At 41.3% G+C, this 144,179-nt stretch overlaps 2 protein-coding genes across 9 annotated transcripts in view; one reads left to right on the forward strand and one right to left on the reverse strand.

Moving 5' to 3' along the window:
- Positions 1 to 5,982: 5,982 nt before the first annotated feature.
- KCNJ1 (potassium inwardly rectifying channel subfamily J member 1) lies at positions 5,983 to 49,100 on the forward strand. Of its 3 annotated transcripts, XM_033917495.1 has the most exons (4): positions 5,994 to 6,068; positions 19,970 to 20,053; positions 20,961 to 21,127; positions 46,311 to 49,100. In XM_033917495.1, the coding sequence occupies exon 4, from the start codon at positions 46,332 to 46,334 to the stop codon at positions 47,448 to 47,450; it is 1,119 nt and encodes a 372-aa protein (XP_033773386.1). In that variant the 5' UTR covers positions 5,994 to 6,068; positions 19,970 to 20,053; positions 20,961 to 21,127; positions 46,311 to 46,331; the 3' UTR covers positions 47,451 to 49,100. The 3 variants fall into 3 exon arrangements, with proteins under 3 accessions (XP_033773387.1, XP_033773386.1, XP_033773385.1); XM_033917496.1 differs by lacking the exons at positions 19,970 to 20,053; positions 20,961 to 21,127 and having other exon boundaries at positions 5,983 to 6,068; XM_033917494.1 differs by lacking the exons at positions 5,994 to 6,068; positions 20,961 to 21,127 and having other exon boundaries at positions 18,933 to 20,053.
- Positions 49,101 to 90,076: 40,976 nt separating this feature from the next.
- FLI1 (Fli-1 proto-oncogene, ETS transcription factor) overlaps positions 90,077 to 144,179 on the reverse strand; it is a 194,864-nt gene continuing 140,761 nt past the window's right edge. For all 6 annotated transcript variants that reach the window (XM_033918327.1, XM_033918325.1, XM_033918326.1 and 3 more), the window contains 5 exons: positions 133,321 to 133,389; positions 98,369 to 98,434; positions 93,823 to 93,885; positions 93,348 to 93,395; positions 90,077 to 92,844 (listed from right to left, as the gene is read on the reverse strand). In XM_033918327.1, coding sequence (XP_033774218.1) covers positions 92,315 to 92,844; positions 93,348 to 93,395; positions 93,823 to 93,885; positions 98,369 to 98,434; positions 133,321 to 133,389 — 776 coding nt within the window. In that variant the 3' untranslated portion in view covers positions 90,077 to 92,314. The remainder of the gene's footprint in view (positions 92,845 to 93,347; positions 93,396 to 93,822; positions 93,886 to 98,368; positions 98,435 to 133,320; positions 133,390 to 144,179) is intronic.

The following is a 144,179-nucleotide window of genomic DNA, read 5'->3' on the forward strand; positions in this document are numbered from 1 at the left end:
CGGGTTTTGAAAAGCCGTCCAGATGCCCCGACATGTCCTCCAAAAAAAGAGAACATATCCGGGAAAATCCGGATGTCTGGTAACCCTACCAACAAAGAATCTCACAGGTCTCTGGAATGGAGGACTAGCCTAGTGGTTAAAGGAAGGTACTGACTGCTGCTCCTGAAAATAAAAATGATATATAAAAATTAAACAAATTAATAAATAAATGATAACCTCTGAGGCACTAGAGTGAAGCACAGAGGCAATAGGTGAAGCACAGAGGCAATTGCCTCTTCTGCAGCTGTAGAAGTAGGGGAGGAACAGCTGGCTGCACATCTGTGTCACTGTACAATGGTGCATTAGAAAATACCCAGTAGATCTTGGAAGGGGAGGTTGAGAGCTCTCAGCTACTGCATCCTAGATTCAAAGGAAATGTGTCAAGGCCTGAACTAACATGATTAATGAGATATGAAAATAGACTAGAATATATATACCCTGGAAGAAAGATTGTGAATTATGATGCAGGCATTTAAATTCTCGAAAGATATTAAGGAACAAAACTTTACAGAGCGATGGTAAGACCACACTTGGAATACTGTGTCCAACATTGGTCTCCCAACCTAAAGAAGGATATAATACTACTGGAGAGGGTGCAGAGGCAAGCGACGAAGCTTGTAAAAGGTATGGAGAACTTGAGCTACAAAGATCGCCTCAGAAAACTAGGATTATTCACCCTTGAGAAGAGGAGATTGCGAGGAGATCTGATAGAGACTTTTAAAATACTGAAAGGATTCGACAAAATAGAGCAGGAAACAACTTTATTCACATTGTCAAAGGTGACTCGGACAAGAGGTCATGGACTGAAGCTGTGGGGTGACATGGCCAGGACAAATGCCAGAAAGTTCTGCTTCACACAGCAAGTAGTGAACGCCTGGAACGCTCTCCCGGAAGAGGTTGTGGATGAAACCACCATTCAAGGATTTAAGGGCAAGTTGGATGCACATCTTCTTGAAAGACACATTGAGGGATACGAGTAACTAAGGTATTCGCCAGGGTAGTCCTGGCTGGGCCTCCGCGTGTGCGGATCGCCGGACTAGATGGACCCAAGGTCTGATCCGGTACAGGCATTTCTTATGTTCTTAAAACAATCTTTTCCAAAACATGAGAGGCTGTAGAACTAGAGGACGTGAAATAAAGTTGAAAGATACTTAAAACCAAAAACAGGAAATATTTTTTCATGGAGAGGGAAGTGGACACCTGGAATGCTCTTCCACTCTGAGCCGCCCAACTGCCGATATTCAGCAGTGCTAAACCAAATGATGTAGCTGAATATCGTCTATAATCACCCATGATGAAAGTGGGGAAATCAGGCAGGGGGTGGCTCTGGGGAGGATCCAGCAATTTTGCGGGTGCCAGCAATATTCAGTGCTGGGATCCGAATAACTAACCCAGTCAAATTAGTACAGCTTAGAACTGTGTGAGTTCTGGCACTAAATATCAGCCAGGACCCACATAACTCATAACTGAGCGATTGACAACACAATTGTTCAGCTCTGCCCCATACTGGCAGTAATGCAGTTGGAGGACTCTTGCACAGCTTAGATGATTTCTTAAACATTGGCCACCATGAGCTTTCTGATACCTAGATATTCAGCACAGATCTATACCCAGATACTGGCACTGAATACCTTGGTATTAGATGGTCACCGAGAGTTTTCCGAGCACTGCTGTTATTCAGTGGTGGCATCTAGATAAATGATACCTGGTTAACTTAGCACAGCCTTTTTTCTCCATATCAGCAGAACCTGGATAAACTCCTGGCTGTCCCCAAACTCCACTTCTACACAGCCCTAATGCTGCATGAATAATGTACAGATTTTAAGAGGCACTTTCCTGGTAAGTGCCATTGAAAAACAAGGTTATTCGCTGTAAGCGGGATTTATTCAGGTTAAAGCTGCTCCTATAACTTCTGCTTAATATTGATCTTACATTTAGGGCTCCTTTTACGAAGGTGCGCTAGTGCTTTTAGCACATGCACCGGATTAGCGCACGCTGTAGCCTGAAAAACTACCGCCTGCTCAAAAGGAGGTGGTAGCGGCTAGCGCGTGCAGCATTTTAGCGTGCGCTATTCCGCGCGTTAAGGCTCTAACGTACCTTCGTAAAAGGAGCCCTTATTTTCTCTAGTTTATCTATCTCGCTACAAGAAATTCATATTTTTTTTTTCTACACCAGTGGGCTACCCATTTCTTATTAATGGGATCTCCATGCTAAATCTCTTCATCCATCCTGTTGTATTTTTGGGGCCCAATGTTCAGGCAATGGTGGTAGGTGGTTCGTACACATAGGCTGAATGAACCTCACAAAGGGGTCCTTTTACTAAGGCGTGCTAGCCGTTTTAGCGGCTTAGTAAAAGAGGGAGATAGTCAGTGCCCAAGAGGAGTGGCTTAGTGGTTAGAACTGCTGCTTCAGCACCCTGAAGTTGTGGGTTTCATCCCACAGATACACCTTGCGACCCTCCATTGTCCCAGGTGGCATAGTTAGATTGTGAGCCCAAAAGGACAGATAGGAACATAAGAATTGCCATACTGGGACAGACCAAAGGTCCATCAAGTCCAGCATCCAGTTTCCAACAGTGGCCAACCCAGGTCCCAAGTACCTAGCTATATCCCAAGTAGTAAAAGAGATTTTATCCTGCTTATCTTAAGAGTTGGGCCTACAACCTGGCCACCCCGAGCAGGCACACCCTTACCATCAGAAGCAAAGCAGCATCAGGTCTGGCCAGCACCTGCATGGGGGACTACCTGGGAACGCCAGGCACCACAGGCCAAAGGGCCCCACATTGCGCAGCAGCAGCAACACAGCAGAGCCTCACACTGCAGAGGAGAAAGCAATAACAAACCACTCCTGTAATCTACCATAAAACATCACAGGGTGGATTCCTCACCATGCATGTTCAAACTAGTCAGTGGCATGATCTATCCATCATCTTAGGAATAAGATGTATGGAGCTATTGATTTTTCAATTGTAAGATTTTTGTGTAATTATGTATGTTTGTTATATGGAAACCACTGAGATCCCAGGCAGTATATACATTTAAAAAAAACAAACAAAAAATAAATAAAGCCATCTCAATAACAATCTATGGACTTCTCTTTTAGGAAATTATCCAAACCTTTTTTAAATCTCACTAAACTAACTGATCTCACCACATTCTCCAGCAATTAATTCCGGAGTTTAATTACACGTTGTGTGAAGAAATATTTTCTCCAGTTTGTTTTAAATCTACCGCTTAGTAGCTTCATTGCATGCCCCTAGTCCTAGTAATTTTGGAAAGAATAAACAAGTCCTCATTATTTTGTAGACTTCTATTATATCAACCCTGAGCCTTCTCGTCTCCAAGATGAAGAGCCCTAGCCTCTTTAGCCTTTCCTCATAGGAAAGTCATCCCATCCCTTTTATCATTTTTGTCACCATTCTCTATATCTTTTCTAATTCTCTTACATCTTTTTTGAGATACGGCAACCAGAATTACATACTATTCAAGGTGCAGCCATACCATAGAGCGATACAAGGGCATTATAACATTTTCATCTTTCACACAATCATATAAATGGTTGCAGTTGAAGCAGGTCATTCAGAAGGGGTTCCCTGATTGGCGCAACTTAAAAAATCAGCTTTGCTAGGGCATAGGCAACCAAGTGGTATAAATTAATATCTGAATAAAAAACCTAAAACTAGTCTAAGAGATTTGGAGCATTGAGATGAAGCAACAAATTCTGCAACTCAACGGCCATGGATTTGGACTTGGAGGATGAGATGTACAGCGTCAGCATCTATGAGACAAACCTGTTTTTTATTTTGTTACACAGAACTTTTTGGACCCCTGTTCATTTGCAAAAGTTAGATAGTTCTAAGTCTAATAGATGCTGGCACTATCATCTTGAAATAGGGACACTGGATCATTTTTTGTTCTGTTGTCCTTTGATACTCAACTTTTGGAAATCTATATTGGGACATATTAATTTGATTCTGGAGACTGTGGTTCCACTGTCGTATGAAGTGGTAATATGTGGGACATTGTTATTTCTTACACCTCCAATAGATAGACATAAAAGCAGATTACTTGGTATAATGACTGGGGTAGCCATGGAAATGGTCACTAAAAATTGGAAGAATTTTAACAGATTAAATTTCACTTTTTGGTGGAATTCATTATGCTTGAGTTATAAATAAGAGAAAATGAATTCTGAACAAATGGGTAATAATAAGTTGTTTAAACTGACGTGGGATCCATTGACCAATTTTTTTAATTTTAATTAAATGGATTATTCCCCTATTACTGGTTTGATTTGCACATCCAGGGAAGGGGGGAGGGAGAGGGATATTATATTAGGATTTGTTTTTTAATTACATGTATGTACTGTTGTATGGTTTTATTGAATAAATTGGAATTAGGGGGGGGGAAATGTTTTCTCATGTATTTATTGATGGATGTAAGTGCTGTTTTTCAAATTACTTAAACATATTCCTTTATGAACTGTGTTCAGACTGGAAAATTAATAAAGATATATATATATATATATATATATATATATAAAATTCACTGAATTTTACCACTAATCATGTAACTGCATACTTCATCATGAATGTGCAGGTAGTACACCTAAGTGCTCTTCTGTAATGACATCCATAAGAATCACAGTATATAAATGCAAGGGGGTGTGCACATAGGCAGAGCACGGACAGTGGACAGAGCTCTCACATGTGTAACATACAGAATAATGTAAGTTATATGTATCCTTGTGGCATTTATGTGATCACAGTTATTACCGTGGGCATATACGTGTAAGGTGCCCTGCTAATTAGGGTTACGCTAATATTCCATAATGTAATCTAGATGCCCAGATGCCATTATAGAGTAGGTCCTTGAGACACCCAGTTATATAATTACTCCTTTGTTCTATTCAGGGTGCTTTATCTTCAGTAAGCACTGGCTCTCTTCCAAGCAGAGCACTGCTGGACTCTCTGATGATTTGTTATGGTCTCTCTGTAGCCCACTGTGGCATCAGAATCAAGAAGTAAGGACCACCAACTTTCCGCCCCCATTCTGCCTCCAGCTCTGCCCCATTCTGTGCCCCAGCCACGCCCACAGTCAAACCTCTTGTCTCCTTCCCCGAGATCTGGAGGGCCTCTGCACATATGCAGACGTCGTGATGATATCCTGCACATGTGTACACATGTCATCGCTTCAATGTCCACGCATGCACAGAAGGCCTCCAGACATGGCCCCGAGCTCGGGAACTTCCAAAACCCAGACAAACTGCAGGGTTTTGGAAATCCCACCGGGCACCTGGACAGTCTTCTAAAAAGAGGACATGACCCTACACCAACACTCTTTCTTAATTGGTTTTGCCGGCTTTTAGCACCTCTGCCCAATTCACTTCCTCTAGCCCAGTGATCTTCAAAGCAAGGCCCGGGAACCAATGGCAACCCCTGGAGACCTCTGAGGCGCCCCCCATTGTCTTTGTTTTTTGTCTGGTACTCTGCCTCTCTACTCAGGCTCTGTTTAGAAAGCGTAACGTGGATGAGGTGGGGGAGGGGAAGAGCAACACGCATTCTCTTGTCTATTGAGACATGCTTTGTCCTTCAAGCATTTGGAAATGCTTACAACTTTGAGGATGCCTCCCAAATGAAGTCTGAAAGTGGACTGGTGGGGATAGATGACACACACTGGTTGGTGGTGATGTGACCCTGCATGGGAAGATATTTTGCAGCTTTCCTTCAGCTCATTAGAATCCAAAGTGGTCCTAGCTGAAAACTTAACGAAGACCACTGCTCTAGCCGCTCCCCCTTCTAATGAGTCAGGTCACTGAAGTAAACTGCAAATCTTAGCATGCCACTGCATAGTAAGGAGCCCAGCAACCAGTTCCAACTCACCCAGTCACTCATAAAAAAAAGGTCCCAGGGATCCAAGATCTCTCTCATTTAATTCAGTAACTGTTGGAGTGAAGAAATAGTTTTCCTGCATCTAAGATTTTTTTTCTGAAGCCATTTTCTGGAAAGAAGATAGTACACTTCTGCAGAGGTAAGGGAGAGCTTGCCTTTTTTTTTGCTATGTACTTTCTAAAGGGATAGAAAAAAAAAAAACCCCAGCAAAAAGAAAAGCTGAAACTTTCAGGCAGCAGCGCAGAGGGTCGCTCACTATGGTTGCTTACAAATTCCAGCTGTCGCCCCTCTGTCTTAAGATTCAACAGCTATCGGTTGGAGAACATTCAGAGGATTTGGTTTTGAATTATTCATTTTTGTTAATTCAAGGTGAGTTACAAATTCAGGTCCAGCTAGAAAATTCCTACCCTAGAGGAATTCTATAGCTGAGGTAACGGAGGATATAGTGACTTGCTAAAGGTCACAAGAAGTGTCAGTAGGAATAGCAGAATTTAATCCCTAGCTCAGTGGTTCTCAACCCTATCCTAGGGGACACCCCAGCCAGTCGGGGTTTCAAGATATGAATATGCATGAGAGAGATTTGCATACCTGTCACTTCCATTATATGCAAATATCTCTCATGCATATTCATTAGGGACACTGGCTGGCTGGGGGGTTCCCTAGGACAGGGTTGAGAACCACTGCCCTAGCTTATCTGGTTATCATTCCACTAGGCTACTCCTTCTCAATTTGCAGTAACATGCTGTATAAATGTGAAGATAATTCTGTCATGACTACCTTCCATGTTTCTTATATTAGTGAAATACACATCTGTGACTATGACATGGCTTCATTTAGAGCTGTGCCCTAATGCTCCATTTTCCTATGTTTGGTCTGGAGTATAGCTGGGCATGGAGGCAGATCTGGTCCTCATCCCCAGTCAATCTTTTCCATCACCATCTCATTGTTACGTTTAAAAATATTTATATGTGTGACCTGGTGAAGATATGGTATGTGAAGCCGGATACAGTGAAAGATTTTGAGTATCACGGTGGTACCTCTGAGGGTCGGTGAATACTAAGAAAGATTAAAATAAGTGTGAGTCTACTAAAAGGGATGTAGAGGAGACATCCTTTTCTTATCTATATATATATTATTCTACATGCACAAAAGTTTCTAATATAATTTTATAGTGCAATCCTTCAATTCACACCATCAGTGGCATAACTAGTATATTTGATATCCAGGGCTGATCATTTTTAACATCCCCTCCTCTAGATAAAAAATATATTTTTAGTAATAATCCATGAGTCACATAACAAGGGTGCACCTAGGAAAAGGTAGCATCTTAAACACTGCAGTGAGCACTAGAACATCAATGCATCCATTGTAAAACTAAACAAGCCAGATTAATACAGATTGATCCTGCACAGTCAATGCTAACAGAAAACCATGTCCTTTTCATACACAGAGAATCAGGGCCGGATTAATCAATAGGCACACTAGGCACGTGCCTAGGGCCCAAAACAATAAGTGGAGGACGACTCACCTGGCCGGCAATAGGCCCCCCTCCTGGCATCAACTGCAACGGGCCCCCCACTCCCGGCAGCAACCGCAATGGGCCCCCCCTCCCAGCAGCAACCACAATACAGCCGAATCTGTTACTGGAAGGTCCCACGATGACTGCTTCTGCTGGTCCATCCCTCTCCGATGTCACTTCTTCCGGAGCAAGTAAGTGACATCGGAGGGGAATGAACCGGCAGAAGCAGTCATCAAGGGACCTTCCAGTAACAGATCCGGCTGTATTGTGGTTGCTGCCGGGAGGGGAGCCTGTTGCCGTTGCTGTGGGAGGGGGACGTTTCTGTTGCTGCGGGGGAGGGGGGCATTGCCGTCAGCTGTTATAATGCTGCTTTCGGGCAAAGAAGCTCAGAGGGCAGAGCCAGCAGCAATGTTTGGAGGGAGAGAAAGGAGCATGGAAGGGTGGTGGAGGAAGAAAAAGGAGGCAGGGTGGTATGGAAGGGTTGTGAGGAGGATGGTATGGGAGGGTGGTGGAGGAAGAGAAAGGGGGCAGGGTGTTATGGAAGGGTTGTGAAAATGATGGTATGGAAGGGTGGTGGAGGAAGAGAAAGGGGGCAGCGTGGTATGGAAGGGTGGTGGGGGGAGAGAAAGGGGGCAGATGCTGATGGAAGTGGGGGGAAGGGAGAGGAGAGAGTGAAATGCTAGACCATGGGAGTGTGGGACAGGGAAGGGAAGAAGAGAGGAGAGAGATGCCAGACCATTGGAGGAGGGAATGGAAGAAGATGGATGAAGGGTGAAGGGAAAGATAGAAGGGGGAAGCATATTGTTTCTGGAAGTGGCACAGAAGATGAAAGGAAGATATTGACAAGAAGATGAGGAGAGCAGAAACCAGACAAGACAAAGGTAGAAAAAAAAATTCTATTTATTTATTTTTTTGCTTTAGGGAACATGCATTGCTGTTTCTGTGGTGTTGCATTGTATGCAGAGTCCAGCTTCTTGATGGTTTTATTTGACCTTTGTCTACATATTTATATTTTATCCCCCCTTTTACAAAACTGTAGAGCATTTTTTAGCGCTGGCCGTGGCTAAAAACCATACTACAGTTTTATAAAAGGGGGGAGAGGTTAGTTTGTGATTACATACTAGGTGAAGGTGTTTTCTGTGACCTGTTTGTATGAAAGACATGGTTTTTTGTTAGCGTTGACTAGCCTTGTTTGGCGAAATGCATCAGGAATGGTTCTTGGGAGCACCTTGAATTAACCTGATTTGAATCTCCTTATTTTCTGCCAATCTTCTTTTGTTTCATGTTGGGTTCTTTGGTGGACTGCTTGCCTTGTTGTTTCGTTGCAAGTTAACATACATGGAGTGGAACGTACTAGAGGAGTTACAGATTTGGTTGTTTATACATACATATGGGTTACAGTTGGTTGATGTAGAGTGAGGCAGTTGAGAGGTGTTGTAAACTTGGTTATTGATATAGACTTATATTTCGGATAGTATTACTGCTTTACAAATATTTGAACACTTTTATATATGCATGGAAAGGGTTCAGAGTTGAAGTCCTGGGTAATTAGGTGGGAAGGGAAGGAAGGGGGATTTGTTCAGAGATGTTTGGGGGTTGCATAGAAGAAAAACCGTGCACTGGTATGCTAATCTTTGTTTGTTTTGAATTAAAACAAAAGAAATACAAGTGGAAATAAAGAAGCAAATAAGAAAACAGATAAATGGGGCGGGGCATAGGCGAGGCATGGGTGGGTTAGGGGCAGGGCAGGACCTAGGGGCCCTCAAAGAATTAATCCTGCCCTGCAGAGAATACAGATACTCCCTCGCCCAGTATGAAATAAGTAATCACATACTAAAAATAGAAATATATAGGCAAAAGTTAAACTGAACCCTGAAGAAACAAGACTCTTCACACAATGCAACACCACAGAAATAGGGACACATGTCCACTAATACTGTGCAAAGTATAAAGATAGCAGATGTAAATAATCACCACTTTACAAATTAACAAATAGAAATAAAACAAAAAAATAGAAAATAAGAAAATACCATTTTATTGGACTTTTTCAATTAGCTTTCAGAGGTCCAAACCTCCTTCTTCAGGTGAGTACAGTATACTGAACATAAGAATAGCCTTACTGGGTCAGACCATGGTCCATCAAGCTCAGTAGCTCGTTCTCATGGTGGCCAATCCAGATCACCAGTACCTGCAAAACCCAAGGAGTTGCAATAGTCTATACTACTAATTCAGGGCAAGCAATGGCTTCCCCCCTGTCTTTGTCAATAACAGACTATGGACTTTTCCTCCAGGAACTTGTCCAAACCTTTTCTAAAACCAGCTATGCTATCTGCTCTTACCACAACCTCTGGCAATGCATTACAGAGCTTAACTATTCTCTGAGCGAACAAATATTTCCTTCTATTGGTTTTAAAAGTATTTCCCTGTAACTTCATTGAGGGTCCCCTAGTTTTTGTAATTTTTGACGGAGTGAAAAATCGATCCACTTGTACCTGTTCTGACATGAGGAAGAGAGTTTTGGTCTCTGAAAAAATATATATTAAAATTAGTCCAAATAAAAAGATGATCTTATTTCCATTTTCTATTTATAAACATTTATCAATACATCTATAATACTATTTTATTCTACAAAAAAACTTCCTTCTACCTTTTGTTGTTTCTGCTTTAATCATCTTTTCATTCTCTTCTTTCCATCTGTCCTCTCTCCCTTCAATGCACCATCTGCCCCTTCCATCCACTGTTTACCTTCTCTCTCTTCCATCTACTGTCTGCCCCTCCCCCTTCCATATTTCTCTTTCCATGCTCCTTTCATAAACTGCCTATCCTATGCCCTTTCTTTCCTTGTACATGATTCATTTCAGCTTTACACCCTCTCCATTTTTCTCTCTCTGTCTCTATCTCTCCCCAGTGCTCTGGCATCTCTCTCCTCCTTTCCTTCTTTTCTCCCCACCCTACCCCATGGTCTGGCATCTCTGTCTCCGTCCCTTCCTCCCCCACACCCTGACATCTCTCTCCTCTCCTTCCCTTCCATCTCCCCCTCCCCATCCATGCTCTGACATCTCCTCCCCTTCCTTTCCCTCCCTCATTTCCCCATGGTCCCGCCATCTCTATCTCCTTTCCTTTCCACCTTCATGCCCTGGCATCATTCTCCTCTCCTTCTCTTCCATCTCTCCCTCACCCTCCATGCTCTGGTATCTCCTCTCCTTTCTTTCCCTCCCTCCCTCCTTCCTTTCTGGTCTGGCATATCTATCTCCTTTCCTCCCCTCCCCTGCTCTGGCTCTGGCTTCTTCCCTTCCATCTCTCCCTCCCCTCCTCCTCCGTGTTCTGTCATCTCATTTCCTTCCTTTCCCTCCCTCCTTCCCCCTGGTCTGGTATCTCTGTCTACTTTCTTTCCCTTCTCTTACCCTTTGCCCTGTCATCTTTCCCTCCCCCTTCATTGTCTGGTATTGCCTTTCCTTCCTCCCTTCCCCCCTTCCTGATGGATGGCATCTCTCATTCCTCTCCCTTCTCTGGTCTTTCTTCTTTCTTTCTCCCCCCCCCCAAAAAAAAAAAAAATCAGGTTCAGCATTTCTCTCCCTCTCCCCTTTTCCTCTCTCTCTTTGTCACCCTCCATCAGCAGCACAGTATTCACAACTCACTGCTCTAGCTAGCTTCAGGTTTCCTCTTTGCCAGGACCCAGCAAAGAAGAAGGCCTGATGCTGACAGAGTAGCAGGTTGTGAATGCTGCCATTGACACCCCTGGGAGTAACCCCTTATGGGTTGCACCTGAGTCAGACATCCCCCCTGCCCACCTTGGAATGCCACTGCTCACCATCCCCAACACACAATTAAAAGATCTTGTAAATTCAAACAAAGCATAGAATGCATCCTATAACTTCTTAAAATATAAAACAAAAAGCAGACATTACTTTGTTAAATATGTAAGAAAAACATATTCTTATTATTAACATTGTTTTCGCAAATATCAAAGTCCATAATGTTCTCACAGTCTATTTTAAAGTATGTAAAAATAATAAACCATCTACAGAGCCAGAGCTCTGGTCCATTCTATGTTCCTTCATATAAAGCACATGTAAGTTTCTAAACCAGAGTTCTGGCAAAGTTTGCATGTGTGTAACAATTTTATATAGAAACATAGAAAATGACAACAGAAAAGGGCCATGGCCCATCAAGTCTGCCCACTCTAATCAAGTCTGCCCCCTAACTTCTTCCCCTAAGAGATCACACATGCCTATCCCATTTTTTCTTAAAATCTGGCACGCTGCTGGCCTCAATTACCTGCAGTGGAAGTTCATTCCAATGATCAACCACCCTTTCGGTGAAGAAATACTTCCTGGTGTTGCCATGAAATTCCCCGCCCCTGATTTTCAGCGGATGCCCTCTTGTGGCCATGGGTCCTTTAAGAAAAAAGATATCATCTTCCACCTCGATACGGCCCGTGATATATTTGAATGTCTCTATCATGTCTCTCCTCTCTCTACGTTCCTCGAGTGCGTATAGCTGCAATTTACTCAGCCTTTCCTCATATGGGAGATCCTTGAGTCCTGAGACCATCCTGGTGGCCATTCGCTGAACCAATTCAGCTCTCAGCATATCTTTTTTGGTAATGTGGCCTCCAGAATTGTACACAATATTCCAGATGAGGTCTCACCATGGATGTGACTTCAAAAAACAGTGACTGGGTGGAGGGTTTGGCTGTTGGGACTTTGGTCCTAGGCCGGATTACACAATTCTGAGTGTATGAGAGCATGAGAATTTGAGATTTGAGATGAATTATAGGTTCTAAGTTAACCATATATTTATTTGGAGACAATTTGATTTGGATTCAAAAAACATAGGACATGAGCATTAAAGCAACATCTGTTGTTACATCGCAAGTTACTTTGTATCAGTACTAGAATCAGAGCCCATAATTCACTCAGTTGGGACTAAAATTTCTAAATCTAACCCAAAATCTTTTTCAGTCCAATTCTTGCATTATAAATGCACCCCCTCCTTTACTAATGCGTAGCGCGAGTTTTAGTGCCGTCAGTGGCGGTAACTGCTCTGACGCTCATAAGAATTCTATGAGCAGTTTTCTTTTGTAGTCTTCATATGTTGAGAAGGGTTCGGCACTTTTTCTATCGACATCACTTTGCGATATATAGTGCAGGCTATAATATTGGCTCAGTTGGACTACTGCAACTCTTTGTGCACTGGTTTGAGTAAAGGTAGTCTGAAAAGGTTGCAACTGATTTTGGGAAAAAGAAAGTTGGAACACGCCTCACCTTTGTTGAGGGCACTTCACTGGTTGACAGTTCATTTCAGAATTTAATTCAAATGCACTAGCATAATTTTTAAAATGATAGACGGTATTTTTACACCGTTGGTTGGTGTTTCATTTAATTCCCTATGACCTACAGGATCAAGACTATCTCAAACACTGAAACTCTCATTTCCTTCTTTCAGAGGTGTTAAGGTCATGGGATATATTTCCCGTTCTTTTACATACATTTTCGTGACTATTTGGACTACACTTTCTTATGAAATCAGATCTGTTACCTCCCTTCATCAATTTAGGAAATCCCTGAAAACTCATCTTTTTCAGCAGGCCTTAGATGAGCACATAATTAATCTAAATTTGTATTATGAGTGCCAATAAACTTGGACTCCTTCTCTGTCCTGTTGTTCCTTGCTTTAAAACAATAACGTAAACCGAGTTGAGCCCTAGTATCTGGGGATGATTTGGTATATAAATGTAAGGATTGGATTGGAGCAGTTCCCATCGCTGCCGGCACTAAAACCCACACTATACGTTAGTAAAGGAGGAGGGTATTTATTTAAATCCTTATTAAATGCTGCATCTTTTAAAGAAATTCAAGACTACATTTACAGTATCAAAAACATGGAAACAATTTAATTGATTTGCAGTGTACCAGTTACCGCCAATGCAGCACTCAGAGACAGTTCACACTTTAGCACAGTAGAGAAATGACAGCAAAGAGTACACTGGGATGTGTGTAGTTATTTACTGCTTTTAATAACGCTTCCAAGACAGGCCATTCTTTGAAAAGAGCTGGGAGCATGTCACACAAGCAAACCATACTCTAAAGCGAACCCCCGGGCCCAGTAAGGCTATTACTGACCTCTGTCAATAAATCTGAAATGTTTACTTTAGCATACACTGTTTCCATGCCAGCCAACTAACGGCAAGTGACAACTAGTACAAGAAAATGCTTTTGAAAGTCTCACTGAGCCCTGTAATTCCACATTATGCTGTGCTGAGCCATTGATGCAAAGGCAGGAAGGGCAATTCAGAAAGTCAGGTGCCACATTTATATACAAGTTATGTTCATATATATTTAGAATTAACAGCACTTACACATGAATATACACACAGACCCGAGTACTATAAATTCTATAAATGATGCTCAAAAATGAGGGTTGGAAAAACTGGGCACTAAGGGGCAAATTCTATAAATGGCTTCCCGATTGTAGGTAGCAGTAGGCGCCCTACCACTGTCTAACCTGCCAATCGGGATGCACTTTTAAAATAAAAAACACTCCGAGGCAGGAAGCTTACATTGTACAATGGCAGGCTTTCCCCTTCCTGGTGCATCCTCAGATGCACTGGGGAGGGGCCTAATGCCCTCATTGGCCCAGTTGCCCAAGGCCCTTCCCATGGAAGGGACCTAAAGGATCTGGCCAATAGGAATCTTAGGCCACTCCCAGTGCAACCCAGAATGCACTGGGAGAGAGGCCTAAGACTCCAGTTGGCCCAGGTGCCTAAGTCCTCTTCTATGGGAAGGGGAAGACTCACCGTTCTGTGGAGGCGGGCCTGCCAGCAGGAGGAAGTGGGCAACCCTCTTGCCAGCCATCAGAGAAAGATACAGGGAGTGTTTGGGGGGGTGGCATGGGATCTTGGGGGGGGGGGTTCAGGGAATGATAAGGTCAGTGGCAGGAAGGAGTGGGCCTCCCTCCTGCCCGGTGATATCTTAGGGATGATGGCAGGAGAGAGTGGGCATCCCTCCTGCCGTGGACATTTGGGGGGAGGGGGGTTTCTGGGATTCCAGCAGGAGGGAGTAGGCAACCCTCCTGTCAGCCAACTTCATGGGGGGAGATGGGTTCCCTGCTGCGGCTGTGACCAATAAACTTATCACTGCAGGGAGATTCCCTTGCTGTGATCAGCTCAGCAGCACCGTGATTCTCTAACCGGCGCCTGTGGCATGGACACTGGTTAGAAAATGGTATCAGGCTCCTCCCTCAGTATCCTGGATAATATGGTTAGATGACTGTTGACAGTGCAGGGAGGATGAACTCCCCTCTTGACAGTGCTGCAGCATTTGAAAGTAGATAATTATCTCCTAGACTCTGCAAACAGAACATAAGAATAAAAATAGCCTTACTGGGTCAGACCAATGGTCCATCAAGCCCAGTAGCCCGTTCTCACGTTGGCCAATCCAGATCACTAGTACCTGGCAAAAACGCAAAGAGTAACAACATTCCAGAAATTTAGGTCATCAAAATATATAAGGATGTTTTGCTCCTGAGAAAGTTGTTTTTTTCACAGTGAAACTGAGAAGTTGTGGTGCATTACATCTTTGCTTTTGTTGAATTGTTTTTCCAGCACTGGAAAATACCAAGCTAAATGGTTTCAGTTACATTAAATGAGTGGATTCTGTGTGTATTGAAGATATAAACGAATACTTAATGGATACATAAGAAGAAGAATATAACATAAATTAAAAAGAAAAAAGTAAAAAAAATCTTGGATCACTTAACATAACTAAGGGCTCCTTTTACTAAGCTGCGGTAGCGTTTTTAGCACGCGCTGCAGATAAGTGCGCGCAAACCCCTGTGCTACGTGGAAAAACTAACGCTAGCTCAATGGAGGCGTTAGCGTCTAGCGTGCGCTAAGTGCGTGCTAAATCTGCTAGCGTAGCTTAGTAAAAGGAGCCCTAAGTAAAGTAAGAGTAGGTGGGTTTTTGTGTTTTTTTTTGACTAATGATGGCTTTATATATGTGAGCAGTACATGAAAGCTATTATGCTTCAAAGTTCTGTCTCACTGAGGTCTTGAAGCCTTTTTCTCCTCTTTGCTTTAATTGTTACTTCTGTTTGTTAACCATAGCGGTTATACTTTAATTGTTCAATTAATGAGCTTGACAGTTACAAGTTATAAGTGAGTTGTTCAAAGCCTTTAATAGCTTAGTTACTTTGTATAAAAGATATTGCTGCAGGGCTGTCGGGTAAGATTTGCCTCTTTGCAGATGATACCAAAATCTGCAATAGAGTAGACACCTAGGATAGTGTGAATAACATGAAGAAAGATCACTTAACATAACTAAGGGCTCCTTTTACTAAGCTGCAATAGCGTTTTTAGCACGCGCTGCAGATAAGTGCGCGCAAACCCCTGTGCTTGAAAAATGGTCTGAAATTTGGCAGCTAAAATTTGATGGTAAGAAATGCAAGGTCATGCATTTGGGCTGCAAAAACCCTAGGGAATGGTACAGTTTAGGGGGGAAAGAACTTATGTGCACGATGAAAGAGCGGGATTTGGGTGTGATTGTATGTGATGATCTTAAGGTGGCCAAACAGGTTGAAAAGGTGATAGCGAAAACTAGAAGGATGCTAGTTTGCATAGGGAAAGGTATGACCAGTAGGGAAAAGGAGGTATTGATGTCCCTGTATAAGACTCTGGTGAGATCTCATTTAGAATATTGTATACAATTCTGGAGGCTGCACCTTCAAAAAGATATAAAAAAGATGGAGTCTGCTTATCACATTTAATACAAATTGGGGAATCTACCAAACCCGCATGAAAAGCTTGAATTTGGGAGAAATAAGCCCCATGTAAAACTCTTTAAGTACATTTCCTTCAAACAAAGCCCATAATAATTTTTGGTAATCTATTAATAGCTTGACTAAAATCAAGAAGTAAGATCTGAATTCCCAACTCCTCACTCCAATTGTACGAGTTGGAAGTAAATTCTACCACCACTTATGTACCGTAATAAAGATACTGAAATAGGAATATCTTCACATTGATTAAAAAAAAGATAGAATTCTATCACGAACTCCACATGAAAGATCCGATCTCTGTAATTTATTCAAATAATTCACCAATTGCAAATAAGCGTATAAAGACCCAGGCTCCCTCCTACTCTTAAAGAAAGGTTAGGAAAACTCCTTATCTTCCCTGTCTCATCCAATACCTGTGCTAAATAATAAACTCCCATAGACCCCCAATTATATGCGGATTGTAACCCCATAATTTAACTAAACTACCCCATACTAACCTCATTGGAGTTAAAATAGAATTATATCTTAAATGAACCAGTAATTTAGACTGATATACCTGAAGAAGAAATAATAAATGAAAAGAATAATAAAAGGCTTTTTCATAAACTATTGGAGTAAATAAAACATCATCCAGAACCCAATTCCTAATATGTCTTAATAAACAAGCCCTCCCATAGATACGAAAATCAGGAAGTCCCATACCATCTCTCTTCCCTGTTCCTAATAAAATACCAAAAGATAATTTTGGCTTTTTCCCGGCCCAACAAAATTTAGTAATTGCAGTTCTTATTATATTTGGGTTCTTTATGGGATAGTCCTGTTGTGGGTTCTCCATGGGGAGTAATTTTTGGTAAGGCTTGTGGGAGATGTCTTTTATTTGGGCATAAATGTACTTTGCAATATTGATTACAGAAAAATCTCCAAGTTTTTGGCATTGGAGGAACCAGTTGAATCGTTTACTTCTGTTTGAGGTCTGGGAGGTTTGGCGATTTCCTAGACCAGGGGTAGGCAATTCCGGTCCTTGAGAGCCTGAGCCTGGTCAGGTCAGGTTTTCAGGATATCCACAATGAATATTTATGAGATGGATTTGCATGCACTGCCTCCTTGAGATGCAAATCTATCTCATGCATATTTATTGTGGATATCCTGAAAACCTGACCTGGTTCCGGCTCTCGAGGACTAGAATTGCCTACCACTGTCCTAGATGAACTCATCTTTTTATAAGGACTTGGGATCCCTATGTTTAAAAACTTTCACCTAGAGCAAGAAATTTAATTCTCAGTGAATTACACTGAAGCTATGGTTGTCTAAATTGCATTCCAGATCTTTGGGTTTTTTTGTCACCTTTCATTCGGGGAGGGTGAAGGGAAAATGGGATGGAGTGAAGGGGGAAGGGGATGAAGAGGGGAAATGAAATGGGTTGGAAGGGGGGGAGGGGGAGGGAGGGGGAAAGGGGAGGGAGGGAGAGGGAAGAGGAGAGAGGGGGGTGATAATGAGAGATTATGGTTTATAATATAAAATGAAGGAAGGACTGATAATATTATTTTATAATATGTATTATATGGAATGGAATTTATAGATATGTGAATTCATTTGTAAAGAATACCTTTATATATGTATTTTCTTTTGTTCCTTCAATAAAAATGTCTAAATATAAATTCAATAGGAGGAAATATTTTTCACTCAGAGAATAGTTAAGCTCTGGAATGTGTTGCCAGAGGATGTAGAAAGAGTGGTTAATGTAGCTGGTTTTTAAAAAAGTTTGAACAATTTCCTTGAGGAAAAGTCCATAGTCTACTATTGAGACAAACATGGGGGAAGCAACTGCTTGCTCTGGATCGGTGGCATGGAATGCTGCTACTATTTGGTTTTTGCCAGGTACTTGTGACTTGGATTGGCCTCTGTAAAGATGGACCATTGGTCTGACCCAGTAAGACTATTCTTACGTTCTTATGAACTAAACTATACCATATTACTGAAGTATGGTGTAGCCAGTTTACTATGTAGAGCAGTGTTTCTCAGCTTGTTCCTCGAGTACCCCCTTGCCAGTCAGGTTTTCAGGATATCCACAATGAAATTGCATGAAAGCAATTTGCATACACTGGAGGCAGTTTATGCATATTCATTGTGGATACCCTGAAAACCTGACTGGCAAGGGGGTACTCAAGGACTGAGTTGAGAAACACTGATGTAGAGGACAATGCTAAGATAAGGATTTTTATTTCTATTTAGTTCACACCTTTATAGTAATAGCTCAAGGTGAGTTAAATTTATGTAAAGTTAGTATTTCCCTGTCCTTGGAGGGCTGCAATCTAAGCGGCCCTCTTAGTAAGAGGTGCTACAAAATGGGCTTAGCAGATCCTAATGCAGTGGTCTTCACTGATTTGGGGGTTGGAGCCACTTTGAGTCTAGGGGATCCACCATGTGTCTTCCCTTGCAGGGCTGCCACATTTGTCAACAGCATCTACCCCAGGGGTATCAAAGTCCCTCCTTGAGGACCGCAATCCAGTTGGGTTTTCAGGATTTCCCCAATGAATATGCATGAAATCTATTAGCATACAATGAAAGTAGTGCATGCAAATAGATCTCATGATCTCATGCATATTCATTGGGGAAATCCTGAAAACCCGACTGGATTGCGGCCCTCGAGGAGGGATTTTGACACCCCTGATCTACCCTACAAACTCACCTTCAAAACTTTTTTCAAGAGTTTCCTCAAGGAGGTAAACATTTCCAAATGCATTCTTTTAGTCTACTGAGAGATGCCTTGTCGTTCAAGCTTGCAACTTTTCCTCCCAACCACTTTTCCTTTTCAGGCATGAACTTGGTTAGAGAGGCAAAGAGTAGCAGAAAAAAAGGCCAGAATATGATGAGAGCCACCTTAGAAGTCTCCAGGGGCTGCCATTGCCCCCTGGGCTTTACATTGAAAACACTGTCCTAATATGAGACTTTTCCACATGCTAAGCCATTTTCTAGCACATTAGGTCTTGGCACACCTTAGGAAAAGGCCCCCTAAATTTATACCTGAGACAACGGAAGGTTAAGTGACTTGCCCAAGATCAGAAGGAGCAGCGGTGGTATTCAAACCAGGCTTCCTGGATTGTTGGGCTGATGCTCTAAACCCTAGACTCCTCCTCCACTCATGCACATTCCAAAATATTCCATTCTCTCTTTATGAGATGGAGCTATCATAGGTTAACAGATCTTTCCAAAGTAGCTAAAAACTGTAGGTTAGCACAGGCACAGGTCAACAGTAAATGGCTTCTGCAGGGTAGATTTAAGCCATGCATCATTTCCCCTTCCCAATTAATTTTCTCAGGGTTTCCAGCTTCATCCAGATCTGTCTTTTGCCCTTGAATTGGGGAAAGGCAAATCTGGCCAGAAGGAAACAGGGTCACATTTTTTTATTGGTGCCCGGGCTGTTCTCAACTATATAATGTACCTAATGTCAGAAAGACTGCTTTGGTGATTTGGGGAAGATGTGAATTTGATATTCAAGACTGGATAGAAAAGCAATTCCATGGCAGCTTTGTTCATGGATAATGTGAATATCAATTCAAAATCTACGATAGAAATTTTTTGCAGTACTCATACATCCGAGCAAAAGTTCCCTTGTTCTTAAATTAACTCAATGCCACCTTGGGAGATTGATTTTCTGTTCTAGATGGAGTTTTAGGAGATGCCAGTCTCCTTAAGAAGCAGTAAACAAGCAGATTCACAAGACATAACCTTTGAGTATTTAGAAAACAGGACCGTGAAAAAACGATTTCATTTTTGGAATAACGTACTGGGAAGAATTAAATGTTTTTCTCCCACTGAGACTTCAGGTGAGTTATTTTATCTTTTGTTGTCTCATGTATTTACTAGATCAAGGTGTTGAACTCCAGTCCTGAAGAGTTGCAACCCAGTCAGGTTTTCTGGATATTCCTAATGAATTTTCATAACAGATATTTGGATGCATTGCTTCCGTTGTATGTAAATATACCTTACGCATATCCTGCAGGAGTATCCTGAAAATCTGACTGGTCTGCAACCCTCCAGCAGTATAATTTGACATTGGACATATTTATTTATTTTATTTATTTAAAAATTTATATACCATATATTACCTATACAGTTTCCATAGTAACAAGCATAAAATGTTAAACAAACATACATAGTTCAGTTAATTGTAGATGTGCTCTGGGGGGGGGGGGGGGTGGCAGAGGTAGGTATCCTACTGCTGTGTAAGCAGCCAATCTGGATGCACGGTTTCTAAAACAAAACCCCAAGGCAGGCCGCCTACACTCTAGGTGTTTGTTGCAGGTGCAGGGAGATGCATTTGGACACAAGGCTGGGTACAGGCATGGTAACCTTGGGTGAGCTTAAGCGACCCCAGGTGTCTCCATAGGGTGCTGAGGCTGTAGCTTTAACCACTACACCACACTCTTCCCCTATCATGAAAATAGTGCAGAATATAAATAAATAAGAATAGAATAAAATATATTGAGACCTGGGATCATATTTTCAATATCTGCAGGAGAATCTCTTGACTGAGGATCAGAATTATAGGCTGTGATATTTTTTTAGCCCCTCTATCTTTAAACTTTGAAGAATGGAACAATCAGTGCTAATTTTAGAGTGACATCTAGTGGCAGATCAAAGAACAGCATTGAAAGAAGTTTTATAGGGAGTTCCACTGCATCATTGACTTAGGAGTTGAGATGTTGACCAGTACTCTCTTTCCCTGTGCAGAAAACTGTGTGGGAGAGAATTGAGAATGCACTGTGGGCTTGATCAGCTAAAGGCAGTAATGAGAAATGCTGAACAAGGGAAGAATGTGGATACAGAACTTGGAGGCTGGGTCTCTGGAAAGAGCTGGATGGGATTAAGTAGAGACAGAAGCCTGTCTGCGAGAATAGGTGACACATTAAACAAATATATGTGGCCACTATAAGACAGGTGCTATAAGACCACTATAAAGTGGTGTGCAAAAGTCCTGCACCACTTGACTTGTTCGATGCATTTTAAGCTATGTAACCATTTGTTATGTATTTTCTTATTTAATTTTCTATTCTACTATCATATGTTCAGTTACTGTGCATTTGTATTTGATAAAGATGTGACTTTAAATACATTTAAATAAATTTTCAGTCCAGAAAAATGTTGTTGAACATTGTCAATGATGTATTGTGCTCATATGGCTGTTCGATATTAAATTGTAGTAATAGATTCTGTTATATTACTATTAGTTTTACTTTTATTTCTATAGTTGGCCCTGAACAGGGCTGTTTTGTCCTGTCTACTGCTTTCAATATTTGATTGGCCAGCCTTTGCTCTTGTGGACAAATCAACACCTTTCGGATATAGAGAGGAACAGCTTCACCAGATGTTTGTGGACTGTCCAGCTCTTTATAATGTAAATCGCGTAGAACTTTTGGTTATGGCGGTATAAAAGAATAAAGTTATTATTAGTCCAAACTTCAATCAATAACAAAATCAGCTCTTGCTTCACTGTTGGCTATTATATATATATATATATATATATTGCCAGTGACAGCTTGTGCCACAGGTTCCCAATTGGAATGAGATCTGGTGACTGAGCAGGCCAATCAATTGTCTTTACTCCCTTCTTTCTTTTCCATTCGAGTATAGTTTTTGCTCGATGACATGGTGAATTATCATCTTGAAAGAAGTAAACAAGTTCTCTGCTGAAGGCAACATGCATTTCTGCGGGATTTCAATGTACTTCACTGCATTCACCATGCCCTCTACAATATGAAACCGACCAACACCACTTGCCGCCATACATCCCCATACCATGACCTTTGTAGGATGCTTAACTGACAGGTTGAGACATTCTGGCTTGAGAATTCCTGGATATCTGCGTTCATACATTCTGCACTGATCACCCAAGATGCAGGAAGTGCTCTCATCACTAAATAACACCTTCTCCGACAATTCCTTTGTCCACTTGCCAAATTGCACAGCCCATGCCATTCTTCGCTTTCTTTGCTGCACAGTCAGTAGTGGTTTTTTCCCTAGCTTTACACCCTCTCAAACCAAATTCCAGGCACCTACGCCTCACTATGCTTGCACTAACCATCAGGTTTCAGGTTTATTTAAAAATTTGATATACCGCCTTATTAAAATTCAAAGCGGTTTTACATAATATAAAAACAAAGTTAAAAAAGAGCGAACGTTAAAAACAAATTACAAATAATGCTACAAACAATCAAACGCACTGACAAACATTAACTTACCGATACAGGATGGAGAAGGGCAGAAATACAATTTGTATAAAGAGAAAGAGGGGAGAAGGACCAAAACAAAAGGAAGGGGAACAATAAGCACTTGTCCTGTCACTCTCTCAGCAACAGAGGTGACGTCCGCTTCCTATTGCCAATCTTGTCTGTAACTTGTCGCTCTTGGTCAACCTGAATACTGTCTATCCTGTGTTCCTCCTGTCTCCTTCTGAAGCACCCTGATCACTGTACTTTGATTGCATCTCACCCTCTGTGTAATCTGTCTGCTGGAATACCCCTCTTTACCAAGAACCTGGTTTTCCTCCAACAAGACCTGAAATTTGGACTTCATTGCTATTGATGTCGCAGGTCAATCAGTTTGACTGATACCAGTTGCAGGAATCCCAGAAATTTATACTTCTTACCATGTAGTGAAGCTTAGTGCTGATTGGCTGCAAAAATATCACTTCTGATTTGCTGCAAATGCTACACTGCTGATTGGTGAATTTTGATTCAATTTTCACATAAACTCTTATTCCTGTTATCAAAATTATTCTGATCAATCTGATGTTACTGAATAGTCACAGTTATCAATGAAGAACCGAAAATTGCATGAAATTACTTTGATTTATACTTTTTAGACAAAATTAGCTTCAGTTAACTGAGGCCCTCTTTTATTAAGGTGCACTAATCGATTAGCGCGTGCTAATTGATTTAGTGCACCTTAGTAAAAGAGGGGGTGAATCTCAAATGAATAAATATTTGAATTTCACCATGTGACGCAGGACTTTTACACACCACTGTATATTTCACTTCTTTTAATGTAATTGTTTGTTTTACACCACCTCTGTTGCTTCTTTGAAACAGGTAAGCAGAAGATAAAATTAAGTTCTCACACATGGGGTGGTGTCCAGGATAAAAGGCTGATGCTCATCCCATCAAATAGGAAAGGCATAGGTATTTTTACATAGCCTCGTCCAACTATAACCTGGAAATTGTGGATGTACTTTTAATAGAAAAAAAGGCATACATTTTATATATATGACAAACAGAATTCCACCAGAAACAATAATTAATACCACTCCAATTTTTCCAATTACAAGTGATCTGTTGAATGGCAATCCCAGTTAAATTAACAATAATTTGTTATTATTAGATGATATTTGTTTGTCATATATATAAAATGAAAAGGGCGTTAGCTGTCCAAAAAGGGAATTATAACAAATTTAAGGATATGTGGAGGCCATTGATGGATTTTTGTAAAGATTAAAAATTATTCTTCCTTGAATTAAAAAGTTCAAGAAAAATAGGGGAGGGAGAGTGGGTGGGTATTTTTTTTATTATAATAGAATGAATATATTTTTCATAATTATATAAGGAAGGGGGATATTATTATATTTTATAAGGGTTGTTTATAAGATGTCAAGTGTATTTGAAATTGAAATTGATATTTGTATTTATTGTACTTGATTTAAGATATGAAATGAATAAAGTATTAAAAAAAGAAAAAAAGGCATACACTGCTTTGGAATTAGACTGGAAGAAACCAGAAGTAGAGAATGACACTCTGACAGAATTTATCACTGTTCCCGTCCCCGTGGCTTCATATGTCTATTAAGTTAGATTAAATATACATGGATGCTTATTGTTGCATCTATGTTGATGATCATTTGTATCATATAATCTCCTTTTGCATTTTCACATTTCACGTGTTAAAATTTCAATAACAAGATTTTAAAAATGGAAATTTATAACCGTGGGAAACCATCCCCATGTCATTCTTTAAAGAGAGAGGGAAGAATCAGAGTATGAATGAGTGCAGCCACTGACCCTCAAGCCTTGCATTGAAGAATGCTGGTGTAGAAGGACTGAGGTTGAGTTAGACACTAAGGAATGACACGGGATGGTTTCCCACAGTTATCTGCAGAGTTGGGGACGGTGATGAATTCTGTCACTGCATTCTCTAACCGGAAGTATTCAAGGTTAATGAGCAGGATTTATGCTGCCTAGGGCAGAAATGAAAGAGGGGGGGTCCAACCAGTACCAGACACCCTGAAACTCTACTTTAGCAACATCAATCATCTTTACCAAGGGGGACCAGCATAGTGCTAGGACAGAAAAGGTGGACTTTTTTCATGTACAGATGACCAATTGATTCTAATACAGATTGATATACATTTGGGTCTTTGTTTTTATTGCCAGCCACTATTGTTTTTATGAACTTATTTCTTATTTTATTTTATTTTTATGTTACTAATAAACCTCAAAGTGTTCAGATCATCTACTCCATTTTTTTTTTCTTTTTGGTATTTGTTTTTGGTTTTTCCTTTGGGTATTGAAGTTTTATTGTTCGTTGTGGCTAATATGGGATATACATAGTGCTAGGACAAAAGTAGTTATTCTACTGGTCTTCTTTTCCCACACCTTCACCCCCCTCTCAAAAAAAAAAACAAAACCCCAGCCCTGCTGGTGAGAACACAGAGCAAAAACTTGATTTTTGAGGACAGATTAGGGCTGTGTGTGGTGATGAAGAATTTAAAAAAAAAAAAAAAAAAGGACAGCCAGAAAGTCCTTGACAAGGTCTTACATTTACCATCTGTACTATTCCACAAGTGCAGGAATATTGCAAGAGGCGGGGAACATTACTCCAGTCAGTTCCGCACAAATACTTTTGAAACAAGTTAATAATTTACCTTCTTAAATAGTTCACAAAATTGCTCATGTGACTTTTAGTGTTAACCCTCTTTTCTTCTTCTCTTTCCATATTATCTTTATCTGTTTCTCAAATCTCTTTTTTTTCTTTTTTTTTTTTACTTTTTTCTCTGTCTCAGTCAATTTTTTAATCTCTCTTTTTTGTTCTTCCTCATGTTTCACCGTTTACTTATTGTAACAGCCTGGCTCTAAGTGACAAGATGGCAGAGACAAAACAATGACAAATCTATAGTCTGGAAAAAAAAAATCTAAGCTCTAAGGCAGTGGTTCCCAAACCTGTCCTGGGGGACCCCCAGCCAGTCAGGTTTTCAAGATATCTCTAATGAATATGCATGAGAGATTTGCATACCTGTCACTTCCATTATATGCAAATCTCTCATGCATATACATTAGGGATATCTTGAAAACCTGACTGGCTGGGGGTCCCCCAGGAAGGTTTGGGAACCACTGCTCTAAGGTAACATGGAAAGAATAACCACCATTCAAACAAATTGCAATCAATAAGCAAGTGCAATCCTTTATTCTTAAAAGGAATAAAAACAACCTGTTACAATGCCTAGTTTCAAGTTTCAAGTTTATTAAGATTTTAATTTACACGCAATATCAAATATTTTCAATGCGTATTACAAAAATTAAAATTGGGGAAATAAATACATCATTTAAACAATAGACATAAAAACATATCCATAGACAGTAAAGAATACATAAGGACTACTGGGATAAAATTACATTTGTTTAAAATAAAAAATAAAAAAAAATTTAAGGAGGAACAACATCAGGAAAGGTATAGATAGGGGAAGAAAGGAAAAAAAAGATTATCAAATTTAAGAATCAAATGCATCTTTATAAAGGTAACTTTTTAAGTTCTTTTTAAACTTTTCTAGAGAGATTTCAGCGCGTAGAAAAATAGGAAGTTTGTTCCAGACCTGAGGTCCAAAAATAGAAAAAGTTGTATTTCTTCTAGTGCCTATTACCTTTAGTGTTGGAATGGTTAATAAATGATGATCTGCTGATCTAAGAGATCTGGCAGGGGAATAAGGTATTAAGTACCTACATCAGGGGTCAAATTAACTAAGACACGCTAACAGGATTTAACGCGTGCCAATGATAAACACATGCTAAATGCCACAAAGCCTATTATGGGTGGTAGACTCAAGAGCAATGTGAAGAAATTCTTCTTTACGGAGAAGGTGGTGGATGCTTGGAATGTGCTCCCGAGAGAAGTGGTAGAGATGAAAACAGTGACGGAGTTCAAAAACACATGGGATGAACACAAAGGATCTAGAATCAGAAAATAATAGTAAATATTGAAGAACATACTTCAGTACTGGACAGACTTGCATGGTCTGTGTCTGTATATGGCTGTTTGGTGGAGGATGGGCTGGGGAGGGCTTCAATGGCTGGGAGGGTATAGATGGACTGGAGCAGTGGTCTCAAACTCGTGGCACGGGGGCCACATATAGCCCACCAGGTACTATTTTGAGGACCTCGGTATGTTTATCATAATCACAAAAGTAAAATAAAACAATTTCTTGATCATATATCTCTTTAGCTACAAATTACAATATTATTATTAAGACTTAGTTAAAAGGAAAGATTTATAAACTATAAAGAATTTTATCTCATACAAAATTTTCATTTCTTTAATAAGACATTAGATATTTTTTATGAGACCCTCCAAGTACCTACAAATCCAAAATGTGGCCCTGCAAAGAGTTTGAGTTTGAGACCACTGGACTGGAGTGAGCTTTGATGGCGACTTCAGTAGTTAGAACCTAAGAACAGTACCGGGCAGAGCTTTGGATTCTTGCCCAGAAATAGCTAAGAAGAAGAAGAAGGAAAAAGAACAACAACAAATTTTTAGATTGAACCAGGTTGGGCAGACTAGATGGACCATTCGGATCTTTATCTGCCATCATCTACTATGTTAGTATGATAGTATTCTTGAACTGGTGCTAATTTTTTAGGCACCGGTGGGCGCCCAGTCTCATTTAAAAAAGCCATTCAAATGACGTTATTAACTGAATTTCAAAGTATCAGAATCACATCTATGTAGGTGCTTAAGGCCGCCGAATGCCACTGTAGGCATGGCCAACACTGGGAGTGGTGTTAGGCAACCTAAAGCACATATATGTAGGCACAATTCCTGCAAAGATAGGTTTGGTACCTTGCAAAGGTAGGCCTAGTAAACCTTGGCCTACGTTTCTGGCACCTATCTTTCCCGCAGGTGGGATTCTGTAAATGGCACTGATCATGATTGACATTTTTAGGTGCCTGCCAATATTGACACCATTTATAGAATCTGGGCCTATATTCCTATGGGCTACATGGCATTTAATATATCCTAATCATTATCATGCACCAAATCCATTAGCACACCCTGGTAAAGGGGCCTTTAATTATACATACAATACTATATTAACATAGTAACATAGTAGATGACGGCAGATAAAGACCCGAATGGTCCATCCAGTCTGCCCAACCTAATTCAAATTAAATTTTTTTAATTTTTTCTTCTTAGCTATTTCTGGGCAAGAATCCAAAGCTTTACCCTGTACTGTGCTTGGGTTCCAACTGCCGAAATCTCTGTTAAGACTTACTCCAGCTCATCTACACCCTCCCAGCCATTGAAGCCCTCCCCAGCCCATCCTCCACCAAACAGCCATATACAGACACAGACCGTGCAAGTCTGCCCAGTACTGGCCTTAGTTCAATATTTAATCTTATTTTCTGATTCTAGATCCTTTGTGTTCATCCCACGCTTCTTTGAACTCAGTCACAGTTTTACTCTCCACCACCTCTCTCGGGAGCACATTCCAGGCATCCAGGCATCCACCACTCTCCGTAAAGTAGAATTTCCTAACATTGCCTTTGAATCTACCACCCCTCAACCTCAAATTATATCCTCTGGTTTTACCATTTTCCTTTCTCTGGAAAAGATTTTGTTCTACGTTAATACCCTTCAAGTATTTGAACGTCTGAATCATATCTCCCCTGTCTCTCCTTTCCTCTAGGGTATACATATTCAGGGCTTCCAGTCTCTCCTCATACATCTTCTGGTGCAAGCCTCCTATTATTTTCGTCACCCTTCTCTGGACCGCCTCAAGTCTTCTTACGTCCTTCACCAGATACGGTCTCCAAAACTGAACACAATACTCCAAGCGGGCCTTACCAATGACCTGTACAGGGGCATCAACACCTTCTTCCTTCTACTGACTATGCCTCTCTTTATACAGCCCAGCATCCTTCTGGCAGCAGCCACTGCCTTGTCACACTATTTTTTCGCCTTTAGATCTTCGGACACTATCACCCCAAGATCCCTCTCCCCGTCCGTGCATATCAGCTTCTCTCCTCTCAGCATATACAGTTCCTTCCTATTATTAATCCACAAATGCATTACTCTGCATTTCTTTGCATTGAATTTTATTTGCCAGGCATTAGACCATTCCTCTAACTTTTGCAGATCCTTTTTCATATTTTCCACTCCCTCTTCGGTGTCTACTCTGTTACAAATCTTGGTATCATCTGCAAAAAGGCACACTTTTCCTTCTAACCCTTCAGCAATGTCACTCACAAACATATTGAACAGGATTGGCCCCAGCATCAATCCCTGAGGGACTCTACTACTCACCTTTCCTTCCTTCGAGCGACTTCCATTAACCACCACCCTCTGGCGTCTGTCCGACAGCCAGTTTCTGACCCAGTTCACCACTTTGGGTCCTAACTTCAGCCCTTCAAGTTTGTTCAACAGCCTCCTATGAGGAACTGTTTCAAAGGCTTTGCTGAAATCCAAGTAAATTACATCTAGCATATTGTTTTTTATACCCTGCAAATGTCAATAAGATTAATAAGGTTAGCAATATAGACATTATGAATCATAGCGAGACTATAATGAAAATAGATATGTTTTTAGCACCTTCCTAAATACATAACATACAAGGATCCTAACAATAACTAAAAATTAATTTATATAACAATGTATTGCCAGGGCAGTGTGATAAATATCAGCCAGGCAATAAAATATAGATTAACTCTGTTAAAACTTACTTGTGCAATCATACAATATGAACAGGATAACATATACAAATGATCATAGAAAACCTACGTGATCCCCACCAACACGGATTTACCAAGGGCAGGTCCTGCCAATCTAATCTGATTGGCTTCTTTGACTGGGTAACTAGACAACTGGATGCCGGTGAGTCTCTGGACGTGATATATTTGGACTTCAGCAAAGCTTTTGATAGCGTCCCACACCGCAGAAAGGGTGGTCGATCATTGGAACAGTCTACCTCTACAGGTGATTAAGGCCAGCAGCGTGTCAGATTTTAAGAGAAAATGGGACATTCACGTGGGATCTCTAAGGGAGTAAAGTCAGGGGGGTGGGTCATTAGAGTGGGCAGACTTGATGGGCTATAGCCCTTTTCTGCCGTCATATTCTATGTTTCTATGTTTCTATAGACCTTGATATAAAAAATATATATGTATCAAATAACCTTAAAAAGGCTTTTATATATAAAAACTGTATATACTTTGCATTAGATTGAACTGAAAACATAAGTAAATGATCATTTCCCGGGATATCTTCAATTTAAAAAGTGAGAAAAATAAAGTTCAAAGTAAAAATCCATGCACCAAACCAAACTAGTTTTAAATTCAAACACACAAACATTATTCTACTATTCCATGAAAGATTTGTAATAGTCTTCATATAAATAGTTTAGTATAGCAAAGCATTTACACCTACAAAGGAAACATTACTACTTTAAAAACCATATTGTATCTATAAGGTAAACAATAACACCAAAGGATCTAGGCAGGCAAAATTTAATAGATCACAAATCTTATTTGGACGGTGACAGTCACCCAAGGTAGACATTTAAACACCCATAAATTGTGGCAAGTGTAGATTAAAATATTAGGGTTAAGGGAATGGGACTTGATATGCCACTTTTTCTGTGTGGTCACAATCAAAGCGGTTTACACATTTTTTGGGGCCGGAGACAGTGAAGTGTTAAGTGACTTGCCCAAGGTCACAAGGAGCTGCAGTGGGAATTGGGCTCACAACCTCAAGGTGCAGAGGCAGCTACACCACTTGCCAGCTAACTTGATATATTAGATTCATTTTCAACTTCCATTGCTTACATCAAGGTAAACTTTTTCATATACAGATGATCAACTGATTCTAATACAGATTGATATACATTTGGGACTTTGTTTTTATTGGCAGTCACTATTGTTTTTATGAAGTTTCCAAGTTGAATCGGTAGACCATCAGCGAGTATCTGATCGGTTTACAGAGTAAAAAAATAAGTGCAAATTACAATAATAAAATTTAAATTTAGTTCTAAATTTTTTTTTTTAAAAGGGTCATAAACTAAGTATTTAGATAATTTAATGGACAAGACTTAGATTAGATTGATACATAAGGTAGAGGGATTAGGGTGGGAGGATAAAATACATCGAAGTAAAAAAAATTAAAAGGAAGGTAAAAAGGGGAGGAAAGGAAATGAAAGGAGGGGGGGGGGGTCACTTCTTAAAAGTGGTTCAATTTCTTCCTTGACCAGAGGAGGGGGGGAAGAATTCTTGTCTCATGATTGACTTTTGTTATTTTTATGTTACTAATAAACCTGAAAACATTCAGTTCATCTGCTCCACTTTGCCGTTTTTTTCTTTCCGGCATTTATTTTTTCTTTCCGGCATTTCTCCTTTGGGTAGTAGAGTATTGATGTTTTTTGCTCGTTGTGGCTAATGTGAGATTTACCACACAGTAGACAGTAGGATGGGCTCATGCTTTCATCTCAAAACACACAGTAAAAATTGCATTGTAACTTCAGGACTACTGGCAGCAGAGGACAGGCCTTCTGTAATAGCTAGAGTAGGATCACTACCACACGATAGCTGTCATGACTGCTGTGTACTGTCAAAGGAGGTGTATCATATCCTCCTTTTGACACCCCCTCTCCTCACTGTGAAGTTACTCTTTCAATTCCCTCCTGTCAAGTACCCCTTCCGATCATCTTAGATCAAGTATCCATTCTGATTTCCCTCCCATGTCAAGTTCCTTTTCCAAACCCTCCCATCCAAAATAGCCCTGCCTCCCCAAAGTCTGACCGCCTTCCATCCTCAGTCCCCCACAAGGATCTATTAAAGGGGTCTCGATGGTAGTCTATTATTCCTCAGGTGGCAGCTAAGACCCTCTGCTACTGGGACTGCACCTGGATCCAAAATAACCACCATGAACGCAAGCAGTCATCTCATAGTATTAATGGTCATCTTGTGTGTGTGTGTGTGTGTGTGTGTGTGTGAGGGGGAGTTGGATGTCCAGGAGAGGGAATGGAGCTCTCTGAAGGGTGTATCTTTGGCCATGGCACATAGATGTTCTCTGCAATCGCACTATTTTCTTTTAGCTTCCGATGGTGCAAGTGATCCCACGATATCTAGCACTGCATATAAGGCAATGTCTGTTGTGCGCTAACGCCTATATTCTGTATAGGTCACCAGGACAGATGTACATGTGAGTTAATTGATTACAAGATGTTAAAATCATTAATTGAAGTTAACATCACTACCACAAGTGCAGCCCACTATCTCCCACCATCCACCAAAGGATGTGCTCCCCTCCCCTAGACAGATGACAGATGCACTTACAGCTAGCAAGAGCAGTACTCAGTCAGCCCACCCCCTCACACACAGGTGAGACAATCAGCTCCTGCACATGGGACAGACTGAGGGAGAGAGCGCAGCAACAGAGAGCGCAGCAACAGAGAGCAAGGTGAGGGTATCACCTTCCAGGTATCATGTAGGAAGGGTGGGGAGGTGGGATGGCTGGGGTTGGGTTGTCAGATTTTCCTTTCAGAAAATCTGGACCCCCTAGCCCCGCCTCCAGGCCTGCCTAGTTTTGCCCATCCCCACCTGAATCCCGCCCACAATCCCACCCTAGCCCTGCCCCCCACTGCCTGCTCTTTTTGGGCAGGGAAGAAGTCTGCACATGCAAGGCCATCGTGTGATGGCCGCACATGCCTGGACTTCTACCCTGCCCGACACAGCTTTTCAAAACCCGGGCAAAGTGCCAGGTTTTGAAAAGCCATCCGGACCCCCGGACATGTCCTCAAAAGGAGGACATGTCCGGGGAAATCCAGATGCCTGGTAACCCTAGGCTGGGGTCTGTGAGGTATGGGGTGAGGTTTGTAAGAAATGGGTCAGGCAGAGAGAGAGAGAGAGAGGCACACAGACAGTCAGCCAATCTTGCACTCAGTCACTCTGCAGTTAGTCACAGAAAAGCTCTGCTCTAGCTCTCCAACACAACCAGAACACTGATGGGTCAATAGACAGTCTGGATATCGGCGCAGACACTTTTGAAGCAGGTCCAATTCTGTGCATTTGTCGCAACGTCCAAATAAAACATACCGGGTTTGGTTAAAGTACCTGGACGTCGAGTCTGTGTGCACACCCATGCACCGCCCATGTACTGCCCACAACACGCCCATATTGTGCATCTCTGGATGTCCTGTTCCTCCCGCTTTGATTTTGTGGTTTGGATATATATGGCTTTCCCGACGCGTTTAGGTGGATTTTGGACGTTTGGTAACTTTGATTTTAAGCTATCATACAGCATGTTTGGGATTTTGAATGACACTGTACTGTAATCAAGCCTCTGATATTAGGTAAATCTATAAGCAAATGATGACTTTTTATTGTTTAGAAGCCCTATTTCTGGTCCTGGATGTCATACAATTCTTATATATTATATGTATATCTTCAGAAATGCTATAGGAGTTCAGAGACAAGGTTCAGCAAAGGAAATCAAACAATGATAATAATTTGGGCTGAAATTTTAAAGTGTGATACATCTAATCACAATGTTTTCCTACCGATAATTTGTATAACAAAGCTTTACTTTTCACTGAATTTGTATAGGTAATAGAAGCAAAAAGAGGGTTACAGGTATCTTCATTGGAACCAGATGTGATGGGCACTTGACAACACCCTCTGATTGGCCTAAACTGAAGCTACCTAATTATATGTAGAGGGCTCTAGATTCAATAAATGGTACTCAAAATTCAGTGCTCAAAATGAGTGCCTATTATGGAATTGCTATATTGGCATGCCTAGCTGATGTAAGTGCCTAATTTAATTGTTTAATAGACTTAATTGGCACTGATAATTGACAATTAGCACCTCATAATTGATGTCACTTGCCTTTAATTGGATGTTAGGTGCCTAACTTGGTAAGCGCCTACCACTCTGAGGTAGATGACTTGGACTAGACACCTACCTCAGAGTGGTAGGCGCTTACCAAGTTAGGCACCTAACATCCAATTAAAGGCAAGTGACATCAATTATGAGGTGCTAATTGTCAATTATCAGTGCCAATTAAGTCTATTAAACAATTAAATTAGGCACTTACACAAAGTAGGCATGGTTCAGGGTAGATTACTCATTAGCGGACAGTCCAGAATTCACATTATTAAATGGCAGCACCATATGAATCTGTAGACTTGACACTGGCAGTGTTTTGGTGAATAGATTCATATGGTGCTGCCATTTAATAAAGTGAATTTTGGACTGTCCACTGCCGAGTGATTGACATTTTTCCCTCACGACTTTCTTTCTTGGCTTATTGACTTCGTCGTAGAGGCCTCCTTGGCTTTCTCTCCAATGGTTAGGGGTGGATCATGGGTGTGTTTCAAATGTAGGCCACTGTTTTGGACTTAAGTGCTGGTAGGCACCTAAGTTAGGTGCATGCATTTAAGCCCCAAAAAGCCTGATATAAATAAGCTGCACTTATAGTTAAAACACCTAGCAATGCCTAAAGCCACTTAAGTGGCGCTCAGCGTGATTCTATCAAGTGAGCCTAACTTTTATAGAATCGCACTTAGCACTGCACTAGTCAGCTCCTAAATTTTAGGTACCATCAAGCTCATTAAAAAAAAAAGATGTCCAAAAGACAGCATAAACCAGCTCTTGGACGTCTTACTAGTCAAAATGTCCACATGGGCATTCTTAAAACAGGCTTTCTAGACATAAGAACATAAGAACATAACCAGTGCCTCTGCCGGGTCAGACCATAGGTCCATCATATCCAGCAGTCCGCTCCCGCGGCGGCCCAAACAGGTCACGACCTGTCTGAATCACCAGAAGGGGCCCCCTTGCCACCTTGGTTTCCCATTGAAGTCCTATCTTCCCATCGAAGTCCTAACCCTCCGGTCTTGCACATGCACGACCTGGTCGGGTTTCTATACTTATTTCCTGGATACTTCTCTCAGTATCCCACGATCCCTTTATCCCTCAGGAATCCGTCCAATCCCTGTTTGAATCTCTGTACCGTACTCTGCCTGACCACTTCCTCCGGTAGCGCATTCCAAGTGTTCACGACCCTTTGGGTGAAAAAAAACTTCCTTGCATTTGTTTTGAACCTATCTCCCTTCAGTTTCTCTGAATGCCCCCTCGTACCTGTTGTCCCCTTCAGTCTGAAGAATCTGTCCCTATACACCCTCTCTATGCCCCTCATGATCTTGAAGGTCTCTATCATATCTCCCCTGAGCCTCCTTTTTTCCAGAGAGAAGAGCCCCAGCCTATCCAACCTCTCGGCGTATGGGCAGTGTTCCAGTCCTCTTACCAGTTTCGTTGCTCTCCTTTGGACTCTCTCAAGTACCTCCATGTCCTTCTTGAGGAATGGCGACCAATACTGAACGCAGTATTCCAGATGTGGACGCACCATCGCTCGATACAATGGCATGATGACTTCCCGCGTCCTGGTTGTGATGCCCCTCTTTATGATGCCCAGCATCCTGTTGGCTTTTTTCGAGGCTGCTGCGCACATCTTTTTGGTTGTTTTCTCTCTAGTGCATCTAAATCTTAAAGGGGGTGGCGGGGGGGGGGGGGGTTTAGAGGAGTGTTTTGGGTGGGCTTAGGACAGGCTTAGGACTTAGACGCTCGTCATACATAATCAAACCTTTAACAAGAGGACCTGGGCTTTTATTTTAGATGTTTGGAGCTAGACCTATTTTAAAAGCATCTAAATGCTAAAAAGGATTAAACTGACCAGATGACCACTGGAGGGATTCTAAAAGTACTAAAAATGACCTTTCCATTCCCAGATAATAACCATTTAAAGTTTAACCTGCTCTAGTGACATTACTAGAAATTATGCAACAAGTGGAAGTTTTAAATAGTAAATGATAAACTATTTAATTCAAATGATCCTTTAAAGAGTGGCTTTCAGAATATTGAAAACAAGCCAACTTTTCAATGCATGAATTCGTACAGGCACCTATCAGATTGCATAATCATGGTTACCATTTGGCTAACAGATAAAGAAGCATAGAAACATGATGGCAGATAAAGGCCAAATGGCCCATCCAGTCTGCCCATCCACAGTAACCATTATCTCTTCCTCTCTCTAAGACAGGGGTGCCCAACGCGTCGATCGCGATCGATCAGTAGCTCAGGAAGGCAACTCGAGTCGATCGCACTCGTGTTGCCGTCCTGATCTACGGGCCGATCAGCCTTCCTCTCCAGTGTTCTCCCTAGGGCCTTTTAGCTGGGCGGTCCGCCCAGCTGTCATCTGCCGCTGCTGAACATTAAACCCCCCAAAAAAAAACCGGCTTGGAGATTTCAGCCCCTAGCGAACTTATGCTCCGGGCTCTAACGTGTGCGTGCCGGCTTCTCTTCTCTTCCCTCCGAAACTGGAAGTTATGTCCGGGGGGGGGGAAGAAGGGAAGCCGGCACGCACATGTTGAGAGCCCTGAAGCAAGCGTTCGCTACGGGCTAATGCGGGAGACAGGTTAGTGAAGCATTTGTTCTTGTTCCTGCCGGGTCCTGCCTACTTTCTGTTTCCGTGAAGGCAGGACCCGGCAGCATTTCCCCCAATAGGTTGATCACGATCTTGGGCTGATCAGCCTTCCTCTTCCCGACGGCAGAATTGACGTCGGGGAGAGGAATGCTGGTTGGCCGAAGCAGGGAGAGCTTGGGGCCTGTTATTGGTGGTGTTTGGGTCCTGGTCTCCGATGGTAATGGCAGTGGCAGTGGCTTGGGGGAGGGCAGGGAGAAAGAAAGAAAAAGGGCAGGCAGGGATACAGAAGGAAAGAAGAGAAACAGAAAAAAATGAAAGGGAGGCAGAGAGAAAGAAAGGGCAGGGAAGAGGAAGGAAAAGTGGGGGGGGGGGGGAAGGAATGAGGTCTGGAGGAGAAGAAGCATACAGGCTAAAAGAAGGGAAGAAAGATTGTATGCACAGTCAGAAGAAGAAAGTGCAACCAGAGACTCATGAAATCACTAGACAAGGTAGGGAAAATGATTTTATTTTAAATTTAGTGATCAAAATGTGTCTGAATTTATATCTGCTGTCTATATTTTACACTAAGGTCCCCTTTTACTAAACCGCAATAGAAGATTTTAGCGCAGGGAGCCTATGAGTGTCGAGAGCAGCGCTGGGCATTCAGCGCAGCTCCCTGCGCTAAAAACTGCTATCGTGGTTTAGTAAAAAGGGAGGGGGTATATTTGTCTATTTTTGTATGGTTGTTACTGAGGTGATAGTGCTTAGAGTCATCTGCTTTGACCTCTTTGAAAAACCCTGGAATAAGAATGATGATTAACATTTTCTATGCATACAGTGTGCTTTGTGTTTTTTTTAAAATTTTATTGATGGTAGATCATTTTGACTTGGTCATTTAAAAAGTAGCTCGCAAGCCCAAAAAGTGTGGGCACCCCTGCTCTAAGAGATCCCCACATGCTTCATTCACTCACACCTTTTCCATAATCTGAGATATCAGAGACTTCATTATGGCCACAGACTAGTAACTTATAAGTATGAGAAAATTAATGCTGACTTGCTGAGGCATAATATGATATTCAAATTGGTTTGGGGGTACATTGACGTCTTTTGTAGATTTGTTATAGTTGCCCTTTAGCTTTATCTTTATTTTCCGTTGTTTTGCACCCACACATCTGGGGGGGGATGGGAGGGGGGCATATCTTTTGTTTTGGTATTATTCCTGATGGTAATGTTGGATGGGGGAGGGAATTTTATTTTTTGTATAGATTCTGATTGTTTATAAGTGCTTATTTAATTATTATTTGTATGTAAATTGTATTGCACTTTTTGTTGGCATTAAAAACTAAATAAAGTTTAAAAGAATGTGATGTCTTGAAAGCAGGAGATTATGACTTCATTTTAAACACCAGTGGAAGAGCATATAATGTCTGTGTGTCTGTGTGAGAGAAAGAAAAGATACTGAAACTGTGTTTGGGGGGAGGGGGTCCAGAGGGGTTCATGACTAGCTTGAAAGGGGGGGTTGGGATACTGGAGGAGAAACTGGAAGTATGGGGCCTTCTGATGTGGTGTGAGTTGGTGGGTACAGCTATAAACATTAATCCCTGGAGATCCACTGTTTTCCACTGTATTCAATTATCCATTTATAAGGAATTTTATTACATAATGGTGTTTGCAAACATCCCCCCTTTTACTAAACTGTAATAGCGGTTTTTAGTGCAAGGAGTCGCGCTGCTCCCGACACTCATAGAGTTCCTATAAGCGTTGGGAGCAGCACAGATCATTTAGCGGTGCTCCCTGCGCTAATAACCGCTATCGCGGTTTAGTAAAAGGGGGAGACAATGAAAAAAATAGTGATGGAATTCAAAATGTTGTGGAATGAATAAAGAGGATCCCTAATTAGAAAATAGATGGTATAAAAAGCCCAAAACTTAAACTTAAATAACTGCATGTGTGTTTGATGTGTTGAGTGGTGCTGGTGTCTAATTTATTTTAATTTGTTTTGTTTTAATATTTTATTTTTATTAACCACCTCCTTTACAAAGCCTTGCTAGCGTTTTTAGTGACGGCCGTGGCAATAACAGCTCATACGCTCTTAGGAATTCTATGAGTGTCAGAGCTGTTACTGAAGGCTGGCGCTAAAAACGCTAGCGCGGCTTTGTAAAAGAGGGGGTAAATTAGGGAATCTTTGTGGGGGACTGTCCTTTTACTCCATCAAAAATTACTAAGACTAGGGAACACTTGAAGTTACAGGGAAATACTTTTTAAAACCAATAGGAGGAAATATATATATATATTTTTACTCAGAGAATAGGCTAAGCTCTAGAACACATTGCCAGAGGATGTGGTAACAGCAGTTAACATAGCCAGTTTAAAAAAATGTTTGGGCAAGTTCCTGGAGGAAAAGTCCATAGTCTGCTATTGAAACAGATATGGTGAAAGCCACTGCTTGCCCTGCATCGGTAGCATGGAATGTTGCTACTATTTGGGATTTTAACAACTAACCAAATAGGGGGTTTAAAGGATCTATATATATAAAATCGGAAGTATGTATGTATGTATGTATGTATGTGTGTGTGTATGTACCGCGATCACGCAAAAACGGCTTGACCGATTTGAACGAAACTTGGTATGCAGATCCCTCACTACCTGGGATGATATGTTCTGGGGGTATCGCGGCCCACCTGCACACGTGGGCGGAGCTACACACATAAAATCAGATTTCACCCATTCATGTCAATGGAAAAAATGTAAAAAGCTGCCATTCTCACTGTAATTCAAAAACGGCTTGACCGATTTGAACGAAACTTGGTATGCAGATCCCTCACTACCTGGGGTGATATGTTCTGGGGTCTCGCGGCCTACCTGCACACGTGGGCGGAGCTACAAACAGAAAATCAGATTTCACCCATTCATGTCAATGGACAAAATGTTAAAAGCTGCCATTCTCACTGTATTTCAAAAACGGCTTGACCGATTTGAACAAAACTTTGTATGCATGTCCCTCACTACCTGGGCTGATATGTTCTGGGGTTCTCGCGGCCCTCCTGCACACGTGGGCGGAGCTACAAACAGAAAATCAGATATCACCCATTCATGTCAATGGAAAAAATGTAAAAAGCTGCCATTCTCACTGTAATTCAAAAACGGCTTGACCGATTTGAACGAAACTTGGTATGCAGATCCCTCACTACCTGGGGTGATATGTTCTGGGGGTCTCTCGGCCCACAACTCTATGTTGCTTGCTCTGGGGTGGGTTCCCCCATCAATTTATATGTTCTTGCTCCTGGAGGTGAAACTAAAAATTTTGTTTATAATCACGTTTTGCGTTAGTTGTATTGTATTCATTTTGTCAAATATTTCACATTATAATTTGAATATTGTACTTTTTATTAAGCTGTAAAATAATAATTTCATTCACCACTATAAAGTATCTTTATTTGAATCCATTTACAGTGTTATTGCTATAATTAAATACCCGTGCAACGCCGGGTCATCAGCTAGTAACTTATAAATACTTATATTCAACAATTTTTCTTTTTGCACAGAAAGTGCTTTGAATTATTAATAATTCAGCTTTTTATCATTATTTTTTGTATTTACCATCATTTGATTTAAAGATAGAACTCGTCCCTATAATTAATAATGAGGTTGAAGTATCATAAATATGTTATTTCAAGTCTTCTTTCTGAATGCATGTGATATAATCATATACTTCACAACCTCCTACCTACCCTCAAGTTTTTATTATTAACTTATTAATTAATTTATTGAAATATTGAAAAATATATAACTAACTGAAGGAGAATACAAATTTTTCCTTGTCAATTATGAGTTATCTAAACTATGTACTTGATACAAAAGCAACAACACTTATCTTATTGGCTTTCTACAAATTTTGAAGACAAGTAGCACAACAGCAACACAGTCCCCTGAAGAAGGCTTTATTAGCTGAAACGCTCTAAAATTTAATGGGAGCATCGGGCAGTTTATGGTCCCCCCAACGTTGACTCAGGCTGGGAAGCCAATAAGATAAGTGTTGTTGCTTTTGTATCAAGTACATAGTTTAAATAACTCATAATCGACAAGGAAAAATTTGTACTTTCCTTCAATTAGTTATATATTTTTTAATAAATTTGTTAATAAATATTCCAATAAACTAATTCATAAGTTAATAATAAAAACTTGGGGGTAGGTAGGAGATTGTGAAGTATATGATTATATCACATGTATTCAGAATGAAGACTTGAAATAACATCCAAGTTATAAGAGGTCTCTTTACTGAGATTCATGCATATTTATGATACTTCAACTTCATTATTAATTATAGGGACGAGTTCTATCTTTAAATCAAATGATGGTAAATACAAAAAATAATGATTAAAAACTGAATTATTAATAATTCAAAGCACTTTCTGTGCAAAAAGAAAAATTGTTGAATATAAGTATTTATAAGTTTTCCTTTGAACCCCCTATTTGGTTAGTTGGTATATACTTAAGTGTGGGTTGGATAATCTATAAATTGATCCGTACTTGTTAGTTTGAGTTTCACTATTTGGGATTTTGCCAGGTACTTGTGATCTGGATTGGTCACTGTGAAGACGGGATACAGGGCTAGATTGACTATTGGTCTGACCCTAAGGCTTTTCACAAGTTCTTATGTAAGAAATGGAGTTCTTTTTCTGTTTTATCGTTATTTTATATTTGTGATTATAAACCACTAAGAGGTCCTTTTACTAAGGCGAGCTTGCCAATTTAGCATGCGCTAAATGCTAACACGTCCATTATATTCTATGGATGCGTTAGCGTTTAGTGCGCGCTAATTGACTATAAGAGGGGGTGAGTTTACTGTAGTAGTCTGGCAGTATATTAAGCCTAATAAAACTGCAACTGCAAACTGTAGATGGCAACTCCATCTGTGAAAAATGAAGGTCAGTGCTGGACAGACTTCTACGTTCTGTGTCCCATTTATAGCAAGACCGATTAGGATGTGTTGGAAAGGTCTTTGATGGCAACTGCAGCAAAGGACGGTGAACATAAGAACATAAGCAATGACTCTCCTGGGACAGACCTGAGGTCCATCGTGCCCAGCAGTCCGTTCATGCAGCGGCCCAACAGGTCCAGGACCTGTACAGTAATCCTCTATCTATACCCCTCTATCCCCTTTTCCAGCAGGAAATTGTCCAATCCTCTCTTGAACCCCAGTACCGTACTCTGCCGTATTATGCCCTCTGGAAGCGCATTTCAGGTGTCCACCACACATTGGGTGAAGAAGAACTTCCTAGCATTCGTTTTGAATCTGTCCCCTTTCAACTTTTCCAAATGCCCTCTTGTTCTTTTATTTTTCGAAAGTTTGAAGAATCTGTCCCTCTCTACTCTCTCTATGCCCTTCATGATCTTGTAAGTCTCTACAATATCCCCTCTAAGTCTCTTCTTCTCCAGGGAAAAGAGTCCCAGTTTCTCTAGTCTCTCAGCGTATGAAAGGTTTTCCATCCCTTTTATCAGACGTGTCGCTCTCCTCTGAACCCTCTCGAGTATCACCTGGTATTCTTCTGTGGTCTGTGTCCCATATATTATCAGACAGATTGGGATAGGCTGGCATGGGCTTCATTGCCATAAGCACAGTGCAGGGCAGACTTCTATGGTCTATATCCAAGAAATGGCAATGAAAGATCAGGTTCAGGTATCTTATATCACATTCATTGCTGACTTAATCATGAATTGATGATGAATGTGATTGTTGGGCAGATTGGATGGACTATTAAAGTCTTTATCTGATGTCCTCTGATTTGTTACTATCTTTTTTTTTGTAATTCTTTATTCATTTTTATAACTTACATCAAGTGCATCAAAAGGTATCAACCATTTAAACTTAAATATATCACTTGAAATTCTACAATATTCTTCATATTAAATAGAATTATCCCTTTCCCTCCCATTCTTTCAACACCTCATAACGCTTATACCATGTAATAAAATCCCCCCTCCCCCACCCCATTGTTACATTTGTACAAATCAGGGAAAATAATACTTATTCATTGCAATAATTTGTTAATGGCCCCCACATATCTTGAAAGTTATTAAAATTTCCTTTCTGAATAGCTAATGTTCTTTCCATTTTATAAATATGACACACTGAATTCTACCAAAAACTGTAGTTTAATCTATTCCAATTTTTCCAATTGCATGTTATTTGTTGTATGGCAACTCCTGTCCAAATAGTAATGTATCATACGATAATGCCACGTGATTTTCTAATAAACTATTAATTTGGCCTCAAATTGATTTCCAAAAATCCATAATAAATGGACAATAGAACAATAAATGGTCTAAAGTCCCTGCTTCAAGATGACAATGCCAACATCTATCAGAGCAATCTAATTTTTGTAAACGAACAGGGGTCCAGAATGCTCTATGAAACAGAAAAAAACATGTTTGTCTCATAGATGCATCTTATTAGAAATGTAACAGACCTACACATGAAGGCTGGGGCGGAGGGTGATTCCAGAGGCAGGTACACAAGTGTTGTCTATGACAAAAATTGGCCAGTCTCCTCAAAATCTTCTCCCAAGCAAATAGACTAATATAAGGTCCCATGGTAGCTAGCTATAAAATTGGGATAAAGTCTCTGGTCAGGCACACTCAAGCTCAATGCCTCCCCAAACAATGAATTACCAGTCTTCTATTAATATGAAGTTTATAGATTCCTCTTAGGTTCCTCCCTCTCTCTCCAGCTACTATTTGGGTTTCTGCCAGGTACTGTGACCTAGATTGGCCACTGTTGGAAACAGGAGACTGGGCTAGATGGACCATTGGTCTGATCCAGTATGGCTGCTCTTATGTTCTTAATTAGATGCACAAAGGCCATCATAAGGTATCAAATGAAATTATTAAACAATTGGCCCAGGAATTATCCTTGGATAGTACTGAAATATGGGATTGTTTAATGTACCTGTTAGCCAAATTTCTTAGTTTTTTTATTTTTTATCAAACCTCAGGAGATAATCCTGCATAGTACAAAGGTCAAAAACTTTGCAGAGCTGAATGGGGACCACATGTGGCCACTTGCTCAACACCACATCTCTCATGTGAAAGTGTAGTGCAGTCATGAATGCCTGCCATGTCTTATTATTCAATTAGTAACAGCTAGTTACTCTTAGCACTTTTTAAAAAAAATCAGATCCTGGAAACCCTAAGAAAACAATTTTAATAAGTTCTACAATCCTGTAAATATTTTCTAAAGGAAATTTGAATAATAAGGTTAGAGATGATCTATAACACTATCCCAAGGAATACATGAATTGAAGTTGGCACTTTGAAAGCATTGCAGCCACTTTTAAGCAATATACATGTAAGTCTTCCTGGGTGCCAAGAATGGGTGGAGGCTGGCTCAGAATGATTTACACTTGGTCATACAAGCAACAACTTACAATTGGCTCAGAGAGAGTCAATTAGGATCTTAAGTTCCTCCCTCTGTATCCCAGGCGGAGCCCCAGACATCTAAAGTAATTAGGGCCTTGGGCCTCTCCCTGTGCATCACATGATGCACTGGGGAGGGGAAGGCCTGCCATTTTGAGCTGACGGGCTTCGGAGAAGGTGGGATCACATTCCTTCTGCTCCCAACTTGTGAAAAAGGCACCGGGTGGGGGAAAAGGGGTGTAGTCGGGGGAGCATCCGTTGGCAGGAGGGAGTGGGCATCACTCCTGCCTTTTGGGGGGAGGGGTATTGAATGATTCTGTGGTATGGTGTCTGGTGTGGCGAGGAATAGGCATCCCTCCTGCCAATTTTTTTCTCACGTTTGGGGGGGGAGGATCAGCAAGGCAAGGAAAGAGGGAGTGAACATCCTTCCTGACAATTTTTTCTTGCATGGGAGTTGCGGGTCAGCAAGGCAGGAGGACGTGGGCATCCCGTCTGCTGATTTTTGCTGGTAGGAGGTGGGGTCCCTGTTGCTGGTTCATCGGGGAGACATCAGGGAAGACCATCATTGGTGGGGGGGGGGGATTTATTCTTTTTTTTAATAGGGCAAGCATTGTGCATGTGTTACACACACAGAATCTGTGCCCATTAAAAAAAAAAAAAAGGTTTCCTGCCCCGAATAGCTAAGTGGCAGGAGGTTGCTTTGGGGCTTTCCCTTCCTCTCAGTTGTTTGGGTTTCCCCTGCCAGCTCTGTGCATGTGTGAGAGTCACTCTCACAGCGATCAATTGGATGGGAGAGACAAGGATTATGATGAACCTCTATGAGAATCATTTGCATGTAAAATTTTTAGTGCATCAATAGCTCTTTTAGAATCAGCCAAAAATCAGATCAGAGCGAACCCGTGCGGTTTTACCGATTCTGTTTAATGCATCTGGCCCTGAGTATTTTGGAATATGATATGGAATATGATATTCTCCACTATGGCTTCCCTGCCTGAATATGTGACATATTATTTTTAATTACTTTCTATGTCGATTGTAAACTGCTTAGGATTTTTAGGCGATATATACATTTTTTAAATAATAATAATAATTGCAATGTTATAAAATGATTCTCCAAGGTTGATAATAGTTTCCATGTCAGAAACTGGTGTAGCTTAAATCATTATAAATTTATTGTTTTTGACTGTTTATTGAAAGCTTCTATATTACTACCAATGAATGGGAGTCAATTTTGAGAGGTTTGAAAGAGCATCTGTAAGAGATTGAGAGTGTTTCAGTGATGGTTAATGCACTCATCCCATATATATGCACATACATAATACTAGTATTGTTTCCAATATTCATTCTACAAAGTACTTACTTACACACATAATACCTGTATCATGTATTATGTTCATCCTAGATTTACCAATAATGAGTTCTTTGTTTTGTTTTCTAAATAATGAGCATGTTGGGGGGGTAATACAATCGACTCCACCTAAGTGCACATCGGATAAGCGCACGCTCCGGTTATCCACACCCTACCACCACGGTCCCGTTTTTTAAACATTAAAGTCAATGGAAATAAACTCTGGATATTTGCACTTCTGATAAACACACAATCCGCTTATGCGCACTGATGTCATAGATCCCACCTCTATTCTTTCTCGTTACATTCACTCCGGTTAAATGCAATCACGGGTCCTGTGTATTTATTGCACCGCATTTACTATCCCTACACCTCCCTCCCCTGAACATGACAGCATTGCGAGCCATCTAGGCAGCAAGTAGACGGGAGACCTACGCCAGCGCGCCGAGCACTCACCAGCACCTTCCTCTCAGCACTGCTTGCTGTTGCCGCCTCACCCCAGGTAGCTGCCGATACTGGCTAAACGACCGCCTGACTAATAAGTGGTACTCCTATTAAGCGCACACTTAGTTAAGCACATGTGGTAGTCCAGTCCGTAGGCCTTGCACTTAAGCAGAGTCGACCGTAGTTTAAAGCTTTTTCTGTGCTTAAGACCTGATTTACATACACACATAAAGAGCACGCACACAGAGAGTGCATCCACTTTTACACAGTCTTCTCTGGACTTTATAAAAGGTGTCCAAATATCCATTCCAAATTTGGGCTTGTTCCAAAGGATTGTTCACAACTTAATTGATCAATAAACCAATTAATATCAATAATTGGATGTTAACAATCAAATATCAACATTAACTGGTGCCAGCTAGGAGTTGCACACATCTTGCAATATGCTATTCTACTTGCCTGGGTTCCCACATTCCAAAAGAGGTATGGACAAGGGAGGGGCATGGGTGGGACAGGGTCATTTTCAAAAGATGTATCTAGTGTTATAAAAATTTGCACAGCAGTATATGTACCAGGTTTCTGCTGGCGTAAGTCCTTGAACTCAAAGTTGGGCTTGGGAATTCCTGCTAGGCGCTATTCTTAGGTGTGATGCACTTGTGTATTTTATGTAATAGGTGGGTCCATGTATACATTCATGAACTAATTTACATCATTTTCAGAATAGGTGTAAATCTCATTTGCATTTCCGTACTATTGGAGTTGAATTCTAGAACCTTATTTTATAGATGCTTTTTTGGTCTTATCACATAGTCATTCTAGTATAAAATTACTCCCATTGAGATTTCTGTGGATTGTTAGCCCTGAAAAATAGGCTTAATTGAGACATATACAGGCTTGGTGCTACAAGGATTTATGCCATACTGTTATGGCAGTGTAAAGGGCAATTGGAAGTGTCAAAACTAAGATAAGCATGATTCCTATTCTTTAGCACTAAATTAGATAAAAGACAGTCTAGAACGCAAAATAAAATTATTGCAAACTTCAGAGGACTAAGTTATATCTGGTTAGGATGTCTCCTACACAAGTCAGTTTTGCACCAGCGCCTCCTCAGCTAATGGTATAATTATTGATAGTTTTAAAAATTATTTTTGTGTGTTTTCTAGGTTGAAGTGCAATCCATCAAGATGCTCAAAACTCTCCGAAAACACCTTGGGTGTCGTCTGAAAGAGCAACAACGATGCAGAGCACGACTTGTTTCCAAAGATGGAAGATGTAACATTGAATTTGGAAATGTGGAGGAGCAGTCTAGGATTGCCTTCTTGGCAGACATATGGACTACCATTCTTGATCTCAAGTGGAGATACAAGATGACCATTTTCATCTCTGCTTTTCTAGGAAGTTGGTTTCTCTTTGGTTTACTCTGGTATGCAGTGGCCTATATACATAATGATCTTCCAGAATTCAGTCCTTCCATAAATCACACACCATGTGTAGAGAATATCAATGGATTGACCTCATCTTTTCTGTTCTCCTTGGAGACCCAAGTCACCATTGGTTATGGATTCAGGTGTGTGACTGAACACTGTGGTACTGCCATTTTTTTGTTGGTTTGCCAGTCAATTCTAGGAGTCATCATCAATTCTTTCATGTGTGGTGCCATCTTGGCTAAGATTTCTCGACCCAAGAAACGGGCTAAGACTATCACATTTAGCAAGAATGCTGTGATCAGCAAACGTGGGGGGAAGCTGTGCCTCTTAATCAGAGTAGCCAATCTGAGAAAAAGTCTGCTGATTGGAAGCCATATCTATGGAAAACTTTTAAAGACTACTGTAACACCAGAAGGTGAGACCATTATCATGGACCAGGTCAATATAAACTTTGTTGTTGATGCTGGTAATGAGAACTTGTTCTTTATTTCCCCATTAACTATCTATCACATCATTGACAAAAACAGTCCATTCTTTGAAATGACAGCTGAAACAATCCTTCAACAGGATTTTGAATTGGTAGTGTTTTTGGATGGCACAGTGGAAGCCACTAGTGCCACCTGTCAAGTTAGGACTTCCTATATTCCCGAGGAAGTGTTCTGGGGCTATCGCTTTGTTCCAATAGTATCCAAGACCAAAGAAGGAAAGTACAGAGTGGATTTCTCCAACTTTAGCAAGACTGTGGAAGTTGAGACTCCACACTGTGCATTTTGTTTGTACAATGAACGAGATTCTAAATCCAGAATGAAGAAAGCCTATGACAATCCAGGCTTTATTCTATCAGAAGTGAATGAGACAACTGAAACCAAAATGTAGGAGGAATGAAATACCTTCAGCATCATTGAAACAAACAAACTAATAATATAAGAGCTGCCCATACATAGCTGTATTACATTAGTTAAACAAGACAATTGTCTGCATTAAATTTCAATTAGCAAAGTCAGCTTTACTGGGATTTTCCAGTAAATATTAGGAGAAACTATGCAGCTGGTTCTAACGTGTATTTCATGCAAATTTTCAAAGAAAATTTGCCTCCATTATTTCTCTTTGAAATTTAGTGAGTGCAAATTATGCATGCTAAAATTGATATCATACTTCACATATACTTGTGTGGCTAGTGGAGCAAAGCAGTGCATAGTAATGTTAAAATCAAACATATGTGTGTTGCCTTCCTTTCCTGCCCTAAGATTTCCACAGGACACCTCTTTTGGTTGTGACTCAAAATACAGTCAATAAGAACATTTAAATTTTACAAAAAAAGGTCTATCCTGAAGCAACACTATGTACCATTGGTTACCGGTTTAATTTTAGAATTCAGTTTTAAATATTAGTACCAACCCTCTAAAGCACTTCACACTATGGAACCCGGTTATTTGAATTAATTGACAATCCCTTATACTCCAGGGCATACACTAAGATCATTGCAAAATAATTGATTCGTTTTACCTGCAGTTTCTAGAACTAGATGAGAATTTACTCGTCACAAAGCTTTTTTAAAAAGACATTGTTAAAAATCTACTTTTTTCAATTAGCTTTTGGAACTGACTCTTTTCCAATTGACCATATTCATTAATTGAGAGGTTATCAGGCATTCCTTATATACATTAGGATATAGCTGTTTATATGTTATTCTTAATTGTTTTGTATGATTGTGATTTTTAGGATTTTCCTATCATTTTATGGCATTCTTTTGTTTTTATTGAATTTTATTGCTAAGTAAAACCACTGAGAACTGTGGTAAGATTAATAAACATAAACATATGTATTTATACATAAAAAAAACAACAACAGGTAACTAGGTGAAAGGAGGTAAAGACTTCAGAGATCCATGGGTCTACTTTGTGTGACACTAATATCACCTGTATATGGACCAATCTCAGGAAGAGCCTATTGGTTAGAGAAGTGGGCTAAGATGCAGGAAAGACAAGGTTCAAATCCTATTGATGCTTCTTGTGACCTTAAGCAAATCACCAAGCAATTTTATAAATTGATGCTCTTGTGCCATGCATAAGCTTAAGTGCACCAAGTGGCATGCCCCATGTATACTCCCTCTTGCAGTTGTTCTATGGCTAAATAGTTTAGAGCAGTGTTTCCCAACCCTGTCCTGGAGGACCACCAGCCAGTTGGTGTATAATGAATATACATGAGAGAGATTTGCTTATAATGGAGGTGACAGGCATTCAAATCTGCTCCATGCATATTCATTAGGGCTATCCTGAAAACCTCACTGGCTGGTGGTCCTCCAGGACAGGATTGGGAACCACTTGAATAGGGTGCACATAGGTGCCTGTTAATTAATGATGCTTTGGAAGCACTAGCTTACAGAATTGCTCCATTTACCCTCTATTACTTAGGCCCCCTTTTACTAAGCCATGTTAGGGTTTTTATTAATCACCGGCTGCTGCAGTAAAATTTATTTTATTTATTTTTAAAGTTTCTGTACCGTATTTTTCCAAAACGGTTTACAAGGAGTTACATACATAAAATATTAAAAGTCTATACAAAATAAAAAGTAAAACAGACAAGTTCAGTCTTACATAAAATCAATTACTCAGAAAAATGCATCAACAAATAGTTGAGTCTTCAACATTTTCCTAAATGAACTCCTCTCTCCACATTTTCATAGGAATTCTATGAGCATCAGAGCTTTTACCGCTGCTGCCGGCAATAATAAACCCTAATGTGGCTTGATAAAAAGGGGGCCTTAGGGTCCAATATTCAGACAACGGTGGGTGCATTTTTAAATGTTAACTGTTGCTGGCAAAGTTAGTTTCACCGGGATCATTTAGAGCTGGTGCTGAATATACAGTAAGTGGGGTTTCACTGGACAGGGTTCTCTCCTGCCTTGATAAGCCCCTTTTGAATATTCATCCCTTAGATTGTGAACCCTCTGGGTACAGGGAAATAGCTACTGTACACTTCTCCCTCCTTTTTCGCTGTGATAGGGGATTAAAAGAACCGCAAATACAGAAAAACTGCAAATAACTTTTTCATATGTTATTCGCTGTTTTCTATTAAAAACCATCTTGAATATGGTGAAACCGTGAATAACATGGTGGGAGACCTGGCCTGTTCCTGAAGGAGAGGCAAAACACGGTGAAGAAAGTGCTGGGAATCGGCAATTTTCTCTGTAAACGCTTGGAATCAGGGATTTCTCTATGCAAGCTGTCATAATTTGGGGGGAGGAGCCAGCATGCTAAAAACCACGAATAATCGAAGCCGCGAATGCTGAAACCGCAAATATGGAGGGAGAAGTGTACCTGAAAGTAACTCACTGTGAGCTAGTGCTGAAAAGGACATGGGCTAAATCTAAAGCCAAAATAGTGATCCGATTTACATAGACAGCATAGAAACAGAAAAATGAAGGCAAATAAAGACCATATGGCCTATCTACTCTAGTTTTCATATCCATGCCATCTACTGTCCTTTCCTCTCCATTAGAGATCCAATGTAATTGTCTCAAGCTTCATCTCCACAATCTCCACCGGGAGGCTGTTTCACACATTCACCATCCTTTCTATGAAAAAGTCTTTTCTGGGGTTACATAAAAACATACGAATTACCATACTGGGACAGATGTATATATATAGCTAAGCTTCGAAGCAGGCAGAGCTTTCCACAGATTAATATCTCTTTATAAAATATATTCCTTTCTTTAATGCATTTTATTGGTAGAGAATCAGACTTATAAGTACAGCGGAACCTTGGTTTGCGAGCATAATTTGTTCCAGAAGCATGCTTGTAAACCAAAGTGCTTGCATATGTAATGTAATGTAATGTTATTTATTTCTTATATACCGCTACATCCGTTAGGTTCTAAGCGGTTTACAGAAAATATACATTAAAATTAGAAATAAGAAAGGTACTTGAAAAATTCCCTTACTGTCCCGAAGGCTCACAATCTAACTAAAGTACCTGGAGGGTAATAGAGAAGTGAAAAGTAGAGTTAGAGCATATCAAAGCAACTTTCCCCATAGGAGGTAATAGAAACACGGGCGATTCGTTCCACATGCCAAGATCACTGGTGCACTTCCACCCCACCACCCCACATCCCCAAAAGACCCACCCTCACCCCCCCGAGGCCACAGGCATGCTTCCATCCACCTCCAGGAACCAGCTTTGTCTACCCCACCCAACCCCTGAGAACCAGCATCGCCTCCCACCCATCTGCCCGCTTGCCCGCCCAAACCTTTATTGTGATCAGGCACCGGCATGCAGCACCAACCCACAGGATGTGCCGGTGTCGCTGAACCTGCCTCTGATCTCAAGGCCTTCTGGCTCCTGCTCTTTCCGAGATTCTAATGAGATTCTCAGTTTCTCATTAGAATCTCGGAGAGAGCTGGAGCCAGAAGGCCTTGAGCATGCACAGATGCTCAAGGCCCAGCAGAGATCAGCAGCAGGCGGCAGGCTCTTTCGGCACCGACACATCCTGTGGGTTGGTGCTGTGTGCCGGTGCCTGATCTCAGTAAGGGTTTGGGCGGGCGGGAGGCGATGCCGGTTCTTGGGGATGGGGGGGGTTCGCATATCGAGTCAATGCTCAGTTTGCGAGGCAAGATTTGCAAAAGTGTTTTGCTTGTCTTGCAAAACACTTGCAAACCGCGTTACTCGCAAACCAAGGTTTGACTGTATATAATACCCTCTGCCGTCTTTCTTCCAAAGTATTCATATTGAGAACTTTAAGTCTATCCCCATACACTTTATGATGAAGACCACTGACTATAATAGTAGTCATTCTCTCACCAGAGCCTTATCCAGGGATATCATTACTTCCGTTTTCCTACTGGCCATTCCTCTCCCTATGTATCCTAGCATCCTTCTAGCTATCACCACCTCCTTTTCTACCTGTTTGACCATCTTAAGATCATCATATACTATCACACCCAAGTAATGTTCCTCTTTTGTGCACAAAAGTTCTTCATTCCCTAAACAGGGGTTCCCTCAGGTTTTTGTAGTCAATGCATGACTGTGTATTTCTTAGGTGCCAAATTCAGGACTATTCTCAAGCTTTTCTAGGTCCTTCCTCATGTTATCCACACCATCAGGTATGTCTACTAGAGAGTGATGCAGGGACAAAGATTTATCCCCCATCCCCTCACTGTCCCTGCATTTTCATCCTCGTCCCCTCACTATCCCCGCAGTGAAGCTTCTTTTTCACCCGTCCCCTCACTGTCTCCGCATTTTTCATTTCCATCCCCTCACCGACCCTGCAGTCTTAATTTTCTTTCTGCATCTCCCTGCTCAAAGTAAAAAGATAATTTTATGTAATTATATAGGCCTAAGGTATCACAAATTAAAATTTTAAGCCTATAGTGGGGTTTTTTTCTAACTTCTATTTTGATTGAAATGACATCAATAAAAGTACAACTTGTGAAGCATATTTACAGAGCAATGTTTTTGGTAGGTTATCAAAGGGCCACCAGGCTTCAGTAACCAAATATGGTAAGAGCAGCAGGCTGAGAACCAGGGAAACTAGGTTTCAGTTTCCACTGATATTGTTTGAGATCTTGACAAGTCACTTAATCCTCCACTGTAAGCCTTCCAGGGACATGGAAATACCTATTGTACATGAACATAACTTGCCTTGTTATTGAGAAAGGTATGATCTAAATCTAAATCCAGAACCAAAATCCAATACCAGGTAGTAGAGTGTGAAGTAATACAGAACATAACAAATACCATTCAGGACCTACAGAGCAATTCCAACATACTAGAATAGCAATAACTTCCACAAGTTACACAAAAAGCAACTACCTAGGAAAACAGTACCACAAACACTGTAGTGTGCTCTAGAACAGTGTTCTTCAACTGCCAGTCTGCAGAAAATTCCTGCTAGTCTGCGCAGGGCCGGCGAGATCGACACACTGAAATTTCCTGCCAGTCCACGCAGGGCTGACGAGATCATGGGGAGCCTCCGACAGTGGCTTTCTCCCCTCCCAGCAGCTCTCGGTACTTGCCAGAACCGTGATTCACTTCGGCAGCCTTGGGGCATTTGCTGAGTCACGGCCCGCCTCTGATGATGCAACTTCCTCTTTCCTCAGAGGTGGCGTGACCCAAGGACCCAAAGCTGCCAAAGTGAATCACTGCAGCAGGCAAGTACTGAGAGCTGCTGGGAGGGGAGTGGAGTGGAGGGAAGGGAAGGGGATGAAGCTACTGTTGGAGGCTGGGAAGCTGCTGGACAAGAGAAAATAAGGGGAGAGCTGCTACTGGACCTGGAGGGAGGGAGAAGGAGAGATGCTGCTGGGAGGGGAAGAGGGGAAGGGAAGACTGCTGGACAGGGGAGGAGGAAAAAAGGAAGGAAATAGCAGGCAGATTAGAGGAGGGGAAGGGGAGAGACTGAGAAATGAGAAAGTAGAGAGAGACTGATGCTGGAAAGGGGGTCAGCAGAGAAATGAGAAAGGGCCAATATGGTAGATCTGGTGTAGGAGAGATAAAAATGAAGAGAGCAGTGAAGCTGGAATGAATCATGCAAAAAGGAGAGAGGGGACACAGGCTGGATGGAAAGAGGAGAGGGTCATAGAAAGAAGGCAGATACCATATGGAAGGAGGAGAGGGCAGACAGAGGATGGAAGGGGCAGACGCTGGAAAGAAGAGAGTGAAAAGAAGATGAAAGCAGAAAACAGAGACAACAAAAAGTAGAAAAAATAATTTTATTTCTATTTTGTGATTAGAATACATCAGATTTGAAATATATATCCTGCTAGAGCTGGTGTTAGACATAACTGGGGATTGCAAAGCCCAGGGAGTGTTTCTTTAGCTTCCAGCTGGCTTAGGGCTCTCTCTGACCAGGGGACACTCCCCTAACACTATTCCTGTCATGTGTGACTGCGGTATTCTGTTGTAGCATTTTGTAATAATTTGGCTTGTTCAGTTTTCTTGATAGTAGAGGGGATATATGTGAAGGGGAGGGGAGACAGGAGTTTTGTTGATCCTTGCTCTGTATTATTTGTATTTATAAAATGACAATTGCACAGAATATTATTTCTTTTTATACTTTAATAAAATACATTCAATATAAAATCATAACTGAGGCTTGTGCGGATAGGATCAGATGGTTTGCGGGGACCAAGCTCGCGAAGATGGGGCGGAAATGTTTTTTAAAATTTCAGTCTTAGTAGTTTGCTGGTCCACAAAATAATTATTTTATTTCCGCTGGTCCATAGGTGTAAATAGGTTGAAGAACACTGCTCTAGAACAGTGGTACCCAACCCTGTCCTGGAGAACCACCAGGCCAATCGGGTTTTCAGGATAGCCCTAATGAATATGCATGGAGCGGATTTGCATGCCTCTCACTTCCATTATATGCAAATCTCTCTCATGCATATTCATTAAGGCTTGCCTGAAAACCTGATTGGCCTGGTGGTCCTCCAGGACAGGGTTGGGAACCACTGCTCTAGAACACTACTAAACCTATTGGAAAACTAAACAAACCAGATTAAATTGTGCAGTCAGTAAACCATATCTCTTTCATAATGCAGAACACAGACCTTCACCTAGTATAGAATAAGTAAGCACAAAATAAAAATTAAACTGAACACTCAAGAATCCAGGCTATTCATACTGTGCAACACCAAAGAAAGAGAAAGTACATAATGCGTGTTCCTCTGTACTATGCAAAATATAAAGACAGCAGATGTAATTTTCCAAAAACCGACATATTTCAACTGTTCTATAACAAATTAACAAGTGAAATAAAACAAAAAATGGAAAATGATACCGTGTTATTGGACTGAATATATTTTTCAATTACAGTAGATTTCAGAGATCAAAACCTTCTCCCTTATGTCAGGACAGTATACTGCTGTTATGGTATCCTGTCCTGACCCAAGGAGAGAAGTCTTGGATTCTAAAGTTAGTCAAGGAGGTATTAAGGGCTCCTTTTACAAAGCCGCGCTAGAGCCTTAACGCGCGGAATAGCGTATGCTAAATTACCACATGCGCTAGCCGCTATCGCTTCCTTTTGAGCAGGCGGTAGATTTTCAGCTGGCACGCACTATAGCGCTATATCACCAATGGTACCTGGCATCCCTCTCTTTGGTCAGACCACCACAAATACACTTTCACCATCAACTGGCCTCAAAATAACACAAAACCCAAGCCACAAAAAACAACCTTCAAATCTAGACAGAAAATTGAGCCTGCCACATTCTGGGATAAAGTTGACCCTATAATCGCCCCCATCGACCCAACTGACTTCGTAAATCACTGGCGCATCCTAAGTGAAACAACCTTGAACGAGCTAGCCCCTGAAAAAACCAAACATAGAACCTGCAGATCCTCAGACAAGTGGTTCGACTCCGAACTCCTCCTACAAAAAAGGCACTGCAGACAACTTGAAAGATCTTGGAAAAAAAAGAAAAATGATCAAACCAAATCCGCATGGAGAACCCAAATCAAACTATACAACATCAAACTAAAAGAAAAGCGCAAAACATACTACTCTAAACTAATTGGCACAAACACTTCTGACACAAAAACACTCTTCAACTTAGTAAAAAAACTTACGGACACAAACCCACTCCTTGCCACTCAAGGCAACAAACCACCAACAGCTTCTCAACTAGCAGAACACTTCAAACACAAGATCACTACAATCAGAAATACCCTCAACAACTCAACCACCAAACTCTACGAGATAATAACCCCCACAACGGAAGAAACCATATCTGCAGACAGAACATGGACCACATTCCCAACTCTACAATGGTCTGATTTGAACCGACTATACAAAAAATACAGCCACGCCTCATGCGACTTGAACTACTGCCCATCGTATCTGCTAACAAATGCCTCCCTTAAATTCAAAACCAACCTCATGCAATGGATTCAAAGCACTCTCATAGAAGGTCAATTCCCGCAAGAGCTTGGAGAGATCATAATCACACCCCTACTGAAAGATCAAAAAGGCCCTATAGACGCTCCTACCAACTACAGACCTATCGCTTCGATCCCATTATATGTCAAACTGATTGAAGGACTTGTGGCTCAATACCTCACCAACTACCTATTCGACCATAATATACTTCACTCCTCTCAATCAGGATTTAGATCTCACCACAGCACGGAAACACTACTAGCAACACTACTAGACATAGCACGACAACACCTCAGTAAAGGACACAGGATCCTAATTATCCAACTGGATCTATCCGCCGCCTTCGATCTAGTCGATCACACCATATTACTCCAGATACTTGATGCAATCGGGATCTCAGGGGTGGTTTACAATTGGTTCCAAGGATTCCTCAAAACAAGAACGTACAGAGTTAAGACAAACAACACGAAATCTAACTCATGGTCAAATCCATGCGGAGTCCCGCAGGGGTCACCACTATCGCCCATTCTATTCAATCTCTTCATCTCCTCCCTCGGCACCACTCTAGACAACCTAAATGTAACATCATTCAGCTACGCAGATGACATAACTATTATCCTCCCCTTTGAAATCCAAGATCACACCTCAACAGGACACCTGGAAATAATTCTGGATGAAGTAGAAAAATGGATGACAAACCACAAACTGAAACTAAACTCGGACAAAACCAAATTCCTAATGCTAGAAACGGACAAAAACCCATCCATAACAGACCTAGAAATTAAAGCAACCAAATACCCAATCCAGACCTCACTCAGAATCTTGGGAGTGCTGATAGACAGATGCTGCACTATGCAGACCCAGATCAACAAAACTACCCAAAAAGCATTCTTCACAATGCGCAACTTAAGAAAAATAAGGAAATTCTTTGACAAAGAACACTACAGGATAATTGTACAATCCCTGGTACTAGGTCTCGTGGACTACTGCAATATCCTTTATCTCCCATGCCCCACAAACATGATCAAAAAACTTCAAACCGTTCAGAACACAGCCCTTAGACTAATTTACTCACTCGGAAAATTTGACCACATCACCAATGCCTACCTAGACTCACACTGGCTACCGATTCGAGCCAGAATTCAATTCAAACTATACTGTCTACTCTTCAAAGTAATTAACGGTACTGCACCCACCTACCTAAATGACCGCCTAAACCGTAACCTTCCAACCAGAACAAGAAGAACACTGACATCATTCACATACCCACCACTCAAGGGTACTCACCGCAAAAAGCTTTATGATAGCCTCCTGGCAACACATGCTGCAAAACTCGAACCTTCCATCACCAAATTGTTAACCACAACATCAGACCTCAAGACATTCCGTAAAGAAATCAAAACACTGCTGTTCAAAAAATATATACAATCTACCTAACCTCCCTCACCCCTTCCCCCAAGAAACCAAAACACTGCCGTCCAAAACATCTTCCGATGTTATTAAGTCTTTACTATCATTCTGTCATTAAGTCTCAATCCTCAAACTGTATTCTCTATTGTCATGTACCATCCTGGAAATGTCCAGTTCTCTTCTTATGTAATCCGCTTTGAACCGCAAGGTACAAGCGGAATAAAAATCACTAATGTAATGTAATGTAATGTAATAGCGCGTGCTAATCCGGTGCATGCGCTAAAACGCTTAGCGCATTGTCGTAAAAGAAGCCCTAAAATTAATCCAACAAAAAACACCTATATTTCCATTTTCTATTTTTACTTATTAACATTTATTAACAGAGCTATCATACTATTTTATCTTAAACTAAAAATAAAATTATTTTTTCTACCTTTGTTGTCTGGCTATTTATTTTTCAGTTGTCTTGGTACCAGTCTCATGTTTAAATGGTCATTTTTCTCAGTGGAGGAGAGTAAATAGTGGTGTGCCGCAGGGATCTGTATTGGGACCAGTGCTATTTAACTTATTTCTAAATGATCTGGAAATTGGAACTACGAATGAGGTGATTAAATTTGCATCTGACACTAAACTGTTCGAAGTTATTAAAATGCATGCAGACTGTGAAAAACTGCAGGAAAACCTTAAGGAATTGGAAGTCTGGGCGTCCAAATGGCAGATGAAATTTAGGGCTCCTTTTATAAAGGAGCCCTAAATTCCATGCCTTAATGCATGGAATAACGCGTGCTAGCTGCTACCGCCTCCTTTTGAGCAGATGGTAGATTTTTGGCTAGCGCGCACTAATTTGGTGAGTGCGCTAAAAACGCTAGCACACCTTCGTAAAAGACAAATGTAGACAAATGCAAAGTGATGCACATTGGGAAGACTAATCCAAATCATAGTTACCAGACGCCCTATAGGATCCACCTTGGGGGTCAGTGCTCAAGAAAAAGTTCTGGGTGACATCATGTACGCTGAAACCTTCCACCCAATGTGCGGCAGTGGCCAAGAAAGCAAACAAGATGCTAGGAATTATTAGAAAAGGGATGGTAAACAAACTAAGAATGTTATAATGCCTCTATATCGCTCAATGCTTCAACTTCACTTAGAGTATTGTGTTCAGTTCTGATCTCCTTATCTCTAAAAAAAATAGTGGCACTAGAAAAGGTTCAAAGAAGAGTGACCATGATGATAAAGGGGATGGAACTCCTCTCGTATGAGGAAAGACTAAATAAGTTGGGGCTCTTCAGCTTGGAAAAGAGATGGCTGAGGGGAGATAATAGATGACGGCAGATAAAGACCCGAATGGTCCATCCAGTCTGCCCAAACTGATTCAATTAAAATTTTTTTTTTCTTAGATATTTCTGGGCAAGAATCCAAAGTTCTACCCAGTACTGTGCTTAGGTTCCTACTGCCGAAATCTCTGTTAAAACCTACTCCATCCCATCTAAACCCTCCCAGCCATTGAAGCCTTCCCCAGCCCATCCTCCACCAAATGGCCATATACAAACACAGACCGAGCAAGTCTGCCCAGTACTGACCTTAGTTCAATTTTTAATATTATTTTCTGATTCTAGATCCTCTGTGTTCATCCCACGCTTCTTTGAACTCAGTCACCTCTCTCGGGAGCGCATTCCAGGCATTCACCACCCTCTCCGTAAAGTAGAATTTCCTAGCATTGCCTTTGAATCTACCACCCCTCAACCTCAAATTATGTCCTCTGGTTTTACCATTTTCCTTTCTCTGGAAAAGATTACCGTATTTTCGCGGATATAACGCGCACCATTGTAAAACGCGCACAGGGGTATAGCGCGCAGAAATCACGATGATATGTACAAAAACTTTTCTATACCGCGCTCAGGCATATAACGCGCATGCTGCCCGACTCTCCTTTCGCCCGCCCTGACTTTCCGTGCGCTGTCCCGACTCTCCGTTCACCCCCCCTGACTTCCGTGCACTGTCCTCCCTTGAAGTCCTGTCCCCCCTTGAAGGTCTGTCCCCATCCTGAAAGCCTGATGCCCCCCCCCGACGTCCGATACATCCCCCCCCCCCCGGCAGGACCACTCGCACCCTCACCCCGAAGGACCGCCGACTCCCCAACAATATCGGGCCAGGAGGGAGCCCAAACCCTCCTGGCCACGGCGACCCCCTAACCCCACCCCGCACTACATTACGGGCAGGAGGGATCCCAGGCCCTCCTGCCCTCGACGCAAACCCCCTCCCCCCAACGACCGCCCCCCCCAAGAACCTCCGCCCGTCCCCCAGCCGACCCGCGACCCCCCTGGCCGACCCCCACGACACCCCCACCCGCCTTCCCCGTACCTTTGTGTAGTTGGGCCAGAAGGGAGCCCAAACCCTCCTGGCCACGGCGACCCCCTAACCCCACCCCGCACTACATTACGGGCAGGAGGGATCCCAGGCCCTCCTGCCCTCGACGCAAACCCCCCTCCCCCCCAGCCGACCCGCGACCCCCCTGGCCGACCCCCACGACCCCCCCACCCGCCTTCCCCGTACCTTTGGAAGTTGGCCGGACAGACGGGAGCCAAACCCACCTGTCCGGCAGGCAGCCAACGAAGGAATGAGGCCGGATTGGCCCATCCGTCCTAAAGCTCCGCCTACTGGTGGGGCCTAAGGCGCGTGGGCCAATCAGAATAGGCCCTGGAGCCTTAGGTCCCACCTGGGGGCGCGGCCTGAGGCACATGGGCCAAACCCGACCATGTGCCTCAGGCCACGCCCCCAGGTGGGACCTAAGGCTCCAGGGCCTATTCTGATTGGCCCACGCGCCTTAGGCCCCACCAGTAGGCGGAGCTTTAGGACGGATGGGCCAATCCGGCCTCATTCCTTCGTTGGCTGCCTGCCGGACAGGCGGGTTTGGCTCCCGTCTGTCCGGCCAACTTCCAAAGGTACGGGGAAGGGGGGTGGGGGGGTCGTGGGGGTCGGCCAGGGGGGTCGCGGGTCGGCTGGGGGGGAGGGGGGTTTGCGTCGGGGGCGGGAGGGCCTGGGATCCCTCCTGCCCGTAATGTAGTGCGGGGGGGGGTTAGGGGGTCGCCGTGGCCAGGAGGGTTTGGGCTCCCTTCTGGCCCAACTACACAAAGGTACGGGGAAGGCGGGTGGGGGTGTCGTGGGGGTCGGCCAGGGGGGTCGCGGGTCGGCTGGGGGACGGGCGGAGGTTCTTGGGGGGGGGCGGTCGTTGGAGGGAGGGGGGTTTGCGTCGAGGGCAGGAGGGCCTGGGATCCCTCCTGCCCGTAATGTAGTGCGGGGTGGGGTTAGGGGGTCGCCGTGGCCAGGAGGGTTTGGGCTCCCTCCTGGCCCGATATTGTTGGGGAGTCGGCGGTCCTTCGGGGTGAGGGTGCGAGTGGTCCTGCCTGGGGGGGGGGATGTATCGGACGTCGGGGAGTCGGCCGGGCAAGAGGGCTTGGGCTCCCTCTTGCTCCGATCGTGGATGCGGGTGCGGGTGGGAGCGCGTGCGAGCGGTCGTTTGGGGTGGGGGTGCGAGCGGTCCTGCTGGGGGGGTGAATCGGGCATCGGGCGGGGTGGGAACTATGTTTAAAAACTTTTGTATACCGCGCTCAGGCATATAATGCGCGAGGGGTATGCGCGGTACGTAAAATCACGTATAACGCGCGCGTTATATCCGCGAAAATACGGTATGTTCTATGTTAATACCCTTCAAGTATTTGAACGTCTGAAACATATCTCCCCTGTCTCTCCTTTCCTCTAGGGTATACATATTCAGGGCTTCCAGTCTCTCCTCATACGTCTTCTGGCGCAAGCCTCCTATCATTTTCGTCGCCTTCCTCTGGACCGCTTCAAATCGACCACTTCAGATCTAATCGAAGTCTACAAAATCCTGAGTGGTGTAGAATGGGTACAAGTGGATCAATTTTTTTTTACTGTGTCAAGATTTACACAAAGACTAGGGGACACTCGATGACGTTACAGAGTAATACTTTTTAAACCAATAGGAGGAAATATTTTTTCACTCAGAGAATAGTTAAGCTCTGGAATGCGTTGCCAGAGGATGTGGTAAGAACAGAGGTAGGCAATTCTGGTCCTCGAGAGCCACAGGCAGGGCAGGTTTTCAGGATATCAACAATAAATATGCATGAGATAGATATTCATTAACTCAAATTCTTAAAACCAGTTATTAAATATTTAATACAAACAAGTATTATCTGAATCAATTCAATTTTAATCTTATCTCCCACAGTTCATTTCATTGTTCATTTCATTTCATTGTAAAAGTACAATACTTTTACAACTTGCCAATACTTAATTTATTAATAAATATCTGAATAATTTAGTCAGTGAACCTAATCCCCATCAACTCACACTCACTTCCCAACTTTCACACACATACTAGTCATTGTGATTACTTTTATCCAAATCTGGATCTTGGTTAGTTCATGAGTTCATTAGTCCATGATTATCTAGTCAGAGAGGCTTCAAACTGGGAGTTGCACAACAGTCTATCACATGAAAATCACAGTTTCATAAACACAATAGGCAGGCCTCTCTGTCCTCGTGATGGTCCTGTTCTTCAATTCATAAAGCATTCAGCTCAACACAAGACTGTGTTTCACTACCTGGCGTCTTCAGGAGCTGTGTTTGCAAGGCTTACCAACATCACAGCTTCACCAGTAAACTAAGCATGACTCGAGCAGGGACCCAGGGTTCGGCACAAGCTGGGATCAGCTGACAAGCAGGAAACACACCGTCTACCAGGAAATCAAACTGCATTGTGGATATCTTGAAAACCTGACCTGCCTGTGGCTCTCAAGGACCAGAATGGCCTACCCCTATTCTATACCATTTTCCCAGGGGAGCTCAGAACAGTTTACATGAATTCTATTCAGGTACTTAAGCATTTTTCCCTGTCTGTCCTGGGGGCTCACAATCTATCTAATGTACCTGGGGCAATGGGGGGATTAAATAACTTGCCCAGGGTCACAAGGAGCAGCATGGGTTTGAACCCACAACCTCAGGGTGTTGAGGCTATAGTTTTAACCACTGCACCACACTCTCTGCATGTCATTTAAATCTCAAGGGGGTATGTTGGGGTATATTTTGAGCAGGACTAGGGCCCCCCCCTATAATTATAATTTGGCTTATAATTTGGACATTTTTCTGCAATAATTGAACATTGTAAAAGTGTCCTGGGCAAAAATTAGCAAGTTTTGGGGTAGACTTTTTTCAGTGATGATGATATGCCAGGAATAAAGGCATGATCACCCAGTGGTCACTGACCCCTCTCCCGTCTCCTAAGAGGTGAAAATGATAGTACATACCAGGCTATATGACAACAGCAGATATAATGGCTATTCCTTTTAGAGCAGCAAGCAGATCCTTGGAGTAGCCTAATGGTCAGTGCAGTAGACTGTAGAGAAGGAGATCCAGAACCATATCTCACTCTAACTAGCACACTTGTGGTAGAAAGTGTGAGCACCCAAAAAACATAAAATTCCTACTGAATCATAGAAACATGATGGCAGATAAAGGCCAAATGACCCATCTAGTCTGCCCATCCGCAGTAACCATTATCTCTTTCTTTCTCCGAGAGATCCCACGTGCCTATCCCAGGCCCTTTTGAATTCAGACACAGTGTCTGTCTCCACCACCTCTTCCGGGAGACTGTTCCATGCATAAGAACATAAGAACATAAGAAGTTGCCTCCGCTGAGGCAGACCAGAGGTCCATCTCGCCCAGCGGTCCGCTCCCGCAGCGGCCCATCAGGCCCATTGCCTGAGCAATGGTCCCAGACTATCCCTATAACCTACCGCTACTCTTATCTGTACCCCTCAATTCCTTTATCCTCTAGGAACCTATCCAAACCTTCTTTGAAGCCTTGTAACGTGCTCCGGCCTATCACAGCCTCCGGAAGCGCGTTCCATGTGTCCACCACCCTCTGGGTGAAAAAGAACTTTCTGGCATTTGTTTTAAACCTGTCTCCTTTTAATTTTTCCGAGTGCCCCCTTGTACTTGTGGTTCCCCGTAATCTGAAAAATCTGTCCCTGTCTACTTTTTCTATACCCTTCAGGATCTTGAAGGTTTCTATCAAGGTTTCTAAGTCTCCGCTTTTCCAGGGAGAACAGCCCCAGCTTTTTCAGTCTGTCAGTATATGAGAGGTTTTCCATACCTCTTATCAGTTTAGTTGCTCTTCTCTGGACTCCCTCAAGTACCGCCATGTCCTTTTTGAGGTACGGCGACCAATACTGGACACAGTACTCCAGATGCGGTCGCACCATTGCACGATACAGTGGCAGGATGACCTCCTTTGTCCTGGTCGTGATACCCTTCTTAATGATACCCAACATTTTGTTTGCTTTTTTTGAGGCTGTGGCGCACTGTGCCGACGCCTTCAAAGACTAGTCCACCATCACTCCCAGGTCTCTTTCAAGGTTACTTACCCCTAGCAGTGATCCTCCCATTTTGTAGCTGAACATCGGGTTCTTTTTCCCTACATGCATGACCTTGCATTTCCGTAAAAAAGTATTTCCTTAGATTACTCCGGAGCCTATTTCCTCTTAAGTTCAACCTTTGCCCTCTCATTGCAGAGTTTCCTTTCAAATGAAATAGATTCGATTCATGCGCATTTACATTACGTAGGTATTTAAATGTCTCTATCACATATAGGTAACACCTGCAGGCATAAAGGCTATTGTAGTGGTGTACAGTACAGTTGGGTACAACATTTTGCTTTGCTATTCCTGGAGGGCTCACCATACAATATAAGGGTGTGTGTGTGTGTGTGTGGGGGGGGGGGGTTATGATGTGATGTGTACCTGGGACCTTTTATGTGAAGTTTACTGCAATGCTCCCTAGGCTGCCCCATTACTCTGCAGGGATATCTGTGTGGCCAGTCTAGTAAGAGCTCCCAGATATCCCAGTGGCTTATTCTTATGCAATTATTATGAAAAAGGTTCAACTATGAAAGCTTTCCACCAGATTTATACTAACTTCCTCAGGGAAGAGGGCTGAAGCACTCCACATCTTTATAAGGAAGGATTGTGCAGTGAATATGAAAAGATTTTCAGACCACCACACAGAGGTGCTGTTGTACTGTTTTTAAATCACTACTAGCCAGAAGAACATGACATGCCCAGAATTTTCCAGCAGATGGTGCCTAGGGCTTTCAGTGCAAGCAGTCTCTCACTATTATAGCAGAACTGACATGGTCTGTGCACTGAGAATACATTAGGGATAGCAAAGTAACACTAGACTTGTGGCTGTGCCCATCATTTTAGAAAGAATTTTTAAAAACCTAAGTAAACAACAGACCTATCTAGCTGTCAGAGCACGCTCTGATTGGGGATTTTAGTAAAACTGGGACAGAAACAGGGTTAACTATGACTACTAATGCAGCTGTCTGTTGGACCTTTCTAATTTTCACATTGTCTCTTTTGGGGAATATTACATTACATTACATTAGTGATTTCTATTCCGCCATTACCTTGCGGTTCAAGGTGGATTACATAAGGAGTTATTTGGACATTTAGGAATACATAAAGAGTTATGGAGTGGAGCGGATTGCTATTGAGGATCGAGATGATTCTTGCTGTGTTAGTTTGTCTTTAAGGATTTCTTGAATAGCAGGGTTTTTATTTCTTTTCTGAAGGATTTGTATTCCCTCTTGAAATCTGTCATAGTTATTCTATAAATAAGATCACAGCCAGCATGCATGAAATATTTCTTCAAGCTCCAGATCTATAAAGTGACAGAAAATATCCAAAGTGCTAATATTTTGCAGCCTGTGAATTTTTCCTTGTTTATTTTTATGATTGTTATATGTTTCTCCATGCTGCTGGATTTTTTTTTTCTTATTCCAGAGAAGTGTATTGATAAGTTCTCCATATCACTTTTATTTAGTTCATTTGGCACAGTTGCATGGTTGCTGAATTAGTCAACTTCAAGGTTGTCAATCATCCATAAATTTATAGGCAGTAAGCCTGCGGAAACCCTGAGAGAACCCAGCTTCATGGGGAGAACATCAGAGACGGAAAAAAAAAGACCAACAGAATTTCCCAGCAAAATTCAAATTTGTGATCAACTGATTTTTCCACCAAAATAAAAATTGATGACCAACGGACTGCTCTGTCAGTGGACCTATTATTTACAAAAAACACCATACCCTGAAGAAAGCCACAACATGATGACTGAAACATCGGTTTCTATCTGACAAGACGCAGAGAGACCAGTAAACCTGCATCAAGCACGATGCCAGCAGCGGAAACCCTGAGAGAACATATAACCCAGCTTCACAGGGAGAATATCTTTAAACTCACCAGAGATTTTTCCATTCTATGTTAAAAAAAAAAAAAGAGACCAACTGATTTTCCCAGCAAAATTCAAACTGGTGCCCAATGGACTACCCTGTTTCCAATCAAGTCAGTGGATCCACTATTTACAAAGGCAAATTACAGACCTCAGAGCATACCCTGAATAAAGCCACAGCATGATGGCTGAAATGTCGGTTTCTACCTGACAAGACACAGCGAGACCCGGAAACCTGCAACAAGCATCTATAGTGAGTTCTGAACTTAAAGCATCTGATTTTCTGCTCTGGTTATATCAGTGAGCTGCTCTGGCCATTAGATACACAGATACACATCCTGAAAAATCTGACTGGCTAGGGTTTCTCAGGATAGGTTTGAGAATCACTGCTGTTGGTTATGCACATGGCTTGGACAATTAGGCATGAGCATTTACACCAGATCTATGTTTTGTGTAACCATTTGTGTCTAACTAAATAGGCTCATATCTACCTGGTTACACTTAAAGTTTTATAAATAAAAGTAGGCATTAATCTTCCTATATAGGTACATATTTATAGGCACCCTATTATAGAATTGCTCTCCATTAGCAAGCATGTTCCTGAGTTTGTACGTGAGACAGTAGAGAGTGAATTGACATACTCTAGGTCACCAAGTTTATCAGCACAGCTTGAACTCTGGCTTCCAGCCTGCTGCTGTAACTACTAGGTTACCCCTTCATATCATAAAAAGTAACAGTCAATGAGATGAAATGCAGATTCTTCCTGGCTGAAGTTCCCAAACCTATCCTTACAATGTCACTGCCATCTGTATTTGAACTTCAGATATCCAAAGCATATATGCAGGGCCGGATTTAGATGAAAAGAGGCCCTAGGCTATTCCACTTATGAGGCCCTTTCACCTCCCATTTTTAAGTTTGTAAATTACATGAGAGATAATAAAATACATCATTACTGTGCCAAGTTCAATAGTTTTTATTAAGTATTTTAAAGGATACAAGAATCATTTAAAGTACATAGAAACAAAATAAAGCTTTCTGTATATAAAATATATAAATTTATGTTTAACTGTATAGGAGCAAAGGCTCCAATTATTAAAAATGTATGTAAGGGATATATAAAATAAAGATAAGAGAGAGCAGTAAAGAAAAAAGGAAAGAAAAATGAAAGAGAGAAGAGAGGAGAAGAAAAGGATAACAGGAGTGTCTAAGAAGATGAGCGTACATAGGAATCTAAGAATGACCATGGAGATTTGTTGTATTTCAAGTTCATGCAGGTTCGGAATGTAACTCTCTTCTCATATGCGTAGGATTCAAATCTATGATACATACTCAGAGAGTTCCACCAAAAGGTATAATCTAATAGCGAGGGTGATTTCCAATTTTTTAGAATGTGCATGAGGGCAGTCACCAACATGGTATCAATGAGTTTAGGTGGACAATTTGATTGTGTGAAACATGGGTGTTGAGAGCGAAGGATTATAATGTCTATAGAGATTTCTTCTGGGCAGTTAGTAATAGATTGTATGGTGTTCCAGACGTAGGTCCAAAAAGAGCGGACTAGAGTACAATGAAATAACATATGATCAAGAGTTCCTTCCTCTTTCAAACAGTTCCAACAAACAGAGTCTTGTTTTAAGTTAGCTTTCCACATGCGAAGTGGGGTCCATATTGCCTGCCACATAAGGAAGTACATTGATTGTGATACTCTAGAAGATAAAAGCGGGCGATTTGTTGATGACCAGAAAAGCTCCCAATCAATGTCAGAAAGCGGAGTGGTAAGTATAGCGTCCCAGTGCTTCATAGATTGAGGTGAAAAAGTGAAGGAGTGATCTCTTAAAATACTGTAGAAGGATGATATCGCCTTACCTTTTAGTAGAGACAGAGAAGACCAGTTGTAAATAGTATTTTTGGAAGTCATATAGTCAAATCGTATATGTAAAGACGGCAACACTCCAGTGAGAGAACGCCATTGTGAATAAGTAGAGGGAGGTAGCGAGTATGTAGAGCACAGTATATCGAATGGAATTAACGAGTTGAGGGTAGACAATTGATGGACAAACCATATACCTGCCCGCTGCCACCTTTTCCATGATAGAGATTTGTCGTGATTTTGAATTTTGGGATTGTTCCAAAGGGACATGAGTGGACTAACCTTAACTGAGATTTCAGTCAATGTATCTATAAGATAAAGAGCATGCTGCGTTGCACCCAATAAAGAGTATCTCTTTAAGTGCCTTGGTATTGACACCGTTAGTAAGCATGAGATGTGTAAAGGCGTACATAAAAAACATTCCAATTCAAACCAGGCAGGAAGATCTTGAGTGGGAAGATTTTGAGTGGAGGAATTAGTGAGCCAGTAAGCTCCATATTTGGCTAATGAAGCAATATAATAGTGATAGAAATCAGGAAAGTTGAGACCACCGTTGATCTTAGAGGCTTTCAGTTTGGCGAGAGCGATTCGAGGTTTTTTCTTGTTCCAAATGAATTCAGATATTTTCATATTTAACCAATGAAATAATGATTTCCGGCATAACAGAGGGAGCATAGAAAGAATATAATTAATTTGAGGGGCCAGAGTCATTTTGATAGATGCAATTCTACCCCACCAGGATAGAAAGAGTGGGTTCCATCTAGATGTAGTGTTTAGAACTAGATTTTTGACTTTAGATATATTAAGATCTTGAGCATGAACCGAATCTTTATGTATTAAAATCCCCAAGTATTTCACAGCTTCATGTGACCATGAGAAAGGAAAATGAGCCAAATCTGATGGAAGTATATTATCATTTAGAGGGAAGATCTCTGATTTCTCCCAATTAACAGAGTATCCGGAAAGGAGGGAGTATTGAGTGATAATATGAATAAGATTGGGAAGGGAGAGTAAAGGGTCTCTCAGAAAAAGTAAAACATCATCAGCATAAGCTGCTAATTTGAAATCTCGATCAGAGGAGGGAATACCTTTAATTGAGGGACTTTGTCGTATAGCTGAAAGGAGTGGCTCTAACACTAAATTAAATAGCAATGGTGAGAGAGGACAGCCTTGTCGAGTACCTCTATGGAGGGGAAATTTATTGGATAAAGAGTTGTTAATCCTAATACGAGCTGTGGGTTGATGATATAGCGTTATGTAGAATAGTGTGGTCCACTCTTTTTCTGACCATATACTATGCTGATATTATTGATTTCTTCTCTTTTACTTTCACACTTTTCTTTATCTCTTTTCTTCTTAGACAGGAGTGTCTGCCCGAGCTTACAATTATATCAGATATTTTTCTGGACAGAGGAGATATAATCTATGATTCAACAATATATATCATATATTATGGCTGATTTACATGTTTTTTCCTTTAATGTGAATGGTCTTAACCATCCCATTAAAAGGAAAAAGATAGCCAATTATGTATCCAATAAACATCCTGATATAATTTATTTGCAGGAAACCCACCTCCTACCCGCTGCTGCCTCGAAATTTCAACTAAAGGGATTTTCAACTCACTTATATTCCCCTGCAACTCATCAAAAGAAAAATGGTGTGTCAATATTTCTCAATGATAAACTATTTCCCGTTATTCACAATTTTAAAATAGACACTGAAGGAAGATGGTGTCTAGTACATGCTGCGATACACTCAACTAATTTTATTTTTCTTAATATATACGGCCCGGTCAAAGACCACCCAGACTTTTTCAAAGAGCTTCAGCTGGCGATAGTTGAATTTGATACTTGTTCTCTGATATTGGGAGGGGACTTTAATCAAATTCAAGATTTATATATTGACAGATCTTCTTCTTGTAAACCCTCCAAATCCAAGTCTTTCACAGCTCTTCATGCTTTAAAGGACGCCTATTCTCTTGTGGATCCTTGGCGCTTGCTTTACCCGAAAGGTAGAGAATACACACATTTTTCACCTCCACATAATACATACTCGAGAATTGATTATTTTCTCTTATCCCCTTCTCTTATTCAAGATCTCACCAATACCATTATACATCCAATCTCTCTCACGGATCATGCTGCCATCTCTTTATATATTTCCATCTCAGCCCCACATAAGGAATCCCCCTCATGGCGGCTAAACAACGCCTTACTGCTAGACGAGGAAATTATTGAAAAAATCAATTCTTTCACTGCGGAGTTTTTTGAAAATAATTCTAAAGATCCTGAAATTTGCCCTTCCATTGTCTGGGAAGCATACAAAGTAACCCTTAGAGGCGAATTGATTAAAATTGCCTCTTGGAAAAAGAAACAGTCCATGAGAAAGGAAAAAGATTTAGAAAACTCCATCAAAACCTTAGAATTACAACATATGTCTAACCACATACATGACCCAAATACTTTCCAACGTATTCAAAATCTTAAATATGAATATAATACTTTAGTTTCACATATAGCTAGGCGTGATATTTTTATCTCTAACTCTGGTCATTACATGGGAGATAATATAATGGGTCGTCCTTTGGCCAGATACCTTAAAAATAAATCTAAAAGACTACATATAACGGCTATTCAGAATCCATCAGGTCAATTAGTCAAAACCAGATCTCTAATTTCCTCTCAATTTGAAAAATTCTATACTTCTTTATACCAATCTGAATCTACCACTCCTGAAGCAGATATAGACTCATATCTTACCTCCTTAACTCATCCGACCATTCCAGAATCTGTTAAATTGGAACTTGATTCTCCAATAACTATATTAGAAATTGAAACTGCCATATCTTCCTTACCTGCTGGGAAAGCCCCTGGCCCAGACGGCTTCACGAACGAATTCTTTAAGCAATTTCGCACCCTACTAGCTCCTCATCTCCTTAAATATTATGACTTCCTCCACTCCACTCCGGACAAGCAATTCAATTTCACTGAGGCCACCATTGTAGTAATCCCTAAACCTGACAGAGATGACACTTTAGTTAAAAACTTTCGCCCCATCTCTCTCCTCAATTTAGACTACAAGATAATGGCAAAATTACTTGCATTAAGACTTACCAAAATAATCCCACTGCTTATACATAAAGATCAAACAGGGTTCATTAAACAAAGATATATAGGAGACAACCTGCGCCTATTTCACTATATTAACGCTCATGCTAAAACAATGTCAGACCCTGTAATAGGCCTAGCTATTGATGCTGAAAAAGCCTTTGACCGAGTGGAGTGGCCTTTCCTTTTCCGTGTCCTGAAGTGGTATAATTTTGGCCCATTTTTTACAAACATTACTGTGATATATATCAATATGTTAAATGAAACATGTTATTATTGGTACTAACCTTTATAAAAAAATGTGACACGGATAATAAATAAAAAAAGTCTAGAACACTTATTTGGACATTTATTCTCGGCACCATATATAGTACTTGTAACAATAACTATTAAATATAACACACAACATTTACAAAGAAACAAAATTCAAATAATGAAAATCTTTGATTACGAAAATAAAATCCGCAATAAAAATTATCATATTTTCTTTCAAATTAAATTAAATATATTCAAACCAAATTCAATTCAGATAAATTTATTTCATAATAATTCACATTTAAAGTTTAAGTATCAATTATTATGAATTTTAAGTCTTAAACTAAACCAAAAATGGAACTTTATTCAAACAAAATCCAGATCACAAAAAAGAAAATATCAAATTGTATATCATATTAAATTTTATGTTAATAGTTATTTTATTTAAGAACTGATTCAATCCAAGTATACATGCGCGCTCTAGGATTTTATTATTTATGATGATATTGTCACAAAAATTTTTTTCAATAGTCTATAAACACTTCACTAAAGTATTGAACCTACTGAACTCAAAAGGCGAGAATCCTAAAATAAGAATCTTTTCTAATAACATTAACACGTGTTTCATATTATCGAAGTAACACGAATATAACCGAACGTCGGGATATCAATAGGTCTGTTCGTTTGTTTGTTCCAATCTACACCAATCTGCACTTTATTTATGCAAGAACAAACCAGAGCTTATTAGCATAAGGCACGTCAATATTTGCCATAGCAATCAGTGAACGTATGAACTATACTTTGGTGCAATCTAGTATATACAAACGAACAGACCCAATGAGACGAACGTGTTGATCTTAACCAATACATTTTTATGTTTGTTTATTAGTCATATGCGTAGAATTTCTCATTTATTTTCGGTTCAGTGTTTTAGTGTTCACTGTTTTTAGAATAGTGTAATTTTAATTTTGCTAACAATTTGAATGTAGGCCCCTCTTGATCTTGAGGCCCTAGGCTGAAGCCTAGTTAGCCTATAGGAAAATCCGGCTCTGCATATATGCATTTACTGTACTGGTTATTTTAATGTATGCAAATGTGTCTCATATATATTTGTATTCTTCTTTTAGTAGGGAGAATTCCTGGTGGCGGTCACTTGGGGGTTCAAGTCCTTAAGATAGATGATATTAGGCTGGTTATAGCCCAGACCTTCTCATAGTTGGGCTATTTGGGGAATGCAAGCTTAAAAGGAAGGTATACTATGCCATCAAAGACTAAGGGCTCCTTTTACAAAGGTGCGCTAGCTGAAAAATTACTGCCTGCTTAAAAGGAGGCGGTAGCGGCTAGCGTGCGTGGCAATTTAGCGTGCGCTATTCCGTGCGTTAAGGCTCTAATGCACCTTTGTAAAAGGAGCCTTAAAATATCAGATAAGAATACTGTAGCTAGAAACAGAACATTCTTGAGCTGTCAGTGTGACTGCTGTGTGATTTCATTTTATTATATTGGATTCCTGTATGTACTCTCATTACCACCATTAATAAACAGATATATATATTAAAAAATAAAAAAGAAACAGAACAGAATGGAAGTATAGTTAGATAAAGAGAAGGTATTAAAAGAAGGAGGGGGTGTAAAGCAGTAGGAACCCTTGTATCCATGTTGTTCAAAAGTACTAGGTCAAAGTACTTAAGTAAAAGTTCGTTGATGCTTACTTATGACACAGTATGATAATTATTCCTCTGAAACTGTCTTGCTTTCCCTAACTACAGGTGATGAGTAATTGCTGAAAGTATTGTTAAGGGCATTTTCTTATGTCATTAGCTATATGTATGATGATTTTGGATTGTTATGTTTTAGTGTATGTGTATTTTTATGCTTTTATGTATGTTATTTTGGAAACCGCTAAGATTTTTTGGCGGTATAAAAATGTTTTAAATAAATAAAATGTATAGTTTAATACTTCAGTAAAAGTAAAAATAAAGTGAAGAACACATTTTTAAAAAACATACTTAAGTGAAAGTACAAAAAAAACTTCATGCCTAATACAATACTTTTTGAGTTAAAATAAAATGTACCGAAATTACAATGGCTGTTCACCAAGCCCCAGCTTCATCTCCTCTTTAAATTGACCCAACTCATTACTGTTCTGTTTGGCTGGACACCAAACGCAGGTAACTCCACTGTCTTATATTCACTGACCAGCAAAATTTAAGATGAGATGTTCCACTGTTTGCTTGACATTTTTTTGCAATAGCAAAATCCTATTCCCAATTTTGCAGTTTCATTTGATTCACTGAAGAATTGTCATTTACATCTACCTTCCAGTTTTACTCTTAACTGCAAGCATCTATTTTTGAAGAAAATGTTGAAGGTGCACTATTTGGGGAAGCATTTTTGACTGACCCTGTCCATTTGTAAACAAGGAGCTGACTTTAGCAGTTGGTGACCCATGAGTCAGGGCTGGGGGAGCGCAGGTAGCAAGCATTAACTTCCCCTTTTCTATTCCATTATGGCATGGAATTCTTTTCTATCTTTCTAATTTGTTTACTGGACTCCGCCAAGATGGATCCAATATTCTTTGGTGGGTAATCAAGTTCATAAACCTGAACCTATTATTAGATGCTTGAGTTGATTGATGGATCTAGTCTTGCACCTCCTATGCCTGCCGTTGACTTGACATAAGTGGCCACACCTTCTTTTTGACATACCAATGTGGGTTTGACCTAATATTTTGTATTGGCATCAAGGTGCCTTGATGCTGGAATGCTTTACCGTTTACATTAATAAGTTTAGGTTCTTTTGCTTTATTTCGGAAAGTTCTGAAAACTTTTTTGTTTGCTAAACATTTTGGAAATTAACTATTTCAGTCTACTCTTCCTTGTCAAATTTATGTATTATGCTTTACATTATTGTACACCGAGTTGAGCTCCTCTTGGTTGATGACTCGGTCTATAAAACTAAGGGCTCCTTTTACTAAGGTGCGCTAGCATTTTTAATGCACGCTGCATTGCCGCGCGTGCTAACCCCATGCTACACGCCAAGAACTAATGCCAGCTCAATGCTGGCGTTAGCATCTAGCGTGCGTGGCAATGCAGCGCGTGCTAAAACCGCTAGCGCAGCTTAATACAAGGAGCCCTAAATTTTAGTTTAGTTTCATCGAGGTACCAAAAAAGGAGGCACCAGTTTAGAGAATTGCTGTTGTAGGCTGGGCTAGTCTTAGTTTTACTTCATTGCCTCTATGAACATTTTATCTAAAAACAATTAAATTAAAACAAGGGCTAGCTCATCCTACCCTTGATGACATCGACCTTGTTGGAATCCTTAGGGTTCTTGTTACTAAGCTAAAGCCCCATTAAAAAAAGAAAAAAAACCCAATTAATTAGCCGATAGGCACCTACCACTTTTAGGTAGGTGCCTATTCTGATGTGCCTACCAGAAAGTAGGAATGGTTAGTGGTAGATTCTGGGCCTAGTTTGACTTAGGCATTGGTAGACGCCTAACTTAGGCACATTCATTTAGGCCAAAAAAAACCCCCAAAACTGGCATGTATGAGAGTGCACCTAAGGTTTCAATGTCTACTGATATCTAAGACTGCTTAGGCACCACTAAGGTATGATTCTATAAACAGAGACTAATTGGCAATTGTGCTCTTCAGCGCCTAGAAGACAGAATCAAGGCCTTACGGCCTACAAAATGCAGATCACTGGTTGTGTGTACCCAAAAGCACAAGACAACATAAAGCTGTTTGGTAAGTGCCCACCTCTTAATTTTTGTTAATGGCCAAGTGCTAATGACAAAATTAGCACATGACCATTGTGACAAGCCCGTCCCTAGAGCTCAATCTGTCACCTGCAAACCTGAAGCAGCAATAACATCTAAAGGCAGAAAGGCACACAGACCTAAAAATATAGAAAACACACTTCCCAAAGCTGACCAGCTCAAGCAGCAGACAAGTAGTGGAAGGAAAGGAGAGTGCCATGAACCACCAGAGAGGGAGCGAGAAAGCCCAAAAGTCTGCTACTTTCTCAAGCAGGTTTGTGTGTGGCAAACTGTGATTTAAAGAGGCAGTCCAAGAGGAGCTTCTATGCAAGTCTCTCGAGCATAAGCAGAGGCATGGGGAAGAGCCTATGGAGAAGCAGGAGACTGAAAATCCAACCCTGACAGATGAGAAAGAGGAGGCTAAGGAAGTCCTCACACCAGAAACAGAATTGTCCTCACTATGGCATGCCCCTGACTGAGTTTGGCTAGTTTATGCTTCTCTTTACTATGAAGGAAAGTACTGCCTAAAGAATGTTTTCTATTGTGAGAATTACAAGAAAGGCTTAAACCTGATGCGTTTGTGAACAGCCACAGTGAAGAGGTAACAAGAGGCCCTGACTGCACTGAAAATCTTTTTGGGGAAAGTTTGTGCCAGGTGTTTTTCTTTTGGATTTTTAAAACTGCCAGCACAAGTTACAGATCTTCTGTGGTTAGAATTGAATGGGGTATTTGCTGGAGAAATCTGGGTTGGGAATTTTTGAGGGATGCTTTTGAAAAGCATAATGATATAAAGCAAATTTAGCAATTCTACCGCAGTGAGCTCCCTGGAGCTGCAACCTGCTAGTAACACTGAAAGCAGGGCTTATGCACTAAAGCACTGGACTTTTGAACTGTGATCCTTTTTTTTCTGTTGTTGGTTCTTTGATGATTCTAACTGTTTGGACCAAAGAAGGGGCCCGGTGAAGAGGACATAATTGTGCCTGGTAAAGCTTGGGCACCTTATGTGGTGTGGCAATTGGCCAACCCTACTATGGAACTGTACAAATCTTAAGAGACAGAGTTTGGGTGTTATACGGGAATGACTTGGCTGAAATTGATTTTTGCATCCTGATAAAAGCTTATGTATTTTTGTTGCCTAAACAGAACATAAAGTGGTTCGATGGACTGTGGTACATTTGGCAGTTGCCTGACTAGTTTGGTTTTTGATTGCTTCTGAAAACAAAAGTGAAACATTTCTTTTTGAAAGAACCACTCTGAAAATCATTGATAGCAAGAAAAGCGATACGGCACGCATGCACACAGGCTTGCAGTTTACCACCCTGTAGGGCTTTCTCCATCCAGAGAGGCATGCCAGGATCATGAGTGCCACCCATTGAGGCACTGTAATTGCTGTGACTAAGGCCTGGCAGATGACACATTGTATCAGGAGTGGGATCCGGTGCCCCCTTCAGTCAGTGGTAGATATCACAAGAGAAAGTGTGGGTTTTTGTTTTTAATTTTTTTAATAACCTATGCGATTGGACTTTTTTTGTTTGCTTGACCTCTTTGACGTTGATTGTTGAGATTCAACCAGACGAAGCATTGCAACTGGAAGACCAGACCAGATGGAGTCTATGGATGGATGGAGACAGCTAGAGGGATCTCTGCCTTTTCCAGTTTGGAGGAAATCAGGACCAGGAGGAGCCGGTTCCTGAAGGTCCATAAAAACTCAAGGCTCAGACATGTCAGTTCCCAAAGTAAAGAGTATCTAGGGAGGGGGCTGAGGACAAGAGTGGTACCCTTTAGAGGGTTAGTGGCAGTAGCATAGGAAAGGGGTGTAGCAACCATCTTACCTGTGAGTCCGCACTTGAGTGTTGTTTCTCTGTTTTTCTTTTCCCAGGTAGCCAAGATGGACCTGCAAAATTTGTTGGCGATGTTGGCCAGGGAGCATAAGTGGCAAAGTGAGAACTTACATGAGGTTATCAAGGCCAACCAAGACCTGTGGTATGGCAGCCAAGAGACCATGCAAAGACAGTTTTGGTGCAGCTACTACAACCAGTTGTGAGTCCAGTTGTTCAAGCAGAACCTAATCCATCTCCACAGCAGCCGGTAGATCACAATACTCTGGTTATGTTGAACTTGCATAAAATTGCACCAGGAGATGCCCATGATGATTTCCTTAACTCTTTTGAGAGAGTAGCTATGGCAGCAGGCTGGCCACTCGAACAATGGGCCATATGTTTACTACCCTGTTTGGATGGAGAAATCTTAGCAGCATTTCAGACCCTTAGTTCAAAGCAGGCCGGAAACTACACTCTAGTAAAGGTATAGATTTTGGATTATCTGGGTTATACTCGTGAGCACTATAGACAGAAATTTAGGGCCACACAAATGCTGGAAAATGAAAGGCCCAAAGTTCTGTTACAGAGGCTTACCAAGTTAGCTGAAAGGTGGTTAGAACCTCATCTCTCTGATCCAAGAGTGGTCTTTACAGAGATTTTAAAGGAGCAGCTGCTTGAGGCCTTTCCCAATAACCTAAGAGACTGGATCAGGTGGCAAGACTATTGAACCCTAGCCCAGGTCTTAGAGGTGACGGAAGCCTACCTGGATGCATGCGAGTTTGAAGGAGAAGGTAAATCTGATAGTACTATTAAGCAGAGACAGCAAAGGGACACTAAGGCAGCATACACGGCCCTGGTCTCAACAGGGGGACAAAGAACGTGGGACTTGATAGACACTGGGGCAAAGCAGTCAGTTACATCACAGCAATTATGGTGGCAGATTTAGGGGACTATCCCCAGTAAGGCCAGTCCCAGAAGGGTTGTGGACTCAAGGGAGTATCCTCTTTTCTAAGTTCCATTTGAATTTAGAGGAAAGGAGGGAAAGATCAATGTGGCAGTAGTAGATTCTCTACTGTATCCATTGGTATTAGGAAGGGACTGGACAGGCTTGGGTACTGCTGTGATGCACACTGGTGATATTCAACCCAGCTCCAGGGTTTTGAATAGGTGGGTGCTAAGCACCCAGATCAAAAGAGATAGGAGGCTTGCATATGCCTTCAGGCAAAAGGCATATTGGCAAACAAAGGGAGAAGGGGAGAAAGTGGTACCCCATAATTATCTGGGTCCCCCTATCTGATCAAGCCCAAGCCCCAACATGAGCTTATGATAAAGCAGCAGGATATCAAGTTTCAAGTTTATTTGAAAATTGATTGATCACCTAATCGTATATTCAAGGCAATGCACAATTCTAAAAACAGTTTATGACAATGTACAGGGAAACAAAAAATTAATATACCAAATACATGACTTACAGGACAAACAGAACCAATACGGAATGTAGGGATGGAAATACAATAATTGAAGGTAAATGAGACAATCAAGGAAAACTACAAAATGAGGGTTTTTTGGGTGGGGTTTTTTTTTTTACAGAGTTGAATCTTCAATAGGGTTTTACGATGTCTAGAAGTCAAAAGCATCTTTAAAAAGAAAGCATTTCAACTGGCTCTTAAATCTATCAATATTTCGTTCTTCCCTCAAATAAATTGGTAAGGAATTCCACAGCTGGGGAGCCACAACCGAAAAAATATATTGTCTCCGCATATTAATGGTTTTAAGTGAAGGAACAGTTAGCAGATGTGATCACTAGACCGAAGTATTCTAGTGGAAGCGTAGGGAATTAGAATCCTATCGATGAAAGCTGGGAACTTATAGAACATAAGAACATAAGAAGTTGCCTCCGCTGAGTCAGACCATAGGTCCATCCTGCCCAGCGGTCCGCTCCCGCGGCGGCCCATCAAGCCCATTGCCTGAGCAGTGGACTATATCTATCTATACCCCTCAATCCCTTTTTCTTCTAGGAATCTATCCAAACCTTCTTTGAAACCATTTAATGTGTTCCTGTCTACCACAGCCTCTGGAAGCGCGTTCCATGTATCCACCACCCTCTGAGTGAAGAACTTCCTAGCGTTTGTTCTAAACCTGTCCCCTTTCAATTTCTCCGAGTGCCCCCTTGTACTTGTGTTGCCCTATAATTTGAAAAATCTGTCCCTGTCTACTTTTTCTATGCCCTTCAGGATCTTGAAGGTTTCTATCATGTCTCCTCTAAGTCTCCGCTTTTCCAGGGAGAAAAGTCCTAGCTGCTTTAATCTGTCGGTATATGGGAGATTTTCCATTCCCTTTATCAGTTTAGTCGCTCTTCCCTGTACTCCCTCAAGTACCGCCATGTCTTTCTTGAGGTACGGCGACCAGTACTGGACACAGTACTCCAGATACGGCCGCACCATTGCACGATACAGCGGCATGATGACTTCCCTCGTCCTGGTCGTTATACCCTTCTTAATGATACCCAACATTCTGTTTGCTTTCCTTGAGGCCGTGGCGCACTGCGCCAATGCTTTCAGTGTTGTGTCTACCATCACTCCCAGGTCTCTTTCCAGGTTACTGACCCCTAGTGGTGTTCCCCCCATTTTGTAAGTGAACATCGGGTTCTTTTTCCCCACGTGCATGACCTTGCATTTCCCTACGTTGAAACTCATTTGCCATTTTTCGGCCCACTTTTCCAGCTGCGTTAGATCCTTTTGGAGATCTGAGCTGAGCCTTAAGCGATAACAAACATAATTTGTAAATTATTGTATGCGACATTGGAAGCCAATGACTTTATGCTGCCCAGGAGCAAGTAATCCCTGCTCATGGAAGGTCCCTCGTATACAATGATATACAGGTATCATCTCCTCTAGGATCCTACCTAAGAGTAGCCCCATGATAGGGATTAACACTATGGCACTCTATTGATGTGACAACTGGGGTTATTGATCCAGATTGTAGGGGAAATCTAACGGTGTTACTGGTCAACCATGGTACTACAGACTATAAAGTCTGTCAAGGGAACCATATCGCTCAGATGGTATGTGAATGGATCAGGCAGCTCCAGCTAGAATAATGGGTTCAGCTCCCACGTACTGACTGGGGAAAGAAGGGATTTGGCTCTTCAAATGAGTTTCCTGTCAGTAGGTATTAGAGATACAGGGACCCTATGGGCCCTGCAACTAAATCCCAGAATGGAAAGGGTAGGCCTCAAGGGGAGGATAGACCTTTGTGAGGAAATAAAGTTCCTGATGAGGGGTTAAGGGAAAATCCAAACAGCCCAATGGAGGAAAGACTTAGCAGCCCCCACCACAGCCGGCTCTAAAAATGCTAGCATGGCTTTGTAAAAGAGGGGGAGAGTTTGGGTGTTATATGGGAATGCCTTAGCTGAATTTTATTTTTGCATCCTGATAAAAGCTTATGTATTTTTGTTGTCTAAACAGAACATAAAGTGATTCTATGGACTGTGGCAATGACGCATCACCAGTAGGGTAAAACTAACCTGTCTTACGATGGTCCAAACCCATCTCACGTTCCTTATTAGTGGGTGAACAATTGAACGCTTGGTGAATTCTGCTTCACAATGATAGGAAGAACCGACATCGAAGGATCAAAAAGCGACATTGCTATGAATGCTTAGCCGCCACAAGCCAGTTGGTAACTTGTGGTAACTGTTACCAGTGGTAACTTTTCTGACACCTCCTGCTTAAAACCAAAAATGTCAGAAGGATCGAGATGTATCATTCCATTTGGGAGGGATTCTGACTTAGAGGAGTGCAGTCATTATCCCACAGAAGGTAGCTTTGCCCCATTGGCTCCTCAGCCAAGTGCATACACCAAATGTCTGAACCTGCGGTTCCTCTCGTACAGAGCAGGACTATGGACTGTAGTACACTTGGCAGTTGCCTGACTTTTTGGGTTTGGAATGTTCTGAAAACATAAGTGAAACTTGTTTCTTTTTGAAAGAACCACTCTGAGAGTCATTGATAGCAAGCAAAGCGCTAGGGCACACATGCGCACAGGCTTGAAATTTACCACCCTATAGGGCTTTTTCCATCCAGAGAGGCACACCAGGATTGTGAATGCCACACACTGAGGCACTGTAATTGCCTTGGCTAATGCCTGGTGGGTGATACCATTAATTGAAAAAATGGAAAATCAGTCATTTTCTGGCTGCGGTAAAAATAGCTTTAGTGAACAGGAAAGGGCTTCATAAGCCCTTAGCATTCATAAGGGTGCACTAAAGCCACTTTTTACCAAATAATAAAAGGACCTCTTAGTCATGACCTAGTAGGACAGATGGAGTAGGAAGAAGAGGCACTGGAGATGTCACAACCAGCATGGGAAGTCAAATCTTTTATTAGAACAAAATGATTAAAAATCAACGAAATCCCAACTAGGACACAGTTTCGGCGACGGCATCATGTTATAGAGATGCCGACACGATAAACTTTGTCCCCTGAGGAAGGCAACGCCATCGCAGAAACTGGGTCCTAATTGGTATTTCATAGATTTTTAATCATTTTGTTTTAATAAAAGATTTGACTTCCCACGCTGGTTGTGACGTCTCCAGTACCTCTTCTTGCTACTCCTTCCTACAGCATTTCGAGGCTTTGTTCCTTCTTTTTTTTGTTTTCTAGTAGGACAGATAGCAAGAAAGACTAGGAGAGTCACCTCCAGAAGTCGATAACAAACAAGCAAACATGGGTGCTCTTTATTTCAAACTCTGCTTTATTAGTATAATGACTCGACACGTGTTTTGGCTCAATTCAGGTTGAGAAAAGACCATATAAAGGAATCATTATGCTACAGCAACTCTTCTTCCACCTGCAGCCCATTAGTCAGACACAACCAGCCAATAGACTGTAGCAACTCCCTCATCCTTACATAAGATAAAGACCTGTACATTCCATCCAGTCTACCCAAAAAGATGAATTCCATAGCATAAGTGCATTTATTGATATGGTTTTTATATACTTTGCTGTGTATTATACATTCTGTAAACAATAAGACTCCTGAGGTAGGCCAATTGGACTGAAACACTTGTCGAGTCATTATACTAATAAAACAGAGTTTTGAAATAAAGAGCACCCTTGTTTTCTTGGACATCTCCACTGTTTGCTTGTTCGTTTTTTCTAGTAGGACAGATTCCATTCACTAGTTTGATCTGAATGAGTCATGTAGGCCTTGTGAAGCATAATCTATAAGACCCTTTAAAGATGGAAACATTTATTTGGTCACATTTTAATTTTCTGGCATGACCTTCATATAACATTTGACTGCTTGAAACAATACATTTTTAAAGATTACTTGCAAAATTATATATATTTAATATCCAAAAAGTACATTGTGTGTGTATGTATATATATATATATATATATATATATATACACACACACACACACACATTTATAATATATATATATATAGTAACAAACTGGAGATATTTTTCTTTTTTTGTGTGTGATTATTACATTAATGTTTATATATAAACAAACACAAAAGCAAAAGACATTAAATACCTATATTCTATTGTCTTGTTGCTTTTGTTAAATGGCTGCATTAGTGCTTTTATTGAATATAATATAATGGATTCCACTTGTGTGCATTTCAAATATGTGCACATTTCAGCTTAGTGCACTTTCCCTTCCCCAACATTCAAAATATTGCTAGTTTTACATGGAGGGAATATCTTTGATGCATGCTTCAGTTGCTGATGAGTTGGACGTTTCATGGCATCCCCTTAAAAGTGAATTCAGTTGTCTTTGTAACCTCTCAATGCAAAATTAGAAAAGGGCTTGAAGAATTCCTACCAAGGAATTCTCACAAGGGTCAATTATGGTATCCCCACCACCGCCGCAACCACCACCACCACCTCATCCTCTATTGCCAGTGGATTTTTTGAAGGCTGTGTAAAGGTTGAGTGAGTTCACATGTCAAGAAGCAGCTATGCATAAATTTTCAAGATCATATAGGTCCTGCCTTCAGAAAGAAAACACATATACCCGAGGGCTAGTGATTCAGTTCGTGAACATGCCTTATAAAATGTTGTTTGAGCCGAACTGATTTGATGCATTTTAATCTATGGACTAACACATGTTAAAAAGGTTTTGCATGCGCTAAAATGGTTTGGCCCTCATTTTACAAGCCCTATTCATATTTGAGATGTTCAAAAACTGGCACTCAAACATTTATCTTACATAAACTTCTAAGTCCCCATATACCAACCCCTTGTGCACATGGCAAGGGGGGCATGGGCTGGACAGGTTTTGAATGGGACAAGGGCATGGCAGGTTTTGGATAGTATCACTACTCAAAATCCTAAAAAAGGCCAACGGTAAAACAAAGAGATCCCTGCTTGCTCACAACTAGAGACGAAGACTCTATATCTCAAGTGCCCAAAGCCAGCAATCAAAGCATATCATAGTTATTAGGCTTATAACAGGGCTATCATTGATAACCGTCTTATTTTCTCTGTGAGCAACTTTTAAATTACACAAATGTTTGCACATTAGCTTATGCTGTTTATTATATGGTACTTAGCTCAGGTCAAATGTAACACCCGGCTTTCCTCCCTCCCAAGGTTTTGGATAGGACATGGACATACAAAATTTCACATGATCCAGAGATGTGCACACAACTAAAATAGCTAATGAGCCAATTAGAATCAATAGGGTGCTAATATCAATTATTGGCATCAATTAGCAACAATTTGGATTTGCGCATGCATCTTGCTATGTGCTATTCTATAAAGATTCACACACAAATCTTTTATCATGTGACTCAAAAGGGGGTGTGGCCTTGGGAAGGGTATAAAGTGGGTCAAGGGCATTCATTAAAGATGCATGCAGTATTACTGAATACTGGGGATCCATACCTAACTTACATGCTAGGATTTATACCAGGTTTTAGTTAGTGTAAATCTTCACACCCAAAGTTTGCCATGGAAATTGGTTCTATGTGCTATTCAATGTGGATAAGTGTAGGGTGATGCATGTCAGTAACAAAAATCTTATACACAGGAAAGAGAGACCCCCCCAGGAAAGAGAATTGGGAGTACTGGTCGACAAGTCGATGAAGACATCTGCGAAATGTGTGGCAGCGGCGAAAAGGGCGAACAGAATGCTAGGAATGATTAAGAAGGGGATCACGAACAGATAGGAAAAGGTTATCATGCCGCTGTACCAGGCCATGGTACGCCCTCATCTGGAATATTGCATCCAGCACTGGTCGCCGTACATGAAGAAGGACATAGTACTACTCAAAAGGGTCCAGAGAAGAGCGACTAAAATGGTTAAGAGGTTGGAGGAGTTGCTGTACAGTGAGAGATTAGAGAAACTGGGCTTCTTCTCCCTTGAAAAGAGGAGACTGATTTGGGATATGATCGAACCATTCAAGATAATGAAGGGAATAGGCTTAGTAGATAAAGACAGGTTGTTCACCCTCTCCAATGTAGAGAGAACGAGAGGGCACTCTCTAAAGATAAAAAGGGATAGATTACGTACAAACGTAAGGAAGTTCTTCTTCACCCAGAGAGTGGTGCAAAACTGGAACGCTCTTCCATAGGCTGTTATAGGGGAAAACACCCTCCAGGGATTTAAGACAAAGTTAGACAAGTTCCTGTTGAACCGGAGTGTATGCAGGTAGGGCTGGTCTCAGGGGGCCTGGGGGCTACCACGAGAGCGGACTGCTGGGTACAATGGACCACTGGTCTGACCCAGCAGTGGCAAATACTTATGTTCTTAAATGTTGTACAACTTAGAGCACATTTATAGATTATAGCGCTCCACACAGATTTTTTTCGGTGCCTGTTTTTGAGTACCTTTTTACTGAATTTAGACCTAAATAACTATGTCCTATAAGGTCATTGTCAGATGTTACACCTGCTACCAAGCATGTTTAAGATTTGGTAAACAGTTACTAATGAGCAGCACTCTACTGGAGGAATTTAAGGGGTTGCCCACTTAATCCAACAGTGGCTTTTGTTCCCTTTCTCCTAAATGCCAAACTGGCAAGGGAAACTTGACACTGTGACAGCATCAGGATGACAAACTATTGAGCAACATACACATGTAAGTTCCGGTATATATCTCGTATGTGCTGACTTTGAACCCATCTGCATTTTCACTTATAAAATGGATGTTTATGCTGCAAACACCTGGGGCCCACTTCTATAAATGGCGCCTAAAACACAAGACAACATAAAGCTTTTTGATAAGTTTCTCATAATTGTCAAGACTCCTGATGCAGGCTGGTTAGGCCGAAACACAGACGTGTCAAGTCTATATTTGAATTAATAAAACTCTTGGAACCCAGAGGACGCCTTCGCTGTCTTTTCTTCTTTCTCTAATGTGAGAAGGGATTTGTCTCCTGTGCTCGCCTAAAACTTAAGTGCCAAGTTAAATGCACTTTATAGAATCATGCCTAGTGGAACCTAAAGTGAGCTTAGGAGTCGATAGACATTCTAACTTTAGGTGTACTGTATTTATGCCAGGGTTTTTTTGGCCTAAATAAGTACACCTAAGTTAGGTGCCAACATATAAAACATGCCCACTATTTGCCCCCTAATCATGCCTACTTCCTGGTAGGCACCTTGGATTAAGCACCTACCTCAAAGCGGTAGGCGCCTACCAAGTTAGGCACCTAACATACAGTTATGTGCAATTAACATCAATTACAAGTTGTTAATTGCCAATAATTGGCACAAATTAAGACTTTTATTAAGTTAGGCTCCTAGATCTGCTAGGCATGCTGATCTAAATGCCGAACTGTAGGCGTCATATATAGAATTGGGGCCCTGGTGCATAAATATTTATTTTTTCCTTTATTTTAGAACAGCCTCTGTGTTGGTAGATTATATTCTAAAATAATTATCTCAATTCCAGCTTCTATATAAACTGTCTAAAATGGGGCTGTGTACTAAAATAAACATGTGAAATGAATCAAAAACATTTCCAAGAATTGAGGAAAAATCCTAAAATGACACAAAATGAACATTTTTTTTTACCATGACCATCTCTACTTGGGCATTACAATTTTTGTAATGTGACTACCTGCAGCCCCAACTTATAAGGAAGTAATAAAGCTGTTCTGGCTTCTCGAGTTCATTTCCTAAATTTGCTGAAAATAGCAGTAAAACTATTGAAACAATACTTGAAAAAACAAACAAACTAGGACAGACTCCTCCATTGGGTATGATCTGAAGTCAGATGGTTACATTAGCATTTGACAATGCCTGCAGAAGTGATATTCCTACCTGATCTTTGAAAGTCAGCAAACAGAAGTGAAAAGAAACAAGACATCAAACTAGGAGCCTATGGCAGGTAAATCAAACTCAGTCACGCTTTCATTGATAGACTAGGCCGCACTAAAATATTCACCCTCCCTATTATCCCCTTTACAATTACTTAGGAGCCAATTTTATATTAGCCAATTAACTAGATGTTCATTTAGAATGCACATTAGATATTACAATGTGGGCCACACAGAATTTCTCCTTGAGCCACATGTTTAACCTGGCCTATGGCATTATCAGGTTTCAGGTTTATTTAAAATTTGATTATATCACTTAAGCGATGTACACTTTAAAAGGGGATACATTATTATAAAATAAGAATACATCACAAATTATACAAGGATCAACATGATACAACAGGGAAAGGGGTTGAACTACAATAGTTATAGTAAAGAAAGGAGTCTAGGGAAGCACATAAAGGATTGACGGGGAATCTCTGATGTCTCCTGAGTTGTATACTTCTTTAAAAAGAAGTAACATACATTTGATACTTAAGTTCTTATGTTCTTATGTAAGTGTGAAAAGCATCTTGAAATAAAAAAAGACTTTAAGCTGCTCTTAAAGTGATTTGAGCTTTTGTTCTTCTCTAAGATAAGAGGGTAGAGTATTCCATAGCTGCAGAGCATAAATTGTGAATATTTTGTTTCTTCGAGTATTAATGAATTTTAGGGAGGGAATTACAAGTAAATTGTGATCTGCAGATCGTAAAGTTCTCAATGGTTTATATAGTATTAAGAGTTTATCTAGGAATGCTGGTAAGTTTGATTGTCGTATTTTAAAACAAAGCAAGATTATTTTATCATCTGGGCAGAATAGAAGGATTTATCAGAGCCAGCTCTATGGGTGATATGGGTGCTTGAGGACACCCAAAATTCAACAAACTCACTGACTGTATCCAGGAAGAAAGCACCCCCATAAAATTGGAAAAGTTGACCTCAATGGATGGATTTTTCTGCCATCATATCCTATGTTTATAAGTTTCTATGATTCTCAAGCTAACCTCTAAGTGGAAATTAACGCTGGGTTTTACTAAACCACAGAAGAGTTTCTTATCATGGACAGCGAGGTAAATTATAGGAACTGAATGAGCATCAGGGCATTTACCTCGCCAATCTGAGGTAAGAAGCTTTTCTGCGGTTTAGTAAAATGAGCCCTAAGCTAGCTAAGTTGTTCATAAACTACATCAAAATGTATGTAAATATATCTGAAAAGACTGTCTAACATACATATCCTGAAAACCAGCTGTTTTGCGATCCTGAACACATTTCTGTCTTAACTCTCCATTTCAATGCAACAATAGCCATTTAATTCTTTAAACTGATAGAGGCCCTCAACTAATCATTCATTAACTCAATACAAGCAAAATAAATGGTTCGTAAAATATTACAATTCAAAAATAATTTAAACTATAATCTGGCCATCTGTAAGTTTGGATATATGCATACTGTATATTCCTTCACTTCCAAGGATATGCACACAAGAGGAACCCACTGTGAAGAAAATAGACTTTTATTACAATTTTTTTCCTTAGGCAGGTACTAGCCTATACCCTAGTTGTTTACTAAAAACAATTATACACAATCACAATAATACAAAGCTGTTGCTCAAATGTACAAACAGCCCATAAAAAGATATACAAATTACATTTTTTTTAAAAACCTGTCATGGTAATCAAAACTGCATTTGTGACCGAGGTCAACTCGTGTTCCTTAATACTGTGAGATATCAGAAAATAACTCTGCATAATTTATAAAATTGCCTTGTGGATGGTTGACCCTTCAGGTGATAGTTGAACAAACGCACAGCGCTTGCGAATCATTGTTTAAAAAAAAGTTAGCATTTAAGAAATTTTTGCAAAAAAAAAAAAAAATGGTTCAAAGTCCCACAGCCCTTCTTTGTCTTTAGTTTGCTCTCAAGGAATGTCTGTGCTCAAAGCAGAACAGCAATGACTTTATTAAATAGTTCCTTCCGTTATTTTTCCTTGATGTTTTATGTTACTGGATGGCTCATGATCTATCATGGTGAAGCCGAACCAGTCCTGGTTTCGCCCATGCCTCATAAAATCGCTGGACATGTAGTCCTGCTTTGGCTATAAGAGGGGGTTTCAAACCAGTCCTCAGGACACACTCAGCAGTCACGATTTTAGGATATCCAGTGGCATAGTAAGGGGGGGAAGGTGGACCGCCCTGGGCGCCATGTTGGTGGGGGCGCTGACAGCTCTTCACCTCACCCCACCCTGCCACACCATACCCCGCTCATTCCATCCCTCTCCCCACACTGTACCGCTGGAGATCTTCTGCTAGCATAAGCAACTTTCTCCTGCCTGTTGCTCGCACCAGCCTGGTTCCCTTCTGAATCACTTCTGGGTCATGAGGCCAGGAAGTGACGTCAAAAGGAAATCCAACGCTGGCGCAAGGAGTGCTGGAGAAGCCACTCTCACTGGTGAAGATTTAGAGGTACATTGGGGGGGGAGGGAGAGCGCAAGTTTGGAGTGGGGGGTGGCAGGAAGGAGCGGGGGTGGGGGCACGGAAGGAGTGGGGCATGGAGAGGAGGGTGCGGGGGGGTGCCTCTGTCCTGGGTGCCGCCTACCCTTACTACGCCACCGAGGATATCTACAATGATTAGGCATGATTTGCCTACATTTGTACAAAGCATGCAAAATTCTCTCATGCATATCCATTGTGGGTATCCTGAAATCATGACTAGCTGGGTGTGTCTCAAGGACTGGCTAAGAACCACTGGCTACCGCAGATGGAAGTACAAGTCTAGCTGTGGCAAAGGGGCTGCCTCTGCCTGTTCTATATGCTAGTAACAATGACACACAATGTAGACAAAACCTAAGGGCCCATTTTACAAAGTCATGGTAGCGATGCTGCTGTGGCAAATGCACCAAAGCCCATTCAATTCCTATGGCCTTTGGTGCATTTACCGTGGCAGCATCGCTACCACAGCTTTGTAAAAGGGACCCCAAGGAAAACGTCATTTGCACAGTTCCTGTTTTCCTTTTCATGGGTATTCCAGGAGCAGTCCCATGGAGAAATTTGTATTTTCTGTAGCTAAGAATGACATAGCAACCGCCATGAACACATGAGATACAGCTATGAATCTGGGTGGGAACAGCAAGCACAACCGACAGACAGGAAAGGAATTGATAATGCCACTTACAGACATATTACAATTCATGTTAATTCAAAAAAGATGCCATCTTGCTTTACAATCACAGTATTTGAGACATTTCTGGGGCAGATAGCTTAGCAGCTGAGATTTGACATCTGGATAATATGAGTTTCAGAAAGGGCAAAGCAAGAAGGAGGCATGCTACTACAACAATTTCTCTACAAAATCTCTCTGAGAACACAGAACTCATAATTGCAGGACATAAAAACCATAATAATCAACTGCTACCCAAGATTATGCTGGGAGATAGGACCTTGGGCTGTTGTAACTATGTGGAGCCGCTGAAAAATTCTCAGTCCAACCAAAAAGAGAACGATGTGGAGTCATGAAACTTACAAGTTATTCCACACTTTTCTTGGCACTTTTCGTTTCAATTCATATCATTGAAAAGAAAAGTATGTATCATGAAAAGTGCTGAATAACTTGTTAGTTTCATGGCTCCACTTCGTTCTCTTCTTGGTTAGGCAGAGAACTTTTCAGCGGACCCTTCTAAAACTGGTTACATATAGGGTTGGCTACAAAGTGAAATCACTGCATAATTGTCCAGTTAAAGACGAGTTAGCCAAGACAGAAGAATATAAAGGACCCTTTTACTAAGCTGGGGTAAGCACAAGCCGCAGCTTAAAATGGCATATCATGGAGTAAGTTGAGGTGTCCCATGGTACTTTTGACATTTGCATGTGCTATTGGCATGCTAAATAAATAAAATTTATTAATTCACTTTTGGGAGGGGGAGGGCGTGTCTGGGTTAGCATAGCTAAATTACCACGTACTAACTGATTAGAGCTTGAGCCCTTATCGCCTACAAAATAAGTCAGCTGCTATCTATGATATTACCTCAGACTATATTCACTATTTGACAACTTTATGTAGCATATATAATTCTTTATAGCATGTATAATTCTTTGGAACATGTTTAACTCTATACAAAATTCTATGTTGCAATATGCTGGCTTGCACATAATATAACATCCTAATTTTTGTTAATGGCCATGTGCTAATAGTAATAGATGAATGAAAGTGCACACACTGGTATAATTAGCACTATAATCTTTATAATACTACTTAGTGCTCAGAAAACCGTTTGTTGCTTATGAAACCGATAGGTAAGCCCACTACTGACACGGCTCAAATTCTCAATCATTGCACTATAGTTATTAAAAGGTTTAGCAGACAAACTGTAGTGCAATGATTGAGAATTTGAGCCGTGTCAGTAGTGGGCTTACCTATCGGTTTCATAAGCAACAAATGGTACTCTGAGCACTACAGGGCAAATTCTACAAGAAGCGCCCAAAAGTTAGGCGCCTAATTAGGCACTATTCAGCGTGATTCAAGTAAAATTGGGTGCTGTTTAATGAATCACGCTGAGCGGAAACTATTTTGGAGGCGCCCATTAAATAGGCCAGCTCTAGGCACAACTAGAAGTTAGGTGCCCATGCGAGCGCTTAATCACGCTTAAGAGCAGTGATTCTGTAAGAAGGCGCCTAACACGTAGCCACGCCCACACCTAACATGCATAGCACCTATTTTTTTGAAAGCCGCCTAAATTTTTAGAGGCGCCTTGTTTCAGAATCGCGCCTTCTTGATAGGCGCCTATGTTTCAATCGATGCTGATTAAAAAGCTTAATTGAGCTTGTTATTCAATTTAGATAGGCGCCTATCTAGTTGGGCGCCTCCGAAATAGATGCCTAACTTTAGGCGCTGGCTACAGAATTGGGCCTAAGTAGTGTTATTAAGATTTTAGTGCTAATTATACCAGTGTGTGCACTTTCATTCATCTGTTGCTAGTTTAATGCACCTGGGGTAATCAATTATTAATTCCCAAATATATTTGGCCATGTGCTAATAGTGACATTAGCACATGGCCATTAAACGGGAAAATGGAAAACTGGTCTTAGCGCATGAAAAAGACCTACATATGTAAGAACACACTAGAGCCACTTTTTGCTGCAGCTTAGTAAAAGGACTTCTAAGGTTTTTATTTTTTTTTTTTTTGGGGGGGGGGGTTTCTAGTATCACAGAAAAAGAATTTGGTAAAGCTGAAACTGTGTCCTTTAGGGCTCCTTTTACTAAGATGCGCTAGCGTTTTTAGTGCATGCAGCAGATTAGCGCATGCTAACCCTGCGCTACGCAGCTAGAACTAACACCAGCTCAATGCTGGAGTTAGCTTCTAGTACGCGCGGCATTATAGCGCACGCTATTCCACGCGTTAATGCCCTAACGCAGCTTAGTAAAAGGAGCCCTTAGTCTTAGAGTTCTTCCAAGTTGTAAACCTGTGCTATTATCTTATACCTCTTCCCTGGTGCACACTAATATTCCTGTGGGGAGGAAAATAATCAAAGCCATTTTCTTAGGTAAAGCAGGATTTTGCCTTAGGAAATGGGCTCTTTGATTACTGACTAGCCTCAACATGGGTAAAAATATATGTTGTTCATAGTGCATGAATTTTCACCTTTATTCTCCTGAGGCATTTCTAAGGGTGTGCTGCTTCCTATGGAATAGCTGTCCTCGGAGAAACAGGTGTAAATTTCTACAGGTAATCTTTTTTGTGTGTGGTAATCAAAACAAAATTATTTGCATAGTGTTGATTTGATTCTTGGTCCACACCACACAAGTAAAACCCACCCATGGGATTTGTAGCAGTGCAACTAAGCTTACCACAACTTGAAATGCCTTGCAGTGGAATGCGCTCAGGCATCCTGCAGTAAGTTTAGCATCAGCATATGCTACCGTGCGCTAAATAAATAGATTTTATTTTTAGTGCTGGAGGTGGGTCTCAAGGTGTACTAACCAATTAGCACATGGTTAGCGCGTGAGCCCATACCACCTATAAAACTGGTGGCACTAAGGGTTCATGTGCTAATGGGAAAGTTAGCAAGTGCCATTAATAGAAAGAAAAAGTGGAAATTTGGGCATTTTACTCATGTGGTAAAAATGGTCCTAGCACGTGGGAATGACATGTAAAAATGTGCTAAGCCTCGGCTCTTTAATGTGCTCTTTACTGTGGTTTCATAAAAGGGCCCCAGTGTGACTAATTTGATTAATTAACTCCAGATAACATCTATTCAGCATTAATAGTGCATCCAATGCAGCCTAATAAACTAGTGTGATGGCTATTGTGATGTCATTCTCAATGAAAGACTTTATAGACTGCCCAGAATCTCGTTGTTTTGCTGTCTTTCATTTGCATTTGTGCATTGTTCTGTTGTTTTTATAGTGGCCAAAATATTATATTTTAACTATATTTGCAAAATCTTGGCACGCCCCCCATTTAAATCAGGGTTTCTTTGCTTTTTTTCCTTTGATGATCCTGGATCCATTCCAAAATCTAGCATACATGGTATCTGCTAGAATGTAATTTTCAATGCCCATGACATGTCTATAATCTAAAGGTATGTCTTATTTTTTTTCCAGTTAGGTTGAAAACTTTATTGGCTTTAAAGATCCTGTTCCAGTTGACTTCCAGTGTACAAAAATTCTCATAAAATAACTTCCAGAGCCAAAGTATGCCTGATTAATGTCCAGCTAACTTTCACGAACCATAGGTGATTCTTGTCAGGCCTTCTCAATATCAATGATGTGGTTTGTGGCAGTGGTCTTATTTATTGCAGAAAGATGCTCACACAATTTTTCCAGGCTTAGCTAAGCAACTTCCATTTCCTTGCTGAAAATTTTGATAAAAGTGGAAACCAAAATACCAAAACTGAGAAAACTAAAAGCTTCGTCATACCAAATCCAGTTCTTTACAAAGGCTGCAATATCCATCAAAAATTTGAAATGTCTAGGAAGCCAAGGATGTCCATCTAGTCTAAAAAAGGCCATTCAAGTCAAGAACAATAGTCTAATAATAGCTGCCTAAGTGTGATGGTACATGGGTGTTTGGATGACGAGGCACATTGGGGTTTGGATAGAGATTTCCAGTAGGGGAACTCCAGTATGGTGAAGCTGCTCCAAAGAAGCCCGAGGAAGTGACGGGCATTGAGGAAGGATGAGAAGGGACAAAGTTCACTTTTTGTTGATGAGCATGATAGGGAGGCATATAAGAGAGCTCTGATGGATATTTGTACATTGAAGACTCAGTTGGGTGAGGCTGGAGAGCTTGGGCAATACCATGAAAGTCAAACTTATAGGCATATCTCTTGCCATGTACTTTAGTCATAATGTTTTTGTCATAGTAATAACGGAGAGCTCGGCTCAGCTTGTCATAATTCATGTTGGGCTTACTCTTGCGTTCTCCCCAGCGCTTGGCAACCTCATCAGGGTCCGTCATCTTGAACTCTCCATTGGTGCCCTCCCATGTAATGCAGCTGGCATTAGAACTATCCGATAGCAACTCAAGAAGAAACTGCCACAACTGGATCTGCCCACTGCCTGCAAGAAAGGAAGACTGCAGAGTAAGCCAGACACAGTTCAAAACCATGCATCCTCACAGATGTAATGATAAACTAATTGAAACTTACTGAAAATTATTTCTACTGTTGAAAGGAAATGCAAGTTTTACTTCTTTTTTGTTTAACTTTTCTTTTCAAACTGTTGCATTCAAGGTACTTACAAATGCAAGGGGTGCTATGGCTCTACAGCATCAAATATGTCAAGCCAAAAGTCACACGATTATATATACAGCAACTACATTTGAGTCTTCTTCCTTGGGCTCTCTGAACTGCCTAGCTGCCTGTACAGAATTTAAACCACTGAGGCCTAGCATCAATGAAGATCTACACTAGGTATGAGCTATTTCATTTGGTAAATAAATATAAATGGGTAGCTGTAAGGCTAATGCCCAATGATCTTTATCAAAGAAGAATTCCAGTCCTCTTCAACATCATTTATCAGAACAGCTGTTTGTACATTTTGCTCAACTACATTGGTCTTACCTGGGTTAGCTAGCCGACTGCTGGTAGGTCCCAGAATCTGATAGGGATCTAAAGAAGAAGGAGAGTTACTCTTAAAAAATGGAAAAACACCTTCCAGTGGGCCTATCCCTCCTTGATTGTTCCTTTCGCCATGCATATTCCAATCCTTTTGTACATCTGTACCCAGCCTGAATGTCGCTGCTAATAATAGCCAACAGATTAGAAGAATAATTTCAATATTAAATAACACAGGAGATTAGGGTACTTCTGTTGAATGAAAATAAGTATGCTACCTAGATTGATGTGCAATGTAAGAATTACAAATGTCTCCTTGTCTCAAACGCAGCACTATATTTAGAAAATTTTATGTTATATTATGAATACACCATATAAAACTGTTGCATATTGTCTATGTACACATGAAAATAGTGTATTAGGGTATTAATCCCATAAGAGAGTGTGCACTGGTGACCTCGCTGATAGTTAAATCTCCTACCTGGTTGGGGTCGCGGCTGCACTGTGCTTTTCTTCACATTTTCTGTACATCCGATGGGAGAGGCTATACAGGGAGAAGAAGTGGAATTCTGAGAGGTGGGGAATACTGAACATGGGAGCACATACGGGTAATAGCAGCAATGTGGAACTGGAAGAGGTGACTTCATTCCTATACAGTGGTGTAGTGAGGGTAAGAGGTGCCCAGGGCGGTGGCGCCCCTCTCCTGCCCTCTTCTTTGTCCCCCAACCCCATCTGCTCCTTCCCTGCCCCCTCCTGCCGTGCATGTACCATACCTCTTTAATGTGCCCGGCATGAGCTGCAACCCCAACCTGCTGCTTGCACTAATGTTGGTTCTTCCTCTGACATCACTTCCTAGGCACGGGTCCAGGAAGTGACATCAGAGAAAGAGCTGACGCTGGTGCAAGCAGCAAGTTGGGGTTGCTGCTCATTCCCGGAACATTAAAGAGGTACGGGGAAGGGAATCATGTGCACGGTAGTAGGGGGAAGAAGCGGAGGTTGGGGGGGGCAGAGAGAAGGGCAGGTGCCAGCACCCCCACAAAGATGGCACATGGAGCAGAATGCCCCTGTCCCTCCCATACTATGCTACTGATCTTATGCTCCATTAAGACAGCAAATGCAAATCCTATTCAAGGTTCTCCTTGGAACAATTATGAGGGTTCTTCATAAAGTTTCTGCACTTTCATATTTTCATGGGTAATGGTTGAGGTGGGAGAAATGGTAAGAGGGCGTGTTTCAAGGATGCTGGGAAAAAATGATCATAAAACAGGATGATTATGTAGAAAAGAGATGTCATTTGCTTTTAAGATATTTAATAAACAGTGTTTATAAAAATAAAAGTTCAGAAAATTTTTGAAGATCCCTTGTAATTCTTTCATGTGATTCTGGAGAATTAAAGGGAGCCACTGCAAAATCTTTTCCCTTGCCAATGTTTCACAGTGCTAACATAGTCAGAACATATTGTTTCAGTCTGTCAGTTACCCCATTTTGTTTCTTCATGGTACAATGATTAAGGAAGCTCAGATTGTTTATTTCCTGAGTTTATTCTGCTGGCTATATGTCCTGATGCATAGTTGTTTTTGCATTTGCTTTCAAAATGCTGGCCTTAAACTCTGAACACAGCCCACTGCATCCCAAACCTCCCTGGACCCTCTCGCAATTGCCTTCATCAAGCCCTCTTCCCATCACTCTCGTCCTGCAAATCCCTCTTACGCCATTTGTAGCTTGATAAAGGGATAGGAGTGATCCTGCGTTACTCTTGCCATAACAGTGACTGCAGGAGTATTGCCCGTTGTGTTGAATCCAGCACCAGTTTCTTGTATGGTAAACAGTGAAAATGGATCTGGCTTTGAGTCAGTTGGTGCATTCTGGAGTAGAGACAGGCAGGGCAGGAGTGAATGAGGATTGCTTCTGCCTCCTCCCCCTCTCCCCCAAGGATGAAATAAGAAGGGCATGAGGTTTGCCGATTCGAGAAGACATGGGATAAATTTTTGTTTGTCTTTGTGAGGAAGAGATGGAGTGAGAAGACCTCTGGACCAGTCATAAATAAACAAAGCCAATGAAACAATGAAAATAAATGAAAACCAAAACCAAAAATGAAATGAAAATCTTCTATCTACTGTATGTCTTGGGGTTTTTTTTTTTTTGGGGGGGGGTTTGGGGGGGGGTTATCAGTGCTTCCCAAACCTAACCTGATGACCCCAGAACTGAGCTGTCAGGATATCCACGATTTTCCCATCATTCATCTAGGAGTGGTTAGCCATTTTTAAAATGCTGACGAGCAAGCTGAAATTGACATTCCATCCTTAAAATATATTAATACTTTAAGATCCAATAATTTTGCCATGACAGCAGCTTTCCTTTGGAATTCCATTCCCAACTATATAAGGGAAGAAACATCCGTAGGCCCTTTCAAGATTAAGTTGAAGACTTTCCTATTTATAGATGCTTTTGAGATATAACTGCCCTCGTTAGGGCAACAATTTCATAGTTATTTTTCAGATCTACCCTTTCCTTATTGTTCTTCCCTTATTTGTACTTTTCTTTAATGATTGCAGTTCTCCCTTTCTTCCTCTTGTTACTTTTGTTTGTCTGGTGTATGTACGTTTGTTTTTACTGACATATCCCCCTTAATGATATGTTCTGTTTTTAATCAATTGTTTTTATGTCATTGTATGCTGATAATGAATTTTATTGTTCACCGCTTTGAATTTCAGATTAAGCGGTATAACAAATTTTTAATAAAACTTGAAAACTTGATATTCAATGTCAGGCCTAAATTGGTAACTGGTATTGAATATTCAGGTCTTGCCCCACTGTCAGAAGTTAACCAGATATGGCCGATATTCAGTACCAAACCATCTGGGCAAGTTTGGACTGCTATTTGAGTTCTCCTACTTGCCCAGATAGGCAGCATATCAAATCCCTTATCCTTTGGGCATCAACACAGAATATCCCTGAGTGGCGTAATTTAATTAATCAGTATAGTTTGTCGGGCCTATGCTTCCAGACAGATTTGCTATGGCATCAGGCAGCCAAATCGTATAAATTCATATCTGACTATATGAATAAAAACCCAAAAACAAGCTTGAGAGACATTTGGAGCATTGAGATTAAGCAGCAGATTTCTGCTACTCAATGGCCACGGATTTGGACTTGGAGGATGAGGTGTACAGCGTCAGCATCTATGAGACAAACATGGTTTTATTTGTTACATAGAAGTTTTTGGACCCCTGTTCGTTTACAAAAGTTGGACTGTTCCAAGTCTAATAGATGCTGGCACTGTCATCTTGATGTAGGGACACTTGTTGTTCTATTGTCCTTTGATATTTGTTGTTCTATTGTCCTTTGATATTTAACTTTTGGAAATCTATATTGGGACATATTAATTTGATTCTGGAGACTGTGGTTCCGCTGTCGTATGAAGCGGTAATATGTGGGACATTGTTATTTCTTAACCTCCAATAGATAGACATAAAAGCAGATTACTTGGTATAATGACTGGGGTAGCCATGCAAATAGTCACTAAAAATTGGAAGAATTTTAACAGATTGAATTTTACTTTTTGGTGGAATTCATTATGCTTGTGTTATAAATATGAGAAAATGAATTCTGAACAAATGGGTAATAATAAGTTGTTTAAACTGATGTGGGATCCATTGACCAATTTTATTAATCTTAATTAAATGGATTATTCCCCTATTACTGGTTTAATTTGCACATCCAGGGAAGGGGAGAGGGAGAGGGATATTATATTAGGATTTGTTTATTAATTACATGTATGTACTGTTGTATGGTTTTATTATATACATTGGAATTAGGGTGCGTGGGAGGGGGGAGAAAATAGTTTTTCAAGTATTTATTGATGGATGTAAGTGCTGTTTTTCAAATTATTTGTATGTATTCCTTTATGGACTTTGTTTAGAACGAAAAATTAATAAAGATATATAGCTCCCCCCCCCCCCCCCCCCACACACAGAATATCAGCAATGCCTGGATCAGTGATATAGCTATAGGTGGGCCCAAGTAAGCAGGAGCCCACCAATTTTGGGCTCAGATTCTCCCAGCAGTGGCACACTATTGCTATGGTTGGCGGGAATCCCCAAGCCCACCAACTGAAGATCTCCTTCTCTGGTGGCCAGAACTCCTACCAAGCTCAGAAGTTGGCAGTTCCTGGTTTACCACTCATACTTTTTCATGCATGTGTGGAGTGCTGGTGGTGGTGATCAGGGTCACTGAAGAGAAACAGGAGAAAACAGAGAAAGCAAAAAGCGAAAACAGCTAAGGAAATAAAGATATCACTGGAGCCATAGTCAGGTTAATAATTGATGATCCACCTAAGGGGGGGACTTCATCAACAGGTGCTACTGCGCATTAGCGCATGCTAACAATCAGCATTCACTAAATGCTAAACATGCCCATAGGAATATAATGGGAGCCTTTAGCATTAGCACACGCTAAGGCGATTAACGCCTGTTGATGAATTCCCCCAAAATTTATTAACTCCATTTTTTGTTGGCTGAGTTCTTACCAGCAAAGGATGGGGGAGAGGAAAGGGCTGAGAGCAGGAAATGAGCAGGGGCAGAAAGAACATTTTGTGCTCACCCACTTTGGGCTCAGAATAATTCACCCAAAATTGGTGGTCTGGCTACGCCAATGGCCTGGATAACTACCAAATCCATCCTGACCCCACCATGGACTGTCCCATCACTACCTGGATAATGTCAGGGCAGTCTATGATAAATATTTGAATTTACAGACTTATGACTTATTTACATTGCTAAAATAATTACGATTGGAACCAGCATAACGTAAAATTTATTACGATAGGAAAAGGTTAATTGTGTAGGAGCAATGTTCACTAAAACCATTCAACTGACTATCTTACATGTGTTGATATGCTGGAGATATCCAGCATCTTGATTTTTTTTTTTTTTTTAGCTTAGACCTAGTGAAAATAACATCTTGGTTTCAGTTTTCGTTATTTCATTTTTCAAATGGAAAATGAATGAGTGTGAGAAACAACTTACTTTTCGTGGAAACCGAGTTTATGTTGTTCCCCCAGCTTGATCTCCTGACAGCATCATAAGATGGATCTGAGAAAGGAAAGAAAGTGAGAGTGAACAGCAGGATTCCTGTTCTCAGTGGGGGTCATATTGTATATATGATGCCCAAAAAGTCAGTGCCAACTAAAAAGGTGCTTAGCATGATTCCTTATAAGGTATGCAAACTTTATACCAGCTTATCACAAACTGTGTGCAGCAGCGAGAGGCACATCCTCTCCTCCTCTCCGTATCTCTCTCTCCTTCTCCAGCAGCCTCCCCCCCTCAACCGGCAATAATAGGAGGTTCAAGGCTGCAGCATTCGCGGACATCGATATGATGACATCACACAAGCATGTGATGTCATTGCATCGATGCCCACGCATTTCTGTATGCACTCCAGCTGTGGCCCCGCATTTAGTGTGCTGGGGCATCAAAACGTTTGTGGCACACTGCCTTATCCAATCACACTAGACACTAATGTATCACCTAACTTTTAGGTGCAGCCATTTGGGGCAGAGAAAACTTGTGCACACATTGGGCATATTCTATAACAGTGCACATAAATTTTAGGAACGCCCATGATCCACCCATGTCCTCCCCTGCCCCCGCCCCCTTTTCAGATTCGCACACTAGAAATGGCGTGCAGCACTATATAGAATACGCTGCCCAAGTTGTGCACATAGCTTTCAATCAGTGCCAATTATGATGTGTTAATTACCAATTATTGGCACCAATTAGGCTTGTTAAGCAATTAACTTATGCACACAAATTGGCTTTGTGTACCGATTTGTGCACATAACATAAAGCGTCATATACAGAATTTGGGGATGAGTGAAAAACCATTGCATGTTGAACCAAGAAAATGAGTTCACATAACAGAGCACTGCCCTACTGCTTGAGTGATTTTGGCAGGTCTGAAACTCGCTTGCCTCCCTGTTACATCATTCTAATGGATTTATATTCATTGGAAGCACTTAGGCCTAGATTCACTAAACTCACCGATCTGGATCATTGTTGGGCGATTCGTGGCCATGTTTTGCCGAGCGACCGATACACTACAGATTCAGCATGCAAATGATCTGACCGATCCTACGGTGTAGAGCGATTGAGACGCATGCGCAGATTATCCTTATCGGTTGTAGATGCCATTTGTGCATGCACTTGCTCTTCACACAAGGGAGCTCAAAATAAAGTGGGAGGGGTGGCTGCAGTTTGCTGGCCCTATGAGTGGACCTTTTAAAGGAATGAGTTTTGTGCAGCACAACAAAGAAAAATGGGGAGACCCAATGATCCACAGTGAAAACAATCCACCGATGAAAACAAAAACAAAAACTGTGGATACAGATGTTCTGGAGATAATTTATTAAACACTGACATATAAAGCCATAAAAATTCAATTAAAAAAGTACAATTATAAAAAATACTGTGATAAAAATCCAACTGGATAAACCATTGGACCCCTGAGGAAGGCATGTTTGCCGAAACACAGACCGTGTAGGGTCCGGTTGGATTTTTATCATAGTATTTTTTATCATTTTACTTTTTTAATTCAATTTTTATGGTTTTATATGTCATTGTTTAATAAATTATCTCCAGAACATCTGTATCCACAGTTTTTGTTTTTGTTTTCATGAATTTTGTGCAGCCAGATTATGGAACAGAACACACTTTAAACCTGTGGGTTAAAACCATGGGTTAGCACTTCATTTTTTGCAGCATATATATAGATATTTTACAGTTTTGCAGTTTTATATTTTTTATTATGATGGTTATGGTTGTAACCTCGATATTGGGATTTCAGGGCGGCAGAGAGCAGGAGAGTCGGCAAGGCCAGTACGGTATTCCTCCCCCCTCCCCCCCAAGAAAGCAGCATTCCGCTGCCTATTATTTGAGCTATAAGTCTGCACAGACAGTGTGATAAAACTAGGACTGGACCAACCTTTGCTGAAAATATTGAAGCCAGTTGGCAATCTTATTTTTTAGGGAGTAATATTCTGCTTATGGCAGTTAATAGCTCACAAGCAGCTTCTAGCCACAAACTGACCTAACCCCAGATATTCATCAACCAATATGCAGCACAATTTAACTAGCCAGAAATGTCTCTGAATAATTAAACAACACTTAAACAGCTAAACACGAATATTCAGCATGAGAAACCAGTTATCTCCACTGAATATTCATGGTTGATGGCGAAAAGTTAACCATCTATATTGCACAATAACCAGCAAATCGCAGTGCTGACAAGTCAAGTTTAGGGGGGGTCAAATGAAGCTGCAGAAATAGTTATCCTATCTCTGGCCTCTATAAACTTAGCCAAGCCAGAATTGAATATTGATTTAGACAAGCTTACACTAGCCCCCCCCCCCCCACGGCAGATATTCATTGCTGGTCACTGGTGACAGCCTGGCATTGAATATCCACAGTCAGCTCTGACCACAAGATTGTCTCCCATGTTCTCAATATCAGGATCTCAATACTAGTGCATGCACAGCTCCCGGCATTGAATATCCAGAAGTTAATCATGCACTGGCCAAAATTTATTTATTTATCCTTTTATATCTCACTTTAAACCAAAGTGGGCACAATAAAACATACATAGTATATTTCAAACAAAAACATGTGACAGTACAAATTAAATATACTATAATTTATATAAAATCTTAATTGATCAAAAAATCTTTCATAAATAAAAACTTAATTCCTCCCAAAAAACTGCTGTCCAATTACTCACCGTATAAAAGGTGTCAAAATCCGAGTCTGGCATCTATCCCTTTAGGAGTTTGAAGGTAGACCATACTGGGATTATGGTGCCCTTTATCACTGGAGCTCCAGGGCCTCATCTGGTTTATAGGTTGAGCCAGCCCTGCTTATCTGGTTAGGAATTTAATATCTGTGCCTAACCAGATAAGCCAGTTTAATGGTAGGTACTAATCATGAATATCTCCCATTGAATATTTGCGATAAGCAACAAAAATGCTATTTACTGTAACCAGTCAGCTGCTGTTTCTGACTGGTTAAATAGTGCTGAATATCAGGGGAGGTTATTTCCTGTATGTAGATGTTTCTAATAGCTATTTATTGTACAAAGTTATACATTATGATTATTTGAAACTGCATACATTTATTTTTAAAAAAAGAAATGGTAAGTGTGACAGTTCAATTTCAGGCAAATTGTATTATTCCAGGCACTTCTACATATAAGTGCAGCAGTGGCTATCAAACTGCTCCAATTCCAAGCACTTGCTGATATCAAAAAGCAATCCATTGAGTACACATAAATAGAATAATGAGATAGGAATTGAGACATCCAGGTCAGAATGTTCACAGTTCCCTTGGTAATTCACAAAAGATTCTGTTACACGTGGGACTTTTGCAACATATTATAATGACGTGGAGGAGTGCAGGTTGGAGCAGCAATTTTAAAAAGCTGCATGTGGAAAAAAAGAAGATCCAGCTCTTCCCAAATTTTCACCTATGCAACCTTTTAAAATTGCTGCTCCATATAATATAGATCTTTCCCCTATCTCTGTATCTTCCTCCTCTTGACAACTTCAGACCACTCCAACAACAGTAACAGACATCTTCCATATACCAGTTCTTCCCCCAATCAACAGTAACAGCCTTCTCTCTCCCAAACTCTCCTAACTTCATATTAGAGAATGACACGGTGACAAAATTCATCACCGTTCCTGTCCCCACGGATAACCGCAGGAAACCATCTTCATGTCATTCTTTAGGAGAGAGGGAAGAATCAGAGTATGAATGGCCACAACCATTGACCCTCAAGCTTTGCTTTGAAGAATGCTGGTGTAGAAGGACTGAGGTTGAAATAGACACTAAAAAATGACATGGGATTATTTCCTGCGGTTATCCGCAGGGACGGGAACGGTGATGAATTTTGCCACCGTGTCATTCTCTACTTCATATGGAAGCATCTCCTCCCCAACACTATCCAGAAGCATTGATCTCCAGGTTTAAAATCCCTCCTTCTGACTGCGGTTTTGAACCTGGTGCCAGAAGGGGCAGAAGCAACTGAGGACCACTCCTGCCCCCTCCCCGGTAGATACCAGTAAGATTGTAGGGTCGGACTGTGGGGTTGTTTTTAAGGTGTTTGCTTCTGAATGATGTTGGGGGGGGGGGAGGGAGGTTCAGTAGAGAAGGGAATATGCCAGTTATTTCTGTCAAGTATAACTTCCAGGACGAAGGAAGTCATCCTGCCACTGTACCGTGCAATGGTGCGCCCGCACCTGGAGTACTGCGTCCAATACTGGTCGCCGTACCTCAAGAAGGACATGGCGGTACTTGAGAGAGTCCAGAGAAGAGCAACTAAGCTAATAAAGGGTATGGAGGACCTCTCATATGCTGACAGACTGAAGAAGCTGGGGCTTTTCTCCCTGGAAAAGCGGAGACTTAGAGGGGACATGATAGAAACCTTCAAGATCATGAAGGGCATAGAAAGAGTGGACAGGGACAGATTTTTTAAATTATGGGGAACCACAAGTACAAGGGGGCACTCGGAGAAATTGAAAGGGGGAAGGTTTAGAACAAACGCCAGGAAGTTCTTTTTCACCCAGAGGGTGGTGGACACATGGAACGCGCTACAGGAAGAAGTGATAAGCAGGAGCTTCAAAGAAGGTTTGGATAGGTACCTGGAGGACAAAGGGATAGAGGGGTACAGATAGGAGTAGAAATAGGTTATAAGGATTAGAGGATTAGAGGCAGTTACAAAATTAGTCAGGGGCACTGCTCAGGCAATTAAGCCTGATGGGCCGCCGCGGGTGCGGACCGCTGGGCAAGATGGACCTCTGGTCTACCTCAGCGGAGGCAACTTCTTATGTTCTTATGTTCTTAAGTGAGGGGAAGGTTTAAGGATGGAGGGGATATCTGATACTGCTGTTGGGTGGTTCAGGACAAGGAGGTTCGGTTGGCCTTTGCCTCTGTCTCTTTAGATTTACATATGTCTTGGGACAGCTAAAATGGCTAATATGGAGAACCCATAAGTAGACCACTCAGACCATACCATATCCACTCCCATACCACACCCTCTTATAATCTGTGTGAGGTATGCAATACAATACAATTTCTTATATCCCACAATTTTCAACAAGGAATCATTGCTGCTTACAGCAAGAAGGGTTACATTTGCAGTAAGGTAATATTGCGAAACAAGATTAGTATTGCCAAATTAGTTAAGGGATGGCTGCCTGTGAGATGAAGTGGCTGGGAAGAAGTTGAATCTACTGGGGGAAGATATATGTTTTTAGTTGTTTCCTGAACTGGCAATGTGTAGGTAGTTTTCACAGATAAACTGGTAGACTGTTCCAGATATGTGGTCCTAGGAACTCATAGGTGGACTTGAACATCCTCTTCCTCTGCACTCCTTGAGAGGACAGAAACAATATTTTAAAGCGCTGTGTGGTCCTTGAGTTAAGGAAGGTGTGTGAGACCAGAATGCTGGCCACTAATCGTCCAAAGTTTATAATCTGTATAAGATATGGATCTTAATTGTGTAAATGGCAATTTTCAAAAATCACTGTTTGTACAGGTAGCTGCTCTTATAAGAATTTAAGAAGTGCCATCTCTGGATCAGACCTTCGGTCCATCAAGTCCGGCGATCCGTACACGTGGATCCGCACACGAGGCCCTCCCAGGTGTACACCTGGCATAATTTGTAGTCACCCATATCCTTCTATGCCTCTCATAAGGAGATGTGCATCTAGTTTGCTTTTAAATCCTAGGATGGTCGATTCCGCAATAACCTCGTCGGGGAGAGCATTCCAGGTGTCCACCACTCTCTGCGTGAAGCAGAACTTCATGATATTCGTCTTGAATTTGTCCCCCCTCAGCTTCATTCTGTGTCCCCTTGTCCGTGTCAAATTGGACAATGTAAATATAAGTTGCTGTCTATATATGAAGATGCTTTTCAAATAACTTCTTGATTGTAATTGATTCTGTTCTAGATCAGCTCATTAGCAAAAATGATTATCCTTCAGAAAGCACAGGCTGCTTGGCATTCATGGATTTGCAGCTCTGATTTCCTTAGGGAAATCAATGGAACATTCAGAAATACACATCCCCTGCATGCAATTGGGTCAAATCAGAACTGACTGAGTCTGTTCCTTACGACAATGGAGATAGGCAGAAACCCTTGTATTTCTACAGCATTAAGAAAATCTGTTATCTGAACTCAGAGCTGCCTATTAGGCCAGTGGTGAAGGCAAATTTTAAGGGGGGGGGGGCAAAAAGTGGCCTTAATGCAACCATATGCATGTCTTTCCTGTGTGCTAAGGCTTTTTTTTATTATGGTTATAAAAGTAAGTCATTTGTGCTATGTTAATCCTGTTTTATTTGCTTATTTGTTTTGTTTCATTATTAATTTTTTTGTGTATGTTCCTCTATGATCCACTAGAACAGCAGGTAGCGCAGAATAGAAATTTTTTAAATAAAATAAATAATTAATTTCTACAGCACTACTAGATGTACATATTATATGCAGGTACTTTCTCTGTCCCTAGTGAGCTCACAAACTAAGGCCCCCTTTTATCAAGCTGCATTAGGGTTTTTTCTATCATCGGCCGCTGCGGTAAAAGCTCTAACTCTCATAGAATTCCTATGAGCATCGGAGCTTTTACTTCAGTGGCCAACGATAAAAAAAACTCTAACGTGGTTTGATAAAAGGGAGCTTAAGTGTTTGCACCTGGGCAATGGAGGGTTAAAGTGACTTGCCAGGGCTACAAAGAGCTGCAGGGGGAACTGAATCCAGGTTGTCAGGCTCACATTCCGCTGCACTATTTATTAGGGTACTCCTCTTAGCACAGCTTAGTAAAAGGACCCCTAGGTTTGTTCAGGATCCTAAAACATGAACCACTTGCCCCAAATACATTGGGTACCACAGCAGGGTTATTGACTGGCTTCATTGCATCTGGACAGATCAAACCAGTCTTTTTTTTCTGCTCTTTACGCCCATGGACTTGTGTGTACTAGAAGTGTAGCAGGACCTCATTTTTTGGGTGGGCTTGGGGTGGACTGAGGGGGACTGAATACTTTGGCTGGCTAGCAGGGATCTCCAGGTCCTGCCAGCTGATCAGTCCTTTCTGAAGTCCCAAACTTTGACTGGCTGGGATCCCTGGGCCCTGCCAGCTGATCAGTCCTTTCTGAAGTCCCAAGTAGACTCACCCTCCTGGCAGTCAGTGGCGGGTTCTATCTGCCTCTTCCTCCCCCTATGCATTCTCAATTCAACCGTCATCCCTCATACACGCATGTGTGAGGGTTTCAAGTGAACTGAGCATGCACAGAAGAGAGGGGGAATGTTGGCATTGGCAGCTAGAAATGCACTGCTGGGAGAAAGAGTCTGCTTGGGACTCCTGAAAGGACTCTTCAGGTGGAGGGGATCACTGGGCCCAATATTTGTTGCCACTGGGTGGTTCTGAAGAGAATCTGGGTGGGCCCTGGCCCAGCCAGGTCTACCCATGGCTACACCACATGTGTTCACTATTAATCATAAAAAGCTGTACCAAAAAAACCAACAACAACAAAATGTTAAAAACACTGAAAAAAAATAAAGAAAAAATAAGAGAGAAGTGGGGAAAAGACCAATATAAATAGTACATCAATAAACAAATAAGAGGCAGGTTAAACTTTTGATAAACTCAAGCTATGAAATTACTTACAATTGTTATTGCTAACTGGAATATAGTTACATTAAACAGTGTCAAAACACTGGAAAGATATATACACATGTACATGACTGTGCCTGATGTAGGTACATTACATAGATTTTTGTAATTTTGGCAATTGTTCTTCCTCATTGCAAAAGCCTCACCTTAAACAAGGTTGCACTTGTTCCCTGAGCAAACTCTAACCCTCCCCCACTTTTTACAAAACCATAGCACGGATTTTAGCGCCGGCCATGACAGTAACAGCTCCGATGCTCATTGAATTCCTATGAGCGTCGGAGCTGTTATCGCTGTGGCCGGCGCTAAAAAACACACTACGGTTTTGTAAAAGGGGGAGGGGGTAAAACCACTCCATTGCCTATAAACAGTGTTAGGTATCAACCATGATCACTGTATCATTTCTGATACACTCTCAGGCCAAGCAGAAAGAGGTCAGGGCCAGCACTGCCATGCAGTAGACAGGCAGAAGAAGAAGAATAAAAGAGCTGGCCCTCCCTCCCACCACCCCGCCAAGAATGAAAAAAGCAGAGATTATCCAGAAAGCATCTTAAACAAGATGACAGATTTCATTTTAAGAGCCAGAGATGGACTCTGGGACAGCACGGACTGAGCTGCATCCCCCTGTGACTTTGGGTTTCCTGCTTCCCCCTCCCTCCCTTCAACTTTCAACACAAAGTTTCTTTGTTTCCAAGTTTGTGGTAGAAATACATACATACACACAGGGGGCAGCCTCTGAAGGGTCAGATAGAAAGCAGACAAAACATTAACTCTGGAGTTTCAAAGGAAAATTATTAGAAGAAAAGAAAAACTTGGCTACTGTATATTTCATGAATCATAATTCTCATTCTAGGGACAAGGAACACTTTTTTGATGAAGAAAGTAAATGCTAATATTTTTGTGAACTGGATGCAGAACCACATTAAAAGGATTTTAGGGTGTGCAGGAAAAAATTAATTTAAATTTTATTTAGCATGATGCTATGAACAGCGTCAAGAGCAGCATTTTAGAGAGGACATCAAATGGATCATGATGTCTCCATTTTCATTCACATCTTAGAACAGTATTTTTTTCACTTATCCCATGATATTCAGAACAAGTTAACCAGTCGGCAACAGTTACCGACCAGTTAACTTTTGCCTCAATGGCTAACCAGTGATTTTCAATGGGACATAACCAGTTAGCACTGAAACACTAGCAAGATATCCTGGGGCATTACGGGGATGTGTCAGATATACGCCCCCATTTTTAGTGCGGCCAAAATTAGTGCATGGATAGGACCTCATAAAATAGCTGTCCTATCGTTATGCGCTAGCTGATGGCTGGTTAGTGCTGAATATCAGCTAAGTCAGTGGTCTCAAACTCGCGGCCCAGGGGCCGCATGCAGCCACTACAAAAGATTCCTGGACAGAACCCTTGCCTTCCAGGCAGGCAAATGGAACGATTGGCTGAGTAACGTTATCACGCTCTCTTCAACCTACTTCAATTTTGGAAAATTGGTCAAAACGAGTTTGTTCAATCGATTTGTAAACTAAGAATTTTTATAGCTCTGCTATTCCAACTAGTAATCTTAAGAACTATATAACTTTCCACTTCTTTCATTATGTAAGATTGTATTGATGACTCTGAATTGTGACCTCTTTGCTGATTATCCAGCACTTCTTGTTGTAAACCGCCTCAAACTTCATGGCTTTGGCGGTATATAAGAATAAAATTATTATTATTATTATTATTTTGAGGCCCTCGGTATTATAAAGAATGATCCTTTATGGAAAACTTGTGCCTTAAGTGTCCAGCGGTCGCGTTCCAGAACGCTGCCCGTCTCACTGCTGTAAACTCACGCAAGTGCTTTCCTGTGTCTGTATGCGATTGTCCTCTCCACTCCACTCTACATCACAGCCACGTACAGACAAAGGAAAGCACTTGCGTGAGGCTACGGCAGTGAGGCGGGCAACTTTCCAGAAAGTAAGGTAACCATTGGAGGCAGTGCAGCTTGTGCGTGTGTCTGGTACTGGAGGAGGTGAGTGCTGAAGGCGGTTGCAGACATGGACACTGGACACGAAAGCCCTGATTTTGTATAGGACGCCCGGGAGAGGTGTCCTATACAGAATTGGGCCTACACTAACCCCGATTCTGTAACCGGCGTTCATGTTACAGACGCCGGTTAGAGAATCAGGTTAGAGTAGACACGGCCGCTACACTTATCGCGACAAGGGATAAATATAGCAGCCACCTGTCCAATCGCTGGCAGGAGGGTGCCCAATCTCTCCTGCCGGAACACCCCCCCCAAACTCCCAATCGCCGGCAGGAGGGTGCCGAACCCCTTCTGCCGGAAAGCCGCCCCGCTCCCCGAAACTCTTGATTGCCGGCAGGAGGGTGGCCAACCCCTCCTGCCGGAAAGCCGGACCCCCTCCAGATCCCCCAAGCTAACGACTCTCCCCGATGACTCCCCTAACCTCCCCCCAACTAACCTCTAAATTGTTTGCCGGCTGGATGGGTCTTGCTGCCGTCCAGTCGACAGGCCCGCTTCGTCAAAATGAGATGGGCCCACCCCTTCCCGGCCCATCCCCGCTAAGTCTAAGGCCTGATTGGCCCAGGCTCTAGAAGCCTGGACCAATCAGACCTTAGGCATAGCGGGTCCACCCATCCCCACTAATCCTAAGGCCTGATTGGCCCAGGTGCCTACGAGCCTGGGCCAATCACACTTCAGGTCTTAGACTTAGCGGAGATGGGCTGGGAAAGGGCGGGCCTGTCTCATTTCGATGAGGCGGGCCTGTCGGCTGGACGGCAGAAAGACCCGTCCAGTCGGCCAACATTTAGAGGTTAGTTGGGGGAGAAGTTAGGAGAGTCATCGGGGGGGGCATTAGCATGGGGGGTCCAGAGGGGGTCCGGCTTTCCAGCAGGAGGGGTTGGGCACCCTCCTGCTGGCGATCAAGAGTTTCGGGGGGGCAGAGGCGGCTTTCCGGCAGGAGGGGTTTGGCACCCTCCTGCCTGCGATCAAGAGTTTTGGGGGGGAGGGGGCGGCGTTCCAGCAGGAGGGGTTGGGCACCCTCCTGTCGGTGATTGGACAGGCAGACGTGGCCGCTATACTTATCGCGGCAGAGAGATCCCTTGCCGCGATAAATATAGCGGCCGTGTCTACTTACAATGTAGGCCAGCATTTTGCTGGCCTATATTTTAAGCGTCTCTTCCTCTACTAGGGAGATGCATAGGGCCGCCAAGGTTCACCTAAGGCCCTTAGGCAAGCTTAGGCATCATGCAGGCCTCCCTAGGCTCCCGGAGGCGCCTTCAGCATAGGCGACCTGCCTGGGGAGCATTTTTTAAAAAAACGTGCATCCCGATTGGCTGATTAGATTAGCTGTAGGATGCCTACAGCTGCCTAAAATCGGCTCGGTACTTTGCAGAATCAGGGCCTAAAGGCACAAGTTTTTCATAAAGAATCATTCTTTATAATACCAAGGACCTCAAAATAGTTGGTCCAAAATCTTGTCTCTTGCAGTTGATACTTTGATAGTTTTTCACTTTCTGCATGTTGCACTGCTTTCAGCTGTGTATAGCTGAAATTATCAGAAGCAATTAAGGAAAGATTTATAAATATTTCCTTAATTGCTTCTGATAATTTCAGATAATCCACATTTTGGATTTGTAGGTACTTACCTCATGCAAAGTTGTCATTTCTTTAATAAGACATTAACTATTTTTTCTGCGGCCCTCCAAGTACCTACAAATCGAAAATGTAGCCCTGCAAATGGTTTGAGTTTGAGACCACTGAGCTAAGTGGTTATCGGCTAGCCACCTATTAAAAAAAACACGGATTTGCAATACTGGTCGCTGGAAATGGCTTTACATTGAATATCTGGGCCAGTGCTAGCAGCAGGATTTAAGTCCCAAATTTTTGAACTGGTACCGATTTTCTAGATGCTGGGAAGCACCCATACCTCCGTTAAGAATGCTGTCCAAATGCAAAAATAGGGAGGCTAATATTACAACAGCCTGGCTGCAGTGAGTGGATATAAGATGCACCAGTTTTAAAAGGGAAGCCATGTGCAAACTTTCCCTTTTTAAAATGACTCCAAGGAAGAGCCACACAAATGTCTTTGGCTTACTTTATACACTTATGCACATATCTTATAAAATATTGCTCGAATTCTATAAATGGCTCTAATCTAATCTAAATTTAAGTTTGTATAGCGCATCATCTCCTGAAAGGAGCTCGATTCGGTTAAGAAATAAGTAGCTGACAAAATTAGTGGTAATTGACTTAAGTATAAAGATATAATTTATTAATCCAAAGAATTTCTGCCATCTAATAAAAAGTTCACTATCGACAATATGGAGACTTTATTTATATACCCTAAAACCATTGTCTAAATATTGCTTGAATAAAAGAGTTTTCATAGACTTCTGAAAGGTCTGAAAAGAAAGGGTTCTAATAACAGATGGAATTTCATTCCAGATCTCTGTGAATCTATATCTATATCTATATTGTGACCAGTCAGACGCAAGGCCTGCCAAGGTCCCAGTCAAACCAAGCAAAAAAGTAAAAGTAAAATCCAGGAAAGAAAATTTCAGGATTTTCGAGGATGTTAGTTTGAGAAATAATGCCACTGACCACCAGGAGGAGCCAGATATTTCTGAAGAAGAAGGTAGTGAGATTTGTACAAACCACCACCAGGGGAGCTCTAGAGGCCCCTGAAGATCTGCTGACACACCTAGAACAGGGCACGCCCCTAGACTAGATAAGCCAGCACTGGCATTCAGACCAGGAAGCCGGTTAGGGAGGAAGTTTAAGCCTTGCCTCCCTAGGGATCCTCCTGAGCCAAACAGGGACAACAGGCCACAACCCATGGAGCTGATCGAGGCTGAACAAGCTGAAGACTTGTCCCTCCTGAGGGATGAACCTATGGATTTTCAAGAAGCCTGTTCTGGCAGTGAATCTAATGACCCTGAGCTGATGCAGGTGGACTTGGCTTCCAGCCACAAACAGTGAGTGTGTTTGTTTTTGATCTGTTTGTGTGCTGTTTTCTTTTTTCCCTTTTTTAATGGATGGGAACTTTGAGAAAGCTAGGAGTGTAAATTGGGGAGAGGTTTTGCTTCCACCTTGGGAGGGAATTTGAAAGCCTATCTTTAAGGCCTTTTTTTTTTTTTTTTGCAAAACCTATTACACTCTCCTGTTCCTGGCAGACCTAGATTGTTGCCAGAGGCTTTCTTTTATTTTGGTTTTGATTGTGAATTGAGGAATTCTGAATGCTGAACTTTATTGCTGATGTACTGACATACCTGCTTTGGAGCAGGCAGAGCAACCTCTGTATTGAACTGTGATCTAAAAGACAATTGAGAATTAAGAAGCAGAAGAAGAAAGTTTGATTTTGTTTGTGAACTGTTTTGTTTTCATGCCTTCTTGTTTTGGCAGTTTTCTTTTCTTTCTTCTTTAATGAGGCATGGAATCTTGACTACTGTGACAAAGATTGAGGAATTACTTACCTGCTTTATTGAATAAGTAAAATTGACTTATTTTTCAAACTCTGCTGCCTTGTGTGAAGACTTGATTCTTGTGGGAAAATATTTGTGAATGTTTTTGAAGGTTCAGTCCTGCAGGGTGACTCCCTGTTGGGTCACACGCTGGTGCATTGTTGGTGGCCACTTTCAGGATTGTTCTGGAACCCTGATTTAGGCTATAGTGGTGGCCACAATATATATATAGGATCGGCAGACCTTACCAGTTGGGATTTAAGTGCTGAAATTTGCATGCTCTGTGAGCAAATGAATTAGCTTACAAGCCAATGAACTGCAATAAACTAATGTTAATAATCTATTAATGCAAATAGTAGGCATTATTTAAAATTTGTGCTCGGTAGATGACTGGCTCGCCTGCTCCAAAGGGCTTTAAACTAGGTGAGTTGGAGGAGGGTACCCCCTCTCATCCTGGTGTGGCAAGTAACCATCCTGGTATGGTAAGTAACCACTCCACTACTGAGTCTGAGGTAAGTATTTTCGTTGCAGACAGTACTGCAGGGGATAAACTAACTCGAAAGGGACAAAATAACTCAAACGGGGAAATAAGGGACACACTAAATCAAACGGGAAAATTTCCACACAGACCAGGCAAACACGAAGCATGGAAGGCTATGTACATTAATGCCGGCAGTTTAGGCAATAAAATTCTGGAATTAGAGATGGAAATGAGGAGCGCCGACCTAGATGTGGTGGCAATATCTGAAACCTGGTTCTCGGATTCCCATGGATGGGATGTGACTATACCAGGATATAATTTACTACGCTGAGACAGAGAAGGCAAAAACAGAGGAGGGATAGCTCTATATATCAAGGAGGAAATCAAAGTTACCAGAATCACAGGTATACAGGGGAGTCCCTCTGGGTGAACCTTACCAGGGGAAGTGGCAAATGCCTGTATCTGGGCATCGTATACAGACCTCCCAAACAACAGGATGACATAGACAAAGAATTAATCGAAGACATCGAGACCATCACTCTGCATGGAGACACTATACTGTTAGGGGACTTCAACATACCAGATGTAAACTGGAACAAACTTTCAGCTACGACCAGCAGCAGCAGAAGGCTACTAATCTCTATACGGGGAGCACGACTCAAACAAATGGTACTGGAGCCCACTAGGGATCAGGCAATTTTGGACCTGATACTCACCAATGGAGATAGTGTCACAGAGGTTTCGGTAGGTGATGCGTTGGCCTCCAGCGACCACAACATGGTGTGGTTTCATCTCAGGAAAGGAATCACTAGGTTGAACACATCAAAAAAGGTCCTTAACTTTAAGGGCACTAACTTCAAGAGCATGGGAGATTTTTGTTTATGAGGCACTGCAAAACCAGGAGACAACAGATAATGTGGAGGTAATGTGATCAGCTCTGAAATCTACCTTACAGGAAGCAACCAACTTCTATGTAAAAGCTGTGAGTAAACGACGAAGAAATAACAAACCCCAGTGGTTCTCTGCGGAGATCTCGGAACTCGTAAAACAGAAGAAAAGAGCATTTGTATCCTACAATCACAATGACTAAAAGTCAAAGAAGCCTATCTAGAGAAATCTAGAGAAGTCAAAACAGTGGTCAGAAACGCCAAACTCTGGATGGAAGAAAAGTTAGCTATGAATATTAGAAAAGGGGATAAATCCTTTTTCAGGTATGTTAATGATAGAAAGATGAATACAGACGAGATAGTGCGCCTAAGGAAACCCGACGGTACCTATGCAGAATCGGACTCCGATAAAGCCAAACTGCTAAACAAATACTTCTGCTCAGTCTTTACCTGTGAGGCGCCGGGATCCGGTCCACAGCTGCAAACAAGGGAGAGCTCAGAAAACCCATTCAGGAATTTTGAATGTACTACCAGCAGCATCTACCAAGAATTATCAAGGCCAAAAGTGAACAAAGCCATGGGACCAGATAAATTGCACCCCAGAGTGCTTAGGGAATTGAGAGATGTCCTGGCAGAACCGTTAGCTGCGCTCTTCAATCTTTCCCTAAGCATGGGAAAAGTTCCATTAGACTGGAAAACAGCTAACGTCATTCCGCTTCACAAAAAGGGATGCAGGTCAGAGACTGCAAATTACAGGCCGGTAAGTCTTACATCAATAGTGTGTAAACTTATGGAAATGTTGATTAAACACAAATTAGATATGGTTCTGGACGATGAGAGGCTGAGGGATCCCCATCAGCATGGATTTACAAAGGGAAGGTCGTGCCAATCCAATCTAATCAGCTTCTTTGACTGGGTAACAAAAAAACTGGATAAGGGAAAGTCCTTGGATGTAGTGTATCTGGACTTCAGTAAGGCTTTTGATAGTGTCCCACACCTTAGATTATTGAATAAGATGAGCTCGCTGGGACTTGGAGAAACATTAACTGCATGGGTTAAAGACTGGCTCAGTGGCAGACTTCAAAGGGTGATGGTAAACAGCACTCCCTCCGAAACGTCGGATGTGTCAGTGGAGTACCGCAGGTCTCGATCCTGGTTCCAATCCTATTTAATATCTTTGTACGGGATCTACCTCAGGGACTTCAGGATAAAATCGCATTATTTGCCGATGACGCTAAATTATGTAATGTGGTAGGCGGAGGTACCGTACCCGACAGTATGACACAGGGCCTACTTTTATTGGAGAAATAGTCTACTATTTGGCAGCTGAGCTTTAATGCCAAGAAGTGTAAAGTTATGCACCTTGATAGTGGAAACCCTTGCAGAACCTACACTCTGAACGATGAGACCTTAACTAGAATTGTTACAGAACGGGACCTGGGAGAAATTATTATGAAGATATGAAGGCTGCCAATCAAGTGGAGAAAGCTTCATCCAAGGCTAAACAGATGCTGGATTGCATCCGGAGAAGTTTCGTCAGCCGTAAGCCCGAAGTGGTGATGCCGCTTTACAGGTCAATGGTGAGACCACATCTGGAATATTGTGTTCAATTTTGGAGGCCACATTATCGAAAGGATGTGTTGAGAATGGAGTCGGTTCAGAGATTGGCCACTAGGATGGTCTCGGGACTCAAGGATCTCCCATATGAAGAACGGCTAGGTAGGTTGCAGCTATACTCTCTCGAGGAACGCAGAGAGAGGGGAGACATGATAGAAATGTTTAAATATGTTATTGGCCATATGGAGATGGAAGAAGACATCTTTTTCCTTACAGGACCTACGGCGACAAGAGGGCATCCGCTAAAAATCAGGGGTGGGAGATTTCATGGGACATTAGGAAGTATTTCTTCACCGAAAGGGTGGTTGATCATTGGAATAATCTTCCACTCCAGGTAGTAGAGGCCAGCAATGCGCTTGATTTTAAGAATAAATGGGATAAACATGTGGGTTCACTTCGAGGAAGTGCTTAGGGGGTGGGTCATTCGAGTGGGCAGACTTGTTGGGCCGTCGGCCCTTTTCTGCCGTCATACTCTATGTTTCTATATGCCTGCACCCTTTTCTGTAACCCTATGCACATAAATCCTTTACCGTGCAACTTAACAGGAGCAATGGCTAGGGGCAGAGCAGGGATATTGTGTGCAAATTTATAGAATATTGCCATTTCCCATATCCAAATGCCATGAGTTGGCCACTGGCATTTACACCAGGTTGGTAAATACTGACACCTAAATTTCCGCATGGGAATAGGCTCTTTGGGCTATTCTATAAAGAGTGTTCTTTATAGAATAGCATGTCACACATATTTTTTCCAGCACCAAAACTTGGGTGCCATTTACTGAAACCAGTCCTATGTGCACAAATCTAGACTCAGCCTAAATCCCCACCCCTGGGAACAGTTCTACCTAATCAGGATAAACCTTTGAATGTACTGTAGGCACATTTGTTTATGCACCTATTTGTTAGGTGCCATCGACTCGTGTTCACATCCTAACTAGATACTTGGAACTTGAGTTGGCCACTGTTGGAAACAGGATGCTGGGCTTGATGGATCTTCGGTCTGTCTCAGTATGGCACCTCTTATATTCTTAGATGAGCCAAGTATAGGACAATAAAGCCATTGTGACATCACGAGGCTGGCTCTTAGGCACTGGTGGAATAAGGCATTATGATATCACAATATGAGCTCTGGAATGTTGCTACTATTTGGGTTTCTGCCAGGTACTTGGGACCTGGGTTGGCCACTGTTGGAAACAAGATACTGAGCTTGATGGACCTTCAGTCTGTCCCAGTATGGCGAGTCTTATATTCTTATCAAACAATTTTAGAGAGGGCCATTTCTGCACATAAACATTTTTTGATATGAAGAAATGTCCTAAATGTACTCTCAATGAGAGAAGAATGGAAACTGCTAACAGTAAAACAAAGAAAGAGATGAGTTAAGTATGTGTGATTTAGCAAGGAAGGAAGTGAAAATCATAGGGTCAATGTTCAAAAGTGAGAAAACGGTTAAAGAAAGGCTTTTCTAGGGTTAATTCATGCTGACCAGGCTCCAAGGGAATTTCCAGTGGTAAAGCTGAAGCCAGATATTGTGTGGGTGGCCTGGGAACAGAGTTGGGGCAGAATCAGAACTCATCCAGATAATGGCCAATACTCAGTCCGTATTCAGTTATCTGGCCAAACAGGACAACTTAATAGCAGTCCTATCCAGTTAAGTGTCAACCATCTGCACATACCTAGATATTTAACGCCAGTATCCAGATGTGGCTCGACATCGAATATCTAGGCATAATTTTGGTGGTGGAGATCAGCGTTAAAAATACACTGGCCACTGGCAGCTGAATCTTGACCCCCATGTTAATAAATGGATTATCTAGTACTTTCAGGTTTAACTCTGTTGAAAATTATCTCACTCTAACTAGATAAGAACATATCATAAGCATGACCATAAGCAGGAAACTGGGTGATTCCAAAATATGGAATCCATAACACTAAAAATTGAACTATAGATCAAGTCAAGATGAATATGATGAATGAAGGTATCAGTAACAAATTTTGTTGGGCAGAATGTAGTGAAGAATGGTGAAGAATAAGGTATTGAAAGATGAGATAGGGGTCATAGTATTCCAGAATGGTAAATCTTATAATCTAATCTAATCTTAATTTTATATACCGAATCTACTCTCTAAGGAGCTCGACTTGGTTTACAGTTCGTTAAAAAATGAAACATAACAAGTAAAAACTGTGGGATAAAAACAGAAATTGGTTAGATTAGATGGATGGAAAAAGTTAGAAGAAAGTATGTTGAATTGCTTAAAATTACTATACGACAGCTAAAATCAAATTAAGTATTGTGAAAACAACCAGGTTTTTAAACTTTTTCGAAACTGAAGATAATTGATCTACCAGTCTTAGAGAATCTGGAAGTCCATTCTAAATTCTCACCAATTTAAAAGTAAAAGATTTACTACGCTTCCCAGTGCATTTAATACCTTTCAGAGAAGGAAATGCTAATTTGTGAATTGTTGTAATTCTTGAATAGCAGGATCTAAAGGAATTCCCACTAAGGGGAATCAAAGAGTCAAATATTCCATAAAGGAGTTTGAAAACCACACATGCACACTTGAACTGTATCCTGTGATGGACTGGAAGCCAATGGAGTTTTCTCAGCAATGGGGAAACATGTTCATACTTTCTCTTTCCAAAAATAAGTTTGGCCGCTGTATTCTGCATTAACTGGAGATGATCTAACTGCCCTGTTTAATACCCAAATAAATAGAATTACAGTAGTCCAACTGGGCCAACACAGTGGATTGTACCAGTAATAAATAATGTTCTTGATAAAATAGTGCCCTGAGAAGATAGAATTTTAAATGTTATTCTATGAGAAATTGGAAGCCAGTGTTCCTCTTTTGGAAGTGGTACAACATGATCTCATTTCTTGGCACTTTTAATTACTCTCATAGTTGTGTTTTGCAATAATTGGAGATAACAAGGTTTAATAGAATGAGTTGCAATAATCAGTATTGTTTATAACAGTCAAAAGAGCTATTTGTCATAGTGTATCTTCATTAAATAATGATTTAACAGAGTGAATAATGCATAGGCATAGCCAGGATCAAAGCCAGTGGAGTGCAAACAAGGAGATCGGGGAGAAGGGGGCCTGATGCACTGCTCTGATGATATCATGTTATCTACTCAGTCATGAGCCCCATAGTAATTCATCTTCCCAGTTGCCTCAAAGCACCAACCCCTTCCCTTCAGAGGTTCAACATCTTGTCCCTCTCTCTCTCAAACCCCCATCCCCAGTTTACTTCTGTTTACTTTGCAGCAGTCACCAGGTGGCAACAGTAATTCACATTCACTGCCTGCCGCTGGCCGTCTTTTCTCTACCACATCCTACCTCTAAGGAAACAGGAAGTTACATCAAATATTGCAGGATACGATAAACAGAAGTCGACCGGTGGCAAGCAGTGAATGCGATTTGTTGTCGATGCCTGGTGACTGCTGCAAATCAAACAGAGGTAAATCGGGGAAAGGGGTTTGAGAAAGAGGAAGACAAGATATCAGACCACTTGAGGAGGGAAAGTCTGAAAGAAAGATGCTTGCAGGGAGAGGAGGAAATATTTTTAAAAATGAAGAATTGCCTTCATTTGGTTAAGGGGTGCAGGTGCACTTGCACCCCGCTTGCTATGCCCATGGAATCATGTGACATTTTACTAGCATTTTTGAGCATCAGACTTAAAGAGATTTTCATCCAAAGCCATACCTTTTTTATGGAGGAAATCCAAGTAATAGAAGAACCTACTATCCAAATAGTTGAAATTGATAAAAGTGGATCCTTATTATTAGAAATCATGCCCGTTGTCTTTTCTGCATTCAGTTTCATTCCATGATCCATTAGCCAGGTTGCAACTTTGTTAAATTAAAAGTTCAGAGAGGCAATTTCCAGAGTATTGGATGGATTGAGGATTGTCTACATAGGCAAATACAGTATAGACTAGAGACTGAATTGATCCAAGATGAGGGGACATGAAAATATTGGGGCTAAAAAAGAACCCAGTGGAACTACACAAGTGTCATTAATGACATGGTACTTGAATACATTTTATGAGTGATTTATGAATATTGTACATTTTCCCTGAATGTTGGGCCTTATGGATTTGTAACAAGTGCCAATTCCTTTTAATATCCAAGAGTGTCTTATATATATGAGAAGGGTTCTGAAACTTCTCTAGATGGCTAGAACTATGGCCCTAATTCTCATAGGAACACTGAACATTAGGCGGCAATAAGCATCCTACCTTCACCTATCTTAATTGGTTTAATTGAGGATAAACGACACAAGTGACTGTGTTTAAAACCAATGAAAAATGAATTTTTAAAATGGTAGACACCTGCAAGTGCCTTCAGAACAGGTCATCAATGTCTTGTTCACAGAGGTGCCTACTGGCACCTATGGTGAAAGTGGGCATGGCTAGGAGCCCCTGTGGATGCGATTTTTGTGTAAAGTAGACACCCGGAAACGTAGACCAGTAAAACCCTGACCTACATTTCCGGTGTCTACTTTACATGTGGCTGCAATTCTGAAACTGGCAGTGGTACATGATTTACACGTAACTGGCATCGGTTTTGGAGGCACTCGATGATACCGGCGCCGGTTGCAGAATCCGGCTCTATGTGTCTTCTGTCATTTCTTCTCCCAGTGACGAAGTTGTCATTTTAAAAGTGTCACATTATCATTATGCCAGGTTTCATTCTGTTTAGAAGTTTTGTGTATGTGTGTTGGGGGGAGGGGGGGTTAATGGAGCCAAACTATTATATATATCTTTTAATGTAGAATTCCACATTTGAGCTTGTCAAAGAAATGAAAGAATCTAATGATAGAGCAAACATTTTTTCAAGCAGTATATCAAGAAAATAAATCCAATCCAACTCTTTATGGTTCTTTTAATCTGTATTCTTTCCTACAGGCCCCCCTTGAAATCTGATCAGTACTACTAGAAAACAGAATAAGATAATGATCTATCCCTGGTAAATACTGTATAGAAAGCTGAACATTTCCAAACTCATATTGGAGAGCCTTGATGAAAGTACTACATCAAGGACCCATATTGGGGGAATTTCTATAACTGGAGTTCATTATGAGTTCATTATATGTTAGATCGAAGTTGGCTGTGTTTTCAATAGCTGGAACAAAATTGTGGAACTCCCTTCCTGGAGCCTTGAGATTATGTAGGGATCATATGACTTTTAAGAAACTCTTAAAAACACAACTATTTGTAGATGCTTGTCTGTAAAATCTAGTGGGATTTGATTCTCCAGTTTGGGTGGTTCATAATTTTAATGACAGAGAAAGATTGAGAAGGGAAGTTTTAAATTTGTGATGATATTTTATCGAAATGTTACCACCAAATATAAATACTCCTGTATTTTGTAACTACTTGTTATTTTGCTGTGTATTTTAATAATTATGTATATTTGATATGTACATCGCTTAGATTTAATGGGTTTATAAATTTTAAAAATAAATACAGGACCAGAAAAAAATAGGTGCTAAACTTGATTCTTAAAGGGCAGACGGCCTTTATAAAATTGCGATTATTTATTTATTTATATTCCACATAGTGTTTGAGGCTGGTGCAGATGAGGACAGAGCTTGCAGGAATGGGTCAGAGACAGGAAAAGAACTTGGGACAGGACGGGAAAATCAGTTCCCAGGGGGATGGGGAAAAATTTTTCCCCATGTCATTCTCTACTTACATTACATTTTATTTCTAGATTACAAAACCTAATGGATTGATGTGGTTCACAAAGACTAAGAAACTGGACAACCCAGTGACCTAGAGAGTACAGCAGACCCTCAATATTTGTGGGAGTTAGGGGCAGAGCAGGCCCATGAATAATTTTTTGGGCCGGCTCTGACCCACCCCACCTCCCTCCTGCGTCCACGACCTTACCTAGTAGTCTAGCGGTGATGCGGGGCAGGAGCGATCTTCCTATGCTCATGCCTTGTGCAGAGCCGTCATCAACGGGAACTCACGGCAGCCATTTTGATGACGACTCTGCACAAGGCAGGAGCGTAGGAAGATCGCTCCTGCCCCGCATAATTGCTAGACCCCCAGGTAAGGCCTAGGGGATGTCTGTGGCAGCGTTTCTTCATTAAAAAACAAGGGGCAAAAAAAAAATGCAAATAACTGAATTTGTGAGTAGGGAACCGCGAATCTGGAGAGGGAGCTGTAATCATAAAGCTCTTTTTAATTTTCTAAAAATTGTACAAATAGAGAAAACTTTAATCATTTTCTGAAGGGTGTGTATGAGCAAGACCTTGTGAACCATGTAGGCAACTCTTTATCCCAACTAGCTGCCTGATAGGCAAACAGGCGCTGGAAAATCTTCTTATGCATACAACCTTGAATGGGAGGGAAAACAAATAGAGATGTAGTACGTAATGGACGATTCACTTTGAACAAGATGAACAATTCCAATAAGTACTCAGGTGCCTGCCCATATAAGACTTTGTAACACAGAGTCCCAAATTTAAACAATGCATGGACCTCGAATGGGAGCCAGTGGAATTCTCTTAAGTAAGATGCAATATGATCTGATTTCTTCAAATTGAAAATCAAGCGCACTGATACAATCTGAATTTTATGTAATCTAACTAGATTTGTATGATGCCCGGCAAGGTGCACTGAATTACAATAGTCCAGAGTACTATGTATCAGAGATGGAACCAGAGTCCTAAATGCCACAGGACTCCTCTATACAGGTATGTATGTTAAGATCGTGTAATATAATCGGGCTTCAGGACTGCATGGTATACTATTTAATAACATTCAGTAAATTCATTACTTTTTTTATTTATTGATTGATTTATGTACCTAGATGAAACATTATGTAACAGAAAAAGAGTTTAGCCATACAATTATACAAAGAAAAGCAAATCACAGGCCAAAAACCCTAAAAAGTTAGCATTAATTCAAAACTCTTATAATAGCCCACACATAGGAGGGGAGACAATTCACATCTTAGAGAGAATTATAACAATAAAATAATATGAAATGAAAACCACACTTGTAGCGATACTTCCTCAAATTATTAACTGGACCTTTCTACTTGGAGTCAAATAAGATTGCCTCACACCGAAGCACTAAGCATTGGTATCCCCTTCCCTTCAAGAAAGAATTGCAACTGGGAGGGTTCAAAAAATACATAGGAATTCTGATCCAAAAGGATCATACATTTACAGGGATATCTGAGTTGAAATTTTGCTCCCAGTCCCAGAAATCACATGTTGCTTTAATTCAAGGAACCTCCTTCTCCTAGTTTGAGTTGTTTTCGAGACATCTGGGAACATGGAAATCTTACTTCCTAAGAAGGTTACTTCTCTAAGTCTAAAAAATTGTCTTAGGAGAGCCTCCTTATCCTGATGGAAAACGAATGTTACCAGAAGAGTTGCTCGACTAATGATCTCATCCTCTGAGGTTTCCAGGATATTTGTAATATTGTAATAGCATCTGAAGCCTCAGGTAATACCCCCGGAGTAGAGGATGGTTTTTTTGATACTGGCAAAAAATATATTTTATGAAGCGGAGGAAGTCCATTCTCAGGGTACTTGAATACTTCCTTCAGAAATTTATAGAATAAGTCTTTTGAAGAGATTGTCAACATTCTAGGGAAGTTCAGGATCAATAAGATTCAAAGACTTAATATAGTTCTCAAAATTTTCCACTTTCCTACTGAAGAGCAATCTAAACTGAGTTATCAATAGTTGAGATGATTGTAAGTAAATTCATTACTAAGAAGTAGTGTTATCTCCATGATAGAATTATCAAAAAGTCATTGTTCAGTACGGCGGTCAGCCTTAAAGTTACCAGGATAACTTTAATTGAATATTCATCAGGATTTAACTCCTGATGGTTCTTTTTCCAGTATTAGTGTCTTGTCCTTCTGAGACTCTTATATTCAGGCACATGCTGTTGTGTTGAATACTGATATAGTGAAAGTTTGATATGTATAATATATTTGCTTTTTAACAGATTTTGTAAATTAGCATTTTACTACTACTACTACTTATCACTTAAAGGTGTACACAGCGCTGTACATTTTGACATTTATAGATGATCCCTGCTCAGAAGAGCTTACAATCTAACTTGGATAAACAAGGCATGACATAGGAGGTAGGGGATGCAGAATCCAAGGTGAGAGGAGTTAGGAGTCGAAAGCACTCCCGAAGAGGTGGGCTTTTAAATGGGCCTTGAACACTGCCAGAGACTGAGCCCGCCGTAAGAATTCAGGCAGCTTGTTCCAAGCATATGGCGCAACAAGGTAGAAGGGATGAAGTCTGGAGGAGTTGGAAGTTGAAGAGAAGGGCACAGATAGGAGGGAGATGTTTATTTATTATTAATGTTCTTATCCTATTTGATTGGGAATAATTTATGCTTGTTGTACTGTAACGTTTGTTTGTATAGAATAAAATGATTTTAAAAAAAGTGTGAGAGAACATCTGGGGGAAGGGGAGAATGCAATCACTTCTCTTCATAGCCAAAATCATAGGAGCCAGTTCTGTGGGTGCTTGAGCACCTCCAATATTGAATACACTCCTTGACTATGTTCAGGAAAAGGTAATTCATATTGGGTTTAGAACCTGCAATCATTTTGAAAATTTAGTTCCTCTGGCTCAAATTATGTGTTGAACAGCGCTGCACACCCACACACACACACAAAATAACTGGAGAAAACACTGCAACTATGGCCATGTTGTATGAGACCCTGAAGAAACTAAACTAAACTAAACCTTAAGTTTATATACCGCATCATCTCCACGGATGTTGTGGAGCTCGGCACGGTTTACAAGAACTTAAAATATAGGAAGAGAAGGAAAAAAAGGTTTACATGAACTTATATATAGAAGAGGATAGAATTACATTTTAGTGAAAAGCCAGGTTTTCAGTTGCTTGCGGAATAATAGGAGGGAGCCCAGGTTCCGCAGCGGGGTAGTAAGGTCGTTCCATAGACCTGTGATTCTGAAGAGAAGGGATTTTCCCAGTTTGCCTACATAGCGAATACCATGTATGAAACATACAAGGTCCCCACAATCTTCTCTGATCATGAGTTTTATCAGTCTGTAGGATGTTTGCATGAAAATGTTGTATACATACTTTCCTGGCTTCACAGACTATAAATAATTTTAAATGGTAAGTGGCTTTCTATTCCTCATTTGAGATAGCACAGGTGTTTCATTCAATACAGTGTATATACAGACATGTTGGAGAAAGCCCATAAACAGATGTCCCTGTATCTCCATGGAGAGATTAAACATTTGAACACTATCAAGTATTTTCTTAATGTCGACAAAATATTCAACCTGCAGCCTAGGTTACTAAAACCCTCCCAATTTTATGGAAGCATGGGGTAAAGCAATATTACAAACAAAAACCTAAATCTCTTTTCTTTTCTGGTCTTTGTACCTAATGCCACCTGCCCTTTTAGGGAAAAAAAAGAACGACCAGTTTCTAGCCCTGGCCAAACTCAGTATGTACAGCATGTTTAGAAGCTGTGATGATCCCTTTGGTTTTGTGCCTTGTTCAAACAAGACTGAGCCCAGGAGCTTTATAATTTTTTTTTTTCAGGCAATCATTAGCAGAGAGAAAAGGGAAAGTGCCCTGATTAGCTTTTGTCTTGCTAATGCACCTTGTTTCATGTACAGCTAACTCATTCACATAGGCCCAGGTACAGCCACCAAGGGAGGGGTGGGGGAGGGAGGCTGTTCCCTGGGTGAGCAAGCCGGTTGAGTGGATGGCCTATTATTGAGCCCACAAAGGATGCACCTGCAAAGTGTGGTGTTAATAATATCTGGCTGGATTGGGGGGCCAGGCAGGCGTTTGAACATAAATGCAAGTGCACAGCCTGAAAGAGTTGCCTGAGCTGAAGTGTTGTTTTAATATGTGTGGCTGAAGAGAGCGTTTTGCATCCTTGCTCTTCACACCCATGCTTTAAGACTGCAGAGCTAGAAAGAGGTAGGGGAGACGAAGCAGTAGGGGGGAGGGGTGGAAAAAAAAAAGTCTAGATTTCAATAGCCTTACAGCCTGGTTTTATGAGTCCATCTCAGCCCATCAGCCATTGCTTCTTTCTATGGAGCACTTCACGGTCAATAGCCTATTACTGTGGCTGAAACAGCTCTGAACAGCTTTTCAACCCCTTGCTGGTTTTTTTCCTGATTGTACTGACTGTGTGTTTTCTCCCTTATTTCCACGTCTGTTTACAATGCTTTCGTACATATTTGGTGATGGGGTAGCTATTGCAGTATCTATCGTCACATGTTCTCTCTCTATATATAGCTATAGATAGATAGATAGATGTACTATTCATTATGTAATATAAAGAAAGTAGGGCAATTATATATTATGCTATGTATAGTATCTCTGTATATGCAGCATGGGGTAATTCTGTAAAGTGGAAACATAGAAACATGATGGCAGATAAAGGCTAAGAGGCTCATAATCAAAACTTAAACACATCTAAAATCCCACCTAAGTCGTCACTTGGACAACGTAAAAGACAGGTCGCCCAAGTGCCAATAATCAAACCGAACTTCTGGACGTATCCAGGGACTTTTTAGGCCTCTGAATACTGCTGTGCACCCAGAGCAGAAGGAGGCATATATAGAGGAGTGGTTAGGGTAGTATTTGGGCAGGTGGGCTGACCTAGACTTAGTCATCTTGTAGGGATAATCGAATGTTTCACGAGACTTCCTGGATGAAACTTATATGTTGTGACTTAGACGATGTAAAAGCAGATATAAGTGGCAAAAAGGTATCCAAAATGACAATGTAAAGACCCCCCCACTCCTCCAGTGATCACTGATCCTCTCATACTGCCACAAATATCAGAATAAAAAAGGACATACCTGTCTCCGGAACACCAGCACCTGCAATAGGAAAGCCTAGTAGATCTGCATACAGGTGTCTTAAGTAGCCTGGGGGGTGGGTTAGTGAACCATAGAGAGGAGGACCCAGGCCCATAAGCTACTCTAACCACTACATTCATGGTGAAAAATGTGAGCCCCCCCAAATCCCCCCAAACCCTACTCTACTTCCAAATAGGTGCCACCTGCATCCATAAGGGCTACTGGGGATATAGACAGGTGGGTGTAGTATGTTTTGGGGGGCTCACCATAACCTATAAGGGAGTTTTGTTTATGCAGAACCCTTTTTGTGAAGTTCACAGCAGTGCCCTGTAAGGTGCCCCACTGCTCTGTTGCCATGTCTGGGTGTCCAGTCCATTACAAGATTGGCACCTCCCATGTCTAAATGATCTTGTTCTGGATATTTGGGACTTGAACAAAATTTTGGTCGAAAATGTGATATAAGGATGAATGTACTGGCGTTCTGGACGAACAATAGCCTGGACATCCAGATAGATGATTTTCAGAAAAAAAAAATCCTAGAAGTATTTTTCAAGAATGGGCATTTTCCCACTGCTGACTTTGGGCGTCTAGTGCCATAAATTTGACTTAGATGTTTCTTTTGATTATGTGCCTCCACAGGGCCCATCCAGTCTGCCTATCTGCAGTATCCACTATCTCCTCCTCTCCCTAAGATATTCCATATGCCTGTCCCACGTTTTCTAGTATTCAGACACAGTCTTTGTTCCACCACCTCTAGCAGGAGACTATTCCACGCATCTACCACTTTTACTGTAAAAAAAAGTATTCTTTAGATTACACCTGAGCCTATCACTTCTTAACTTCATCCTATCCCCTCTCATTCTGGAACTTACTTTCAATTGAAAGAGACTCACCTGATGCACATTTATACACTTAAACGTCTTCCTTCTCCCACATTTCCTCCAAAGTACACATATTGAGATCTTTAAATCTGTCCCCATACCCCATAAGTCAACTGACCATTTTAGAAACCTTCCTCTGAACTGACTCCATCCCATTTATATCTTTTTGAAGGTGCGGTCTCCAGAATTATATATAATACTTTAAATGAGGTCTCATCAGAGTCTTATACAGGGGCATCAATGCCTCCTTTTTCCTACTGGCCATATCTCTCCCTATGCACCCAAGAATCCTTCTAGCATTTGTTGTCACCTTTTCAACCTATTTGGCCACCTTAAGATCATCACATACTATTGCACCCAAGCTGGAAACCAACACTTAGGTGCCAAGTATGTGTACAAATAACCAGAATACCATCATATAAATGTTCATGTATGTGTGCAATAATCCAATTATATACTATTCTGTATGTGCATGTGTATCTTCTCAATAGCATGTACTTTGCAGGTAGGCATTGTAGTATGGCTGTCCCTTAAGCTACGGCAGAAACCGGCGCATGTCACTGATAAAGGCCCGGCATGCTTCCCCAAATAGGAGGAAGTTCCTGTATCGGTGGGCTTACCCTGCTTACAACAGTCAGAATGGCATGAAACAGGTAACCTTTCAAAAACAAACAGTTCATTTTGTATTCAGGTTTAACTGAGAATTCATAATAAACGGGGTCCTGGAGTACACCCCACAATACATAAACCCAAAGTTTCTCTGGCCAGCCTGGTCTGGCAAAAATCCTGAGTGCTCAGTCCATGTCCCAGATAAGTTCTGCTGATTTTCAAACAAGAAACAAAACATGAATCAAAACATCATTATTATTCAGTTCTTTAGCAGAAAAAAAACCCGTTCCCGCTCAGGCATTGAGAATTCTCCCTCCTCTCAATGCTAGCAATGAGAGCGAGATTGGTGGATCTGCTAATTCGGCACTTTGCCAGAACAAAATGCAACCCTCAAAATCCCTCCACAAAGATGACAGGCAAATTCAGCCCCCCAACTTCAATGTCTCCTTAGATTCAATAAAGCAAAATAAACTTTCCAGTCAAAGATAGTCTTAACTCTGCTTAACTGCAGCAGAACTCCTGCCAGCAGTGGCAGCCATCTTAAAAGAAAAAAAAAAAACCCAAAACCCTCCAGAAAAAAACAAAAGCAACTCACTGGCAGATTTCAAGGGATAAACTTTCCCCTTCCAAAAGTGCCAGCAGTTACCCCAGCAAACAAACAGCAAAACTCTTGCAGAAAAAAAACACCTTGGCAAAAGCCAACAGTCAGTTCAACTCACTTCTATTTTCTCTGATAGTGGTAGCTCAGGCAGGGCATTCCATTCCTTGGCTTCTGGCAAATTATGCTCTAGAAGTTCCTCTTCTGCCTCGGGTACCTGCATTTCCACATCCTCTGGTTGCTGGGACTGCAGAGGTCCTCCAGCCTAGGAGCTTCTCTGGGCTGCCTGCTTGACTGTGGTTCCCAGTCATCTAAATTCTGCAGAGCTGCAGAGCCACGCCCAGTACTGCATGGGGAATGGTCATTCCCCAGCTCTGACTTCCTCACAATTGGCTAGGAAACATTTGTTTTCTCAGCAAGCTCTGTATTATGAAAACTCGAATAAAGTGGGAAGATTATTGGCTAATTATCTCAAAGCTAAAAAAAGAAAAGTAAAGATTGTGGCTATTAAAGATGAGTAAGGTAAAACTCATTCTCTGAGCTTTATTCAAATAAAGAAATTGAGGGATTAGAATTTTTAAAATTAATTCATGGACCAAAAATTCCCAAGCATATAAAAGGAAATCTTGAAGCACCTATATCACTTAAGGAACTCCAGGCATCATTGAAATCCCTCAGAGTTGGATCCTCTCCGGGTAATGATGGATTCACTGTGGAGTTTTTCAAATCATTTCAAATTATATTACCTCATCTTCTAAATTTATATCAATCACAACTAATTAAAGGTTGTATTTCAGGTACTATGGCAGAATACTTAACTATTGTTTTGCCAAAGTCAAATAAAGATCCCCTCTTGGTTTTGAACTACAGGCCTATATCTTTAATTAATGTGGATGGAAAACTCCTGGCTATGCACCAAACTGGTTTTCTTCAAATAATACTAGATTGGCATTTCATATGCTAAATTTATTAAAAACAATGAATGATCCGGCTTTCTCTGTCTCTTTGGATGCAGAGAAGGCCTTTGATTGAGTGGAATGGACTTTCATGTATCAAGAGATGGATTGGATTGGTATTGGTTCCGGATTTATTCAAATGATTCAAACCTTGTATAGTTCCCCTTCTGCCAGGCTATGTAGTAATGATACATTTCCTGAACGTTTTCATCTGGGGAGAGGAGTTAGATAAGGATGTCCCTTATTTCCATTGCTTTTTGATATTGTTCTAGAACCCTTGGTTTTGGCTGTTCAGCAGGCAAAAGAGATACAGGGGATTCCTTATGCAGGTCGGGCATATAAGATCTCTGCTTATGCAGATGATATATTGCTTCATTTGAAGAATCCTGAATCTACCATTCCGCATTTACTGGAATTGATAGATCGATTTGGCAAATTCTCTGGATATAAAATAAATTGGAGTAAATCGGAGGTTCTTCTGTTAAATGTGCATTGTGCAAAAGGACTATTTGATTCATTCCCATTCCTCTGAAAGGAAGAGGGTATAAAATATTTAGGCATCATGATTCAAAAAACTTTGGAAGACACAATGACAGTAAATGAAAAATCTTTATTGTTGAAAGTCAAAGAAATGTGTGAGCACTGGAACCCATTACATCTCTCTTGGTGGGGGAGAGTCCAAACTGTCAAGATGATGATTTTGCCTGTAGTTTGCTACCAAATGAGTATGTTGCCAGTTTATTTTCAGGGGTCCTTTTATAAGAAATTAAATGGAATTCTCACTAATGGCTGGGTAAAACTGCTAGAATTGCTTTAGTATCTTTGCGGCGGGTGGGGTAAATTTTCCAAATCTCTATAGATACGATCAAGCTTTTATTATGTGACAGGGTATGTATTGGATCCTTCCTGAAGTCTTGGAGCATCATTTGGACTGGCTTTACCTAGAATGGCAACTTATGTACCCATTGAGATTGTATATTGAAATCTTTAAACCCATTGAGATTGTGTCATGTTCTGAGTATCAAATTACCACATATTTAAAAGGTACAACAGTCCACGTGTCAATCCTTATGGTTGAACTCCAAGATTCAAATTGGCGAGTCTAAGATCCTCTGGAAGCATTGGATGCAGACAGGTATCTGCATGTTAGATGATGTATTATCAAATGGGAAAATGTTTGATTTTTCACAACTGCAACAATCATTTGGCATTACAAAGTCTCAAGCATATAAGTGGTTGCAGTTGAAGCAGGCCATTCAGAAAGGGTTCCCTGACTGATGAAATTTAAAGGATCAGTATAGCTTTCAGACAGATTTTCTAGGACATCAGGCAGCCAAGTGGTATAAATTAATATCTGAATTTTAAAATAAGAAACCGGAAACTAGTCTTAAAGACATTTGGAGCATTGAAATAAAGCAGCAGATTTCTGCGTCTCAATGGCCATGACTTTGGAGGATGAGATGTACACAATCAGCATCTATGAGACAAACATGTTTTTTTTTTTGTTGCACAGAAGTTTCTGGACCCCTGTTAGATTACTAAAGCTAGATAGTTCAAAATATAATAGATGCTGGCACTGTCATCTTGAAATAGGGACACTGGATCATCTGTTGTTCTATCGTCCTTTGACACTCAATTTTTGGAAGTCTATATGGGGACATATTAATTTGATTCTGGAGAGTGCGGTTCCGCTGTCGTACGAAGCGGTAATCTGTGGGACGTTGGTATCGCCTACTCCTCCAATAGATAGACATAAGAGCAGATTACTTGGTATAATGACTGGGATAGCCATGCAAATGGTGACTACAAATTGAAAGAATTTTGATAGATTAAATTTAGTGGAATTCATTATGTTAGTGTTATAAGTACGAGAAAATGAATTCTGAAAAAATGGGTAATAATAAGTTGTTTAAATTGACGTGGGGTCCATTGACCAATTTTATCAATTCTAATTAAATGGTTTATTCCCCTATTTCCGGTTTGATTTGCACACCAGGGGAGGGGGGTGGGAGGGAGAGGGATATTATATGAGGATTTATTTATTAATTACATGTATGTACTATTGTATGATTTTGTTGAATACATTGAAATTAGGGTGGGGAGGGGGAAAATGGTTTCTCATATATTGACTGATGTAAATTCTGTTTTTCAAATTGCTTGTATGTATCCTATTTTTAGGCTGAAAAATTAATAAAGATAAATTAAAAAAAAAGAAAAGTAAATGGTTGCAGTTTCCAAGGTGTCTTGATTGAGAATTCTAGGAGGAATGGAAATCATAGCTGACGTGGCCACCGAGGTGCTATGAGAAACATGGTGCCTTGATATTGGCAAAGTTTGAGTAGAGTTTTCCCTATGAGAGGGATTGGAAGAAATGCATAGAGGAACATATTCCCCCAAAGAAGCAGAAAGGCGTCCAATGCCATGCAACTGGGGGCAAAGAGTGTGGAATAGAACTGTGGAAGTTTGTTATTCTGGGGGAAAGTGAAGAGATTTATGTCTGGCGTTCCCCACTAAAGGAAAATTGGATGCAAGGTTTATAGGGCTAGGGGTGTGGGTGGAGGGAAGGGGAATGAAACAAATGTGGGTGGAGCTAAGGGATGTGGGTGGAAGGGAAGGGAATGGAGCACAAGATGGAGGGGAGGAGAATGGAGCAGAAGGTGTGTGTGTGTGTGTGTGTGTGTGTGTGTGTGTGTGAGTGTGAGAGTGAGAGAGAGAGAGAGAGAGAGAAAAAGAGAGAAAATGGATGGGGCTAGCCAGGGAAAGGAGCAGAAGATGGGGTTAGGGTAGCCAGAGGAAGGATCAGAAACTGGATGAAATTAGAAGAATGGAGGGAAAAATGAATAGAGCAGAAGATTATTAAGGGGGGAGAAGATTCAGAAGATGAATATGATTAAATTATGGGGTGGAGTGGGGTGGGACGGGTGGGTGAGTGTAAAGGGAAACAGAGCAGAAGGTGACCAGGCTTGAAGAGTGGGAGCAGAGCAGGGAATTATAGATAGGAGAGATGGAATGGGAATTTTGAAAGGATAGTGACTTGGCAGTTTAAGGTATAAGTGGAAGTATATTGGTGGGAAATGAACTCAGTTCCCCAGGTTCTCAGGCCACTGCACTAACCACTAGGGATATGAGAAGAGGGCAAGAAAAGGGGATGACAAGGGAAAAGACTGAGGCATAATGAGAATGACCTGGAATACTGGAGAGAGGATGACGGACAATGAAAAGGGATGGGGTACTGGGAATAGGACTGGGAGGAAAGGGATGGGTCTCTGAAGGGTTTGAGTGAGGGTTGAAATGGGGTTAAAAAGAGAAACACATGGACATAGGGTATAGGAGAAGAGATATAAGAATGGCTTTGACTTTATGAAAAAGCGATTTTATAAAATTTTAAATAAACTTGGAAGGAAGGAGAAACAGAAATGGAGATGGAATTGAAAGGGTAAAGAAATGTAGTAGAAGGTAGATTAAAAGGATGAGTAAAGAATATGGGAATGGGGGACTAAGGAAGTGGGTAAAAGATGGGGAAGGGAGATACATAGGGGGTTATGGGAGTGCTTGAGAGGAAATGAGAGGTAGATGAGAAATGAAATGGAGAATAAGGACTAGAGGGTGAGAGAAAGGGGAAAAAATACAGAGAAGAGAAAAATGGGAAAAACATTAAATGAAAGATCAGTGCCAGACAGATTTAGAAAAGAAAAGGAAGAAAAAAAAAGCAAGAGATGAAATGGAAAAGCCAACCTGAAAAAGAATTTAAGAGATGAACATGTGGAACGTGGAAGAGTGATTGGGATCAGCTCATTAAGAAAAATAAAGGGTCTCAATCCATCCTTCTCTTTCTGGAACCATATGGTAACTCTATTCCTGATATAACTTCCTGGTTCAAAATAGGCAGGACACAACAGAGGCAGTATGTATTACTCATTGTTCACCACAGTCACAGCACCTGAGCAACAACACTGGCACTGCTGTGTAGCCAACAGCAACTGAGGCCTATTTTACAAAAGCCTGCTCCCTCTGACATCAAAACCTGGTTACGCCTCTAGGAACACCCATTATAAGTGCACAACATCTAATGTAAGATGCTACATATCTCCACAATATCACTACAGCAATAACATCAAGAATGTTCTAAAGAAAACCAGGATTAGACTGTAATCTTTAATACAAATGCTGTATATACTCGAATATAAACCCATCCGAATATAAGCCAAAGTAACCTTCCCTCCCCAAATGGTGAAAAAGGTTGCCTCGAATATAAACCGAACTTGTGGGAACTCGCGGTAGTCTCATGAGGTTACTGGGGGAACTCGCAGCAGTCTCGCAAGGTAACTGAGGGACCTCGAGTCAGTCTCACAAGTTAACTCACATGAGACATTTTGAGTAGTGAGACTGTAAGCATAAGAGGATCACTCTTGCCCTGGCTTACCACTGGATCAGAAGGTTTTAAGGTAGGTCCAGAGAGAGGCCTGTGATGGGCCCATGTTTGTTTTATCATTCCCTGTTTGAGAAATTCCCTAACCCTTATTTCTTCTATTTGTCTAATTAGATTGTAGCTCTATTAAGCAGAGATTGTCTCTTACATGTTTACAGAGCTGCATACGTCTAGCAATGCTCAAGAAATAATTAGTAGTACTAATATAAACCAAGATCCCCATTTATGGGCCATTTTTGGCCCAAAAATCTAGGTTTATATTTGAGTATTTAGTAACCTGCCACATAGCTTGCATTGACTTGTAGCAAGACTACAAGTTTGGGTATGAAACAGAAGAAAACTAAAAGTTTGGCTCTGTCTAACTAGCAGAATTGAAGCCCAGTTAGACTCTTGTGCACAACATGGATTTTCCGGAGCTACAAACAGAGGCCAGCTTTTATCAAACTGTGCTAGAGGTATTTAGCAGAAAGAAATGAAACCTACCTTCTTTGACAGTCAGTCGGGAGGGCTGTTCTGAATGAGATGGAGTGCTATAACCCAGCGATGAGCTACCTGGAAACCAATTGAAAAAGCCATTAGTTTAAAAAAAAAGGTTACCGTCTGGGCTGTGAAGAAGCAGCACTCATTTGTCTGTCATCCTGTTCTTTGAATTCTGAGCTTTGCATTTTGTTTTCATTGGGTCATAAACCAAGAATAATTGTGTGCAGACAGAAAATTGTTGCCTTGGGTTTTTATTTTCTTTTTTTTTTATTTTAATTTCATTTAGCTTATATGTTTTAGCTTGTATGTACTAACACTAGAACACATCCAAAACTAGATACCGTATATACTCGAATATAAGACGATCTTAATATAAATCGAGGTACAGTATTCCCCCGATATTCGCGGGGGTTCCGTTCCAGCAACCACCGCGAATGTTGAAAAACTGCAAATACATTTTTTAGCAGGGTGGCAGGAGAGGGCAGCCGAAGTGCCGGAAAGTGAAGGAAATCACTTGCGGTATGCTCCGACCGCCTCTTCCTGTACTAAAGCCGGGCCTCACCAATCAGGAGCTGCTTTGACACGCAGTTCCTGATTGGTGAGGCTCAACTTTAGTACAGGAAGAGGCGGTCGGAGCATACCGCGAGTGACTTCCTTCACTCGCTTGTGCTCCGGCAGCCCTCTCCTGCCCGGTCATTCACAGTCAGAAAATACCGCAAATTCACGGGGGAGCACTGTAAATGTTTTCCCCAAAAAAGGGAGGAGGGGGAAAGGTTGACTTGAATATAAACTGAGATTAGAAATTTGGGTGATCATGGTGTGGCCTCAGTGTCATGCCAGCTGAGGACAACCCTTGGCTCCTGAGTATCATGAGTAGTCTCCTATACCAGGCACCAGAGAAAATGTATGCGACAGGTGTTCTATGCCAAACCCTAGAACTGCAAATCTGGCAGGACCAATAGTTTCACAGCTCGAGTAAGTAAATTGAATGGTCCATGATACTGAAGCAGGCAATACATCAAGAAGCATTAGAAAATTCAGCTTCCTAAATTCTACGTAAGAAGTAAGTGATTGCATATTCCAGCCACTCGGGTATCAAACTCAGCGCCTAGGCAAAAAGCCAGATCGTACTTTTATTTTCCAAAAGTTTTCTTTTGACATACTGAATTGATAGCTGGGGGGGGGGGGGGGGCATATACAGCCCTAAAGACTTTTCAGGGTGATGAGATTACTGAAATGTATCAGTTACAATTCAAGTTATTATGCTGGAAAACCTCCTCTGAAAGAGGAGAAGCAACTGTAGACCAAGTTGAAGCGGGTGCAGTGCATCGGGAAGGGGGAAAATTGTTATACTAATAATTATATACAATGCAAGTAGTTTCACAGGGGCGATGGCTAAACAGCTTTTATAAGAACTCAGTATGTATGCATTCATTCTTGTGCTCTTTTTTTTCCTTCAAAGAGACAATCCATTGCCAGCATGTGCTGGGATGCCAGCCCAAATGCTAATATATAGCTGCATTTAATTGGATTATGCCATTGAATATTATCTCTGATTGCCATGGCCCTCTCCATTTGGTGCCCATTTGCTCTGACAGCCTGGAAGTTATCTGGGCAATGCTGCTATTCAGTGCTGGTCCTCGGATAATTTTCCAGTCAAGAAGGATCACACTATAGCAGTCCTAATTTGCACGGATAGTTATTTGGATATCAGCCAAGCCTATATATAACTTCTGGGCATTGCCAAACACCCTGATATTCAATGCAGGTACCTGAATAAGGCCAGGACTGAATATCCGGGCCTAATTCAGCTTGCGCTGTCAAACACACACTGACCGCTTTGGGCTGAATATTGGGCATCATCTGGTGCCCAAGATGTCCTCTGCCCCTCCATTGTCTACTACCCTCCCTCCACCCGACCAGAATCCACCCTACCCTCTACCTCCTTGAATGTTCTGCATCGCCTTTTCCTTTCCCTATGAATTTTAGAACAGGCTGTATCCTGCTGTATCCAACATTGGTCTCCCAACCTAAAGAAGGACATAAAACTGCTGAAGAGGGTGCAGAGACGAGCAACGAAGCTGGTAAATGGCACGGAGAACTTAGAATATGAGGAACGACTTAGGAGACTGAGATTGTTCTCCCTTGGGAAGAGGAGACTGTGAGGGGATATGATCGAGACTTTCAAAATACTGAAAGGAATTGACAAAATAGAGCAGGAAATAAGTTATTTACAATGTCCAATGTGACACGGACAAGAGGACATGGACTGAAGCTGGGGAGGGACAAGTCCAGGACAAATATCAGGAAGTTCTGCTTCACGCAGCGAGTGGTGGACACCTGGAATGCTCTCCCAGAGGAGGTTATTGCGGAATCCACCATCCTAGGATTTAAAAGCAAACTAGATGCACATCTCATTATGAGAGGCATAGAGGGTTATGGGTGACTAAAATTACGCCAGGTGTACACCTGGCTGGGCCTCCGCGTGTGCAGATCACCGGACTTGATCCGGAGATGGCGGTTCTTATGTAACTTATGTAAAATACAGGTGAGGTGGAGGTCTATTTCTGATGGTCTGACTTGGATGCCCATTTCTGAGTTGGAAATGCCATTCCTCAAAGTATTAAAGTATATGTACTTACTAGTGACAATCATTATGATCCTTGTATGAACCTAAAACAGTTGTTATCTTCAATTTTTTTTTGGCATAAATTGCTTGATTTATACAGGACTTAATATGGTAATGCTTTTGTTGTTGTTTTTGGTATAAATAATTGTGACCAAGAGCGTTGTTATGATCCTAGTACTATGTAGTGTTCTAATCTAATCTAGTCTTCAATTAATATACCGAATCATTTCCCGAAGGAACTCGATTCGGTTTACAGTTAATTAATAAATACGATAACATCTAGTAGATCGAATGGAGAGAGTACTATTAGTTAGGATAAGATAGATATTTAAATAGTTAAAGGAACTAGTCTGAATAGCTATGGCGTAAGCAACCAAGTTTTTAAATCTTTCTGAAATTGCTGTAACTGACCTAACAGTCTTAAAGAGTCTGGTAATTTATTCCAAATTTCCACCAATTTAAATGACAAAGTTTTGCTGAGTTTCCCAGCACATTTAAGTCCTCTAGAAGATGGAAATGATAATTTGTAAATTGTTGTAATCCTTGAATGACAGGATCTGGGGATTGAAGGATCAAATATTCCATAAAGGAATTTAAAAACGATACATGCACACTTAAACTGCATCCTTTACCAAACTGGGAGCCAATGAAGCTTTCTCATTGACTCTGAATGTTAATCGATTGTCTGACTCAAGAAGCTTACACAGGTATAAACTCTCTTTTCCTTCCTTTAAGGGTGTAAAAATCTGTCTGAAAATTGAGTCAGTCCATTTCATTCAGATTAACTGAAATTTGGAATAGTATTCCCTTCTCTATTAGAACAATATACTCTTTTCAATTATTTCGCAAATCTATGAAAACATTATTATTTTAACAATATTTGGACCTCTAGTTTAGGCTGTCAAAATAATCTTCATGTATTCCTTTTCTTAGATTGGTTATACTTTTTAATCTGAATTCTTATTCTCTTTTCACTTTTCATGATGCTTTTATGTAACAGCTATTTTGTTAACCGAGTCGAGCTCCTTCTAGGTGATGACCCGGTATACAAAATCCACCTTTTAGATTAGATTAGAAATATTTTTCTTTTATTGGTTTATCTGTATGACTACAATAAGGTTTATACAGTTCTGAAATTTTTATTTTAAGACTAGTAGGGGGGAAGGAGATGGGGAGGATAGGCTGAAGAGACTGTGATTGCCTGAGGGCAAAAAAAAAAAGGCTGTATATCCTGAGTTGGCAGAAAAAGAGGGACATTTTTGATAGTGTATCTAATTCCCAATGACCAAAATCCACATTCCGAAAACATCCATTTTCAAAACTGCTAGACATCCAAATTTGTTTTTGAAAATCACTTACTTACACATCTTGGCCATCAGGATGTCCAACCTTAGTATGCCTAATGTTTTTAGGCATTTCAACCACAAAATCATCCAAATTCATAATGTCCAAATCCAAATCATGTGGACATGGGAGGGGCCAGCATTATAATAGACTGGTGACAGTCATGCCAACAGAGCAGTGGGGCCATGTCTGGTGTGTTTTGAGGGCACGGCTGTGAACTTCACATAAAGGGTGCCAGAAGTACATCTCACCTTAACCCCCTTAAAATGTATGGTGAGTCCTCCAAAACTCCCCCAAAACTTACTATACCCACCTGTCTACCACCCTAATAGCCCTTATGGCTGCAGGTGGCACCTATATGGCAATATAGTAGGATTTCAGTGAGTTTTGGTGGGCTCACACTTTCCACCCTATAGTCCTTCTCTCTAGTATATTCTATGGTCGTACTCTCTATAGTTCACTAGTCTACTCACAAGGCTACTTAAGACACCTGTGTGATGCTCTACTAGGATTTCCCATACCAGGTGCCGCTGTTCTAGAGATGGGTATGTACTGTTTTAATCAGATTGTGAGGGTGTGGGCGAAGGTCAGTGACCACTGGAGGTGTGTGTGTGTGTGTGTGTGTGTGTGTGTGTGGTGGTGGTGGTGGGGGTTATTACTTAATGCCTCCAGTGGTCATCAGGTCAGTTTGGGTATATTTGTAGCACGTAGATGCTTTTAAAACAGGTCTAGTTCTGAATGTCTGTTCCGTCTTGGGAAAGGTTTGATTATTACCACAAGATGTCCAAGTCTAAACATGTCCAAAGCTTACCCATAACACGCCTCCAACACCCCTTTTGGAAGCTCAGTGGCTAGAAAGCCTAGCAAGATATCAAGAAAGTCGGTTTCAAACATCAGCACTTGGATGTTTTGGCGAGAAAAATGGTTTATACCATTTTTGTACATCTTGGCATTTTGAAAATGCCCCTGAAAATTACTTATTTCTCTAAGCCTGTGCAAATATTAAAAAGTTAAAAATAAACAAGGCCCCAGAAAGTTAATTGGTAAAAGTGATTACCTTCGCCCGACAGAGTTTGAGGTCTCTGGTGGGAATGGCTCAGAGTAGAAATGTGTTTTGAATTATGCTTTAAATTAAACTTTAAAAAGAAGTCAGAGGGGAAAGACACACATATAACGGGGAGAGACAGAAAACAGATGCTGGAAAGTGCGTAAAAGAGAGAAGGGAGAAAAAGGAGGTGAGATAGAACAGACTGGGAGACTGCAATAAGAGTTTGGGAAAGGGGAAAATGAGAAAGAAAAGGAACATACGTACTGTATATATGTGTGTGTATGTGTGTCTGTAAGACAATAAGCCAAGAGGGAGGGAGCAAGAACAGAGAAAATGCAGGTATAGCAAGAAGAAATAAGGGCACATAAGCAGATAAGGGAATTAGAACAGAGACAAGAGAGAAAATATTGCAAGGAGCAACAGGAAACCTTACATCTCCAAGCTTAGGGCTCCTTTTACAAAGGTGCGCTAGCGTTTTTAGCGCACGCTCTGGATTAGCGAGCACTATGTGCTAGCTGAAAAATTACTGCCTGCTTAAAAGGAGGCGGTAGCAGCTAGCACGCGCCATTTCGCGTGTTAAGGCCCTAACGCACCTTTGTAAAAGGAGCCCTTAGTTTTATTGAATTTCTGGTTTCTAGAACATTTGTTTACTTTTTACATTTATACATTAACATTTACAGTTTCTAAAAAAAATATTCTAATCGGTAAAGTCTGAAGAAAATTGATAACAATCTGCTTTTTGTTAGTATTTTTACATACAGTATATGCGCATTTCAAACACAGTGTACATATAAATGTGATCTTATTGGATGTTGAAAACTTGGCATGAAAAAATATTTTCTTAGTTAGGAAAAAAAGTATACAGATTACAAACAAATAGATGGAAAATTATGTACGGGGAGGGGGGAACGAAACACCTTATAGAATTGATTTTAAAAAATGGCTTGGAATTTTATTTTTCATTTTTTCAGGACTTTTCAAAGTAAAATAATTATGAACAGAAATGGCTCAAATTTACTTCTAAACCTTTCTTGAAAATGATAAGCAGAAAATCCTAAAGAGTAACAGTTCTCCTAGAAAGAGGAATTCAATACTTTTATGGTAGGGCTCTTGCCATTTCTGTTGTAGATGAAGGTGAGCAGTGGCGTTGTAAGGGGGGTTGGAAGGGGGAATGATCTGCCCTGGGTGCGGTCTTCCTAAGGGCAAGGCACTCCTACTCCTCTCTGCCCCTCTGCTCCTCTCCTTGCTGCATGCGCACGCATCCCTTGCCTTCCCTTTTTACTTCCCCGGTGTGAGGTTGATGCCTGCGTTAGCATCGGCGCTCTCTCTGACATCACTTCCAGGATCACGCCTAGGAAGTGACGTCAAAGGGCGAACCGACACCGATGTGGGCATGCTGCTCACACCGGAGAAGTTAAAAAGGTATGGGGAAAGGGAAGGGGGCACGCGTGTGGCGGGAGGGACACCACTGCTCTGGGTGCCTCTCACCCTTACTATGATACTGAAGGTGAGTTATATTTAGGTAAGGTGTTTCCCTGGCCCCTGACCCTGGTGCTAAAAACGGCTTTCATGGTTTTGTAAAAGGGGAGAAAAGTTAGGTACAGTTTATAGCAATGTTCTTCAACCACAGGTCCGCAGAAATTTCCTGCTGGTCCACAGGGCCGGCACATCCATCGGACCCAAGACAGCGTTCTTCAGCTGCCAGTCCATGGTGCGTTCAATGCAGCATCTTCAAGCCGGCTCCCTGAGTGCTGCAGTACACAAAGCCTTGGGAAAAGGCTCCTACCCATGTCCTGTACCTAAACCGGAAGCCTTCTCTTTGACGTCGCAATGTCAGAGGGAAGGCTTCCACTGCCCACAGCTTTGTGCAATGCAGCACTCAGGGAGCCAGCCCGAAGATGCTGCGTTGATCGCACCGTGGACCGACCTAAAGATAACACCAGGGGGCAGGCCAGAAGGCACGGCACATAGAGGGAGAGAAACAACAACGGTAGGGGAAATGCTTTTATTTTTTTATTTAGTGATTGATTTGTCTGTTCAGGAAGAAATGTATTTGTTTCTTTTCCTCTGAGGTTGTACTGCTTGCAGAGTCTTGCATCCTAGGGTTTGTTTGTGAATATTAGTACTTTGAGTTTTTGGTCCTGCATTTGCATGGGGGGTCATCTGTTTTCTGGTAGGAATGAAAAGCATACAGTATGCTTTGTGTATTTTAATTTTGTGGTTAACCATTATGTGTTGTTAATACAATTATATTGTGTGTATATATGAAAAATGAATGGAAAAAATGGTGCTACAATTAGTACTATTATGGGGGCAGGGTCTGGGGTGGAGATGGGCAAGACTTAGCCCAGTGTTCTTCAACTGCTGGTTCGCAAAATAATTATTTTATTTCCGCCGGTCCATAGGTATCATAAGGTTGAAGAACCCTGGTTTATAGCATACGCATAGTGGCCAGCCCCACAACCATTTACATCTATAGTATTACTTATGAGCCCATTAAAACCCACCCAAACCCTACTATACTGCCATATAGGCACCACCTGCAGTCATAAGGGATATTGGAGTAGTAGATAGGAGGGTATAGTAGGTTTAGGGGGGTCACCATAAATTATAAGGGGGTTATGGTGAGTTATACATCTGACACCCTTTCAGTGAAGTTCACAGTAATGCCCTCTAAGGTGCTCCACTGCTTTGTTAGAATGTCTTTGTAGCTAATCCATTACTATGCTAGCCCCTCCCACATCCAAATGGTCTGGATTAAGATGTTTTGAAAATGGATGTTTTTGTATTAAAAAAATAGCCAAAAAAGTTAGATGTCCCAAAGGCTGTGAAGTCCAAATTGATCATTAAAAAAAAAAAATTGGACATCTAGAGGTTTCAAAAATGGATTATCCCCATCCCAATATTTAGACATCTTGCAGGAAATGCCCAAAGTCAGACTTAGATAAGCTATTGAAAATTCCACTTCACATGCAAAGATGGTGAGCTATTTCTTAAAGAATATGTATTATGTATGCATATACAGTGGTTTGCACATGTACAATACTAACTTCTTTGAAAAGAGTGTGCATTATTATTGGCAAATGATTAAGCACTAAAGGGTCAATATTTACCGTATTTACCCATGTATAGGCCACCCCATGTAAAGGCCGCAGATTTAGGTATTAAAACTCTTAGATAAGCTGCCCCATATTACTAGCCGTGGCTTATCTAAGAGTTTTAAAACTACATGGGGGCAGTCCATACATCCCCCCCCCCCCGGTAAATACCTCACCAGCTGCCTCCTGCCACCTTCAATGTCGTGGCTGCGGTGCAGAGCAGGAGCGATCTCTTCAGCATCCAGTTGACCCTGCGCTGCTTCCTCAATCCTTGCATCAGTTCTCGTGAGTCCCACAAGAACTGACAGTAAGCATTGAGGAAGCAGCGCGGGGCCGGCTGGATGCTAAAAACATCGCTTCTGCCCTAAATCATGGCCGCAACATTGCAAGAGGCAGCCAGAAGCCATACAGAAGGAAGCTCCAGGTATGGTGGACTCACAGTACAGGTATGGGGGACTGCTCTATTAATTGGGCGGGTTATCTACGATGTCTTTAGATAGGCTGCCCCATATAAAGAAGCCGCACCCACGGCTTCAGATTGTAAAACCCATGTATAGGCCGTGGCTTATACATGGGGAAATATGGTAAAGCAATTTAACTGGCCAGAAATAGCTCCTGGCCAGTTAAATTGCCTTTTTGAGGCTAATCACTACAGAAAATAGCCAGTTAGCACTTAGGTTTGAGTTCTATACCAAACTTTGGTTGTGATAATTTACACCAAATGAAACCTGGAGTAAATTCTAGAAAGTAAGTTAAGTATGGATCCAAGGAATTCAGTAATATTGTGCACATGTTTAGTTAATGCCTCTGACCCACCCAGTGGCGTGCAGTCAGGACCTTCAGGGGATTCTCCCAACTTCCTGAGGGCACTGCTCTGAATTTGATTGGTTATGCAGGCAACAGGCAGAAGCCGCTCAACCAATCAAATTCAGAACAGTACTGTCAGGGCCTTCAAGGAGTTGGGTGAATCCACAGTCCTAGAGCCTTGCCCTTTTTTTTGGAGGGGAGTACTTTTTGCTTGATGTAATTTGACTGGTTGAGCAGGCTGCCTGCTCAACAAATCAAACTGCATCAAGCAAAAAGTAAACAAACAAACAAAAAAGCAGGGTTGTAGAGCTGGGGATTCACTAAATACCCTGAAAACCCTGACTGCATGCCACTGGACTTACCCATGCCTCCTTTTGAGTTGAGTGCTATAAGATTTGCACATGGATCTTTAATAATAATAATAATAATAATAATAACTTTATTCTTTTATACCATAAGTTATAGGCAGTTTACACTAAAAAGAATAGTGCTTAGCAAGATGCACGCACAAATCCAAATTGATGCCATTTATACCCAATTACTGATGCTAATTGGCTCCTTAGTTAATTTATTTGCAAACACATCTCAGGATAGTGCAGAATTTTGCATGCATAGATCTGTATGCCATTTATAGAATCCGAGGTTTAGCAGACTGAAAATCACTGCTACTTGGGCAACTCCCCACTCTGCCTTAGCTCTACCTATGGACCACCCAGCACTACTGGATTGTGCCTGGGTAGTTAATGATCATTTCCATTGTTATTATTCAGATATTACCATGAACAAACATGGCTTTCCCCAATGTGCATATGCATCTGGTAGGAGCCACTCTTACCGAGATAAGTGCTACTGAATATCGACCTCTAAGTTTATTTAAAATAAATTTAAAAAAAAAATCTCATTTTTCTTTTGTTTCATGTTAACAGCAAAATGACATGACTTAGGAAATCTAATTGAAATTTCCTGTTTTGTTTCAAACAAAAAAAATATCTCTAATAAGTTAGCAGAAGCCCCGATCTTGTGCTGTGGTTTATTGTACAGCTGGAACAGCTATGCAAAATCTTAACAAGCTGGCTGAAATAAGGTCTCCTGACCCAGGCAACGGGAGCTGTGCTTTCTCTTTGGTAGCTCCAGCCCCTCCCATCATCAGAGTCTTCAAAAACTGCCCAGCTGGACTTGTCTGACTGCAAAATCTCCTTTGTGTGTGTTTGTGTCTATGTCTGTCTGTCTCTCTCACCAGTTACACACTACAGTGCAGTGTCTGAGCAAAGCTCCTTGGGTTACTGAACAGAACCTCTCCCTCATTCCTTGCATTCTTTTGTTCTGTTCAGGATCTTAGCCAAAGTCACTAACCGTACTCAGCAGCCCTTCTGGAAAGGAGACTGGGGTCAGAAATGGTTAGGAAAGAAGGAAGCGATGCTAGTTAAAGCTGGGACACATGGGAAGCATATGTGTAACTTCTCCAGAGGGAGCTGACTGATGATGCTGAGGCTTCCTGTATCTGAACCCAGTGTAGTTTAGAGCAAGGAGTCTCAAATTAATCCTCGGGACCACAGCAAGCCAGTCTGGTTTTCAATATCCATAATAAATATGAGGGGTGCTGAAAAGTTTTCAGCCCAACAAAGAAGGAAATGACATGGCGCCATGAAACTTACAAGTTATTCCACATATTCATCCCTAAGTTCAACACATCGTGTCTGAAGTTTCTGTAACTCTTCCCAAAAAAATACTCTGATGGCTCCGCTGCTGCAATCACCTCCAAATCATTCAAAAATTGTCAACCTTTCAAACATAAGAACATAAGCAGTGCCTCCGCCGGGTCAGACCACAGGTCCATCCTGCCCAGCAGTCCACTCCCGCGGCGGCCCAAACAGGTCAAGACCTGTCTGAATCCCCAGAGGGGGTCCCCTTGCCACCCTGGTTTCCCATTTAAGTC

This window comes from Geotrypetes seraphini, chromosome 13 (genome assembly GCF_902459505.1).
Source record: "Geotrypetes seraphini chromosome 13, aGeoSer1.1, whole genome shotgun sequence".
Classification (NCBI taxonomy): domain Eukaryota; kingdom Metazoa; phylum Chordata; class Amphibia; order Gymnophiona; family Dermophiidae; genus Geotrypetes; species Geotrypetes seraphini.

Excerpts from the sequence above, each read along its gene's own strand:
- KCNJ1 (XM_033917496.1), top strand. The coding sequence starts at position 46,332 with ATGCTCAAAACTCTCCGAAAACACCTTGGGTGTCGTCTGAAAGAGCAA.